Source organism: Tinamus guttatus, unplaced genomic scaffold (assembly GCF_059628265.1).
Source record: "Tinamus guttatus ecotype Peru unplaced genomic scaffold, ASM5962826v1 Tinamus_guttatus_pri_ptg000530l, whole genome shotgun sequence".
Classification (NCBI taxonomy): domain Eukaryota; kingdom Metazoa; phylum Chordata; class Aves; order Tinamiformes; family Tinamidae; genus Tinamus; species Tinamus guttatus.
In genome coordinates this window covers 5,639,485-5,783,663 of record NW_028289064.1, presented here as the reverse complement: position 1 = coordinate 5,783,663, position 144,179 = coordinate 5,639,485, and the positions used below count along the sequence as shown (strand labels likewise).

The following is a 144,179-nucleotide window of genomic DNA, read 5'->3' as shown; positions in this document are numbered from 1 at the left end:
GACTGGAGTCTTTCATCGTCTGGAAATCTGGGGGGCAGGATTTGTCCTCGCTGAAATACACTCTAAAGCAAGGATTTCCAACCACGATCCTCTCTTCCTCCGAGTTGTAGTTTCAGGATCTTTCTTCCACAGATGCACTTAACAGTGATGTCTTGATGTCTTTTGCACGTAGCAGGGAAACGTCATGCAAACGCCATTAATAAATCATTCTACTGGCACAAAATATTTGAATGGCATTGCCAGCTCTGCTTGCAACACAGGATAGTTGCATGATTACATGTTTGCGTGCACTTATGAGCATAGCTATAGTGCTATACATATATACCTATATACATATATTCCTCTTTTACTTTTGGAGTCCCAATTAAAGTGAACTGTGTGTTTTTTTTTTCTTATTTTTTTAACTGAAAAGAGCAGCTTATTTCCCTAAATGACTAGCATACAGAACGCTGCGAGTCGCACGAAGCCAGTGGAGGCTGGTATCCTGGCTTTGGCTGTAAATGATGGGATGCTCACTGCTCACAGCTTTGCTTCTCTCCACACTACCTTGTTTTAGTTCATGAAAAAAACATAGTATTTCTACATGCTTGCAAAATATTTTTTTAAATTGTAAAGGATAAACATCAATAAATAAATATGGTTTTCTTATTTTCCTGGCGTATAGACTCAGGGATGGGGCTTTAACCGCTTGAGGTCCGTCCTGCAGGGAACGGAGGGCAGGGAAATGTGCGGAGGGGGGACGGGGCACAAACAAACGGCGCCGCCGCCTCCCGCCACGCCGCGTTCCGCGGTGGCCGCTCCGGGACGGCGCGGCGGCCACTTCCCTGCGGCAACGCGGTGCGGGGCGCTGCGGGTGCGGGGCGAGCGTCGAGCGGCGCTCGGAGCCGCCGCCGCGCAGCCCCCGCGCAGCGCCCGCGCAACGGCCGCCGCCGTTGCCATGGGAGCCGCGCGCCCCGCGGAGCGCCCGTTGGCGGCGCCACGGCGGGGCCGCGCGGGAGCCCTCCCGGGGAGCCGCCCGCCCGGGGAGCCGCCCCCGCCGAGCGCGGGCCGAGGGCTCGGCGGGTTCCGCAAGGTGGCCCGGGCGGTGCTGCGGAGCCGCCCTCGTTCGCCCCGTTCGGCTCGGCTCGGCTCGCCTCAAACCGGGCCTCTCCGCAGGTGACGGCGACCGGGCGGCCGCGGCCCGTTGTGGCGGTTTTAAGCCCTTTTCTTTTCCCGTTTAATCCACTTCCCACCCCGGCGTGACTGCTTCCCCAGCATATTGTGTGCCCAGGGAGCCGGACACACAAGGTAGTCAAGGGCGCGTTTGTGTAATTAATAAACTAAATTAAAGGGTTTTAAAAATTAATTCTACTCATTTAGGCACCAATCTGTTAATGAGGCATGGAAACCCCCGGGGACCGATAGTCGGGAGTAAGAACGAAGTAGGTGAACGAGGTGTCTGGCGAATGGTAAAAGGTTTAGAGAGGAAGTATCTTTATCCTGGGCGACACAAATATAGAAAAGGAAACGCGTATAAGCCCTTCATATATAAAAGTCTGGAGCCCGTCGGCGATCCCGGGCAGCCCCGTCAGCCCGCGGTGCGGAGCTGCAAACTTCCCTGCGCCCGCCGCAACGGGAACGGGGCTGCGGCCGCTCCCGGCGAGGGGAACCGCCGCCTCCTACCATACATATTAATACTTGGCTAGTGCGAGGCATAATTATCTCCTCTTAATTGCAAATTTAACCAAAAAATGAGCCTGCTGTCATGCCCGCACCTCTAAATTATTGTAATTAGTTTATATATATATATATATATATATAATGTCAAGCGAGTCGCTGGGCTGAACGTGCTCCCGCGTTCAGTCGAGCACCACGCAAACCCTTCGCTGCGCGGTGCTGCTCGGGAAACGCCGGCAGAAACGCTCCCGCTCGAGAAACAGCGGCGTGGGGCTCTGCGCGGAGCGAGAGCGGGTCCCCGCTCCCCCGCGCGATGCGGCAATGAACAGCGAGAGCCCCGCGCCGGGGGGCCGCGGCGGCGATGTCGCCAGCCGTGAGGACGAGGCGGCGTCCCGGGCACCGCCGCCCGCTCGGCGCTGCGCTTTGTCTGCCGCCTTGGGCCGCCCCCGCCGCGCGGCCGGGCTCGGCTCCCGGCAGCGCCCCGCTCCCCGCCGCGCGGCGGCCGCCCCACCGGGGCGCCCCCTGCCGCCCTAACGGCCAGAAGGGGCGTTGGGAGCTGCGCAGCCGCCCGCCCCTCCCCCCGCCCCGCCCGCGCCGGGACCGTTAGCGCCGCGCGCGAGGTAACGGCCGTAACGGCCGGGCGCGGTGGGCAGCGGGAGCCGCCTGGGTGCCCCAGAGAGGAGCGCCCCAGGGGCAGCGGCGGAACTGTTGTTGGTGCTTAAATTTAGCTGGCCCTGGGGCCTCTGAGCCGAGCGGGACAGGGTGCAGTACCCTGCCACCAGAATAACTGTACAGGTCCTGAGCCGTGGCCAGGTCTTAGCACCAGTGGTGCAGGTGCTGCTACCTTGTCTGGGCTCTCTGTGCTTTGTGGCCTTCCAGAGTGAGAAAATTAATCTGTCTCCTGCCTAAATCCTCTGAATGATGCAGAGTAGTTGAGTCAACCTTGGGGCTAACATAGAGCAGTACAAAGCGAAAGTCACCGTAGTCAGGCTTTTCTCCTCAACAGCACTGTGTGAGGAGAGGGCAGTGGGCAGTTGCCCACGGATCAGGGCTTTGGCCAACAGCATGGGGCACCTGGGCACCATCCAGATCCTTCTTCAGGCCAGGGGAGTTAAACAGGATTGTTGATGCTATGTTGGGGCTAGGTGAGGGTGGGCTGTTCCTTTTGAAGGATGTGCGTCCTTCTGTTGAAGCCAGGACATTGTCTGGAAAAGAAACAGGGGGTTTGAGGCTAGCAAGGCAGTAGGTGAGAAGGAGCTCAGAGTCTGTGTTGAGGGTCTCCTGCCAGAAGCAGGGAGAGTCTGGGGTTCCAGGCCCCATCCCCAAGGAGGTCTCTGCATTTGTCTGGTGATTTTTAAATACAAAATGCATTGTGTCAGGCGCTAGAACAGACTAGTAACAGAGCTGCAGTCTGCCAGTGCTGCGGTTAATATACAGTTCTCAATATATTCTGCTCCAGTCTGCAGTGCTCCAAACCGAAAGTGAGAGAACGAATATTTTGTATTGGGGTGCTATTTCTGCACAGGAAATACAGTGGCCAGGTTTCAGCAAACTGCTTAGAAAGCTCTTTTGTTTGTTTGTTTTTTAATAAGTGCCAAGGAAGTGATCTGCCACATTACCAAGCACAAAAGCCACATAAGCACATGGCCTCATTAGCCAGAAAGAAGGGAGATGCAGCTCACTCTCGTGATCTCGTGGCAAGACTGTAAAGAACTCTTATCTCCAGTTTCTCATTCCTGCCCTTGTGCTGCCACCTGTGTTGTGCTCACAGAGCTGTTTGTGTGGCCATGAGTAATGTAGATTGGAGAATTGTTATGACTTTTTTTTTCTTCCCTCTGAGTCAAGCAACTATGAATCCTACTAGGAAATTGTGCCTCTCCCTAGGTACTTGTTAACACAAGTCATATAAGACTTGTGTGCAGCTTCTAATGTCCTGAGTCAGGGTGTGGGATGGATTGAATTCCAATCAATTAAACATTTCATGATTTTCACTGTTGTGTGGGAAGATCTTTGAAGAAAATTTACAGTAAAATGCCATTCAAAGAGTAAGTATGTAAAGTCAAGCACTCAAAAACTAGGAAATAGCAGAATGAAGGTTTTCAGTACAAATTAATGCGGCCTTACTGTGGAAGACTTTTGGTCTACTTTGGTTTTGGGTTTGCATGCCATCTTTGCCACAAGGCTCCTCTTTTATTTCCTGCAGAAGACAGCCTGTGCCTGCAAGGGAATCAGAGTTGTGTTTAAACCACTGTCCGTCCCCTGTGGGCCTGGGCCTCGTGCAGGCTGAAATGTGTGGTTTATAGGATCCAGCAGCCTAGCAAGAGGAACAGCACAGGCAGCAGACCTCAGCCTGGCCTCTGCTGCGGATTTCATCTGTCACCTGCATAGGCTCCTCAAACAGTTTTTCTTGAGATGCCCATTTTGTGTCTGTGTATTTCTGGTGCTCAAGCTGAGACTTGAACCAGAGGGGGCTGATTTGGCAGAAGTCCTGGGCTTTTATAGCTTGTGTGTAAGTCCATGAGAGCTATGCCTTGGCTATGTGAATGTGTAAATGCTAAGGTTTCAGAAGAGCTTTATTCGATTTTCCACTTGGGGGATCCAAAACTGTCGGGTACATGGGGCCTGCACTGCCCCTCCTCGACCTTCAGCCCTTTGCTGAGCTTCAGGGTAGGAGAACTGCGCTGTGTGCAAGCCTGACCGTGGACCTTGTTGGTCTGGGCTCTGACCTGTGGAGTGGCTTCCTGGCCTGACTTCGGATTTGCCTTCTCCTTGTGGTCCTGCCTGGTGATCCCTGGACTGAGTCCACCCCCTCTGGTACTGTCTCTGGCCCTGATCCTCATCTGCTCACTTGTGCTCTCCGCTGACCTTCCCATCTCATCTCCATGGGCTCTCCTGAGGGTCTTGGTTGAACCTGGCTGCCACCCCAAGGCTGCCTGGCTTGCTGTGGTTGGAGAGCCCTGTCCATCGTGCTCCCTGGCCGCCAAGGAGCAGCCTGCCCTTGGTGCTCCCTGACAGAGCTATCCCAGAGTTTTAACGACTCGGCCTTGCATTTGGTATTTTAAAGTCCTATATGTACAACTAAGAGAATAATGCCACCTTGCCTCACAGTGATGTAGTGCAAATGAATTTGTGTTTCTAATGAAGCAAGATACCAAGGTGGGAAGACCAGAGAAAGACCCACAGGGAAATTGAGAGGTTGGAGAGCCCCCATGTTGCAGATAGTCCCCCACTTGAACATGAAAACAACAGATCTGATCTTAAAGTAACCATGTGGGAATGATGATCTATCTGTTCCCTGTTTGCTGCCAAATTGTTTAAAAACTAAGAGGAACTTTAAAAGTCACCAAGAATGTTAGCTATTCTGTAGAACTGAAAATAGTACTGCAGACTGTAATATTTTTCAGTACATAGCCTTTACATCCCTTAGTTCCCTCTCTCAAACTTTTGAAAATGATATTTTGTTTTAATTTTTTGAACTAAATTGGCAGAGATGACATTCTGGCCCTGCTCAACTCAGTGGGAATTTTCCCCTGACTCCATGAGAATCAGCACTTCACTTCCATGAGAAACAACACTTGAACCACTTGTGGTGCTTCACTTTTTTTTTCCGCTTAAATTAAGTGAAAGTTTGTGCAGATTTGGTGAACCATAAGTGCTACAGGAAGCTGTTTCCTTGAGCTGATGATTGTTTTAGGTGAACAACATTTTGTTTTAAATTCCAATTTCCATAGCAATCACACATGTGATAATTATCACCTCTGATTGATAGGAAATTGTTTATGTGCATGGGTTATCATGCTGTAAGAGCCTCATCCGTAAGTGTGGTTTATGTTATGGAAACAATAGTGGAAAAGTTGGTATTAATTTTGCATCAAATCTTAGTGTTTTAGGAATAGTTACAGTCACTAAAGCTTGCCTTATCACTAGTTCATAATCATTCTGTGGGGCTATCATTTGCTCTATTATGTGTATTAATAGCATTATTTGTATTACTAATAATTTAGAATTGCTGTAACATTGTGCTTAACTATGGGGTAAAAATGATTTGGTCTGGTACTTATGCTGCTGGTAGCATCCATTATGAATTTGTAGATATTATTTGTTAACAAATAGAGCTTGGTTAGAAAGCACCCCTGTGCTAGTGTGATCGCCTTCCGTCTTGAGTTGGACTTTGCCTAGGTAGCAACATTGAAACCTGCTGCAAGGCCTGAGGAGCAGTGCTGCTCTGGGGCCTTGGCCCTGCTGTGACAACATGTGGGCAGCAGAGAAGCCTCCCTGGCCTTCTCAGTAGCAGGGAGGGAGTAGGGGTGAGCGCCCAAATGAAGGGGGACACTTTCCCCCAAAATAGTGACTCTCCCTGGAACACCCTCCAAAGCAACAGAAACCAGTCAATGAGATGCAGAGGTCTATTCTGCCCAGGTGTTCGCACAGTCTTCACTGCCCGCCAGCTACCACCCGCTGTGCTGCTGCGCAGCCAGGAGCCTCAATCCTCGTGTTCTATGGGCTGAAAAAAGCTGATGTGATAGCAATGCCCTGTGTTTTCTCCACCCAGACCAGGAAGCCAGGAGAAATTCTGTATCCCGCTGAAACTGCAGGGGGCACAATGTCATTGCTAGAGTTGCACTTGGGCCAGGATAACTAGTTGCTGTTATCTTGCCTTCCCTAACATGGGGTGTTTCATGACAGAAATTTATCAAGACCTGGGCTGATGACTCATCCTCACAAAGATGTGGTGGTCTTTCATGCTGGATTGGTGCGTTAGTTTGTTGCCAATGAGAGTGATACACATCTTCACCTGTGGTGGCAGAAGGTCTTTGGCAGCACTGTGTCATCAAGGCAGTCCTTTGGCTTCACCTGGTGTAGCACAAGGTGGTGCCACTGCAGGTGTGCCAGCAGCCATCACATCGGGGTGACAGTGACGCACGGGTCAGCCAGTGCAGGCAGACAACGTGCTTTGTCAGCACAGCACAGCTCCTGCAGCAAGGGAAGGCGCTGATAAGCAGAGCTGCGGCTGCACGGCCACCAATGTGAACTGCCAGCGGGGCCTGTCAAGGAGCCCCATGTCACATTAGAAGCCGGACCACTGACATCCTGTAATGCAGCATTTGTTCCTCTGCTTGTCAGGAGGAAAACACGTTGCTCTGGGATTTGGTAAACACCCTGCACTAAGAATCTGAGGGAATTGGCTCAGTTCACCTTTTAAACAATGCTAGAAACCACTGCATAGGAAATAGTTATTGCATAGGAATAGTTATTGCTGCTTATAATCCCTCCTGCTCATAAGCAATATGAAGCACGTTAGTTTGGAGGCCAATTGTGTTCCATGTTACTTCTGGTCTATTTTTCTTACGTGAAGCTGTGGAGAACACATCCCTCTCACCTATCCTGACATGGGAGTAGGAAGGAATTGGTCATTCTAATGGCATCTTGCTTTTTTTCTGCAGAAATACCTTGTACAGCTGACATCACCCATTCAACAATTTACAGTGCTGAATAATCGTAAACATGTTTGTCCTACTTACTCCCCTAGAGCTTTTTTCCACTTAAAATATTTAAAGAGATATTTGCTTGCTGTGACAATTGTATATTTTAGAAATACTATAAGATTATACTACTGCCGTAGTTCATAGATTTTGCAGTGTTTTCTTCCTCTGCCTCCCATAGTTAAAAACTAAAAAACTTTGCTTGCAGATAAAGAGCTCTTTAAAATGTTCTATTTTTTTCCAAGCAAAGACATTATTTTTTTAAAAAATGGAAAGTTATCATGTGATATTAAACACACTTGTCTTAAGAGACTGTTTTATGATCTTAGAGCTGATAAATTAACTTTAGAAACATTTGGTTCTCAAGAGTATTGTCACGAATGCCTAAGGAGTAGCTAGGTAAATGAGCTTGCTGTTCCTTGAGAGCTTGCTTTTTCTGTAGAGTGTGGTGGCTTGTAGAAGCCTTTAATCTCTAACTAATATTTCGCTAAAGGGATCAGAAGTGAAAATAGAGATTTTTAATGGTTTTTAGGAAAAGAAAAATTGACAAAATTGACAAGGGAATATCACTGAAAATTCTGGATCATAATAAAACATGAGGGTTGCTTGCTCTTGTCTGATGGTGAGGGTAATATTTATCCCTGAGAATAAAGAAGAAAAGAAAGAATGACTGGGGGGATGGTGTTTCCAGATCTGCTGGCAAATGCTGGTAATAGAATTTAGTGTAATTTTTGGTAGAGTTTAACAAAATTATTAAGACATATTAAGGCAGACTGTTGTTTTTGTTTGGTGCTAGTGCTGTTTGCAGATTAGCAGTCAGATTTAGAAGTGGCATAACTCATTCATATAGGTTTCCAGAAAGCCAGTTCATTAAAGAAGTTCATTAAATATTACTTAAAAATAATGCTTGTGCCAGGTCAGTAATTTGAGTCATTTATTCCCCTAGACCAATAGTGGGAAACTTCCACCTATCTTTCATTTCTGTAATATTTTACAACAGAAGGATAAATTTCAGTTGGTAGAGATTTCACCTATGTTTAGGTGGCTACATTTTAAGTAGTAAACTAGTGAAATAGAGAAGAAACTGCCAAGTACTTGTGGAGTTGTGATGGAGTTGCCTAAAATGTATTTTCAAAAGAGAAATGTTCCTGTGATGACAGGGAACTGATTAGGGAAGGTATGTGCTGGAGATTCCTGCAGGTGAGTTGTAGCTTTGAATGTAGAGGAGGATTAACCCTCCCCAAGGTCTCTACCCTCTGACTTGAAAGAAATATCTTCCCCCAGGTCTGGCAAGCCGTGTAACTGTGAGCGTTTGAGCAGCTGCACTAGGCAGAGACCTGAGGGGATTCTTTGTTCTACCTCAGTCCTGTTCTGTCAGCACCTTTCTACAGCTGTGGCCAATCTCTGGCATTGCTGAGGAAAACCAAAACAAATAATTCCCTTAATCTGACTTTACCAGTTCCAGCACTTTCTGCAGATTTGTGTTTTAAGACTGAGCCCTCAGTGAAGGTTTTCTGTGAATGAGATGCTCATATTGTGCCTTGTTTAGTGCGTAATACTTTCAAGGGTCATGGTACAACTTTCCAGGGTGCTTATGGAATCTCCCTTCTATATGTGAACACCTGTTTCTATGAAAATATGTAGACTTCTGTATTTCCAAGAAATCTGCACTCCTTCAAACTCGGTTGAAGTTGGCTGGAGGATTTAGAAGTTTTCCAGGTCATACATGTACACAGACACATGGTGCCTCTGCCTCTTTTTTTTCTTAGGAAACGAAGCTAAAAATGACATCCGTATATTTCCCTAAGATCAGAAGCCAAATTATTACATCTGCGTGCATGGGGAAATCCTTCCTTTATGACTCCTGTACTTAGTGGTTGAAAGTTTAAACACAAACTTGAAAAAATAATAGCTGTTTTAATGGAAATCTGCAAAACTTGTGAGCCTGGCCAGTGTCCATTGTGGAGCTGTGTGGAAAACCAGCTCTAAAGTCAGAAAGGACAACAGTTATCCAGCCCAGCCTATCTGTGCATTTGTTCTCTGGGTCAAACTTTTATGAATTGTTTTCCAAATTTTTATCAGTTTTGCGGAACTCTCTGTAAGGAAAATGAGAGAGTTTTGACAAGCGGACATTAGGATTGAGCATGGTAATCGTTTTAGGAATTGCTGTACTGAGGTAAAATAAATTCACTCAGTTTTCCCATTAGGACCTTGTGCCACAAGCCTGTTCTCGGGTGCTTATTCACCTCAACGCTTCTGCCGCCTACTGAGAAACTGATTTTCAAAGTAGCCTTCCATCCTTCTGACATTACCTGCATTTCGGATTATCATCTGACTGTTCTGAAACACCCTGTAGAGCAGTGGCCATGTCAGACAGCTCATAAAAACAGCATGTTATCAGCATTATTTTCTACAGTCCTGCTCTTAGTGCCTTCTGCAGACTGTACTGACCAGGATCTTATGATGTAAATCATTGATAAATACATTAAAAAGCCATAGATTGAGTACTAGTCCCAGAATGTTCACTCAGGAAAGAGCCTGAAACAGATATGTGCTTCTTAAATGACATCTTTTGCTTTGGTATTTGTCAATAAGGTGTTTTTTAATCTGCTTTATGAAGGTACAATAAGCAAGTTTCTGTTGTTACATAGTACTGAGTCAGGTGCCTGGGAAAGGTCCATGCGGACTGTACCAGTGCAGCTGACTTCTCGTTTCTACTCAGCCATCTGCTCTCAGGCCAAATGGTTCATACTTTCCTGCGTGCTTTCTATGTCTTAAAATACAGAAGCACAATTTGGAATTTTCCAGTGTTGCCCAGGCAGGTGGGGCAGGCCAGGCAAAGGGCCTGCGTTGAAAAGCTTGAGCTGAGCCCAAGGGCTGTGGGTGGGAAATAGGGGCCTGGGCCTGGAATACTCTGCGAAGGAAGGGGCGGAAAGGGGACAAGCTGTAACAGATAGGGAGAAGTTTGTGTCCATGAGACAACACTTATGCTCAAAGCAGGGCATGGGAGGCAGCGCTCCTGCGTCTCATTCTGGTTTTGCCGCCAGCAGATGGCCAAGTCCGTTGGTGCCTCTTGGTCCTTTCCAGCGTTGGTCCGCACGGATGTAGCAGCCTGTTGCTCTCAGTCACATTTTTGCCTCAAGTGGCAGATGTGTTTGTCGTGGCTTTAAGGATGTCACCTGCAGTGGTGAACCTTGTGGCTCACCACTCTGATACAATTGCTGATTTTGTTGTTGTTATTGTTTGTTTTGTCTTTCTTTGTTGTTAATGTAAAAGATCTCATGTATAAACAATGTATAACCATGCATAAGTGGCATTTAAAGAGTCTTACTAAAACTGTGAAGTGAAGCAGTGGAAAAACTAAGTAACCTCAGAAATGAGGCTATCTGTGCAGGATATTAGTTGGTCTTTTTTGGTTTATTCACTATACATGGCCTTTGATCACATGTTGATATATGACATTTTACATGAGTCTCATTGAGTGAGGAACCTCTTCTAGGGATTAAACAACAACATATAGTCAAAGAGGCAGTGGTCTGGAGCCCAGATTCTTAATTTACTTTAGAGGTGATAAAACCATTATTTAATGATTAGGACATTTGAACAATGTTCTGGAGAGCTGAACTTGCCTCTGCTACTGTAGAACAATATGTGTTCCTGGGCGGCTTGTGTAAATCCACGTAATCACTGTTTTCGTGCCTGTAAAGCAAGGGTTGGGGGGACACAAGGCACTCAGTGAAGCCGTTATAATGAGAGCTGTGTCTTGAATCTGTGAAGTCCTATATTGTATCAAACATTTTGAAAAAATGTCTCAAAATAGTATTTATTTTTGCCTTATTCTATCTCTTGTTCAGTTCATGGTCTGTAAAATGGCAGTGAAACTGCTATCTACAATCTCCTCGTCTAAGGAGGGAAAAATAACACATCAGTGAAGCATTCGGATACAGCAGTGAATACCCATAAGGAAATGCAGGATTCTTGATGTGGTATGAGAGTTTTAGTAGCATGTTAAAAAATGAAATCTTGGGTTATACTTTGAGCAACCCAGGAAAAACAAAATGCTAAGTTACTGCTAACTGAATTTAGTGCAGCCTGCACTGAAAAGGGTAGAGGTCCTGTGGAAGAGCAATAAGCGATCATGTTATCCAAGAATGTATATTAAAGTCTGATAAATATATATGCATCTGGAGGCAAATTGATGTTGCACAGATACTTAATCCTATCATTTTCCTAAAATCAGTGTAAATAATCCACTATTATGTTAAATAATTTCTCCCCAAAAGTTGCGTGAATGCTTATTTATCGGAATAACAATGTGGGATATCATGAGCTATTGTGTATGTCCATTTCTACTTACTCTCTTCATGCCTGTGATTCTGATATACATGTCCAAAACCTTTTACAGTGTTGCTCTTCAAGGGCCAGTGCCACTAGTTCATTACTCATCTGTCAGTCTGTATATGCGGATGACACAAGACTGCACATCTGAGCAGCAGACAAATCTGTTCTACAACCAGGAAAAGTAGCAATTAATGAGATAGGAGCAGGAGGATATATAAACATCAGGCTTTTGTATAGTTTCCCTAGGGCTTTCCTGCGCATACTGACCTATAGCTATGGCAGCCCCTAGTTGTTGTCCTTCTGGCAAATTTTGCCTTCCGAGTCTTCAACAGTACGTCAGCATGCAATCAAAAGCTCATTGACTTTGAAAATGAATTTAAAGGTGGGGAGACTTGATTTGAAAAAAGTATGTAACCGAATAGCAAGGTTTTAAAAATCTCGTTTCCTCAGCATATGTGTTGCTCTCCAGGCTGTCTTGCAGCTGAAAGAGGGAAAATAGGAAACAGCAACAATGGAGACAAACTTTCACCAGGGGTAAGCACATGCAGGTGCTGGGGGATGCTGCCGAGAGAACATGAACAGGAGATGCTACCTTCTGGAAGTTTGCTCTGCTGGCCTATGGCATATATGTTTCTGCATAAGCCCTCAATTCCACCACTTTTATCTAATAGCAGTCTAGTCCGGTATAGACCAACACATTTTACAATGCTTCTGGATTGTACCATGCTGTTTAAAAGGAAACACAGATGTTAAAGAACAATTCAGAGAGGAAATGAAAAGAGGAAGAGCATCTGGAGACTGGAGTCTGTGTTGGAGCTCTTGCTTGTTGGTTGATTTAGGACTTCTGGGCCTTCACAGGCAGATCTGGCTTTTGTGCTTTCAAGCTGGTGCCGCTGAGTTTTCCCGAGAATATCTGCCTTTTTTTTTTTCTGTGCAATTTTGAGGATTTGGAGAGAGAGAGTTTAATTTCTTTGAGAGCAACTCCAGTTGTAGCATTCACCGCCTTGAGTTTTAGATCCCTTTCACCCTCCTGGTAATATGGGTGTCCAGAAACGGCCATCTGCTTTTAGAAAGGTTTTACAAAGGACAATCATCCAAAGGAAAGAGAGTCTGGGACCCTGTCTACTAAAAGGTTTTGTGTCTCCATCATTTCTCTGAGTTCATGTAGAATTAATATCAAAACCTGCTCCTTTTATAGATTTAATAGAAATGTATGAGAGCATCTGTAAAACAAACTGTTTTACCACCTGTGGTGATGTTAAATATTTTATTTTCTGCCGAAATGAGTTTGTGGCTTAACAAGACTCTAGTTGTAGTTGTCCACGTGTTTCTGTTTCACTTGTGTGCTTAGGGAGTTCACATACTCTGTATCTGTACAACTCAACTGGCTTGGCAGAAAATTCATGCCTTTATTCTGCTTCTCTCAGAGGCAGAAATATAGAGTCCAGATATACTGTCCAGTAGTTTGGGCTTGGAAATGAGGTAGTGCAATGTTGTAAAAATTTCTTGACATTTGACCTGAACGTTGTACAGTCCAGTATCCCTGCACTTGCCCTCCCACAATTTCTTTTTGTCTTCAGTGAAAATTGATCTTGTTAACAGGTAATACTGGAAATACTATGTAAGTTATCATTTACTATTAGGAGTGTAGTTTTATGTCTCCTGTTAAGCAACATAGATCTTGTCTATATTTAATGACTTTTTTTTTTCCTTTCTTTGAGCTTTCATGCTGTACAATGTATCTGTCTAGATCTAGTCAAACTTTAAACCAGTATAAAGAGAGATGATGGAGATCAGCCTTAAGGTCAGTTCCTTGTTGTCTTTGGAGTTTGACATGAATAGATTGAAGAAAAAGATACAATCAGTTAGACGGGAAGGTGCACAGATTTTTTTTTTTTTCAGAATTTCCAATTTATATTGAAACTGATCAAAAAGTCTTATTAACACGAAATTTAAAGACAGAGGTTCCTTTTCTTTTTGGTGTGGTGATTTCTTCCATTTTACTCTATTACAAGGATATTTTATTCTGCTCTGAGATACTGTTACAATCTTCAAAACAAACTATTCAAACCTCTTGGAAGCTTATGTCAATGCAACTTAATTCAGGTTTCTAGGACTGTGGTGAGAGAAAAGTGTCAGAATACTTGCTACCCTTCTGGAGGGCAGAGGTGTGAACAGATTCAGGGAGTGGGAGGTCCTCTGGGGACTATTAACATCATGGTCCAGGTGTGATTGTGTTGTCAGTAGGAAAGGGGATGCAGAACTGATTGGTCAGATCAGGAGATTTTGAAGTATTTTTTGTTTGGGCTTGGAGATGCTTTTATTTATCATCTTCAGTGTGTATCATTGTCTAGATAGCAAAATTATATCTGAGCATTGCAAATGCATAATTTTTGTCCTTTCTCAAAAGATGGAAATGAGAATGCACCCAGATGTTTATGTTCTTTGTGGTGCTTTCTTTAAAAAAAATCTCATATGGGGGAGAGTAGTAACTGCAGGTTTATGCAATCTAGACAATGCCCTTTTTTTGAGTGACCTGATACATTCCTTTGGAAAACCAGAAGAGTTTGACTGACCTGAATAGGGATTGAGCCTTAAATGATTAAAACTTAGCAGTAATAAATACATGACATTTAGACATAGATTATGTGTATTAAAGAAACTGAACTGAATATCACTAGCAGAACAAGTAAAGGAGTGTACATATGGGCTACGGGGAACTCCAGCACCTAGGGAAAAATGATGAAAAGAAAGAAGAAAAGCAAGCTACTTATGGAAACCATTTTCCAGCTATCTGAGGTCATAAATAATTTGTACTAAAACATGAAACACTAAAAATATATTTCTTCAGTGTAGGTTTGACTTATTCTACTAACGGACCAAGCAGATATGTTTGAACAACCATTGTGTGCATAGATTGCAGGTTGCATAAATTTTTTAAAATTGTTCTCCCTTACGCTATACTGGTATATCTGTCAGTTAGGCCACAAATACAAGTTAGTAGTTTTTAACATTTTATATTTTACAACAACAAAAATGCATGCACACACACAGAAAAAGTGTAAAACCAAATGACACTGTGGTCGCCTCCATGTGAACAAGAACATGTGTGGGTTTTTTTAGCTCGTATCATTGTCTTTTAAAGATAATGCAAGTTTTCATGGTGCCTTTATTTCCCGTCATCCTCTTCATAATGTGAAAAATGCTTTCATGTTTCTGATAGGGAAATGATAATTTGCAGTCTTGAAGAGATTGTCACATAAAGGAGATTGCACGTACTGAACTGCATATGCTACACAGATGAGGTAATGTCTGTGGTGCACACTTTAGGTTAACCTGGTGGAAGCAAAGGATACCATTTTAATGATGAATTAAAAAACAAAGGGGTGTGTGTGTGTGAACATATTACTTTGGGCAAAAAAAGGTGAAATCCTCACAGAAGGTTAAGCATGAGAGGAAAAAAGCTACTCTGCAGAAATGAGCTGGAGGATTAATGCATTGTCAGAAAGAGTTTGGAGCAAAAGCCTATCTCCCCAAGCTGACATATGGCTTAATGAGGGGCTGAAGAAATTTAGTGGAGGTGTAGAGGGGAAACAGATAAAAATAATTCTAGTTTCCTCTTACCATCAGAATTCCAGGTGTTACGTATTTTCTTTGCCTCTTGAGTCTAATAAAAGACTTGTGGGAGTCAATGAAAATATTTTCGTCTCTGTGTTCTATTTTTCCCCAATAAGAGAAATTCTGAGGGAAAAAAAAAAAAAAAAAAAAACACCGTCGTAGTCCTAAAGGCATTTCTTTAGAAGATGTAGATTGAAAATTATTTCCTTACCGGACAAGCAGTATAATCCTGTCTCACAGCTCATCTTTAAAACCAGTTTTGATCTGTTTTCACAAAATAAGACTTTAAGAAATTTAATTACCAGATGGTTTCAAAATCTACTTACTATCACATGTGATAACCTGTGTTAAAACATACTCATTCCAAAACAGTTTAGGTGGGATCAGTGAATAGACCTGTATATACTATCTGAAAAAGCAGTTTTATATACAAAATGGGGGGAGAGCAAGTTTCATAGATGACTGTGAAATATGGCACAATACTGAGAGTTTGTAGCATAATGATTGAGAGTATTTACACTTCCCAGGTGTCAGGAATTTTAGTCTCTATATGCAGAAACCCTTTTTGCCTTAATTATGTATATTTCTTTTAAAAGTTGCTTCATTTCCGCTCCATTTTGAATTACGCAACAGTCGTAAGAGTGCATCTTCAAGCATAGGTTTCTATAACTGCAGAAGAGAAAAGCTGTGAGGTAGTCTGTAATAAAGTCTCTAATAAAGAAGGTTAATCTTGTGCAGATAAGCACAAACCTGACCAAAACTTTGTTGTTGTACCATTACCATGAGTTATGATGAAATTCATTTTTATTAACAATATCTGAATGGTTGTGTTAATATTCTTAAAGTCTTAAAATTAAAGGTCTAAACCAGTATAATATCATTCTTGACAGCCAAATGGAAGAAAGGTACCTAATTAAACATCTGTTTTAATTTCAGTATGTTTCTGACAGTCGATGAGATTTCTTTCTTCTAGGAAGACACCTAAAAATGCAAACAAGACCACGAATGTTGGTAGATGCTGCATCCTGGATTTCTGCTGCAAGTCAAACTGAAACTGTGAGTGAAATCGAAGCGATTTCAATCAATGCTCTTCCTGCTGAATAGCTGAAGCAGTCCATGAAAGGAGCTATTGCTCCTTGCTTTGTTTCATGTTAAGTGTTAAATACGGATTATTTTCCCTCTGTCTGCCAGGCCTGACACCACGAGCAAAGCAGCTGCCATTACGTGTTTCACTGGGGCTGCTGAGTGAGGGTGACCGCTCCAGTTTCTGCGTGCACGGGATTTCCCAGATAGAAATCTCTACACTTTTACTGTGCGCAGCATGTACAATGAGCCTGAGGCTGGTGGGAAGTGTTGGATTTACTGTAAATGTGCAATAAATTTGGCACTCGGGGGGGTGTTTCGGACTGACTGTGAATGTGTGAATCAGCCATGCAGCAAATGAATGGCAAATTTGGAGCTTCCAGACAGAGGCTGACTTGCTCTGCATGAGACGTACGGTTGCTTTGGGGAAGCGCTTTAGAAACACACCATGCTTTGGGCTGCCAGGTAGCGGGAGGCAGAAGCCACGTCTGGGGACACGTGGGATAGGGCGGCTCTGCGCAGACATCTCCAGGCAAGTCGGCATCTTCAGGCAGCTGGGGAGGATTCAGGTCTGTGTGTTTGCCTCAAAGTGAAACTGGGGGTGCTGAACTGAAACCTGGGCGCCCCACAGCGAAAATGCAGCCTCCTGGAGGGAGGTTAGCAGGCTGCCCAAAGCCAGAAATAAACAAGCCGAGGTGCCTTTTTTCAGCATGGCCCTGTGCGGCCTTCCTGTGTGGCGGCGGGACAGCGCCGGGACGCAGAGCCTGCGGCTCTTGGCGCCGGATGGGGCCGGCGGCTCCGTGTCCCGTTCGGAGCGGGTGCTCCTGAGGAAGGCCACGTTCTGGGCTTGGGTGTTCTGTCTCTTCCAGTAAATCAGCTGAGCGATGGATTCGTTCTATCTGATTTTGAATCATTTTGCTGCCCAGTCCTGGACCTTGAGGCTATTTTTAATTTTAAGAGGATTTCTCTCTTGTTGAGATGATAACCTAGAATGGCACAGGAGGATCTGATGTGCTGTGGTCCCAGTCAGGGTCCCTGTCTTGCAGCCAAGCATTGTGGTGGCGAAAGGACACTAGAAATGTTGTCGTTAACATTACAGAGACAAATATGTGTTCGCTTTTCTGCAAGCGTGCATGATGGTTTTGAACATAGTACTGCAAATTACATGCCCAGAAATGCTTGGATTTCAGAGTTCAGTGAGCTGTGCACTTCCAGATTCAGATTTTAGGTGTATAAATACATTGTATAAAGAGCAGATCAGGGCAAAAGCCGGCAAAGGACAGCAGGGAGCTGGAGGGTGTACTCGTAACGAAGCACTAACAGGTACCACCTACCAGGCCAAAGCACAGACAACAGCAAGAAGGCACAGGGAATGTCATCACGTTTGGAAACAGGCAGTGATGGCCATGCCTGTAAGCATCACAGCCCCTTGCTGTCCCAAGACCAGCATGATCCACGTTTCTGCTGTGCAAACGCTTGACTGTGGTGGGGAAATCCCTTCCTCATGGACAAGTCAGTGCTCTACCCAAATCCTGCCTAGAATGCTGGACTTCCAGGGATACGTTTGCTAATACTTCCTTGGGTCCTGCACCAAATGCATTTCATTTTCTCGCTGTTTCAGAACAGCTTCCTACTTCTTTCTTTCTGTTTGCGGCCTCCCCTGAGGACACGATAGTCATCTGGGGGCTTCTGGAATCATGAATTGGGCCCTTAACTACCATAAAAAGCATAAAAAGAACCTCAGTGAACTTGGGCGTATTTTTCTAATTGATGTGAATGAGATGAAAGGGATAGCTGACTTTTGTGACCTTTGCAGGATAATTGTGGATCATGTGTTGCAGGAATAAAGCGGAGTGCTGTAGCTGCAAAAATGCGAATTGACACCATTCTGCTCTTTAGCAACATCTGCTGGGGTATGTGGGCAAAGTGAATTAGCAGCTGTCACCCCTCGTTTCTCTCCTGTTCACCTCCCACGTACTTAGTGCATTTGTATGGTGCAATTTGGGGGGTTAGAAAGTTCAGTGTTTAGCACTGGGGAGCCGCTCGCTCCGGTTCCGTTTCATTGCTGCAGATGCACATTGTGATTCGGATACTGGACACGGCAGGACCCCAGCGCAGGTCCTTGAACGTTTTGCTGCTTTGCAAGCAGGGAGACGAGCCCACAGACACAGGGCTCCCCACGGAGAGCCTCTTCTGTGGCAGGGACCTCCCTGCACGTCGTCGGTGCTGGGGTCCAACCGCCCGCGTTTTCCAAGAACAATTCCTTTGGTCTGGTTCTGTGGCATTTTGATTTTCTCAATCAAAAACGAGTCATATTGAAATGGTCTTGAGCAAAATTGGCTTCATGCTGTGCGTCTGTGAGAAGTATGCTCCCCGTGTTTGGATTTCATTGAAGTTCTTATGCCTGGCTTTAAATCAAGCTGCTGCCAGTGCCTTACTCCTCGCTGAAGCATTCAGAGAAGTCCAAGCTACATGTAGCACCTTAATGCAATGCCTCATGCATTCAAAGCTGAACCGCTCACGTTTGTGTTCTGAATTATGTTTTTAAAACTCTTTCTTCTTGAATTGTGAAGAAGATCTAATGCAGACAATGTCAGCCCTCTCTCTCCCTTCCTAAGTCAGGCTAACGGGTTGTCACCTAGAGAAGCTGCATGGAGTGATTAGGCTGCAGAAGAGCTGGACACACTGCATGTGCTGAAGCACTCGTGTGTGCAGCACTCGTCTGGCCCCTGGGGACGTGTTTGTCAGCTGAAGGGGTGTCCGAGCTGCCTGTTAAGCACTGTGGGAGCATTGGGCAAATGGGACTGACGATGCTGTTCCAGAGGCCTCTCGCTAAGTGCTTACACTTAATATCGTTGTACCCAGCAAACCTTTTGGTGTGTGATTTAACTCTCCTTCCACAGGTGTAGTTATGCTGCAAAACCTTTAATACAGAGACAGGCAGATTTGTTTTTTTAGTGCAAAGCAGTGTGTGCTTCATTAAGGATCCCTAGTAAAAACTGGAGGATGTGTTAGCAATGCAAGAACTTTCAATCTACCAATATATACCACAATATATCCACATCAGTGATAAGAAAGATAGGAACTATGAGGTCATATGTTGGCACCCTGAAAACAGCAACGCCTTTTAATGTCACGGGGACTAATTGGTGTGAGTAACGGATGGTGAAAACGTTATGCTTGAAGGGTCTGGTTCAATACCTATTGTATTTAGATGGAGCCTTTCCTGGGCTTTGAATCAAATTTTAATTTCTACCTTACCATATTTGTTGTAAGTTGTTTTGTAACTTAGAAGATATTTCAAATGCCTCTGGGTTTCTTTTGATGTCTTGAATGTGTTCTGAAGTGTATAACAGCTCAGAGGGACGGCTGGGGCTTGACGGAGTGCAATTCTTGCTTTAGAAATAATGCAGCTTACTTTTTAACACTGTAAATCATGGCTTTAGCAAAGTCATGGTTAAAGCAAACATGACCGTGAATTTCAGGAGGGCAGTGCAGGGGAAGGAGGTGAATACGTTTTCTACCAAAGCGAGCGAAGAGCCGCAGTGCACTCCCGCTGCAAATGGCTTTGGAAAGGTAACATTTCAACTTGTGGAATCAACGAGAATGAATTAAAGCACTTACTGTGAGTGGTTTGCTTAAAATTAAGCCAAATGGCAGGTTTGTTTAAAACCACCTTGTTTAACAGAAAAGAAACCATTAGGATTAAAGAGCAGTTTGGCTGTTAACATCTAAAACTAATTTCCCAGCTGTGACTTCATGGTAATATCTGTGTCATGTGAAAGATTTAAAGCTGAACATTAGTCAAAAGTCTAGAAAATATTCAGAGGGGTGTTTGTGTGTGCTCCTTGACTTTGAACTGACTGAACTTTTTCACCTTTCATTTCCAGGATCAACTGTGAAATGTAGCCCTTCAGCTACAGCTTGGCTGTGAAATTGTGTTTCCTGCTAGCTGCAAAGTCCTGCCCTAAGCTGCAGGCCGCTCTGTGCTCCAACTCTTCTTTCCTTGCCCCATGTAGGGACAGGATACGTGTTTTGGAAGCAGCACATGAGGCGAACACGGGCCATTTTGACCACTGCCCTCCGCAGTGTGTCCCAGGTGCAGCCTGCAGGATTTGTGGTGCTGCAGAGCCCTGTGCAGGCTGCAGCTGGGTGTCCTGCGAGAGCCGCGGTGAGCGCCGCGGCCACGACGCTCCCAGCCGGGCGAGCGGCTCTCGGCAGCGCCTGGGCCGCGCTCCTCAGCGCCCGGCTCATGCGGGATGCAGCAGACTGGGACTTCTTCCTAACCTTAAACATTATAGTCTCTTTCACATCATTTCATGTGAAAAAAGCTCTGTTGTTTTATGAAATGGTGCTACGCTGTTGTCAACATAATATTCTATTCTCTTCCTTATGCATCATAACTTTTATGGCCCAACATTTTTCCCTGCTGCTTGAGCAGAAATATTTCTGGGGCTTTCCACCCAGCGGATTTGGAGCAGCTGTGGCTAATGCCAAACTAGGCATTATCAGCAGGCATGCCCCTGCTCAGAGGCCTTGCAGAGGGCTCTCAGTAGCATCTTTTCATTTGGTCTTTCTCACTTGCTTGCAGCCTGGCGTGAAGCTGCAGGTCAGTGCAGAGATGGGGCCACAGCGGCACAGGAACCTCCGCTCGGGAGCTTCTGCTCTAGACACGGTGCAGCCCGACCCAGCCAACAGGCAGCCTGCCTGTGCTCTACCCGACGCACTGGAGCAGCATTAAGTGAGTGCTGACATGTTCATCACAGTGTTTAACTAAAAGCAGACTCCATTGTACCCTCTAAAAGGTTGATCATAACTGCAAGAGGGCGTAACATAAAAACAAAGTCTCCGATGCAGCAGGTGACTAAGGTGACAAGTTTGACAACCAAAATTAGTGGAAACACTTAGCACGTAAAGCCTTTACAGGCAGAAAACATGATTTTTTTTTTTTGTTATGTGATTATACACAGTGCAGAGGATAAAGGGCCTCGGTGCTGTCTGTAAGCCCAGCCTAGCGTGACACGCCTGGTTAAAGACAGCATGAACTAATTGGACCTACTTGGGCAGAAAGGGCCCTTCTGCGCCATTGAGCCCAAGCTGCTGTGCTGAGCAGGCTCCTCTGGCAAGAGGGACCTTCCTCTCAGCCAGGATCAAACACGACCCTTTCCAGCCTCAGCTGGTGGGATGGCAAGTCTGTTTTTACCAGGCCCGTAACCGCGGCCAGCCCTTGCGTTCGACTCCATGTGCCAGATACGCTGGGAACAGACAAATGATCGGCAAAGTCTTTGTAATGGATCCGCTTAGAAATATATAGGCAGGAAAAGTGCTCTGGCCTTGTGCTTCTTATACACAGGCAAGGTAAAATAGCAGAAATGAAGAAATGCAATGAGTTAAGTCACTTTCGAGGCTTGCATGAAAGCAACAAACCTCATCAAAACACAAGGTTCTCACAAATTCCATTTATTCCAATAGGATACACATTGCTAAATGAAAGAGTGTCCCTAAGAATTAATCAGATTGAGTGGGAATAAAGTAGGAGTTCTTTATAAACTCCGAGCACATGGGGAGATAACTAATATGTGTATAAATACTTAGAGAACTAGGCAGGCCTGAATTCATGCCACGTCACTACTTCTGTATTTCTTTTATCTTAATTACCTGCTACCAAACAATTATTTTATGCCCTATCACTGTCTTGGAGATGAGCCTAGGACCTGTGAACTGGGAATATAATTAGGGAAGTTAAAATCCTGAGGTCATTTTCTCAGGGGAAAGAGAAAAACAGATGGTATTTTTCTTGCTATTAAAGCAACGCAACAAGAGGTAAGCAATGGCCATGTGCCTGTTTGAAATCCCTTGCTCTTCACATGGCAGGTATTACAAAACTTTTGGATTAGATGATTGTAAAGTGTATCCATTTTCATTAGGAAACTCTCTGTCTAGAAACATGTAAATAAAATGTGGCAGAGAATTAAGAAGCACTGTTTAATATGTGAACATTCTTTTTAAAAAATGGAAAAAAACCCAAAATGAATAGGTTATTCTTTCTGGCTTAACTGTTTTGATTATTTTGTCAAATAAGGAGTATTCCATTTCATATGTGCAAGTCTAATACTTACACTGTTTAGTTCATGAAAGCAGGATCATTCTAAGAAAACTTGAAAACAAATATAACTGTTCTCAGGGAAGAGAACAAATATTAATGAGCTTAACTTGCAGTAATATAGTCAAAGAGGGCATTAGAAATTTCTCATGATAAAGCTTGTGAGGCACAGGAAGAGAGCAGAGCGAAGCTGTGGAAAAGATTAATCCAATCTTGGCAAAGTTTATCTGCAGTAGAATTGCCCCTCTCTTCATGTCCTTTCCAGCCCTATTTTCTGCTGCTTTTAGAAGGCTACAGTTACACAGTGATTTTAATCTCACACGAGTCTTCCTTGCCCCTGGAAGCAGCTTTTCTAAAGCTTTTCCTCAGTCATTTATTCAAGCCCATTCCCTTATCGCAGCACAAACTGGCCCTGTGCTTTGGCGCTGCTGTCCGCGCTGGGGAGAGCCTCACGGCCTCGGCTCCGCGCCGCCCTGTCGCGCCGGAAAGGAGCTCCAGAAACAGCAGCAGCCGCAGGGAGAGCTGGACAGAAAGGAAGAGACAGAACCAGTTTATCTTCTAAGTTAATTGCTCTCTGCTTTTATTTTTTTTTCATTACATTTATGAAAGTTTGAAAGAAAACAAGAAGAAACAGGGGACAGCACATACAGAACAGACACGCTGGATACAGGTGTGGAGATGAGAACAGCAGAATGTAACAATCCCACCTGGTGCAGGGACTTGCCAACTAGTGCTACTTCAGAAAAGAAGAGGCAAGGTCAGAAGGGAAATGAGACTTCAGATTACACAGTTAGGTCATGTAGTTTACATGTAATACTATTGGTTCCAACTTTTTAATTGAAATCTTTCTTTTTTGCTGCAGCATTTGCATTAATAAGCCAATTAAATCCTATACCTTGAATAGAATAAATTTCCAATTGTTTGTTTGTTTTGCAGGTGAGAAGGGAGAAAACATGTCAAAAGACACAGTTTTGTTCTGTGCTTCCGCATGTGTGTTTGCAGCAAAGACAAGGCCCTTCCGCTCGCAGCACTTGGCACCGGTGTCACACGCAGGACACCCTGTGACAAACCCCAGGGAGCAGAACGGCGACTTGCCCATGGGTGCAGAACTGGCAGGAGGAACCGTCACCAGCTGCAGGCTGGGATGTCCCTGCACTGGCAGAGATGGGATGAGGGGGATGCAGTTTGCCCACAGGCAGTGCAGGAAATCTGGGCTACGCACCCGTAGGAAGGTGGCTGAGTGAGAATGGGACAACAGGGCTGTAAGTGACTGCAGGAGTCGCTCCACGAAACTACCAAGTCAAAAGACAGGGTTGGCTTAAACATCTTGAATGCAGGATACTTTTCAGAAAGTTACATTAAGGAATGTTCAGAAGAAAGAGAGGAAAGGCTCACTTATGTATTACCAACTGCTGAGCAGTGTGTTGGAGCAGGAGAGCGGGAGGTTTCTGACCTGTCGCACTCCGCTGGTTTTGTCCATGAGAAGCTTTTGGTTTACGCTGCAAGGGAGCTGGCCCTGAGAAGTGACCTCCTTGTAGCCCACGCACATCCCGAGTAGAAAAGCAGCCCTAGAGCTTGGTGCCCGTTCGGAGGTGCCGGAGGCTGAGGCCGAGCTCGCTGCCCGTCGTGGCCAGCGCGGCCTGGGCACTATGGGGCACCGTGGCCCTGCTTTGCTGTGGGTCTCTCCCCTCCCCATCGCTTCACCTGCTGGCAACAGAATGGCTACTCAGCAATCTTCCCTATGGGAAACACATTTTCATTAATTCTACCAAGTGGCTTTTATAGAGCTAAATATTGCTGGAAATATTCTCTTGATATATCAATGCAATAGTACCAAAAAAATCAAAAGGGGAAAGTGCATTATGAGAATTGGAAGGTAGAATGAAGGGAAAAGGCCACTTCTGTGCCATGTGCCTGGGCTGTGCAGCACAAGCAGCATCGTGTTGAAGTCCTGACAGTCCAAGCCCTTCAATTCCAGAGCAGAAAATCCCTCTGACTTATTCCTGAATGTTTTTATAATAACTGGTTTGGCCTAAGGTCTTCACACTCAGGCAAACTTCTGCCAATCGTTCTTTAAATTAACCCCTGTGGAGGATCTTCCTTTTTTTGCAGTAACATGAAGATTTAGTCCATCAAACTGCCAATTTCAGTTCTCTGTGTTTGCTCTCAGAGCACAGCCTATGCATCAAAATTAAAGGCAAAGTGTTTTAAGCCACTTAAAATAAGCATGGAAGAAGAAGCAGGATAGTATCTAATGAAAAATTCTAAAGTTTCTTCTTTCTTTTTTTTTTTTCTTCTTTGAAATACAGGTTATACGTTCATTTTAGCATCCAAAATTCATCTGTAAGTGATCAAAAACATAGTCGAAACACAGGAACAAAGGATTTACCTAGTGAGTCATCAAAGTGCTTTATTTTATAAAGCCTTGCTCATGTTTGGAGTGTAATCTAAGCACTAAGATATACAATAATAAGTCCTCCTTGCCCTGTCCAAATAAACAGTTTATCAACAATAATGAATGGCAGAACTGTTACACAGACCAAAAGAATGCTTTGCTGCAGAATTTCTAAAATTGTCTAAAAATGCACACTAGTCGGCCACAATTAAATATTGACTCAACCTCATTTTTACTGCGGGGTCTCGCTGTGGTCTCGCAGCTGAGGAACCACAGCCTCTTCATACTTCAGAAAGCAAAACTTGGGCGATATTGTAGGCTGGGGGGTATATAGGCAGAGGACAAAAAATACCAAGCCACAGTACCAAGTGATTTAAATACAGACAGTATAGAAGTGTACACATACATTACAGTGCTGCGGACATCACCAAGTCAGACATAACAAAAACAAAACAAGAAAACTCTGTAGGGAAGGTAGGGGAAGGGGAAAGAATTAATGCACAGCAAGAGGGAGCGCGTCGCCCTTGGCCACTACCAGGCTCCGGGGGAAGCGCCGCGGGTTCCACCCGCGTCTGGGGGGCTTAAATGGCCTACAAAACCCTAACGATTCCCAAAAGGAGGTTGTAAAGGCACAGCTTGAGCACAGTGTAGAAGTAGATAAACTTTAAGCGTATGTAAATTCGTCTATTTTTTTTTTTTTTTCAAGCATGGAATCGCTGGGGGAGAAGTACAGGAAGAGAAGAAATGCAGCGTTGTTTAAAAACTTCAAACAAGTTAAACAAGATCAGCACAGTTTTAGGCAATGTTCTATACAATCAAATTTGGGTAAGCGAGAGGACAGGTCATTTGGATGATAAAAGATGACCTTGGGAAAAATCCCTCTGGAATGGCCTTTCCCATTTTATTGTAACAACTTCTAGCATGGAGGTGAGTGAGACATTCACTTTGCTTCACTGCTGCATGTTGCATCTTGGAAGGGGACGAACATTACTTCATTTGTACTGCAAAATAACTTTACATGTAAACTCAGAAATCATATATTGTACACAGCTCTGAAATTCAGAAGTATCCCTGCTTTCCTAGTAATGTAAACAGTAAAATTCAGAGTTAAATTTAAAGGGATAATCCATAATAAAATACCATTGCTTAAACAGTACAACACAAGCATTTAAACTTCAAATTCCCATTGAATTACAGGAGAAATGGAATTTCTATCAGTGTGCACATCTTTCAGGAGGGAAAGATGAAGCTACTATTGCCCAAAACTATGCGCTTATTCAAATAAGCTTTTTTTTCCACTTGCAACATTATTAGTTCCTATACTGCAAGAATATAAAACAAATGCAAACTTCAGTTAACAAAGTGAAACAAGCAAGGTTTTCCCTTAACGTAACTTCACCGTAGCAAAAATGTACACGTAGCATGAAGTACATGTTAGCTCTTTGTAAGGTAAGAGACATTAGCTCTCAGATGTCTGAGAGTCTCAACTTCCTGATGCTGAAAAAGAGAAAAAAAAAAAAAAACAGGAGAGAGAGAAAAAAAAGGGGCAGAAACCCAACTGCTATGAAGCTATGAACGGGAAACCCTGCTGGCGCCAAGGCCTTTCTGTTGCAGGATTTTTTAAGGAGTGCCAGTGTGCAAGTTTTAAGTAACATTCGCCGTAAGGTTTTTATTATTATCATTATCATCATGAATACTGTCATGTATCTTTTAGTTCAAAAAATAAACTGATCCACAGTTTACAGTTTGATACCCCTATGGTAGGTTAGACATGCATGTACCTTTCCCCACCCCACCCCACAGCACTTTGCTCATTTATTCCGTTTCAGACGGGAGCATCAGAGTATTCCTGTCACAGTGCACTCTGAGAAAGCTGATCTATTTAATTTAATTTTTTTGCACACATGAAAGAGTCAGAAATAGCTAGAACTATGCTGGGAATATCAGGCAGCTGTTAAAGCGCGTATTCCACCCCACGTCAGGCATCTTGGCCAGCAGATGTAAACAAGGGGGTTGCTTTCTGCGAGATGAGCACTTCTCTGAGTTCCTTTTTTCCCTACACTTGTAGCCACTGCTGCTGTCCCCAAGTCCTGTGTCTGTCCCGTGTAACATGATGGGTTACGTCAAGATGTTGGCAATAAAGTCCAAGAAGCGCTTTGAATACTGTTCAGGATTAACCGTGGAGATTTCGGCACCAGCCTAGACAGAGAATTGAGCGGGAAGAAAAGCAAGAACCAACATTTTATTCGACGTTTGGCACTGACAGTGTTACTCAAATGTCATTTGCAGGCTCAGAAGCAGATAATATAAACCCAAATTGCGGTGGCCTCGAGCAGCACCGCAGCCTTCCCAGACCCTGCAGGGTGCAGCGATACCCTGCACCCAGGGCAGTGTCGGGAAGCTCCCCTCTCCCCTTCCTTTACTTCTCACTGTACTTCACTCCCCTGCACAACTTCTACCACACACGTAACTGTTCTGCCCGCAGACTGTGCTCTGCTTAGCAGCAGTGTCTTTGTATAGGGAAGGCTGGCCTAGCACAGCCAGATCCGGTGAGCTGCTGCTCCATTAATAGATATTGCTATTGAAATATTGCTATCTGAATGCCAATTGACCTGCTTTGGAATATGCAGTAATAACAAGTCCTAATTATCCCTAATATTATTTGAGGTTCAGAGTCTTAGCCACATCTGTACCTATGTTCTCCTGATTTTACAAAAGCAAAAAAAAAAAAAAAAAGGGCAAAAAAAGCCCCGGATGTAATTAAAGAACAAAGTTCAGTTTCAGGTGGCTCAGGATGTAGACAGTGAAATAAATAAAAATGGTTGTACAAAAGTTCAGTAAAAATATTTAATCACAGCCAGCTTTAATAGTCCTAGTTGTTATTTACAACATATTTTACTCCTTATTTAATCCAGAACTGTGATTTTAAGTATGCTACACTCAAAGTTCCTTAATAACTGCCAGATAATGGCTGCATATGGTCTGCATCAACTTTCAGCTGTTTTGAGAGCAGAGAGAGTAATGAGAGCATTGTTTTGGAGAGACAAAAAATATCTCTGCACGCCTGGACAGGGCTTGTTGTGAGAATGCTAAATCACTTCATGTTATAAATGAAAAAGCTCCAACTTCTTTTGTTAAAAAAGCACCCAACACATAAAGGCCTGGTCCTTCAGATACTTAAGACAGAGAACAGATTTTATGGTAATGAATGACTAAGGTCTTGTTTTAAAGAGTTTATGACATTTGATCCCTAAAATCACTGTATAGTGATGACAGGAGATATAATCCTTAACTCCGTACGACTGGGATACTTCACTGTGATTGTCCTGTAGCTGCTGTTAAGCAGCAATTTCAGTGAAAATAGAGAAATCACTGAATGGTCTTGAAGTATTTAGTAAGTACCTTTTATGCTTAATTTTGCAAATTGTGTTTTTTACAAGTCTTAAAAAGCGAGCTGTGTCATATGCCAAGGACACAATTTTCAGATTGGCTGTACCAAATAATGAAACCATCACTAGGATCCCACATGTTAAATCACATTCACAAGAGCTTTTATAGAGCTATATAAGAACACATGTCTCTGTGAACAGCTCCCTTGGTTTCCAAGAATAAGGAACATCTCACAAACTTAGGACGAAGTCCTAAAAAGGCAGCATCTCACCAGCATTCTTTATGGGCAAGAACACTGCACACATCTGGAAAGGGAGCTGTACTCTCACTATGTAATCTGTAGCTGTTGTTCTATATTTTTGAATTACGTGTTAAACTAGAAAAAAAAAGAAACAAAAATCTGATCTGTTTCCCCCCCTTTCCAAAGACATCCTGAACTGTGCTACACCAACATACTAAACAACAAATATGCATAAGTGCCACCAGAATAAGAGTGAAAAAAGCAACACAGATCCTTACCCCATGCTTAACTGTTTTTGCAGCATGGGCAGCTTTCTTTTTTGCGTCATAATGAGTAAGAATGTCAATAATGGCCATAAAGTAGATTTCCTTCCGAGGTGCATCTGCAAAAGGCAAACACATGGTGGTAAGAATGGCTTTCCATCAGACGAGGCTATATGAGGATCAGCAGCAAAGACAGGCCAGTCAGAGTCACAGACTTTGTAATGGAGACCCTTTGTAACTGAGAGATTAACTGCGTTCATATAGAATGCAAATAAAAGTGAGTGAGTGTAAAATAAAAAACAGCATACAGAAAAAGTAACTATTATTCACTAAAAGTAATATGGGTTACATGTTCTTTCATGGTTAATATATATATAGAGAGAAAAACTATGACGTTTTATATGAAAGGTGGTGTTTCTGTGTCAAAAACAAGATGAAATTTTATATATATATATATATATAGACACAGCATTCCTCATCTTGAACAGTCAAATCATACTTAGTTTTATGCATTAACATCAAACACATTTTCAGGCTTCTTATGCGAAAGAGCGCTTCTCACAAGGCTTTCTCTGCTACAGAGACTTGGGTGTGAGAGCACACAAATTTCCAAAAAACGACGCCAAAACCAACTAAGTGAAATACAAACTGGAATGCTGTTTGCTCACTTTCTTCTGGAGTGCTTTTAACAGTATTAACTACCTATCAGGAAAATGATATTCACTAAATTTCACTAAATAAATGAGAAAAAAAAAACTGAGAACCACTGCATGTAAATAGTTAAATGAGTATATGAGTTGCTTATGTAGTTGGTGAAGTACTTCACTGTAACCTCACCTCCCAATATACTTGAGAAATATATTCAGTATCAAATCTGGGCATTATAGGCATCTTCTGCTTTCTGCTGCACCAAAGAACAACTCATTTTCTCTTCTGTAGAGTGAATTACATTGTGCAACTTAACTTTGCTTTTCTGTGGTTAAGAAGTCTCTAGGATTCTGGGGTAAGAATCAAAAAATTTCAATGTAAGAACATTTCTTATTGCTTACTTTCATGGGATTTTATTCCATAAACATCAATAGCTGGATCAAATTCCCCTGGAGCCAAAGGCTGTGAGCTGTTGAGTGTGTTTCCCGGGCTGTCTGGAGGGGTTCCGATAGGGTGCGTGCCATCACTCTCGCCTTCATCTTCTCCATCGTTCTCTTCACACTCTACTTCTTCCTGTTCAGCTCTTTCCACATCATGAATGCCAACGAGCAAGCTGTAGTCCATGAGTTTTAGCTGAGCAAGAAACTAGAAAGTGATAAACAATTTGTCAATATCCCTGGAAAATGTAAGCTCCAGTTACAAACACAAGAAGTTAGGTAAAGATGTCATCAGTCTAAAAAAGCAGATTCTTCTAAGAGAGAACAAAATGGAGGATTAAAGGCTAAACCTAGCAGCAATATACTTTATTAAGAGGTAGCAACAGTACATAGTTCACTTACAGTTTAGAATTATAAAAGCTGTAGCACACTTCCAAAATCCTCAGGTAAACAGATTTTTTCCTACAGTGAAGATCAGCCCTGGGTGAGGCAATCACTGTCACGGTTGCCTAGGGTTTCAATTAGGGCTATTTTGGTCACCGTGCAACATCCAGACCAGACTTTGTGCTATCAGATGGGTTGTGTGTTGTCATCTGGCACTAAATTCCACCCCTCCTTGGAAATCCTTATTAAAAAGTCATGAAAACAATGTTTAAATATTCTAGCAGTAGAAGCGTAGTGAAGTTTTATATTGTGAGGAACTGAAATGACGGCTGCATTCTCTTCACGGTGAAAGGCTCACGATTTAAATCAGATAAGCAAAATGTGAATGTGAACAAGCATTTTGATTGAAGACGGGAGTTTGAAGAAAATTGGAAAGTGAATATGCTTGGTGTATGTACAAAGCGCTGGGTTGAGGGGAACAGGATAAGTCAGAAAGGTGAGAGAGATGGAAATACAGGAAGCAGAAAAGAGAGCAGGAATAAGCAAGTTGTTCAGGGGGTGGGGAAGGGGATGGCAGAGCAGTGCTGTGCTGCAGCCTGAAAGCAATCCCGGGGTTTGGAGCTCGCTGTACAAAGACTTGTGGAACTGGAGCTTACGGTGGGCGGGTGGGCATAGAAAGAAAGTGCAAGAATGAATCATTTCCATTGCTGGAGACTCCAATGGGCTACAAACAAAAAGTTAGAGTAGACCAAAGAAGAAGAAATTTAAGCTAGACTTTATAACAGATAAGAGAAATATAAAAACATTAGAAAAAGAGAAACAGTATAGAGTTTGTCAAAATAACAACTTGACTATGAATTCAAGTGCTAGAAAAGATAACATGAAGAAGGAGAGTGAGAGGAGACTTTAGAAATAAAGAAGAAATTGGTTTCTACCAGTTTTAATATATTAAAGCGAAAGACTCGAATAGATTTAAGTTTGAAGAGACACTGAGGATACCCAGAGCAGCTGCCTCGTAATCAACACGGAGGTAATGAATGACATACAATAAGAGCAGATGAGAGAGGCCAGAGGCGATGGCGTGGAAAGACTCGAGGCACATCATTATGTTCCTGAGAAACACTGACAGAGGGAGGCAGCGAGAGGCGGGGAGAGAGAGAGAGAGAAAGAGAGGGAGAAAGAGAAAGAGAAGGAAAATCTACCAATAAACGTAAAGGAAGAAGAGTGTGAAGGGGAACAGACCCCTGGGAAAGGAGTAGGCTGCAAATCAAAAGAAAATGGGTCTTGGGCAAGAGTGTGCTGCTGAGGACAGCAGAGAGATTTAAGAAAATCGGCACAAAGAAAAGATTGTCACATTTAAAGGGGAAAAAAATATATCCTTCTGTGCTTTTTCCCAGGACAGTTTCAGTGGAATGGGCAGGCAGGAAAATGAGGCAAGAGAGAACTGAAGATAGCACTGGGTAAGAAGATTGCAAAACAGCAATAATAAATATTTGTCTATTTGAGCATATGAAAGGAACATAAGACTTGATTATGAGAGCAATACTATACAACAAAAATTATGTAATGACAAACAAAAGCAGATATAAAGCCATATATTTGAGTATATTACTCCATAATATGTTTGACTGTAAATAGTCTTTGATAAGATAATGATAACACTAAGTGCAGTGCATTTTTTTTAGACTAGTGAAATCTGAGTGCTTATGCACTGGGTATAAACTGCATATTCTTAGTTATCTGACAAAAGCAGAATGACCAATAAAAGGAAAACACCATTAAAAATAGCTTCCTGCCATTAAATGAGCTGTCACATCACTTCACAGTAGTGATCTATGTGTATATTCAGTGATGATCTATATAAATTTCAAAACCATAAAAAAATAGCCCCCTAAACATGGTATCCCCTTGCATTTACAATTACATTGTACTTAAAATTTACTATGATGTAGATGATAGCACAGAATCCACATCCTGAGGCAAGAGTGTACTCCTACATTCAGCGCACATATTTGAAATCTTGTCTGAAACTGACCTACTGTAATAGTTTTAGTTAGCAACAGCACTACATATTAAAGGAGCTTGTGCTCCTTTTTAAGCCCAAATTAACTTGTATCTTGAATTGTGAGACTGACCGAGCAATTTGATAGCCTAATATATTTTAAATACAAAGTATTTTCATTTTATCATTATGAATTGATGAGAAGCCAGCTTTTTTTCAAAAGCAAATTACTGGGTAAATTCTAAAGTTACAATATTTTATGTGACTATGCAGCAGCTTTTGAACAATATTCAGATACAGATCTGAAGAACAAGTAAATTCAATTTTGACTTCATTCCTTTTGATATAAATAGTTCAAAGTTTATTAAGCCACAGGGCCATTTTGATGTCAGGCTTTGGTCAACAATGAAAATGGATTTTAGGCTTTGAGTTTAGCGACTGCACAATATTGTCTTGAGCGTTAACACAGGAGAGTTGCAGAACTTGAAGCCAAGCTTCATGCACTAGTTAGCTCAATATTTAGTTTCCCTTATTTCCTGAGTAGCTTTACCAATTATAACAAAATATCTTTTTAAAATCACATAGTAAAACACCACTTCTGTACTGAGTATAGGCTGCATTTAACCAATACAAATTTACAAGCGAAAGCTGCATTAAGATAATGAGTACAACTGCTGTATACAAATTTCCAAAGCAGTCCATTAGTGTGATCCTAAAGATGATTTAAAACTGGATTACTAATATGAAACAGAGCAGGCACAGCTGTGAGGAGGGGAACCTACACTGTCTGTTATGGTTTACAGTCCACATGTGGCCTTAGCTAAGGTCAATGGCTTTGGTGCACCTCAACGTTCTCCATCTGTAAAACACCACTAGCAAAGCCTGGCTCCCCCTCGGGGATGTTTGGGCAGACTGTGCTGGCAAAGCACTTGGGTGCCAAGTCATGCTGTTACCACCATTTTAGCACTGCACCACCAAGGTTGGGACAAAATATGATGAGCTACGGCATCGAGGTTCTCTCTCCTGTGCCAACGAAGCAGTGATCAACTCCTGAAATACAAGTGCTTTTATTTTATGAATTACAGCTATGAGTTCAAACATATCTGTAATTTGCTGCATATTTTAGTGACATATAACTGAACGGGTGCATTCTTACCTCAACATCCTTCTTGAGTTTTTCAAGGAACATCTTTTTGTTGTTCTCATCAATATGAATTTTTTGGCCATCATTAATAAAATCATTGTCTTTGAACGTCGGCAGCTCTTTGGCCTAAAACAAACCAAAACCTACGTTCAGAGTCCAAACACGAGCAGCAGCACAATGAAATTGCCCCGTCCACCTGGGCCCACAGCCGAAGTTCACGCAGCCCCACCGGGAGCGACACCCTCCAAGCCCCAGAGAAACCGCACAGCGTTCGGAGCGCTCCAAAGAGGGCAGCAGGGAGCGGAAAGCCCCGCGGCCTCCTCAGCGCTGGAAGCACACGCACCTCCATCGCATGCAGGTCTGCACAACGACAAACAGCTATTTGCTTTCTTACTTCATCTGTGGTGCACGTGGCCTTGTAGGTGTAATTTTACTGGGAAAGCAAGAAGTTTAACTAAGACAAAATACCAAACCAAATACTTCATTGCCATCTACTGTTCAAGTCTGCGCTTCTTCCAAGATGTCATTTTTCAAAAGTAAGTGAAAGTTAGTCCAAGTGAAATACCTCTATATCTCTTAACAAAGGGCCACCACATCAAACCAATGGGCTTTGCATTACATGTTGCATAGCTACTGTGAAAGTTTCTATGTGCCTAATACCAAATAATTTTATATACACATATACATAAAATCAGGTTGAACAGGAACTGTGTAATACTGCCCAGAGAAGACTTCTACCTTTCAAATGTTCAATGAAATGCTCTTGATATTGGTGCATTACTGGATTATCTCCATCTTTAATTCTCCGAACAGCAACAGCATTAAGCAGAGAGAAACGTATCTGACTGGTGTAGATAAAGTAACCACTGGTTTTAGTAAGTAACCTAAGACCCCTGAAACTCGTTCTGTTCTCAGAGGGCAAGGACTGAAAATTTACTTAAAAAAGTCTAACAAAGTCCAACAACAAACAAACAAATAAACCTGGTCCATCCTGGACTTATTTGCTCGAGGAACCCAAAAGTAAAGTAGTTTCTACAATTAGGGCCTTTAATGGCCATTGCCTTCTTCCTCTCCCACCAATTTAGTAGGAAGATGGGGCAGAACAGGTTTTCTTTACAAAGAAAATGTCACAGGACATCTGAGCCCTGCAGTGCTTGATCCCCATGAACTAATTTCCTGTGACTCTGAAAGTCCTTCTGCTAGGAAAAACAGGCAGCGATCATGAGTCTTCTGCGTGTTTAAGTGGTCTGACACTGCTGGTAACCTTCCTGAGAACAATATTTTTAATGGTTTATTTTCTTCTTGTAAACATGGTGAAGAAGAGAATCTCAGAGGTTCTTCTGTCTTGACCAGAATTTACTTCTTGAAAAGTGCAGAATTAAAATGTGAGACCATGGCAGACCCTCCAGTGCTTTACATATCTTTGCAATGGTGTAATTTTTTTGCTTCTGGGCTGCATAGAAAGGACAATGAAATCCACAGTTCTACAACTATCCACACTTATTTTCTTGAACTTGGAGTTTGTGGCTTGCTCAAGAGTCCTCAATGCTGCATTTATTTAGAAAAGTGATTCTTCCAGTAGCTGCTCAAAAACATTTAAACAATATAATTAGATATTAATAGTTATGAATCCATGCTAAAACAACCCAATTCCAACACATAATGAACTTTGGAAAAGGCTAGGTCTGAGTTTGGTAGCTCTGAATTAATTACTGTGTTGTTTCTAGAATAATCTAATGTGTTAAGATACCCTCTAACTTTGCTCCAGAGTCCTATGTTGGTTTAAAATGAAAAACACCCTGAGCAGCTGAGATGGAAGGATAATTGTTATGCCTAGAGGACTCCCTTCCTTGGACAGTCATCCTGAAGTGCTCTGCTGGGTAATTTAAATTAAAACACAGAGGCAACGTGTCAGACACTGCTTAAAGCCAGCAACGAGTTGTTTACTACACCACAACAGCCGACTGTGCAGCGATTTTCTTTCTGGCCTGCTCCGTAAGTGGTTTAGGATTCCAAAGGAAATATCAGATAAACATTCCAGACCAGCAGCTGTGGACAGTATCATGCACAATGGAGGAAAGCATCCCCTAGATGTGGGCTCATTCTGCAGAGGCGGCACTGGGGATAAAAAGGATGTCACCAATCCCAGCGGCTGGAATCCAGTGAGTGGGATGTTTAAGAATGGAGAGGAGACTTGGATGAATTAATTTAAGATGAAACAGTAATGAAAAGTATGCAAGAAACCAAGCTCCCTTCTTTCCCAGCAACAAAGTCACTGAATATCCTCTTATTGGGATTTATTTTGCATCTAGTATATCCAAATTATTTATTAAACCAGGCAGAGATTAAGCGAAACAAACCCATTAACACCAAAAGGGTTTATTAGTCCTGTTGAAAATAAAGCAAGGAGGTGGTGGGGAGGCACAGAGGAAGGATGTGCTTGTGGTTGAGACAGAGATGTGGGGTTATTTCTAGACTGCGCCACAGACTTCCTGTGTAACACCAGCACAGCCGATTACCGCTTTGTTTGGGTGGTTACGGCGGGGGGGAAGTATTTTTTTGCACTGAAGACAGTGGTCTTCGCAGTAAAAATAAACTTAAACTGCAGGTGGTGATGTTTGAGGAAGGCATCAGAGTCAGTGTCCCCACGGCCCAGGTGCCACGTTCCACTCCACCAGTGCCTGCACACCTATTTTTAACGAAGCTGAGCTAGCAACGCTGACGCAGGCCCCTCGCGCGTGTGCCGTCACGAGGCCCAAGGGGGGCTCCCAAGGGCATCGGAGGCAGCAAGAAACTCGGCTCTTCCCGAAAGTCAGACTGCTCCCTGCCTCGTGCGGGTCTCCCCAGAGCCCCCGTGCACCCACCGCCGCGGAGCTTTGCGCCTGTGAGTGAAAAGGCCGCGCTCAGGCATGGGAGCAAATGGGGAGACCTGGAAATAAAAGCAGAGGGTCCAATATAAGAACTCAGATCTAAAAGGCCACGTGCTAATCGCTGCCCTCGCTACATTTGTGCCATGCTTCCTGGCCCACACTCTTCCCTCTTACCCTCTTCTTGAGTGTTACTGCACAAAGCTTTTTTGTGTGAGGCAACGGCATTCTCCATATTGATATAAAGCTGAATCGCACTAGGGTGCTGGTTCCATCCCAAATGTTACTAACAAAAGCCAGTGCTAATGCTAATAGCATTTCACACGGGAATTAATGGCTTGAAAAGTGGTTTGGGAGTTTAGGAATTAAAATTAGGAGAGGCTTTAGAAGGTACTTAAAATCCACAATGTATGTGTTCATGCTGAAAAATTCTAATGAATACATTTTAATCTTGTGCACCTCAGTAAGAGAATATAGAAAAAAAAACATGTTGTGGCAGTTTAAACCACTGTATCTGAATGAAAAAAATGGAGGCTTAGCTTTAATGAAATAATTGATACAATTAATTTTTAATTCAGTCTCAAATATTTCCAATGAAGCAAAATCTGTGTTAGAAAAAGAATCTCCTATAATGTAATTCATTATAATGAACATATTACTATCATTAAAGAACTAAATATTTTAAGAGCTGCACAGGAGATGAACATCTAACTACTTCCACTAAATTAATAATAGATTTTCTTTCTGAACCATCTCCATCATTTTTAATCCCCTACTTAAAGATGCATGAAAGGCACAGAAGATTTTACAAATAAGTATTTACTTATTAAAAAAAAAGCATGTTATTTACACACTTCTGCTTTAGGTTCTATATGTTGTCATGGTCACAGAATATTTTAATGATGGAAAGATACCACTTTCTTTGAAAATGCGGAAGAGTAATAAATGTTTCCTTGACTTATAAGACAGAATCTGTAAGGCCATTTTCAAGCCTAAAATCACAAGGAATTCATCCATGGCCTCAATGAAATAGTTTATGAAAAAGATTTCTTGAAAGGTAAGAGCCAGATGTGAGGATTTGATTTCTATGTGAACATGGAATAGTTTTGTACATTTCTTAAACATCTCAATTCACGATCCTAGCCTAATGTGATAAAATAAAGATTAGTATCTTTTTTCTAAAAAAACTACTTTTCTGCAGTATGACCTAAAGTAACGATAATGGCTATCAATCCTTCTGCATCTTGGAGTAAGCCTCCTGCAATAGCTGTAGGTGGAGTCTCAGGATGAGTGTTAGACCAAGACAAGGGAAGAAGAATAAGAGTCTTCATAACCTGGCAGCGTCTTCTCATCCAACAGAGGCAAAAAGAGGTTGCAGGAACAACAGTGAATAGCAGTGCTACTGATAGTTTGGGAACTAACTTGACTAATGAGTCGACTTATTCATATAGCTAAGCATTTGCAAAATTGGACTTACAGTATATAACTTCTGAGAGTGGTATAAAACATCTGCCAACAGTTATGATGCTCATCATAGCGTTCTCTTCACAGTGTATGCTTAGCGTGTATGTTTTTTTTCAAATTAGAAACATCAGATTGACTTTAGACTTTTTGTGCTTGCTGCATGCATGGAAGGTAGTATTTTCAAAAGGGTTATTATGGTACATACAGTTTGCAGTAACCTTGTGCAAGAGGAGGCCTAACTAAACCCTGCTTGGGAAACCTGGAGACTGCAGCCCCTTTCCTGTCGTGGTCGAGCTCAAGCTTTTGTGCTCCTGCTGCCTTGCCCTCCGCAGGGATTTCTAACCCCCCAGGGCCTGCAGCCCCACGAGGCACCACGAGGTTGTAAAGGGCAATGGAAACGGAGCATTAACCCAGGAGAGGGGTCTGGGAGGAAACCAGCACTGGAATGGCTTTAGTAGGTCCAGCAGGGATTGTGCAGGAATTTTAGATGGATTAGGAATTCCAGCATGGATGAAGCAGCACTAAAATAGTAAGCATGTATCTTCTCAGTGCTCAGGGAATGCATGTACAATCACCCTGAGGGTTAAGGTTTTCCTGCTGCAAAATAAACACTCTGCATATAAAATATAAGACAAAGATTCCCTTTTTATTTTTAAACTTAGGGAAAAGAGACTTTTAAACAAAATACAACAAAGAAGGGGGGAAACCAGAAATTTGTTTTGCAGAACAATAACAGGGTAGATGCCATATAAAGGCTAGATACTGAAAGAGGGCTCCCAACTCCAAAAGCCTATTCCTGATTTTGCTATGTGTTGCAGGGTGATGTTTTGAAAGTCATAAAGTCTCTATATGTCAGCCTGAGATTCATTTCACAGACAGGCTTCACGTGTCTTGTGTGAGGGAGGCACATGAAGCAGACTGCAATCAATACCAAAAATAAGTTAAAAAGAAAAAGAATAAGAAAAATACTGTTCTGGAATTAGAAATTTTAATTTAGCAGGAAGAAATATGCGAGATTTTGAAATAATTAATATTGAATCAAGTTTTACCTACTAACATCAAAAGAAAAAAAAATCAAGCCTCAGTGAGCTTGTCAGTGTGCTCCTGTGTTAAAGTCCTTCTTCCATTAGCTGTAATTCAGCTCTCAGATTGCTTGCTGTATGTTGTAATATATAGGATAAAAAGTGTTTTGCTACATCTAGCAGCATCTTCCAATTTAATTATCAAAGCTAAGTAATTTTCATGCAAGTTAACTAATATATAATAGCTGTCAATTACTTTTTTTAAAAAAAGAACCTTCAATACAAAATATTTCGTTCAAATGAACTTACTGCAGTTTTAATGTATTTACGTTTATTTTTAAATAAACTGATGTAGCATTTCAACTAATTTAAAAACATACGATTTCAAGCTATGGGATTGTTCAAGGCAGATGAAATATGGTAGGCCTATGTTCAATTCACTTAGGTTTTATTTTTCCTCTCCAAATTGCCTTCGGAGCTGCTCAATCACTAGCACCATGCTCAAGTTCTTTAGAAGTACAAGCACACTCAGCTGTAAGGGCTCATTTCATAGCATAACTGTGAGCAGAGAGACCACCAGGGAGTTCTGCATTATTCCTGTTTCACTTAAGAGGGCAAAACTGTCCCAGGCATGAACAGAATATGCCCACTATTAATTAAAAAAATAAATAAAAGGGAGCTAAAGACTGAAAAAGAAAAAATAGGAGCAGCTGTCAGAACTTGACAACTGTTGAAACATACTGTTCTTTTAAATTCAAGACATCTGTAAGGGCATGTTATGATACTTGTTGCCAAGAAAGCGATGCCTTTATTATTAAAATAACACTTGTAATGCAAATGAAAGGAGTTGTGTGCTAAGGTGAAATCTAAGGGATGGAGCTTGTCTCCACGCTGATTATCACAAAATATTGAAATGACAGTTTCAGAGCTTATCATCAATATGTTAGGATATTAAACAGTAGAAAACAGTCAAAGAGAAGACAAACTGAGAATGGGACAGAACGTAACATTCTCAAAGTCATTCCAGCATCTTTTCTTTCTTAAAAATGGTTAAAAAATGTTTGAACCATAGTACCTATTTTATACTACAAAACTGAAGCAGAAAAAGACTCTCTTCTTTCTGATTTGATATTTCAAGGTCCATTGAATTATTTTGCATAACTGATTGCCTCTTATTTATTAACAGAGTAAATACCAAATAGTAATAAAAATAAAAAAATCAGAAACATCATCATTTTACCCAAGTTTGCCATTTCAAAGTTATCTAAAATTCTCAATCTGCATTAGCAAGTGCTAATGGCACTGTTTTTTTTTTTTGTTTGTTTTTTGTGGTTTCAGAGTTCCACAGCTGTGAATGTAGCTAATGTAGAATTCAGAAAATAATTTGATTAGTTGAATATTGACATTAGAAATCAAAAATTAATTGCAAAAAGGCCCAATAAAACATCACCAGGTATTTTAGCCTTATATTTTATCACTCAAAGCTTCCTGCTTTGTGTTTTTTTTTTTTGTTTTTCACATGCGAATAGCGGTGTATGCCTTTAGAATATGTAATTACATAATGCTGTCATTAATTTGGTTCTGTTATTGTTAATGTCATTAGGAGGAAATGCATAAATTGATGATTTAATTTGCCTCTGGCTAAGAATTAGCTTGTAAGTTATCACACAAGGGAAGTATTTGAGATTTTCTGTTTTGTTAAATCATTCAAAGCAATTTCTCGAGGCATGATAAATAGGAGATGTCAAAAGCTCTTGAAAGTTTGCTAAAAATGCCTTTTTTCCCTCCTTTTTGAGCTAAAAATTTCCAGACAATATCTTCAAAATTGGCGCAATACTCCTACAGGAGACGACAAACTAGAATAGAACAAAAATTTTAAAATAGCAACATCTACATAAGAACAAAATGAAAGTGAAAAACGTGCTGCAGAGCTCCCACTTGCCAGGTCTGAATGACGGATCCATCTACATACTTATGTCAAGACAGTCCTCAAGGCCCTGAACTTGGGAGCACCCATGCACAGACATATCTCATTGCAGGTTTGAAACCCCAGCTTTATCATTGCTCATATAGTTTCAAGATCAAGCTTTCCTCGCTTATTCACAGAAATACACAAACACTCGTTCATAAAAGATTAAAAATTGTGCTTTAGAACTGCTTGAAATAGTTTACATAAGTAAACTCCTACAACTCTAATGCTTGTTGTAGGAGAGATTGAGATCACAGTGACTATGACTATTCAAAACATCTGTAATAAAGACAAATGACAGTGTATCCTGACCTTTTCCAAATCAAGAAAGAAATTCCAAAGTTTATTCCAAGAACAGGTAATAAGCAAAATATGACACATATTCCTAAAAATCAGAAAGCATAAATGCCAAATATCTATACGGCATCCATTATTTTATAGCTGAATATATATAATATTAAATTTTACATTCCTTTTCCAAGTGTTAATATTGAAATCTGAGCTCTCTTCCCACTCAGATATCTTGCCTTCCTCACTTATATCAGATTATTTTAGTACCATCAGCAGAACTTATAAGACACCGAAGGGTTAATCCCCCTGCTTTAAAAAACACTAGTGGCTACACTACCAAACAAGGACAAAAATAGACTGTAAGGAAAGGACAAAGACCATTCAAGGCAAGATCATGAGGGGCCTCGTCTAGGTCAGCAACATAGAACTAATGCAGATAACTGTAGCTTCAAGTGGCATTTGGGACAGTTTAGTTGGATAATGCTGGAACATGAATTCATACCATAAGTCATTCCTTAGGAAAAAGTGGGAAAACCTTACATAAAGTTTTTCACATAACTAAAGTGGTAGCATGGACTGCTCTTACTCCTGGTGTAGCTGTGGGCTCGTCAAAGACCTGAAGAGGCAGGTGTGGTGCATCTAATACTTAAGAAAACAAGGATCACGTCCTTAGAGATTTCATCCGAAATCCTGAAATCTAAGAAGTCTCCCATAACAGCGATGATACCTCACCTTCAGTTACCTGTACAATGTCTACACAAACTTCTCTCAAAGTACTGGTGTATTTTATTGAAATCTGAGAGAAATGTGTATTTTGAGAATACTAAATTTTCCAAATGAACCAAAGTAAGAGACATAAAAAAAAAGGGACCAACTTCCTTTTAAAGTAAAACTGCAGCTACAGAATTGGAAGGAGAACCTCTCTCATTATAGCTGCATATACATCCAAGTTTGTCATGGGGACAGTGGTTTGCTTGTCTGTACACGTTGTTACACACCCAGCAAAGGTTCTCACAAATCAAAGTTTGATTCAACTCTACCTTCACATTACAAGTGGTGCCATGGCACATCATTCCATTAATTGACCTGGATTATCCATAAATGTTTATTACTAAAAAGCAAGAAAAAAGCAAGATGAAGAAGCAGGAGGAAACAGAAATTCCTATTTTCTTTTTTTTTCTACAATAGGCAGATTCTAAAGATGGTAAGAAGGGGAGAGAAAAGGGGAAAAGCCGGGGGTGGAGGATTGGCTCACTTACCTCTGAACCCTCACCACCATTACAAAACAACACTCAAAGGTCTGCAGCAAACAGAGGAAAGACAAAGGAGGGAAAGAGGCAGAACTCAGGAGGGCAGCATAGGATGGAAAACAAAGACAAGGGGCAGACAAGCAGTGATTTTGCAAGACCTGAGTCTAGCTAACGTTTATGTAACTGAAAAATAAACCAAAACGCACCGTACCTTTTCTTTGTCACTGGCTTCTCGAGCCACAGTAGAGCCCTGAAACAGAAAAAACAAGGGCATCTAAAAATGTGCATATCTCCGAAACTGATGTGAAAACTTCCACAATAACAGGTCAAGTAGGAGCCAAGCTCTATCTTTCTAAACTTGAGAGCTGTCTTAAAGAAAGGTGATGCAGTAGGTGGAATGGCCCACTCCCTTGAACTACTGCAATCAACTGAAGAAGTTAGATCATGGAAGAGGACACATTAAATCCTCAATGCTCCACATCTGTGGTCTCCTCCAACTGCTGGCATTTCTTCCTCACATCTCATCCCAACTTTGAGAGAATCACACTGGAGGTTCAGTTTGTTTAGCAGTCTTCTGATCTTTTGGTGCCAGTTAGCTGCCATGTTATGGAATAATCTATTTTATACAGTTATTTGGACATATTTAACAGACATTGGAAAGTGATGTTGCAGTATATAAATTAAAACATAAAAGATCAAAGTATAACCAGACAAAAGCATCTTACGGTAACATTAAGTCAAAAAAGAGAGACGGGACCAACAGTAGATCTACCAAGATTTTGTCCGGTGTTTGCCAAAGACATTTTGAATGCTGTAAAAGACTTATTTCCCCTTAAAACTAGCAAGCTATATGATACTTTCTATGTAAGCTGAAGGTGGGAAAAAACACTCTACATGTTTCTCTCTGAGTTTCTGGAGCAGGAAAATGCCCTTTCACATAACCAGAGCTTACCCATCACCTAGTGGCACTGCAAGAAATAATAACTGTAGTTATACCTTTAAAACATAAAAATGCTACCCTGTTGATGTTGAATGATAAATATATAAATGAGCTCTGCATTTTTTGGGAAGATGTGCATTGAGTAAAAATGTGCAGGAGTGGAGTTGAACTACTTTAAAGTACTTGAGGAGTTTCAACAATACCTCTGTATTTCTATATTTTTTCTTTTGTTTGCAGAGACAGACCTAGAAAACTAGATAGGGAAAGTGGATGAATATTACAGTAGCTTTAGTTATTCTGTATGGCACAGCAAGCAGAGATTTCATTTCACTGTATGAAAATAAAGCAGAAAATGAAACCAGGTAAAAGTCTTTGATATTTGAGTTCTTTGAGCATACGCATACTATTTTGTATTGTTTTCTCCATCTGCTAAGGAAAAAGAGGATTTACAGTAGTCAAATTAGGGAGATTGCCAAATTTGATATTTAAGTCATTTTAATAATGCTTAGGACAACACCTTTGAAATCCTTTGCTGATCTGTAGTCTCTTAGTATCCATGCTCTACTGGCTCTCCTGCCAATAGTACTGAACACCAACAGGTCAATTCATAATAATCTGGAAATCAGTTCTCAGAAATCAGCTTGTGTTGAGTATCTACCAACTTCCACGCAGACAGTCCACAGTAGGAAAAGCTGGTGCGACATGGAGCACCGCACACCTCTGGAGAGGGAGAGCTAAGTGACCTTCTTCCAATGAGCTTCCAGGTACCAGAATCACAGAGTCACTGAGGTTGGAAGGGACCTTTGGAGATCATCTAGTCCCACCTACCCCCTTGCACAAGCAGGGTCACCTAGAGCACGTGTCACAGGGTTGTGTTCCAGGTAGGTTTTGAAGGTCTCCAGAGGAGGAGACTTGTGCAGAAGGAGATACACTTGCGCAGTTAAACATATCAGAAAGAAGTAGCTTTCTCAATGGAGACTCTGTGGGCTGATAAATACAATTCCTTACGTAGGGAGACTGAGAATATATTTTGAGCATTCATTCTAAAATACTGTATGTTGATTATTGGTAAACTTGCAAAGAGGAGATAAAGAATTTGGAACAAAAATAAACCACATTTTATGATAAAAGCAATAGCAATTCCGTAATCTAGCCTGTTTTCTTTTTTACTTAAATTTGATGAAGCTTTTGTAATAATAAGTAACATTCTATTGGTTTAAATGATGACATTATCTAATCATTATCTAAAAGCTCTCTGTTGAATCAGCTGTGGCTCTCCAAAATGTTGAAAAATACGTTTAACAGGATTGTTATCGTATTTGTCTGAATGTTTCTTTACCTTTAACCATTAGTTACATTTAACAAGCATATCTGGTTAAATTGCATTTTTAAAAATACTCACAATGTACAATTTTTCTAAAATCATTCCTCAGTTTTGCTAACCAAATTTTTAAAAGTCAATAAAACCATCTAATTTTGGTGATTATACACACCTCAAATTCATTAAAACATTGAGCAATAGGCTATTATCAAGACTAACATTTATGTTTGATATTTTAAACTGCTTTATTGCTTATTTCATTAAGTTATTTCTCACCTTTAAATCATATTTTCTATAAACAGATAAACGATGGCTGAACACATTTCTCGTAACAACCATATATACTTCGACTCCATCAACAGTAAGCCGATACATGCCCAAAAACTGGGGAAGAAGTGTATTCCCATGACACTCCACAATAAACTGTAGAAACAAGAGAAAAAAACAGAAATAAGTGTGTATATATGTATGTACGTATGTTTCTATTCTTTTTTAAAGATAAAACTCACAGAAACAGCACATCTGTTTGCTGAATATGTTTCTGTGGGGACAAATCTTCCAAAAATCATGCCAAGGCAAAACCCTTCTTCAGGAGATTATCCTACTTCCAAGCCAGTGTTAAAAATGAATAAACAAATAAATCTTGAATTGATTAATTGAAAATCTTGACTTCTGCAGATGATCTCATAGAAGGAAGAGGCTCCTTTTGGCAGACCTGTGCACTCTTCTGGTCCAAAAGAAAACCAAATGCAGATAGCACTTTTGGTACTGATCTCAAAAATGATAATTATTACTTTTTCAAACATGACACTGCTGTGTTTTGCATACTGTTGTCCTAAATTTTCTTTAATTTGAAAATTCTCAGCTCTCAATACTTCTTTATCATAATGAACATTTACGGTTTTCTGTCACCAACAAGGGATATTATTTATTATCATGGATTTTCTGCTAGTTCCCTTATGATGCCTACCTTTCAGGGTCAACACAGTTGAGCAGCAAAACATATGGTACTTGTTTTTTTTTTCTTTTCTTTTTCTTCTTTTCCTTTTTTTTTTTCTAATTTACACATCACTATTTCATTAAGATCTCCTTATTCCATTGCAAATGGACTAGTACCCTTGAAAAGACTTGCCACCTGGTTGATTTTTTTTCTTAAATCACCTGCCCTACCACTAACAGTTCAAGGTGGTGTTGAAAGACTACTGGTGGAAGCAGAAAAAGTACCAACTACTTTGATGACAAGAACTACTGAAGAATGAATATTAAGTCTCAGAATAAAAAGCTCCATATTATATTAACCTAAAACCAACTCTAATATCTCCACTCATATCAAATCAAGGAAAAGTTAAGTGACAATGCTGTAAAGCAGAGAAGGAATCAAGAACTTTCCCCTTTCTATTACTACCAAATCCCAAAGAGAAGAACTTGGAAAAAAGTAAAAATTAGGGTCCTAAAGAGAAAATGAAAACACTGAACACTTTTAAAAGCAGGTCAGCTTTCATTTTTTGCTGAATACTGAAGACTCTTTTTTTTTTGCCAAATGCTTTATTAAAGGCATTTTCCCCATCTAATACAGCACACCTTAGAGCCAGTTAACAGAATAAGCAATCTGAATCCTTTAATAATGTTGCTTAGTGTTTGATATAGACAGTATAACAAAGCTCTTGGAAATATGAAGATTTTCCAACTTTGGTTCCTCCGGTAATTTTCAGGAATTCCTTAGTCTCACTTACTTTATACTGGAATCTGCATGTATCAAAAGCAGACTTGTCATTTTTAAACTGCAAAATCATAAATAGCTTTTGCGAAAGGTTCAAGAGTCCTGAAAGCAATCCTGTCCAGCAAGAACCAAAGTGAACGAACAACAAAGCTTGAAACTGCTGACTGGGAATTGAACAAAATTAACAGGCCTGACAGACGAGCTCTGCTGCCTTCGTTGCACCAGTTGAGGATATTGCAACACCTTCTGCCTCGCCTGCTGCTTTCCTGGAGGTTATAGCCCCCCTCACACTCATGCCACAAATGCTCCAGGTCACAGACTATCCCTCCACACTCCGAGCGCCTGGGAAGGGGCAGAACAGCCTTCGTTGGGAAGGAAGAAGTTGATCCGCCCCAACGTGCAAAGCAGCTTCACAGTAAAAGGTCACAAAGGGAAACTCGGGACCGAGCAGTGCACACAGAGGAGCATGTTGCATTTGAGAAGCACTTTGGCTTTGTTTCTAACCATCCAAAAGGCTTTAAAATCAGAGTTCTTGGATTACAGATTTTTGATCATAGGATAGTTAACAACCTCACAAAGCAGTTCCGATGTGTTACAAGATACATAGCTCATTCTGCCCATCAGTAATTTCTCTTAAAGATGTGATCAGAAATTGAAAGTAGAACTATGAATACTGGGGTTCCAGAAAACTTTTTTTTTTAAGTAATTCCTATTATTCAAACTGCATTGTTAATTTGGTTATAAATATCAAGTACTTGACATATATTCTAAGGATACACATGTTTCTAATATTTTGGAAGGTTGGGAATGTTGTGCTCATAAAAACACTTACTGAACGATTCGATTCCCTCTCTAGGGAATCTGCAGTTTCTGCAATGATGTTAAAAATGAAACCAATTTCTCAGTTTAGTGTCATAAAATTTCATGCCATTCAACTGCTTAAAAGATCCATCTGTTTCTAAACTTACAGCTCTTAACTACAGAATCTGAATTCCTGGGCAGTAAGAGAAATACTCTTATTCTCTTCTTCTGTATGGGGAACTGAAAACACAGACACTGAAATACTTATTCAAAATTACACAGAGTTTGTGCCACTTGCAGGAATGGAGCCTAGACATCCTGCCTAGCAGACTATCCCTTATTGCCATCTCCTCTCAGTTGCTAGAGCATCGTCTTGACACACAAAACATTCCTTCAACTCTAGCTCTTGCTACAACTTTAATTTTAACCTTTCTGGTCCTGAGTGTCCCCATCTGTAAAAGAGCAATGGCATTAACACAGAACATATTTAACAAAATCATTGTAATTACATTAAAAAAAAATCTTTGTGCAGCAGAATGTGACCCCCTCCCAAACTATATTGCATTATGCAACAACAAAAAAAAGGGAATTCCTGAAAGTGGCTTACATCCTATTTATTAATTAGGATTAGCCATTGGCTAGCGTTGTTGTTGCATTGTGATGTTTTACAAATAAATCAGTGTTTCTAGCATGGAACAGAGTGCATGAGAAGCACTATTAGCCAGCTCTTCATTTGAAAAAAGGACTTGCCCGAGTCATTGCAGACTCCTGTAAGTCTCCAAGTAGATGAAATACTGCAACAATTCTTTCCTACTTGGTGCTGACTGCCATTGCCATTTAAAGAACCCCTAAAATGATTTCGTTGTTTCCCATGACAGCATTTTTATCCTGTTGGTGAGACAAAAAGGGATGAGGAAGGAATGGCACTTGTTTTCAAAATCTACAAGGTTGGTCTAGAGCTTCCTACCTTTGAAACTATCAATCCCCCAAATCTGCATCACAGAGGAGGCAAAACGTGTCATCTGTTTGGGTGGGAGTCCAGCAGGACTTGCACTGGTGACTGTGGTTGGCAGATTTCCAATTTGTCCATCTTGATATAAATGAAGTAGCAATTTAGTCACCTCAAGGTGCTTTTTAGGAATGTTTTCCTGAAGTTTCCCACTCACAGCTGGAATAAAAGTGAGCCTAGAAAATAAGCCAGTACATGCTTAACAGGACTGCTAAATTTTAGTGAAAGACCTTCACTCCTTTATGTTAATTCTTTCTAAAAAAGAACATTACAACAATTCTATCAAGCAGCCTTGCTAAATATATCTATAGCACTTAGCTAACACATTTACAAGTCCTTATATGCAGAAACAAAATCTATGTTTTTTAAGAGAGTGTTATAAACACCCTATAATTTTTCCTTAATTCATACAAACAATTTTGATTTTTCTGCACTGCACAAGGACACTATTACCATTAACAAAATAAAGTATCATAAGTATGTTGACATATTTGATCAGCTGTGCAGCATGTAAGCTTTCAAATACGTGATTGTCTGAGCTGTCTTGAACCCCATGCTTGCAGTGAAAATTAATAGGAAATTCTTTATGACCTTAAATTTTCAGTAGCTTTTCTATAAATACAAGTTCAAAAATCCTTAATAAAAACAGGACTTCTTCTATCTCATTTCACATTAAAAAAAATCCTCCTACTTCGCCATGACAACCATAGTAAGCTACAAGACTAAAAGAAAGAACAGTGCATATAAGAATATGGGCAAACAAGCTATTTAGGGCTCTTTTTCAAAAAAAAAAAAAAGTATGTAAAATTCTCCTACTTCTCCCCTTGAAAATAATGTGAGAAATGTATTTGACATTAATGAAGACTAAATCCTGAGTTAAACCCATCTCAATTCTGTAAAAACTCAGCATTGCTAACAGGAGCTGCTTTATGCAAGAATGCTCACTCTGTTCCCCCTCTAAAGCACTATCTCTGAGGTTTTCTATAATATGACTAAGGCAACACAGAGCTCGAGCTATTTAATACGTAAACGACAAGTCTATGAACTACTCAGGATTAATTTCTTTAAAGACACTGAACTGTATGATACAATTATTTAAAAACATTTTTGATATTGTAAAAGACAAGAGGTTGTTACTACCTTTTTTGCACTCAACTTTCACATCCTCTTGCCTGTAATCAAAAAAGCATCCTCCAACGTGCTGCATGCGCATATCTTTGCATGCGGAATCGCCCCCTCCAAAGGGAGATTGTGTAGCTGTCCAAAGAGTTTTGTCAAATTTCGGAATAATATGTTCATCTACATTCACCGAAGATTACTGCCATTTTCTCAAGCCCTAGTAATTTCACAGCAAATTATCTACTGGGCACATGTGAACCACTGAAAGAATCCCATAGCTGAATTAAAAAAAATCCACAAAATCAGAATGTTGTAACAGCAGTAGGTGTAGAATTTCAAGGCATAGAAAGTTGATTTATTCTAATAAGTCAAAGTAATCTAATTTAATGAAGAGTTCAACAAATTCACAGGTTTTAGGATACAAGCCCTATGGTTCACAGCCTGACATTTTGTGTTGTTTCAGATTGGGGCCAGTGTTAATTTTACTTCAAATTAATCCTAATCCAAATTTGACCACCAGGCACAATTATCTAGGCTATGGATTCTAACACTTGATGCCGTTATCATCAAATGAGTCTACTGGAACAGCAGTGTTGTGGACAGCATTCACGATTTGCTTGTATGTATAAAATATAATTTTATATATTTCTATAAATATATATATATAAAACTCTTGTTCAAGTCTAGGTCTCAACAGAGCCAGTACAGGCAAACTCTATAATTTTGTGTTGTTAAATATTAAAACATGAAATCTCACATCTTTCTATGATATCTTTTTTCAATAATAACTACAGACCATGGTGGTAAGACAGGGACGTGCAGGCTGAATTCCATCTAAATCCCATGCTGACAAGTTTCCTGTTTTCAGGAGCACCTCACTACAGGAAACGGTGGCCCTATAGACTTGAGGGGAACATATACTGTTCAGATGAGATCACATATTCTTATATTTACTTTTTCTCTGTTTCCATATAAAATTGTTTCATAGGACAGTTATAACAGAGCAAAGGCCATATTTTATGCAGCTTCTTGATCCACGAGAAGAGCTGGCTGAAGGGCTTTTCTCAAGTATTTTAGCAAATTTTCCTAAAATCTTCACCTCTTGCATACCTACCTCTAGGACATGCCAGGACAGTGGAGGCATGCTTCCTCACTCACATGTGCATTTATATAGCAGCACATTATATCGCCTTGCTTTACCCACCTCTGCCTGCCAAGGTACATACAGATGTAAGTCACGAGGAAAGAACGAAAAGGAAAGAAAAAACATCATGCAGTAATGGAGCCTGTGCACAAACTTAAATGCTGCCCTCCTTCAGCAAGATCCTGGCCAGACGCCAGCCTAGCACGGTGCCAACCCCTCGATTTCCTTACTTTCATTTTCCAACCTCCTCCAGTTTGTGTAATGGTTTTCCACCTACTTATGGTGTTAACCTTTTATACTACATCCCAGTAAATAACCTTGTGTCATTCCTTGATTTCTGAGCAGCCCTGAACCATGCTCTTAGTGCCCTTTTCCCCCTTTCCCCCTTATCATCTGTGCTTTTTCCCTCTCAAAGCCTTCCTGTTCCTTTTCCCTTTTTCTGCTCCACAAGCTAATGTCCTTTTCTTCCCCGCTTTGTTTTCTCCTTTCTGCTGCCGGGCACCTCTTTAGCTCATTCCATTCTTCTCCATTTCCTTTTCTTTCCTCCCCTTCCAGCTGGCCGGCAGTTTCGGGGCTGCCCGTTGCTATAGAGACCAGCGGCAGCGATGGGGACGGGTGCAGTTACCTGCCTGGGCAGGGAGCGGGCGGACAGGAGGGACCGCGGCCTGCGGGGAGCACCGAGGTACCCGCCTGCTACCCCAAGGCCTCCCCTCCACTCGCTTTGACGGAGCTTTGCAATTTCCTTATTTCCTCTCCTTAAAAACACAAAAGTCCCCTGTGTGGCAGCACCAAGGAATAATAAATCCCCTTTGAAGCCTATTTCAGTGAAAAGAAAAAAGGTGTGCAAAAGCTCTTTTTTTTTTTTTTTTAGAGAAAAAAAATTGATCCAGCCTTTGACCTACTCTCAAAGAGCAGGAGATTACACTTTTGCATCAATTTGCAATAATTTAATCTTTAAAGCAACTTTTAGGCACTGGAAAGGACAGGGTACATTGCTTCAGAAGGTAGAACATTTATCTCCAGAATTTTATTCAACTGACACTGATTTTCCCCTCAAAAATCCAACTTTTAGTTTATAAAATATGTATACTAATATCTGCATAGTATATTCTCTGTTCTACATAAACTACTAGGTTAACTTTTGTTCACAGGACCAAACACCCACAGGAGACACATAAATGTAGCTTGAAATTACAAGCAGGGTATTACCTCCTCCTTACACCGAAGGTGAAACCCTGACAATGTACATGTAAAACATGACCTTGCAAATTGACACTTTAACCTAAACACCCCATCTCCAAGTCAGGCATTCAGGCTGAAGACACATTACCATTTGTGTGCTAAAAAGACTGTACTCACTCTTTCAGAAAGTTCAGAACATCCTGTTATTGTGCTCCTTAAAAAAATTGTTTTTCCCAAAATAAAGACCATGTAGTATAACTTCCTGAATTAGGATTTTTTTTAAAACCCTAACAATAGTATTTTAGAATTTTTGAAATGGCCTAAAGCTACTGCAATTTTTGCTGCAGTTACTAACATGCTAAACCCAAATCTGCATGTTAATAACTTATTAATCAAAACAGCTTTTCACATTTTTCTCCCCTATATCTGTGTCAGAGACAAAAATGTGACATTAATCTAACGTGGAGCTGTTTGAAGGATGTGTAAGTCTAGGGTTGAGTCCTAAAAGAGGAGTAGGATCTTTTTTGATGTATTATTAGTGGAATGAGGGAATGATCCAAAGCACTCGCTCTGGCACTTACAACAGAGCTCGGCCTTCAGGCCCAGCCCAGGACAGCAGTCCATATGTTCTGCAGGCTGCAGCAACTGCACAACGTTGAAGATGCCTCTAACCCTATGCCTCAGAGGGCAGCGCTGCTCAGATGCCTCACCACAGAGATGCCTGGCTCTGAGGAGCCACGATCTGCCTTCAGACTTACAACCCAAAGCAGGGATGATACGTAAATTATCACAATGATCCAATTTAGAGAGCAACTTGGACCAAAAGCATGGTAGAAAAGCCCCCATAAATTCTTTACCCTTGAGTTAGGAAATGTAGAGACAGGTCTGACTCTGCTAAAGCTGCTGGGCATGGTAGAGGCACTGCCCAGGAGCTCTGTCCTGCACCACAGCGGGGACAGGCGTTACCTCTACCGAGAATGTTCTTGACAGGGAAGTTCTGCACAGTTACCTCTGCAGAAGAGAAACTTTGGCCCACAGGACCTCAAGGAGGTGCAGATGTTTGATGCTACTCCTTTTCTACACCAGTTCCAGGGGGAGGCAGGAGATGAGCTTCCCTAAATCCACTGCCAAATCTACGAGTCCCTGTGTGCAGGGGCTGCCTCTGCCCAGCACAGGGGCTTTTGGGACAGACCTTCGAGGAGCTCAACTCACACTTAACACCACCAAAAGGAGCCAGCGATCAACTCCAGTTTACTGATCCTTCCTCTTGTTGTCAGCAGCAGAACTTTTAAGCAATACTGCACCAGATCTGGAGGCATTTGAAACGAATATTTGATTTTGCCTTTGATTACTATTTAAATATACAATAGTAAAGGGTCTATGATTAATACTATTAACATGATTGATTAATTACAATTTTTTAAATGTCAAACTGCTTCTGAAATTAGGTAAGCAGAAGTGCAATGATTTTTTCCAATATTTCAAAGTCCGATTTGAGCATATTGCAATAGGTCTAATGTATTTGACAAGTAAACGATACGCAGTTGAAAAAATGTCTGGAGAATTGCTAGAAGAGTTCTACTCTCTTTACTCTGAAATGACAGTATATCAATAATATAAGCAGTTATAACAGCTGCAAGTTATCAACAAAATGTGACTAAAAGCAGCATTTCATACTATGTATCAGAAAATACTAGAGCAGTTAAAAACTGGCTAGTATGGAAATTCACAGCATAAAAAAGTGTTATGTCATATATATTTATATTTACCACATATAAACCTAGCTGATTCATGATCTAGGTCATTTTGTTTTCAGAAGTATATAAAAAGCTGGTCTATGCAATACGGATTCCATAGTCAAGGCATAAATGACAACATGTTTTGCAGCTTCAAGTGTGGAGACATCTATTTCCTCTATTTGTCTAGGCCACAAGAGGTAGGCTTCTTTTGGGGGCATTTTATTTTATTTTATTTTATTTTATTTTATTTTATTTTATTTTATTTTATTTTATTTTATTTTAAACTTTGCAAGAGAAATGATGAGCTCTCATGTTTTTACTCAGTATTAAAGGCATCAGACTCATCTGACGAGCTGACAGAAAGCGTCAGTGTTTAGACTGAAGTGCTAACCATCTGTTCGAGGTTGTAGGCTTGACTGTCACTAAAAAAAAGAAAAAAGCTACATCATCTTACAGGGTGAAAGGATAAATGCAACTCACAGTTATGGATAGCAACTACAATTTGCAAGTGTCAGGAGTACTATTTACAAGTCTACATTTTTATATAAAATTACAATACGTATTTACATTCTGTTTCTTTAGTAGCTTCTCCCGATACTGTTTCAAGTCTGGTTCAGTTTTAGTTATTTACAGATGTTTAATATGTAGCATTTGATGCTTTGATGTTCTCTTTGTTTTCTTCTACTTCATATGAAGTTCTTTATTTTAAATAGTAGTTACATTACAACGAACTGGGACATCTAACCCAATTACTTTTGGAAAATGTCACACAATACTACGAGAGAATGCTATCCAGAAAGACCAAAGCTGTTAACTCAGGCAAACTAATCTCCTAGCAAGTTACTAGCCATTTCAGTTCCTGCAAGTATCCTGATTTCTCTAATCTCTACAGTGCTCTGTGTACAGATTGTGTAACCATAACCTCACCGCCTCACAGCTGCAAAGAACAGACCTTTTCAGATGAATGAAGGAGGATGGCAAGAACTGGATACGTTTGTGAACTATCCAACTCTATAACCACCAGTTACTGATAAAATAACATTTACTTCCACTACTGGGCAGTATTTTTCCTAAGTAATCCCATCTTGGTTGTACTTTTGTGTGTTCCTTAGTAGTTTAGCTTCTTTAGCTGTGGCAACAATTATAAAAATGGAAGACATTGCATAGTAAGAGTATGCAAGTCAACACAGGGAACTTGTTTTTCACTCTATTGGCAGAGTGCATCAAAACAGAACTGAACTCAAGAACTTGATTTATTGACAAAAACTCCCAGTGCAGTATCTGGAAAGTCTTACACTACTTCAACTAAGCATCCAGCAGAACCATAAAGTTACATGTACGTTGGTAAACAGGTCTTGGACTGTCTTCTGGCATAAATCCTGGTTGGAACAGAATAGCCCACACCCAAATTATTAATTTTTTCTCTTCTAAAACAGGATGGTAACAGCCTGAATTAGCTTCTTGACCCTTGCCTAGAATTATTTGGGCCAAAGCCGGGCTACAGCGGGGACTATTCTAATAATCTATTAAAAAGAGTAGGGGTTGAGTGTCAGGGGATTTTATCTGGCCTGGTATTGCTTCTTAGTACAAATGCAGTCCAAGGCCAATCTGTGGGGGGAAGACTTAGTCAGGAGAATCATTTAAAGACCATCACACCAGGACAATGGTTTCCCTAGACTCTGTCATACAGGCAAACTCAAGCTTCACTCCTGAATAATGTCTAGAAAAAATGAGACAAGCTCTGCACCTAATAATAACAGCAATGACATTCAATTTCCAGCAACAAATTACAGGACCTCATATCAACCATGTCACTAGGGTTATTGGGATTTAATTTAGATTTTCTTTAATTATTAGAACTATTTTGTTCCTTTAAGAGTACATTATTAAAGACACCAAAATAAATTCATTTCATTAATAGTTCAATTATTAAACTATCTCTGTACTTGGGTTACTCAGCCTTTGGAAAGCTTTGTAAAGTGCTCTCAAGTTCTCTGACAAAAAAAAAATACAGGCTGTGTCTTTATGAATGTTTCGGAGGCATCACTGAAAGCTATCTGACCCAAGCAATTTAAGATACTAACGCAGTATTGATAAGATATTTAGCATTAAATAAGTGCCTACTTTATTTCTTATAGTGATAATTTGCTGGTATAAAGTGAAATTGGATGCCTGGTACAGAAAATTTGTAAAACATTATTACTTGGATCCTAAATTATTATGAATCCCGGTGCTTTCAAAGCATTAGCAAAAGGAAAAATTCCAACAGTGATTTAGAAGTTCATTCATGTCAGAGCTATCTCCTGGGACAGTCTTGAATGGAGACAACTGTTTTGAAAAGCCATATGGCTTTTCCACTAGCTTAAATATCTCAAAATTTATTAATCATTAATAGTAGCTTCCAATGTCAAATAAGAAATGGAATAAACCTCTAATTTTGTTGTAGGGTTTCCCAGATCGAAACTTTGGAGATCAAAGCTAAAATACTAAGTTGGAAACTGATAACAACAATCCCCAAATTAAAATTAGATAATGATTTAAAATTTCTTTTCAGTAAAACAGTAGTTAAAAGGTGGTACTGTGGACATCTGTGACAATGAAACTACTTATCTACTTTAAGATATAATCATGCTAGTCTTACATTTTAATTAAGCAGAAAAGTAACGTGCAGAGACAGACAAGGATTCATATCTAACTCCCTGAGGGCTTCACAAACTACTCTGGACTTGATGGAAATCACAGATCTCGAACGCAAGAAGAGAGAGAGAAGCAGTCGAAAGCTTCACAAAGATGCCTGGCAATGGGTCACTCCCAAACACCTCAGAATCATGACTTAGCCTCTGTTTTTCCTTAAATGAAGGTTTTAAAATGAGCTTACAAAAGTTACAGAAAAGAAAAAAGGTCAAGTCTGAGAGCTTTTGAGAGTTTTGCCTACACTCAGTGTTGAGAAACAGTTGCTTCTAAAATGGACTTTGAGTTTCCTATTTGATTGATTGAAACTGTCAGAAAATTACTAAACATTGCAAGACAAAAATAAAAATCTGCAAGAAATGAAAACACTGAATCTCCTGAAGGTTTAACTGGAAACCACAGCCCACAAAAGTGAGGAGAAGGTGGAAGGGAGGAAAAAAACCTTGTTTTAAGAATCATAGTTTAGAGAGTTTTTATAAGCTTTCCAGTTTTATTATGTATTTGATGGCTTATTCAAACTGCTTTGAAGCTAAGAAAACTCGCACTGATTTTTTTAAGGCTTTCCATTTTTCTGAGGTGCCTGCCTTTCTCTCCCCACCCCTGCAACTGTGCCTTGCAAAATATACACTGCCACATTGTGACAATTATCGATATAAATTTGAGAGATTTCTATTTGCTCTTGACTTTACAGTAGTTTAACATAAATTCACACTGGCAAAACCTGTCCATTTATGTAAATTATACCAAATTTTTCATTTCTCATACAGGACAACATTTACGATTTGCAGTCTGTTGTTACTGGAATGCACAGACCAGACAGTGATCGGACCAGCAAGGTCTGGTCTGGACCACAGACACATCCCTAAGCTAGGCCAGAATAAAATAGTGTCAAGATTGGGCACGTGCTAACTGAAAGTCAGAGCTTCTTAATAAGCTTAGAAACTCGTGGATTCCAAATCAGCAAATCCGTATCAGGTAGACGTATCATTTTGCTTGGAGCTAGTTTAGACATTTAGAAGAATGCAGCCTTGTGAATTGCAGATGCACAATAAATTGCTGGTCAAAAAAAAAAAAAAAAAAAAAAAGAAGAAGAAGCGATCCTTTTGCCATAATTATTAAATTTTAGCATTCTAAAAACAGACAGACACCACTCCAAAAATCCAATATCTCTACAGCCAATAGAGTACTGATTTCTCTCTGATATACACATTTTCCCCTCCTGCTCTTGCATTATAACATTTAAGAGGAGATCCCATATTTTGATATAATTACCTGATGGTATTTCTTCAGTATGTTGTGCATTTCTGCTACATCTTCACTTGTTATAGTTTTGATGATATATCTTTTGTCGTAAGATGTATGAAAGCGGGCACCACTGCGCGCTTGGGAATCATTGGCAAGTGGTGCACTTCTTGTCAAGGAATTCTGTCAATTAGTCAAAAAAAAATCAAGTCAGACAAAAATATGCAAGTTTTAATTAAAACAGGTAGAGAACACATACAGTTATTTTAAAATCTTTTTTCAAATCATTTGCACTAGTTGAACTCTACTATAGCATGTATCTCAAATCGACAAATCACTTCAAGATATGTGCAAAAGAAAAGAGTGGTTGAAGGAAGGTATCGGCCATCAGTAATTTAAAAATCACTCATAAAGTTGAATTAGATTTCACTGTGCTTTGCTACATATATGTTATCGGCTCTCAGGACAAACTACATAGTCTTATAAAAAAGAATCATCATATTACACCACAATAATTATACATACAGGATTCATTAGCAGTATCATTTTACAACTGAGCAGTGTTTTTCTTGAGTGAATGTGATCTGGTACACAACCCAGGACTGAGAGTTAGATTCTGAGCTCTGGCCCCAGAGCTATTCCTGTGATTTGGTATCTAGCCCATCACCATCCTGTTCCTCCTTTTGTCAGATAGACCTAACTACCTTTAGACAAGCTCAAGTGCAGCTGATCAGTTAATTAGCTAAAGTTCAAGTTAATAGCTTGAATTTAAGAAGCCACTGGAACACATGCAAGTAAGTGTCCATATTTAGGGTTGCTTATACTTTTAAATTGTGTATAGGAATCCCACTGGCCTCAACGGACCTTGAGCATATTTAAATCCTATCACATATGTGGGATGATTTCTGAATTTAACATTAAGTGAAAGAAAACCAAAATATTTTCCCACAAGGCTTCTTAGTTCAAATGAAATATTCAGGATCAGTAGGAAAAACAGGAATGCATTGCCTAAATGTACCAAACTTTAATAAGTTTTCCTGGAATGAAAACCTAATTATGACACTCATGTAAGAAAAACACATCTTTGTACACTACTCCCTTTTTATAGATAGGTGATGATTTTTGATTTTTTTCTTATAGAAAAGTGATGTTTTCTTCTCCTATTCTCTCAATTCACTACAGAAATAAAGGATACAGATGTTCCCCTAGTGCTTGCAAATAACCAGTTCTTTCAGACTCATGAAAACAGAACTTTTGGGACAAATACTGTGGACTCGGTTCCTTCCTTAAACTGAGTTTTCATAGTCAATTAACAGATGAGAGTCCTAATAAGACAATCACTCCTTCCAGTCTCAGCTACCTCCATCACAGTTTTCAGAACCTGATGCTGCATGACTTCACATGGTATGAAAACACTAGTTATGGGAACTCAGAAAATAGAAACCTGCAGTAATACTTATTTTCTATCTGTTTTCAGATGTTCCATCTTCAAATTCCTTCCCCACTTCTCCACCACTGAAATGTTTTTATATGCTGCGGAAGTCACCTCAACAGGAAAGGTATCATAAATGGATCAAATCCTCTTAATGTTACATTTGTTGTCAGGGCTCTGATGGTTTGAAAACTGAATTACAGATTTGTCTTAGAAACTATCCTTTGTAGGAGGCCTCTGGCTTCTAGAGCCAGGGCAAGACCTCTTCAGAAACAATGAAAAAGCGAAGACGATACAGAGGACTCAAGTTAGCATTAAGATAACACACATGAACATTCTTCCCCAAAAGACTTCTCAGGAGTCGGAATGAAGGAGAAACACTTCAGAATAGTTTCACTACAAGTAGAAACATGCTGCTTCCAGCCAAGCGTCTCTGGAGATCAATAGTGCAAGCAGTGTGTTAACAGAGGTACACCACGAGATGCTTCTTCTCTGGAGCAGTCTATGTCTTAAATTCAGTAATTTTGAGGCCATAAAGGGACCAACCCATTTTTACTTCAAACCTCCCAAATGTCTATGCTCATGCAAGCATAAACTGCTTCATCCGATGATTAAAAATAATATCTAGTATATAGGTATGATTATGTAGCAGCCCATGAAAACTAATATACATTTATCCAAGTTCTTAATATGTTAGATTCTCATGTTGGAATATGATACTTGATGCATTTCAGTACAGACAGCACAAGCAATACAAAATTTTGACTTATAAAGTGTTACAGTTGTTCAAGTAAGAATCAACTAATACTCCCTTTACCATGCTTCCTTTCATTACAGCTCAGACAACATTTAAAAAAGAAACTAGCCAGATTTGGTAAATCATGTTTTTTTCCCCTGACTCTTGTCTTTTCCAGCAGTAGCTGTTTTTCTAGTGGAGATGAATTCTGCCTGATTGTTAGCTGCAATAACAGCTGATTTGCAAATACAACTATCATTCTAAATATGCTGCTAACAAGGGAATATAGTATTCCCTTGTATAATACATCTGTATTATATTCTGTACATGCAATAAGTACTTAGCACGCAATTTACTCTTTCTTAATGCTTTAAAAGGTTAGAAATGGTAATGCATTTATGAGCAGATGGCTATTTTATTATTAATTATCTATATCAAGCTTAATAAGAATTCACACAACTAACATTTTATCATATATATATATATATATCTTTTTTTTAGGAAAAAAACATTCTTATGCTAAGCAGTGCTGTTATGTTCATGCTCAGGTAATCCAGATGCCCTCTCTGCAATATTCTGGCTTTAGTAATTATTAGAGGTTGAAAGGATGTTAAATACCAAATGTGTTTATATTACAATACTTCTGGTGTAGGGAAAGCTAACTTACATGTTTAACCTAACTCTGTAAGCATAAACCAAAACATTTTGTGCCCTATAAATTCAGCTATGCCAAATACTAGAAAATAAATAGTATATGCACTGGAAATGGAAGAGATCCTTTGCTGGAAAATGTGTCTTTTGAAAGATAACGCAAAAAAATGGCTAAGAATATCTGGCACAATCCTGTCTAAAATGCAGCCACTAGTAAACCTAGAACTGGTAAAAAAAAAAAAAATCCCAGTCTAAAATATCAGTAATAGTACATGTAACATTCGATTTGCATTGTACGCCATGCAGATCATGAAAACCGTAGTTTGGACTATTAACTGGCCTAATGTATAGAATTGTGGTTTTTTTACTATCATACGCTGTGAGACAGCATATGGTAAAATATTCCTATAATCAATATGAGTTTTGCCACAACATACACAAAAATTTCAGGGATAATTTCTACAAAAAGTGAGTAAAACAGGGCAATAAGATGTTCTTTGGACATCTGGGCACAAATGCAGTGGGAGGGAGGCTGACTCAACCTGCTTGCAGCCAGCAGCATAGGGATCACTCTGCACTCGTGTTCGACAGGAAACTCAGATAACGGGGCCAAGCACGGCGGCAGTGGTTCCTCCTTCGGCAGGACTTTCTCAAGGGATTGGGAAAGAAATAGAGCCTGAAACTCAACTATATTCATTTTCTAAAGGATTTTCAAATGCCAAGCAGGTTAAAAAATGAACAAGTAGAAGTCCATAAGCCCCTGCCTATGAGCTGAAGGAGGGGGAAAGGCAACAGAGATCTATCGTGGCAAATACCAGACTGAAATCCCTCTGGCTCCACTTCTAAGACTAAGCCCAATATGAACAGATGGAGAGAAGCCACTTCTCGCCTAGAACAGATCTGCGAGCCACAGAAGGAGAACAGGAAGGATATCTTCCCAATACGGAAGAAAGCTTATCCTCTTGAGGAGATATGGGTTTGATGTTCTAACAAGTCTTTTATCAGCACTTACTGCTAATACCAAACACTTTCACGCTGTATAAGGAAACAGTGGAGAATTTCTCTCTAAGATGTCAGAGCCTTAGTCATTGTAAGCTAACAAACATCATGTAAGCAAACCCAAAATTCAGAGGAAAACTGGAAAATGGGGTCTCAGACTTCCATCCGCTCCGGATTACCACAGCCATCCCCTGTTCTGCCACGAACCGCCTCACCGCCGCACAACTCAAACATCTGTCAGCCACACATATCCCGTTCCGCTTAACAGCTTTACTTAGCAACTCGCTTCAAGTCTCCCGTGCGGAGCGTTAGTGCTCTGTCAATTCCCCATTCTCTTCTAACTTGCGAATTTTTAATCTCGCGCCTGCTGGGTTTTTTTTTAATTATTATTTTTTTTTTTGTCTTGGGAGAATGAAAAGGTTTTGTATTTTTTAAGTGTGAATACTTTTATGAGGTCGTTTAAAGACTATGCTAAATTACTTGTATAATTACTGACACAAATGAAGACACATTTAACATGACAAGCTCAGGGGTACCTCTAACAGATAAATTTCTCTTTTATATAACTCTCCTTCTCTCCCACATGGTTTCCCTCAGAGAAATCACTGCCTGAAAGCCCTGTTGCCCTCACATGGAGCAATAGAAGAAGGATCACCTGCAGTTGCGCTGAGCGGCAGCAATCAGAAACCCTCATCTTCAGTGCTGACAGGCTCCAGATCACTAAGAATTTACCCCATACCACAGAATTAACTATGGATAAAATAATCTACGTGGGGGCTTAAATATAAATGGCTGAAACCCTCACTATGCAGTATTTCATTTCCCAAAGTGTTCTTGATGCAGAAAGTTAATCAGCACACTTAAATTGAAAGTATTCATTTTACCTATGGTAGGAACTCGATCTGCAACAAATTAAGTGAAAGATCATCTAGTTTTACTGTAGATCTGGCTATTCCCTCCAAAATGATTTCCCAGATTCTGAATAATCTGTAGAGATTTTTTTCTTATTTTCTATGGTAGAATTCTATCAGGTAAGGAAAAAAAACGTTTCCCCAGTGTCCTCATCTGAAAATCTTTGAAGTTTGCAGGATCTTATTTAGAGTTTTCAAAAGAATTTAATAAATTATAATTAACTCAACTGTCTCACATGATAGACCACTTATATTTTCCCCATTTAATTCCTCAGTGAAATTCCAAATCTTTCCTTTGGTTAAGGCATAATTTCCTGAAAGATGGTGCTGATTTTCCAACTTCAAATATAGATATTCACAGCTGTATTTATTCTATTTTTTAAGTATTGCATAGCTGAAAAGGTAGGTCTAATTTTGAATTAGAATGAGTTCCTTTTCCAGTCTTTCTTATTTATTCTTTCCTAAAGTATCTAGTATTGTTTTTCTCCAAGGATATTTATATAGTTCTTTTCAGTTGTAATCACAGTTTGTAGCTTGGACAGGTTTTGTATCTTCTGCAATTTTTTACTACTACACAAAATGTCAGTTGCTCACTAGCAATTAAATTTTGATCACTAACATATAACAACCTCTTTATTATTTACACATATTCATTTAAAACAACAATTAGCATTTTAAAAATCAGAAAGTCACCCACTATTAAGTCAAATACTGTATAACAGGCATCCCCAAGAGTCCTACAACTTAGCTAAAAATATCAACTAATTTTTTTATCTTTTGAAAATTTACCTTTTACACTGGTTAGTAAAAATTGCTAGAATTATTGTAATTAAGTAGTAATAACATTATTAATAGCGCTAGTTACACAAATACTAGTCATCAGAGAAAACAAACTGATTTTGAAAGAGACTTTGCTTGTTTCTAACAGCAAGGTAAACTCTTTGGAGCTATTTGTTTTGAAAGAAACAATATTTGTGAGTGAACACGTGGAGTAGAGTCATAGGTCCTGCCACTAAAGTTCAGAAGAGCTTTGCCCCACTCCATAATTGAAAGCTATATTGCTGACTGGGGCAATATTGTCTTTGCTTTTAAAGACAAAATGCTGGTGGGGCTCTTCCTCTTCTGCCCACTTTGCTTAAAATGTTCACAGCAAGAATATTTATCTCCACAATGGGAGGCCAGGGATTAGCCACAGACTCCAAGAGGGTGGAGAGATTTAAAGGTCAATTTAATTAACTCATTCTAATCTTTTACACATCTCATGTAAATGTCACTGTTTCTTGAGCAGAACAGATTATATTTTAAAAACTTGATGCATTTGTACTGTGTTGGATATAATAGAAACACTTAATTTAATTAATCTAAAAAGGAAGCCTAATGGCAGTCGTTTTTGAAACAGAGCTTATCTAAAAAAGGAAAAAGGGCAAGAGAAAATTCTCTCGACAAAGTAAGGAGAGGTTCAGAAGAACAGTAATCTTTCCAACTGACTGGCTAAACAGCTTCTCACTGATCTAAACCTTTCACATTTTGTAAAGTCAAGTCAAAGGGGGAATTGCAGTTCCTGGTACTGTGATCTCATTGAAAAGTTGCAGGATGTTAAAATGAACATCGCAAAACATTCTGCTTCTGTTTCAGTGACATAGCCCAAGGAAAAATCAGATCAAATCCCAAGACACCTACAGGGTGCCACTGGGGAAACTCTGCATGAATGAATAGGCCAAAACAAGCACGCAGAGGTGCTCCCTTACAAGGAGAATTATAGTTCAGTGGAAAAGATTGGCAGTGGTTCACGGTTGTTAGCAGAATCCTGCACACATGATCGGGCTGTTCTCTTGTGAGAGTGGTTACGGTGGCAACGCCTGCCCTACGAACAGGTTCTCATGAAGATAAGCGTACAGCTTTCCCCAACTTTATTTATTTATTTATTTTTAAGAGACCAGGAATCATGGATATAAGCAAACAGGTATATAAAGTTATGAAGCATATTGGAAAGAAACAGTATGATACAGCTGCACAGAAAATCTCCAAGAATCTTTGTTGTAATTTGAAAAAAAAAAGTATTTTGGGGAAGATGTTCATGACAGTGTTTGGCCAGAGGTTTCCAGAACTACTGTTACAATGTAAAAGCAGAAGGAACAATCCCAGAGATGTTTGGCTTTGTCATAGGTTTATTTTCTATGTCAGCATAGAATGCTATACCATTCTCCTTGAGCATTTTCATGTCTGCAGTATGATAGCACAACAGAAGGTGCTTCATATCAAATAGCTTTTTATATATATGTATATTAGAAGAATGGCTTTGTAGTAAGACATTTGTATCAAGTCTTATATTGTCATGTTATGGAGTAGAAAACTTAGTTGTTATTGCCAGAACTTTGCCTGATAAAAATTTTGGAAAGTATACTCCATTATATCTGCAGGTTGAATCTATCTGACAATCTAACAAGAAAATCTTTAAAGAATTATAAAGTTCATAGTCTGGACTATAAAATACCTCAAGAAATTCTTCTGTATAAAAAGTTACGAGAGATACCACAAGCTAAAGAGAGAAACACATCAGAAGTGAAAAATACCAAGTTCATGTGGTTCTCTATTAATGAAATTGCTTAAAAGCAAGGATCATCAACTTTCATTTTAGATTCCAAACTTTTACATATAGAAATAATAAGCATCTCTAAACATTAAAATGCACTTGAAAGAACATCTCCCACAAGTTCTTTATGAACTTTACATCCTATACAAACAAGCTGTACAAATTTCTGCCACAAACAGCCAAAGTCATATGAAATGTAAACATTTCTCCTGCTACACTAAATGCTAAAACTTTAAGGAAAATCAGTTTTGGTCTCTCTCACTCCCAGTAAAAGAATCAGCTACACCGGGACTGATGCTCTCTTGTATAAGCAATTCTGTTTTATTGGGCAAGAACCTACTTTCCCTCTGTTGAGCCTAGTAGAATCCAGATTTATGTAAACTTTAAGCAAGAACAGATGTGCTAGAGGGTAGTAAATCAAGATACCCTTTCCAGAGCAACAGGAGCAGAAGGATTTGCAACAGTAGGAGTGTTTTAAACTTTGTTTGGGGGGACAAATTTTCTTCATTCAGCTGCTAACTTTTAATTTCTCATAATTGTGCAGTGTACAGAAATTAGTTCTGTAATTCTTCCAGCATAATTGTATTCTTGGGCTTTGTAAGATGAGAAATTATGGCAATCAAGTTGAAAGGAAACTCAAAGTTTCCTTGTTTCCCATATATTTTGACATGAAAAGAGGCCTTTCTGTACAGTAGATTTTGCAAAATACATGTCTATGGAAGCAGATGTAGAAAATAAAAGTTAAGTTAGGACCATAGTGTGCAATTTACATTACTACATCTGTTTTTGACTCCACTTCTTTCTATTGGAAACAATTAATGTTCTCTGAAATTTTCTTGTCAATGCTAGGACAATCTTAAGAGTTTGAGATTCCTTTTTGATGAATTAGAAGACATTGACACAAGGTCATTTTGTAACATAAAGTAAATTTTTTCATTTATTAATTTTCTGTGTTGTGGAATTGCTTTGACTCTTAATTTTTTTCTTGGGTAAGAGATCTATATACATACTACTACTACACAACAGCACAAAGAACAATAATAAATACAGCCAGAATATTTTTCTCATTTGATGTAATAAATATCTTAGTAATATGTGACAAATAAGAAGGATGATAGGGGTCTAAGGAAACATTTTTTGACATAGGAAATGTTTCTTATCCTTACCTGAAGATCTGTCATAACAGGTATATATTAGCAAATGCTGACTAAAACTCAAGGTTTACCTACTTCATACTCTATTTTCCACATGAATAAAGAAACGTAATAAAGAAAAAATAGCATCCCCCTCCCCCCAAAAAACCCAACATCAACAAAAAAAAGCAAGCAAACAAACAAAACAACAACAACAACAACAACAACAACAAAACACCACTCATTTTCTAACAACTAAGCATGTATCTCCGGGAAACTTCAATCCCATCTTAATACTAATCAAACCATTTTTCAGAAAAGCACAACTAGTTATTAAATAAGCTTATTGGATAGATTACTGAAGATGCCTCAAGAAAAGAAGGTGGTTTGCCTCATGCGAAGGGAGGCAACTCATTTCAAAGATCCCAAACCCTCATTTTTTAATCATCTCATCACTAGTAATGGTTTTCTGGAAGATATGAGCTGCAACTCAAGGGGAATTCTCCTGACTTTGAAATTAGATTGCATGCAAAAGAAAATGGACTTTGGTAGTTAAGTCTCCTCAAAAATAAGAGGGGAGTCTCTGTATTAATAATTCATATATGAACTAGACCTGTGTATGTATTGACAAATCTACCATAAAGGTGAATAACACAATATCAAGCATTAACATGAACATAGCTCAGTAGTTAGAGTGTGCACTACCAAATTTTTTTCATGAGGTACAGTTTCTGTCTTTCCTTATGAGTAACGCTATCTGTCCTCTGGAACAACTCATATAGGATATCTGCAGAATACTATGAAAACTAAAACATTTGGAAAGAACGTTCTTTTCAAATGCACTGATGTATCTGACTAATGAACAAGGTTATTAGGCTTATTTATCTACTAGTTTCTCTAGTTTCTCCATTAACAGATAAACAGATTTATCTAGTTATCCATCCACTAGTCCTATCTTGATCAATAACTGGAATGACAATGTTCACAACTGATTAGGACTCCTTTTCTGAAAACCATTTTATAAATAATAAACTATCTGAAGTTATTTGTTTTCTGATCCACAGGTTTCTCAGTTTAGTACTGCTTTTTCCAATTCATTTTTGGTTCTGAGCATAGACTATCATTTTAACCAATGTTCATTGGAATGATTTCCTGAGCACACGTTCATCTAAAGTGAATGTATAGAGAGTCCGCTTGCCTTTGGCAAATTAGATTCCATTTTTAAACCACAGGGAAAGCAAACAGTAAAATGAAAGCAGCTTTTACTTTTATTGGGATATATCCCTATCTCACATTTGATTCCAATTTTACTTGAATTTTCATTTATGTGTATTTATTTAAAATGATTTAGAATTTCAAAAGTGTACTCAAAATGTATTACTATTTTCAGGATTTTTAAATTTTATTTTATTTTATCAGAACAGTCCAGCAGAATAGGAATTCAGAGTCATAAACTGCTTGGAATGCAGAAAAGACTAGTAAAGACAGATCTCATTTTCCTGTGGGTCAAAATTAATACCATCTAACTTCTGTGGTTCAATACACAAATTTGAAATACTTAATAGCATTGATTTTTTTTCTTTAACAAAAACTGTTACATTTACACCTATATATGGTTACATTCTCTTCTTTTGGGTTGTTTGGATATATTGTCTAAAAATCCCAAACCACATAACTACAAGAAAAAATTTTTGGTTTTGATGTGAAAATATGCACATTTTTAGTGACACTCATATAACACTGTTTACCATTGTCATCATTAATAAATTCTAAGAGCAGTATAGTATAGTTACAACACAGCAATTGCTGTACTAACAGTGGCACAGATGAAAACATTCTGCAATGCAATTTTAATTGTGCGCCAATTTTAACTAATGACAGCATCTTAAGTCTTCTAAAACACACACACTGAAATGTAATCTGATTGCCTACTAATGTCATCATCCCATCTTCTAAAAGATTTTGAGTGTTAGCTGACACCGTAATTTTAAGTTTTGGAGCAATCACATCTCTCTTCTTTGACTCACTGATCCTTTTCCTTTGTCAAGGAAAAGGAAACCTTTATATAAGGAGTCAAATAACTTCCCAAACAAAAAGTTCCTCTTTAATCCATTAGAAAAATTGAACCCAGGAATGCAATTTGATATTGTGGGGCCAACTGTCAGAACTGTTAGTGGCTTGACTGTAAAAACTGCTGAGCCTTAACATTTCTTCAGTAAAACGGGAAGTAAAGAATTATGCAATATGATCACACCAGCTCCACCAAAGGAAAAAAGTAAGAGCAAATGAAAAAACTTCCCCACCTGCTGGCAGAAAGTCTTACCAAAGTTACAGTGGCCAAGTATTGAGACTGCACAAGCTAATCTTCACCTGTACTCCTGCAAGCACCGTTTTAAGCAAGCTATGCATTTGTAACACACTGCTTGAAACTGAAAAAGGAAAAGCTGATGAAGAGGATCGTTGAAGGAAATAGATTTAGGTTTAGGCTGCAGCATTCAGACCGTTCTAAGTAATACAGATGTGAATATTATGACAAATCCATTTTCCATTATCTGTTTAGCTACACAAAACCTAATATTAAATATCTTCTGATATTTCTTAATCACAGGGTACAGCTTCTGCCCACATCAAAATAGCTTGGAGGAGCAAAAGAACACGACTGATGTGGGTACTGGGTACAGTGAGTGTTACATAGGATAGAATGAGATGTCTAGCAGTGTAACTGGTGTAGGAATTATTGCTATATCTGAAACAATGTATATTAAGAATAAATAATGACAAAGAAATGACAGTGACCGTGAGCAGACTGAAGCAGAGTTCAAGAATTTTCTGACTGCAAAAGACAATATTGCCAACACAAGAGCAATTTCCTATTTTGCAGTATGTATGTCCCCTATGCAAGTTATTTGTTCCCACATTCCCGTAACAGTGGGAGAAGGAGATGCAATGCAGGAGTAGGAAATTGGCTGGCCATACATCCTACTTCTAAACCAAAAAAACAGGAAGAAAACAGAAGGCCGTGGTCTTTTCTGAAACTACATCTCACATAGGCATGTCACTAGAGCAAGTGTTAAATAAGTGATTCAGGTGAATACAGCATCTCATGTCAGTACTGTCCAGACATTTTTTCTTCTGTTTCAAGAGGCATCAACTCAGAGCTTTAATAGCACGGCTTGCGGGTGCTCTAATGGGAAATGAGGAGACTTTACCAAGGATAGTAAAAAGGTAAGAAGTAAAAGCCAGCTTGGACAGATTGTTCTGGCTGCTCATGGGGGAAAGACTTAGAAAGTACCTCTTCTTTCTTGATCAGTTTTCTTCAACTAATACATAAATACAAGCACTTTGTTCCAGCATGCGGACTTGCTATTCACAAGTACAGCATTGCTAACCTTTAAAAACCGATCACATCACGAGTTTAGGTATTTTGAAAGCAAACTTACCTGAAAGTCTTGATCATCAATTCCAAACCTCTCTCTTAGATTACGGAAAACCATTGGACAATATTCCTTAAATTTGAAATGACTTGGCATGTTTTCTCTGAAAGAATATAACACCAAATCAACTTCCTTCACTTGCATATGCAATTAAGTAATTCTGGAGTATTCTGTCCCAAGTCTGTTCATACAAAGCAGAGAATAAGGAGATTTACAATTTCTCTTCTAACGTCTTCAAAAAAAGAATCAGATTTGGGCTCAGCATATTCTTTTTTTTTTCTCTTTACCAAATTTTATATTTTTTATGCAAATATATTTATTTGTCTCTAACAAGACATATCAGAACTGGATGAAATAAATACAGATTGCATTTTGATTGCTTTTGCATCTGGACTCAAAGTCAGAAAAGAATATCTTCCCTTTGCCCTGAATATCTCCAAAAGGTGAAAAAAATGATTGAATTATAGAAGAACTACATCATGTGTGACATCAGAAAGTAATGACAACATCAAAGCTTCAAGAAAATTGTGTTCATTTTGTATTGAACTGGTTCTCATGCCCTATTAATTTCAGGCATCAAACTAGAGAAAAGTAATTTTGAACTTTGCCACAGACTCATATGACACAAAATAATTCTTTCCTTTTTACAAGTATTTTCTTAACGTGAATTTCATTTACACACAAAACAGTATTAACAGTTTTGTATGCTGCATGTTCCACTTGTGGTGCACCTTTATTTTTAAGAGATGGGGATATTACATTAAATCATCCTAATACTTTTTGAGCTCATCTATGAATAATATGGCTTCCTACTATGAATAATAAAAGCTTGCAAAATATTCAGCTTTGATATGTGATTTAAATTCTCATTCTTACTCAAATATTTCATTTAAAATATTAAAAATATTTGTATGTGATTTTATACTTAAAAAAAATCAAAATGAGTATGTATATCAGCTACCAGTAATCACAGAGTGAAATATTTTAACATAAAATATATACATAAGGCAATAATATACCATATGGAAAAGAATACTACCCAGCAGCCCCTCCTGTTGCTTTTTAGAATAGCACAGATGGTTATGCTAAACACAGGATTAAATTAATCATCAAAATTTCAGTCCCATCAATTGAAAAATAACATCCACTACCCATTTCTACAAAGAATTGTTACTTGTACTTACTTGTTGAAAAGGTGATTGTCCACCTTTATCTTTGAGTATGCTTTGAAATCATCTGGCATCAACATAACAGGGATTTGAACATGGCTCAGTTCATTGATCTAGAGAAAACAGAGTATGTTTTAGTTGCTGATGTCTTTTCAAAGATGCTGCATGTGATTTAATTGTGAAGAAGTCACTCGGTCTACTGTTTCCTTTTAGTGTGCTCTGGAATTAAGCTTAAGAACAGAAAAACAGATTGCTCTTTCCAAATGCAGTCAGAGGATCAACAGTATGGGAGAGAAGAAATAGCGTTCCATACTTATACCGATTTCAGGGAAGAGGTGTTTCAGAGCACTCCTGGAAAATATGATTTATGAAAGGTCAGTGATGATGATGTCAGCAAAACAGTCTTTAATTTTAAAAAACTCTTCCTGTTTAATAGAGCTGCATTTTCTCTAGATAATCCAAATTCTGCATTTGCAGAGACTGTTAACCTTCACAGTTTACAAACTAGTCTTAAACTGAAACCTACACTGAATGCACATATTGTGAACTTAATAAGCAGAGACTCGTTTCTTATATAAGCTCAGAGCTCAGTTGAGTTTTCATAAAAAGGCATTAAGGTCTTTTTTTTTTTGAATATTCAATTTAATTGGTTTCTCGTATTTATGCATGCCATTTATTCTTTCTAGATTTGAAATAAATATTGTCAGTCTTCTCAAGACTAGGATTTTACAAACACAAGCACCCACTTATTTTCAGAAGCATCCACTTATTGCCGTGTGTTTATGAGAAAATGTAAATGAGTTCACAGTTACTTAGTTTGTAGACATGTTTTTATTATTATAAGTATTAATCTACAATTATTTTTATAAATTTTAACTACTACATGATGAACATAATATCCATTTGGGTGTTAAAAAGAAAAGACGAAATATCCACTACAAGAAGTAAATACTCATTGAATACATTTTACCTATGCTCCTGTAGTGTTCCAGCCCTTGGTAATGTGTTTTGATCTACACGATCAAATCTTTCTGCTCATGCAGAGCACATTTTGCTTTAGCCAAATACAAACTCTTGGTATGTGGATGCAAATGCACAGTAGAGGTGGTTATAACTAAGCAGGGGTGACTCCAGGCGGGCTGCTCCTAGCAGTTGTACTTATCCAGCATCGCTTTCCAGCTAACAAGTTGTTAGTTCCCTGCAAATACTACATTGCTTAAGAAAAGCTTTTTGAGAAGCCTTCACTGAAAGAGCTACAGGTCATAAATATAGGAGGAAATATGCTCTTGCTAATAGAAAGTAGGAGCTTTTACTGAATGATCTTGGGCAGAACTGAAGATTAAAAAAATGCAAAAACAATGAGTTTTTTTCACTTTTAAACAGAGAAAAGAAATCAATGCAAGCAGGTACGTCAGAGAGCCTCAATACTTTCCAGTATTTTTAAGTCTCAATAAAGCTCCTCTAGCCATGTCTCATTTCTGTTACTCATATCCCTTGCAGCCCACAGTAAAAGAGATAAAAATCTGTTGAATGTGCTTTACGAAATACTTCTTTGTAAAGCCCTTAAAAGCTCTGCAGTTATTCAACAGAGGCTAGAAATGAAATATGAAGATAGCTGAGACTGGCTGAACAACGTGCTCTTCTCCTTGACGTTCTAGGGAGAGGGCTCCTTCCTCCTCCTGAGGGGAGAGAAAGAAGGAGCTTCGGGAAATTTGTGCAAACACAGCTGCACAAGCCTAATAAATCACCCTGACACCTCATTAACTACGACATAAAATAACAAAACATTGATCGAACATCACTAGATCTAACATACAAACTCGTAACTACAGCCGGTATCACTGTACATCAATCTCAGCCTGCGACCACAGGCCACTTCATGGATCTACCGAATTAGCCTAACTGTTGTACGAAAACACTAGACTCAAGCAGATATATTATACAAGGAAACACAGATATGAAGCTTTAGATGTGCTTACACAGAATTATCTACTCTTTTAAATTGCCGGATAGTACACGAAATCCATGCTTGAAGAAGTACGAAAAGTACAAACCCCACTACCACCATGCATGCCCCATCACCAGGCAAAAAAATACAGTCTAACAGAATTTTTTGTTGAATATCATGCCTTTTTTTTTTTTGAGAATATTCACCCAACTCTGAAGTAAATTCTTCAGTGTTTTAAGGCAATTTCTCTCTACCAGGAGAGAGAAACAAAAACAATCCCCCTGCTCCACCGCTGCCAATGATAGACATATAGTACAAGTGACCTTTGGTAGTGCGTCCCAGGTGAGTAATGGCATCTCCCGGCACTGCAGGCCATCGATTCATTTAAATCTCTCAAGTAGAAGATCTGCGTCTTTGTGCAATAAACCCTTTAAAAGAGATTTGAGCAGGGCGGGCCTGCTGGCCTACGTGACATCGGAAGGAACAAGCGTGTTGCTACATCTTGGCGGAAACTGGAACCACACAAAGGGATCAGTTCTTCACCCTGGCATCACTATGTAAATAAACTGTCATGTTAAAATGCACAGAAAACAGCCTTAGCCTTTTAAGATCAAGTTTTTGCTTCTCTATGTCCTAAGGTCATGTGTCACAAAAGTTTAAATAAACTGCATATGATACCAGTACCATGTATTTTGTGCATCTCTTCAGTTACCAAACATAATTAGCTCCCTTAACAAGAGCAAATGAAATGTGATGTGAGGGTAAAAATTCTATATTCCCAATTATAACAAAATTGTGTTACAATAGCTGTAATAATGCCAGGAGAAATCAGAAATATCAATTTTCCTCTATTTCCTCTCCTGAATGTAAGAAAATTAAAAGCAAGAAACAATTTTCCATGAAGCTAATCAAGATACATAAATGAAGCCGAAAAGGCTCACTAGCCAGAAGACTAACCTGTTGATGAGAATTCAGGACCAAACATTCACTTAATTATAATTACTTCTAAGAGAAACCATTCCTATAGCATCTCTACAATAAATGCATATGGTTCACACTGAAACAGAAATAGTTCTTTCAGTCCTGCAATGTAAATTCCTTTGAAGATGTGTGTCTATGTTTGTGACAGAGACATCCCCCTTGGCTTGCAAACTTTTAAGGAAGATGATTTTTAAACCCTTAGATGGACATTGCCCCTTTAAATATATAGTGCAAAGAATCGTGAGAGCCCAGAGCTGCTCAGAGCTGCGCTGGCGCGGGGGCGCTCTGGGAAAGGACGTGGCGCTTTCAGGCAAGAACCTACTGATTGCAACTCATTTTGCTCCTGCAGGTTTAGGATTGAATTCACACTGTCAGGAAAACAGAGGTTGTAATTAAACTGCAAATAAGGGAATAATAAAAGCCTACTGGACATTGAATAAATAGTAAGACTCAGCTGGTAATGATTCTGAAATTAGCACACAGAGAGGTGTTCCCACAAAGCCATCTTATATTGGTGACATTTCAAATAAGCTTCTCTAATTTATATCATTTGAAATCAAGCAATGAATATATCATAAATTGTTAGGCATTATTAATGGCCCTTATTTAATTCAAATACATTCACCCTAAACACTACATTACTAGGGCAATGCATAATTAAACATTAGTTTTCATTCTGCCAGAACATAAGCAGCAATAAATTGTTTGTATGCAAAGCAGACAATGAGATTTTTAAGCAGCACATAATAAAGGCAATTTACAGCATATACTGCACGTTTCGCTGGAGGAGACAGAAGAACCATCCTGTTCTCCACAGATGAAGCCTGACCCTATCAGTACGAGGCTGCAGCAAAAAAACGGCATAAAACACTGGGATTGTTGATAAAAATATTGATAAAACAAAAACACAGAAGATGCCACGTGCCTAAACTTTCCTCCCAAGCATCCCACAAATCCTATAGATTACTTAGCAATACCTAACGGATGCTTCCAAAAATCTCTTTCTATTCAAAGTTTTCATTTCTGTGGTATCTCTATTTAATATCTCAGCTTTAATATACAGCATCGATACCTTTAGCCTTTAATTTAAAATATCAGTCAAGCAGACTTACATTGAAGTAATGGAGGGATTAGGTGTTTTCACGCTCAACAGCTTGATAAAACATCTTAAATCACAGTTATGGCTCTCAGCAGTTTCAAATATATGTATTTCAAACATATATTCCTTCTGATAATGTGTGTGGCTAAGCTTGAGAAAGTGCTACTTTCTTCTCAGATCTATTTTTCTCTTAGCTCTGATGCTGAATGAAAAGCTGTTTCTCAGCAGCCTGACATACCAAGATCAACAAACAATTGTTTTGTTAGCCTGAAAGTCAGATGCATTTTTCAATAAATTACTTATTTTTAAAACAGAGTTTGGAAGAAGTGGGGGTGGGAAAGAGTTCAAAAGAAAGGAGCTATTGAGGCCAAAAAAAGAAACGCACTTTTAACACCAACAGCAAATCTCTCTGAGATTTCCATGTTCATCATTTTCTTTCTTCTTGAGCATAGGAGCTTCTTATTTTCTTCTTCAGCATAGGAATTTGTGCAGATCTCTGAAGATTGGGATTTTAGACAGTATTTTTCATTAAGACACAGAGCCACCATTTTGCTGCATCGATCCAGACATATGCTGCTTCAAAGGCATAGCTGATTCACTTGCTTGTAAGTTAATGCTTATAAAAGATTATAGAATCATGGAATCATTATGGTTGGAAAAGACCTTCAAGATCATAGAGTCCAACCATAAGCCCTTCTACACCTTCCTGCTAAACCATGTCCCCAAGTGCCTCATCCACGCATTCATGGGCACACTGCCAGCGACAGTGACTCCACCACTGCCCTGGGCAGCCGATCCCAATGCTTCACCACTCCTTCCGTGCAGAAATTTGTGCTAATGCCTAACCTGAACCTCCCCTGGCAAGCTGGTTGGCTTCTAGTGGATTACTCTTACAAAGGAAGGCTACAGGGCTGAAGAATGTGAATAGAAAAGAGGAACCGGGGGTATATATAACATTTCAAATTTAGGAGACTATTATGCTTCATTTTTCCGGCACCTACTTCATAACTGAAAACCATGCAGGCTTTATGAAACAGAGGTTTTTCCTGTTCACTAGAGCACACAGAAAATAAACTTTATCGATGTTATTTATTTTATTATCCTGTAAAAAGTCATTTTTAATGCTGTCCCCCCTCTGCGGGGAGCACCAGAGAGGGTTAAGGCACAACGGGCGCAGCAGTGACAGGCACCGCTAGGCATCCTTCCAATAGCCAGATGTGGAGCAGGCTGCACTGTCGCTACTGGGACAGTAAATGCTTTGTATTAAAGTATATGCGGAAAAGCAAAGTGGTTATTTTACAACTCTGAAATCTACCTTGAAGGATCTCAAAAGGGTGGAAGAGGTCAGCAGCTAATCAACTTTAGTGGAAGACATTTGTCTGTTAGAGGGCAAAACTATCATTTGATAAATGTCATTTGACAGTCTAAATTACACTCAACACTATTCTTGCAAGAGAAATAAAAGGTTAAGCTAAGTTATGCTGTAGAGAAATAAATCAATTCAGCAACATACTTTTTAATTTGCTTTAAACGAGCTTTTTGTAGTTTCAGTCGTACAAAATTCATTCCCCTCCCTTTTTTTTTTTCCCTAAAAGGACAAGGTAAAAAATATCTACCTAGACATTTGTTATTAACTTTAAAATGTGCTAGGACTTTAAATACCACAGAAGACTTCTGCTATATATGTGGTTCCTTAGTTAGTTATTCAGAAACAAGTCTTGAACTCAAAGCAATTATTTGACTATGAAGAAAATATAGCGTAAGTTATAGGATATTTAATATTCTCTGAATCTTTAGGATCACTTTCACTTAAGATATATAAAGATGCAGAAAAAACAAGACAGTATAAAAGGCCACGTAGCTGTAAGAAAAATATGCTTTAAGGTTTCCCAGGTCTGAAGAACACCCCCCAGAAAATCACTACTGATTATTGGTTCAGCTGTATCTATCTCTAGACTGTCAGCTTTCAATGAAAGCAAATAATCTACTGCTCGAAATGTAAGCCCAACTGAGCCCAATATTTTTCAGATCCCATTAATGCATAAAGGCACACTTTCCCAATGTGCTAACCACACAATATCTCAAATCCTTTGCAAAACTATCAAATATATTTTATGGCTTTAGAAATTCTGAGAAATAAACACATCAGTTAAAGATCATTAAAACTTTTGCAGAAAAAATAGCAAGGCTTTTCTGAAGTTTCTTTTAATTAAAAAAACCCAAACAAACAAAAAACGAACCATAAAGACTTATTATCTTCACAGTTAAAAAAAAATCTTCATGAGAATTTAGTTACAGCTTTCAGCAGTAAAATGAAATATATTTGGTGAGGGAGAGCCTGTAGTGTGCCCATCCATTTGCAAACAGGATACCATGACATACTCAAGCAAGTCCCAAACCGGATATTGTGACATACCAAAGAAAGTCCCAAAATAGAGAAAAAAAAAAAGTTTTGCAGAGCATTAATTTCTTGTTGTTTAAATTTGGAATATCAAGGCCCCAAATCCAAGCAATGGATTTTATAACTTGATTATCACTCATTCTCAGATTGTTTGAAGTGACAGTGTTTAAAGAGCACCTACAATGAAAACTTCAAAGTCACATTCCCTTTATAAATGTTTTGATGCAAGATTTTAAACTCTTTTAAGCCTCTTGTACAATTTCACAGTCTAGAAAATCCAGAACATCTGCTGTACAATGTCAGACAAGTGTAAAGTCACATTTCTACAGATTTGGTTAAACTTTGTGTGAATCTGCTTGCACCTTTCAATGAGTGCAAAAATTAACACCTTAAGATGTGCCAAATAACCAGAGTCCAAATATAAATTAATCAGCTCAGATACAATGACTGTCACGATAATCCCTCACAATCCTAAAAAAACAGGAGAAAAGTGAAAGTGTGAATAAATATACTAGTTTATACTAATGAAATTGAAAATAGAATATAAGAAAGATGATTTATTTACAGAGGAGACTTTTGACAAGTAAAACAGTTTGAGTAGCAAATGGCATACTGAAATAAAAATGCTATCTCGAGCCAAAAGGAAACCGTAAAGCAGTCAAAGTCTTTCAGACTCGGATGAGCAGCGATGCGCACAATACAGATGAGCTCATCATTGTTTTCTAATGTAGCGGTTAAAAAGGAAACAAGACAAAGCATCCAGCGACGGCTACTTAGCAATTTGCAACCTATTAGCTAGTGAATATGCCACAAAATTGATAAAAGAATGTTTTACTGCTTGAGCAGAAATAATGGAACCCGTTTTTTCTTAAACTTATGTGCTGAAGTTAATGCACTGCACTGCATTTTTTCATAGCAGTAGGCATCTTCAGATACTGTTTGAATTACTTGTTCAAAATATATATCCTTGTCAGAAGGACTGATAGCCACACAGCCAATAGCTTTCTGATTAAAGAACAAAATTCTTATCTGTCAAGGAATATAATTTACTTTACTCGGCTTTGTCCTAAAATCTTCATGAGAGCATATCTAAAGGAGGGGAGCAAGCACTTCTAACAAAAGTTGGATTTTATATATAAAACTCTCAAAATAGACAAATGCTCTGCTGATTTCCTAAATGACCTATTGTGAATTCTGGTAGAAGAGTTCAACAAAAAGGAATAAAATGAAGTAAAATTATACCAAAGGACATGAAATATTTTATTCCATGAATCATATTACTCATATTTGGAAAGTAAAAAAAAAAAAAGACCACCACCACCAAAAAACAGGCCTACAAGAGCCTATTAAATAATGCTATCTTTCCAAACGGCTTTTAAGAACATCTTTGTCAAGTATAACTTTTCTCAATGAAAGTAAGAGAAAATGAATTCACAGGAAAATGAATTCATGCAATCAAACACAAAATTCCAGCAAACAGCTGAACAAATACGCAGATGCTTTAGTCTTACCTGAAAGCTGTAATTGTAAAATGAAGTTCAATTAAAAAAAAAGTCTATTCAATACAGAAAGCCACGGTATAATGAAAAAAAAAAAACTGAAAAAAAGAAACCTATGAAACCATTTCACAGATAATGCATGCAACTCAGATCGTTAGGAAAGAGGAAGACTTTAAGAGCATCCTACTTACAAATAACAAATCAGGATGGCTGCAGAATGCACACCATAAAGCAATCATCTAAAGCATTAGCTGGCTTATATCTATGGAGAAACAATAACAGATGTAAAACCCTAACATTTGGTTTATTTTTACAGTGTAATAGTCCAACAGTAGTGGAGCTAGCATGTTTTAGGAGGAAGAAAGACTTACTTGGGAATAATCTTTGTTAACACAGATCTCCAGGCAGTATAACATGCTGTCACAGATTCCACCCTCACAAATATGTTACTACTCAGAATTATGACTCGTGAAAAAATGGCATTAAAACACAACTCCTTTTGGTCATTTCTGATTGTTGGTACAAGGCAAATTTTCCAAAACCAGAAGCAATCCTACTTTTCCAGCTTTTTGTTAGCTCTCAATCTATATTGCCCAGTGTAAGCAACAATTTTATGTTCAGCACTATTAAAAAAAAAATCTACTGGGAGCACAAATGGATGAGTTCTACATTTTCTCTCTTCGGAGAAATCCCTTAGTTTAGCTTCCCAATGCATCTTCATATCATTTGTCACACTGCATTCCTCTGTATTTACCAACTACCTATTATATTTTCTTTTGAAATTTACTGTAATGCTTTGTCTACGGTTGAGGTAAGGCAGACAGATCTGCAGTCACCTGGAGAGGATCACCCTTCCTCCCAAAGGATGCTGCCAGTGAGAACAATTTTTTCTAAATGAAGCCACTGTATGGGCTGTGTTTCTAAAATTTGTGTCCAGACGAGATCTGCCGTTCCTAGCTCAGCAGCAGGCAGCCACACCAGCCACTGGGAATACGAAGGTCCAAAGAAACCAAAAGGTCCTTGAGTCAGGTAGCAAATTCAGAGTAGGCTCAGAGGTTGTTTAAGAGCTGTTTTAGCACTTTCTAGTCCATCTCTCCTCTGACTGCCAGGGTAGAAGAGCTTATTTACACTCTCAAATACAGATTTTAAACATGCACTCCACTCTCCTCCCAAAAGACATATCAAGGAACTTTGCTACAGAAGCCATGATTTTATGTGCCAGCTGTCAGAATGTGGGAAGAAGCGATATCCTGTTGTGCTTGCTTGAACACAATGAACTGGCTTTTGCTTCTGCCCTGGATACCCTTTTTCCACTCAGAATTCCAATTTCCATTAACTTGAAGAAAAATAAGCCAAGCATTTGTTTTGGCAGTAATGTTATGTACAATACTTCATGCATTTATTATCACTGCTTATTGGATATTAAGTGCCTCGATATAATAGCTGCAATATTCATTTTGCTGCAGGCCAAGTATTTAAACCACTGTATGGCATTTCATAACTTGAGAAAGTCTCTCTGACCTGGTAGAACAAAAGACTGTTTTCAGAGTACTTAAGTAGTAGTCAAATGATTTGGGGGGAAGTTTGGTGTGGGGATAGAGGGAGCAGAGGAGCATCTTGGGGGGTCTCACTGATGCTGAGGCCTCATCACACTCAAAGTCTGCTTAAATGGAAAGCTAAAATGATCATACAACTCAAAGTAAACATCTTTTTATCCCTTGGTATAAAATTTTATATCTATTTACATATTTTTTAAAAGTCGCATAATATAATTGCACAACCTTTTCCCTAAGTTCTTCTGTGAGACTCCTGTTCAGGAAGACTTAGTGAGTTTAGTGAATCTACACAGACATTTTCAATAGGCAAGGAACCATAAATCTTCCTTCTATCCATATTTGTCATAGTCCATAAATAAGAAGCAACTCTAGTGATTATAATGCTGTTAATCTGAATATGCAGTGGTGTAATGGTGCCTCTCTGAAGGGAGATCAAATAGAGATCACCAAAAATATAACTCAAAATAAGACAGCAGCAAAACATTGCTTTTACTGTAAAGATAAGAAAATTTCATTATGAAATTTCATAGCATACTTCCATATGCACACCTTTTATTCCAAAGTTTCTAATCTTACTGAATTTTGCCTTCACTTGTGGCTGGGAGCTGACCAAGGCAAACCTTCTGCTTTTCCTGAAGTATCCCACAAGAAAATTTTGTAAATTTTCTAGTGCTCCTGTAATCATGGTAATCATCCTGGAGCTTCACCTGTACTAGGATGTTGCAGAACATGGCACTAGAGGAGCCCTGAAAGCAAGAAGATCCAAGTACGCCAAAGCAGGAGTTCTGTCCCAAAGGCAAGAGACAGGCACTTTGCAGAATCCAGGTTCTCTTTTGCAAATTAGTCATGACCTGGGCACATTAATTAGTGTCTTTTACATTATATCAACATATACTTATTAGACACAAAGTAAGTGACACACTATTAACAAGTAAATAGAGAAGTGGGATGAAAAAGTATGCTTTCAGTAAAAGAATTTGTATTACAAGTTGGAGAAACTATGGCTTAGTTAACACTACAGTAATAGTAGACAGCCACAGCTTGTTTACAGTCACATTTCTTTTTTATGACATTATCCATTGTAATATTGTTTCCAAACTAGTCAAAACCACGATTCCCCATGATAACGTGGGTGATGCCACTGTCTGATCAGCTGTCACTCATTTCCTCTCCTCGACATCAAAATCACAGTCTAAAAACCTGGAGAGCAGAATTAATCTACAAAAGCTCTCATCACTATCGTTTTATGTATTATTGATGAATGGTTTGAGAAAGGAAATTTGTCTGCCTTTCAGATTATTTCCATACTTGAAAATCCACATTAAAAACATCCAGCAGATTTAGTTTATCTGTTAAGCAAAAACTTCACATATGGAGACATATATATATATATATGCACTAACCTTAACTAACCTTAACAGGAAATTCTTCAACGCAAATTAAAAAAACAAAGACCATTTAAGACTTCAGACTAAGGGAGCCGCAGTAAGCACAACAGTGCATTTTGAGAGATTTGAAGCTCTGTAGTATCAAACCGAGTGTTATTTTTGGGAGCCGGGGCCAGTGCGCGCCGCCTGTGCAGCACATTGGCCAGCTAACTTGCTCACAGCTGCTTCGCATCACCACCGCGGCCGGAATGTGCTCCCCTCTGCCCTCCGCATTCCTCCCGGCACACACACTCTTTTTTCCATCGGCAGGCTTTTTTAAGAAGTAAATTGTGAAAACTGTATTAAGAAGGAAATATTAACTTTAGCTTTAATTTTAGTACAAATCAAAAGAATTAAAAAAAAATCTGAAGAGAAGCTCATCATAAAAGCTATCACCATCATTTTTTTTTCTGGAGGAGATGAGATGGAGACCACGAGGTGCTGTTGTTGAAGGCACCCTTAATTCCTACTGTTCCCAGGGGAAGAGAAGACTCAGGGGTGAGGCCTGCAGGGTCAGGGGGAAGTCTCTACAGCAAGTTAAGGAACGCGCTTGTCTCGTCGCTCTTCTGCCATCAGGGAAGATGCAAAGATGGATAGGAAACACGTACTTCAAATCTGTAAGCTCAGGGCTTTTTCTCTCAAAGATTTGTGTTTCTTTTTTTAATGGGAGCATATATGATCTTTACAACTCGTGACTGAAAATGCAATTAATACTAGAGTATTTTCCAGGAAATCCAGTTTTTCCTGGACCCCTCTGGTTGGTTAGAAGAAGGGGCTCCAGAGGCTAAGCGGCTCAGTGAGGTAGAACGTAGAGGCCTGTGCTTCAAGCAGGTCGGTTTGCAGCGTCCCTTCGAGCAGCAGCAGTGCTCTCCAGCCATCACTCCTCCTTCTCTGCTGTGTGTGGGGGTGGTCCTGTGAGGACCAAAGCCAGAATGCAACCTGGCTGTAATTGAGCCGAATAAAAAGCGTTTTTGTTCATTTGGGTCAGTTTGCCAATCCTGTTCACTGCGAGGTCACATGAGAGGGAAGGCAGCAGGAAAAAAAAATGCTTCTCTCTGCAGTTTGTTAGCTTAAAACATTCAGGCTGGGAGCTAAAAACCTCAGGTTGAAAAGAGTTGCGTGCAGTGCCAGATTTGATTATTAGAAAGAAAAATGTGTTGAATTTTAAATGAAAAATTATTTCGACTTCCACGCACTGTAAAATAAAGTCAGAAGTAATGGAACCTAATGACCTAATCTACTGCACACAAAGAAAATTTGCCATTTGGTTTTACTGCCAGCACTTAAGTACTTGAAATCAGAGTTTGCTGAAGTGCAAAATGGGCTTTGGAAAACTAACTTCTTTCAAGGTGCAGGAAGAACATTTTTGTGCTTTCTGTTGATGCAGGGTTGAGTTGAGCTCAGATAAGGCTCAGAAACCAAGTGGGAGTCAGAAAGCAGAAAGACTTGTTTATATTTTCCAGGACACTAATAAAAAAAGTAATGGAAGATGAGATCTTCTTTTGAAATTTTAAGGCAAGTTCATGAGTTGAACTGATCATAGTCTTCAGATAATAGCCTTCCATCTTCTTTGTTTAAAAATACTACTGCATTAAATATGAAACTTGCTTTGATTAACTTATTGTTTTGCTTTGTGTATTCAGGATATTTAAGGTTGTTTTATTTAACCTAGGGAAAAGAATACTGAGTTAGTGCATTGCTTCTCGGTTTACAAGAGCTTGACAAAAATGAATTAAAAAAATGATCCTTCCAATTAAAAACCATACCCTTGCCTGCCAGTCTATTCTTGATGTCCTTCAGCGAGGTGTATACAGTGTACCTTTCTACTTAGAAAGGCAACGCCTACATTATAAATGCAAAAAGGGATTAGTTTAATTAGTTAATTCTTTGAAAAAGGAATTACTTGCTTGCCGGAGTAAACTATAATTAACCTATTTAGCTTAAATCATTCCATCCAAACGCATAGCATAGCATGCAGAAGTAGAATGGAAAAAAGCATACAAACAGACTCATTTTCTAATGACAAAATTTTTGGTCATTTTCAGACATATTTTCAAATAATTCTACATATTCCCAGGTAAATTTACTCGTCTCATCACAAAGACACATCTACCAAGTTCACATCACTTATCCAATGCAAATCCTTTCTCAAACACTCTCATATAAGAAAATAAAATACATTTATTCCAGTGAATCTAAATACAAAAAAGACTCAACCCTCAGTTCGAAATTTCCAAGCTAAAAACAATGAATAAGTTCTGAAGTACATCTTGGGCTAAGCTTACACTTACAGTTAAGAATTTGATGATGATCTGAAGTTCAAGTCTATCAGCCAATACACTGCAAACCCTGAAACTTGAATTAAAATAGCAGTGAAAATAAAAGCGCTGCTGAACTTTGAGGAATGAAATTATCCTCCCAATGCTCATCTGTACTTTTCTTGTTTAGACTGAAGACTGCTTTGCAGGCTTCAAACACAGGAAGTCTGCCAGCAGCGTACGTAAGTTCTTGCTTTTGGACCTTCTGTTTGTCTCCCTCCCACTTCTGCTATCTGGTAGCAGATAAGCCCAGAAAGCAAGACAGCTCAACTAAAAGCAGTTTTCTGGAGAGCAGCACATAGCACAACATGAGGAATATGTTGTTTCTCTAAGTCATGCCGAAGACAAAGAATGGGGTAAAAAGCAATGCTATTACACCACAACATGTAAACTCAACAGGATGCAAATGATTTGTACAGCCCTGGTTCGTTCAAGTGACCTAAATAACAACACATACTGCCAAAAGGAAAACTAAATTAATAATAACTAATAAATCACATACCATCTATCTGTCAGTACTAAAAATAGCCTAGTACTAAGAGGTTAAAATATTGAAAATGGATAAAAATGGATTGAAAACAGGTACCATCGTAGTGCGATTATTGACTGTCACCTGAGTAGTATATATGCCTAGCTGCATTTGTCTGACTGAAAGATCTGGAAGCAAGGACTAATATTTTGTAACAAAGGAAGAAGAAGAGAAGAAAGAGATGGAGAGAAGTGCCCCACTTTTTTCAAGACGAGGCCTCCTGAACACCACCTGCAATGCAAACAGTTAGTCATGGTCTAAGCTCTGGTCGGCCCAATTCAAAAGCACATGAGAACAACTGAGATGACTTATCCCTCTCCGGAGATCCAGTCCTTGCTTCTCAGCAGCTCAGTAACAAACTAAAACATCCATCATGCTCACAGCAGCTGAAACAATTCATAGGAAGGAACGATTGCAAGATGCACTTCACTTGGAAATCAGAACTAAGGGAGTTGTGTTTGCTGCTCCGTCTTTCTATAACCTACAGAGACATGATACTCCATGGATGTTTTAAAATCTGTGTGTTATCCCATCCAAAAACAACCCTGACCACGTGGCTTGCATGGCCACCTCTGCTTCAGTGCCTTCAGAATACTAGAGTATGGCTCATCCTTGAAGAGATTTGCTAATGGATTATTTACAAGTAGCTTGTTAGGTAAAGCTGAATCATGAATTTCTTCAAATACCAGTGGGATTTTACATTCTTTAATTCTAAACAGCAGTTAAACCACATAATGGACGTATTTCCTATACCTCCTTGCGATAACCCAAAGGACATCTATAAGGTGGCAGGGTGAAACACCAGCATTAAGCACTGCACTGGAACTGAGTTTTTGATATATCTACGCCAAAAAAAGTCTCTTGCTTATATTCTCTGATAATTTAATTCAACAATTTCCACTCAGAAAACAGATAAAAATATACAGGTGCTATTAAAAGACCGTAAATTCCCTATGATGTGTAACATTTTTGTAGGGTTTATATATTCTTACTCTGAAACTCCATAATTCAATCACTTTTCTAGTGCTTATTTTATATTATATTTAAACTTACGCTATAAAGTGCCGAAGGCCAAAATTTGCTATTATTTAAACTATACTGTGCTACATGGCTTTATGCTGTTTACAATTATTTGAGGTAGGAATATATTTTAAGCTTTTGTTTCAAATATGATAATTTGGTTTATATGGATTTTTTTACATGCATCTCCTTTCACATATTTTTATGTTTGTCTGCAGAACAATGAGATTGAATAGAACATGACAGAAACTTAAGTCTGATGTATTTCCACTGAAATAATGAGAATGGACTCAAAAAGTAGGTATTTGACTCTAAAGAACAATGTAATAACCTGTTTAACCACAGTGCTGCCTTCAGAATGCTACTGCAATAAATCCTGTACAAACAGAATCAGCAGGCTAGTGTTGCAAAAATATTGCAGGCCAAATGATTTCCATGATTTCCAAGTCTTGCACTGATTCTTAATTTTATTATTTTCCTTTAACTTCTTCCTTAGATACAAGGTGTATGTCGCAATCTACAAATGCAAGCTTGGGGTTCCTGTGTCTAACTTTAGCATCTAAAATTAGTTCAAAGCCTGCCTCAGGAAAAGAAATCCAAACATGAAGAAGCAAATCAACTGCCTATATGTACTGGTCTGCTCTTGATTATAGATGAGAATCGAATATGACTAGGTTAGATGAATCCCACATGGAGAGTGGCTAAATTTCCTCAATGGCGAGATGGAATTAAAGACAACATTAGAGATACTTTAATTTTTTTAGTGCACATGATTATTATACAAGTATGATTTTCAGATGTGCTCAACAAAAGCATCTTCCATTGGCTTTTGTTCTGCTTGGGAAAGTTAATACTCCCAGTGATGAGGTAGAAGATTTTTCTGACCGGATCTTTGAATATGAACGAAAATCACCCAATTGCCATCACCAGAAATTTATTTACTCCAAACTTTTCAAAGTAGTGTTAACTGATGCTGAGATCTTTTTCTTAAAAAATCTCTGTCAGAAAGTCAAAATAAAAACCCACAATGTGTATTAGACAAATACTTGTATAAATAAGTTGGCATTAAATGATGAATTTATAGGCGACTAGATTTACCCTGTAAGCCAATAATGTTGTTTTCCTATATAATATAAAATATAGTCAAACTGCAGCCTAAGGAAAGCATTGTACCTATTAAAAAGCCAGTGACTGAAAACAGCAACAACTTTAGCTTTACAAAGTGGGAATATTAATATTTAAAGAATCTTCAGATACAACAAATGTTAGAGAGCCTGACAACTATAGTAGAAACACTGTTGCCCTATTTCTGTTTCAGAACCTCTGGCCCACTAACTGTGACCAGCTGCAAGTTTTGTTGTAAAAAAGAACAATTTGCTAAAGCTAGTGTCACTACACTGATCCCCTTTTCACTTCATGAGAGCCATCTCAGCAAATCAGACATTTGTACTCTTATTTAATGAGTTCCTTGGAGGAAGAGAGAAGTCCAGACCACAAGAAGAACTTAATGCTCCACTCAGAACAAAAAAAGCAGTACACTTCCAGTGAAATTATTTAAGTGCTCATGTGGCTCTTTAACAGCAACTATTTCATCTTTATAAAATGGATCATTCAAAAAAGGAGAGTATTTAAAAGAAAAATGTTTTAGAGTTCACAAATTAATGTATGTGCTGTTTTATAAAAGCTATAGACAATTACAAGTATAACTTACCATTAAAACATACACTTCATTGTTAACACTTTAAAAGTCTAATGAAAGCATCTGGTACAATAAGGAGCAAAAAATACCTGAAACATTAAGTAAATTGTTCCAACAAACACATTTGTATGAACTTGTAACACTTCTACCTTACCACTAACTATAGACGTCCTTCTTTCCTATGGCACTGATGTATCTAATAGTCAATTGAGTTTGGAAGCCAGGGGCATTCTAACTAACAGCATGTGCAAGTCTCCTCCTTACATCAATGTCTGGAAGCAAGAATTAATACCCAGGCAAAGCTGGCACCAAGTAGCTGAGAGGGGTGGGGACCCCCAATGTTGCTAAATATAATCCAAAATCCAACTGTTGTCTGTTATCAGATGATATTTGTAACTTAATAAAGAAGCATCTGAAGTTTTTACACTGGGTTGTCATTAGCTTTTTAATCTTTTCTTAATCCACTTCAGCCCTTAGAAACTTCTCCTGTACAGAAAATGAGGCAGATGCTTAAGTATATTCTCACTCCCTTCACGCTCCTCCCTCCTTAAGCAAACTTTGGTCTTCCCCAGACTGAAATTGCATTGATTAGCTTTAGGCTGCCTTAATATTTAGAGCAATCCTTGATGTTGTAAATAGTTTTTATAACTCTTAATAAAGCATCAGAGCCATGGTACTTGCATTGCATGGGATTCATCGGCTTAGAGAGATGTTTACTTCTCAGCCTAAAGTCTCAGTTCATCTTACCATCATGGAGATCTAGTTAAAAAACTAGTCTAGAACAATCTCATTCAAGTAGAGTGTTTAGAAAAGGTCATAAAATAATGCCCTTAAAGCACCTTTTTCTCTCCAGTAACTCTAAAAGTCTAGAGGAACTACTTCATAACTAGGCACTTATAATTACAGAGGCAGGGCTGATTTCACTTATAGTGCTTTTGCTATTCCACTAACCAAATATTTGCAGAGCACTGACTTACCGAGAACTATCCAAAATGTAGTATGAATAATTTTTAGAGATTGCATAAGAGTCAGCAATCTTTATCTTTAAAATATATTTCTCCTATCACAGAATATAAACACAGATAGCCATATGAATAAAACCCAAAAAAGCATGTGTAAAGGTACCAGGGAAAAAAAGCAGTCTTGGAAATACCCACAATAAGTAGAAGGCCTGTGAACAACTGCTGTTTTTGCAAGAACTAAACTTGTGCAATGGCTTTAAATTGGAGTAACATTCACTGTGGGCTGATGAGGAGGAAGAGATGGAAGGAGGAAGACGAATAAAAACGCAGTGCGTCAGTTTTGGTTCGTTATACTTGATCAGACATTTACACACAAGAAGATATCTGTCAACACACTTCACTATGAAATATGCAGTGCTATTGACAGCCATCTTTGTGGCACTAAATCTTCATCTGAATTATCAGACATTTATACTGTAATTAGCTTGAGATATATTCTCATTTTAAAGCAGTGTATTCTGCTTCCTGAACATCTTAGTGATATTTTAAAACTATATTTTATAATCAGCCACAGATTGTTGTCTCATTTCTTAATAGAAGGGCAGGTAGTGAAAAGAAAAAAAAAAAAGCAATTTCTTTACTTCAGAAATCTTAACCATCCCAGATGACTTTTCGTCTCACATGAAAAGAGACAGTTTGATTACTATATACTCATTGCCATACATCATTCCTATGCAAAATCTTTTCCGTTTCATATACTGATTCAAACCCACTCCCACTATAATTTTAAGAAGGTGTCATTTTGCATATGAAATTCCAACCATGCTACTGGACTTAAAATCACATCCACAGATTGAATTTAGTGATATTTTTATGTTCACTAGTTTTAATTGTAAAACTAGTATGTTTTACGTTCACTAATTTTAATTATAAAAATAGTTTACAAAACCCAGTGTTGCCCTTCTAGGAGAAGCCATGTTTTTCCTAGCTGCCCTTGTCTGGTTGAAAATGTTTATTTGCAGCAGGAGTATTGCCCAGGAAAAAATGGTTAAGGAACTAATGGAACTGAACCGTCTTCTTAGGAAAAACTCGACAGGACTTGGATCACCTCTTACAAGCACATTCTAAGAGTAAAAAGGCAAAAAGCTGCTGTCGGAGGAAACATTTACTGAAATAGTGATGAACAGCAACATGGAGAGCAGGCTTGTGCAAAAAAACAGAAACAAACAAAACAAAACCAATAGTTTCTTTTCCTGGAAAACAAAAACACTATACTCAGCCTCCAGAAGCAGAGATACATATATTAACAGAAAAGTAAGCGTGAAACAGTGATAAAGCTTTACAAACAGTTTTTATGTGCTACATGAATAATTACCTGATTATGTGTTGGATTTCATCCTTGTGGAGGCAAGAGCAATCTCAAAAGAAAGAGGAAATTCTGTTCCTAATGCAGGCCTGCTTATGTTCCAAAAAAGACCGATGCCTTCGGAGCAAGTGGGATTCAAATTCTAATACTTAGATTTCCTTTTGCCACTGGCTGTCAGACTCCACACGAAGCCTCAGCCTGGCTGTGACACATAAATATGTGGTTGTGGAGCACATCAAGATCAGTGAGCAAAATCACTAGAAGTGCAAAGGCTACCGATGGAAAAAGATTCCTCACTGTTGCTTTTTGGCATTCAGGAATTGTGACTAATTGAGACTGCGCCTTTTTTAAACACACATCAGGGTCTCTTTCAAAAGAATCTTTTGCCTTTCTGCTGACAAGACATTAATAAGAAAAAGCAGAAGAGATTAAACTAGCATCACAAGTTTTTTTGGTGGAAAGCCTTCCCTCATAAATGCTGCAGCCAGACATTGGAATCAAGACAAAATCAGACAGAGCTTTTAGGAGAAAGAGGAGGAGAAAAAAAAAGATATTTCTATCTATTGGGAAAAAGAGTTACTGCTTTTTGCACAATAGAATTGGTGTCTATTTCAATATTCAGTTTAAGGCTAACCTGAAAACCAAACAAAACACACATTGCAGTTATTTTAAGGACAGGACACTCAGCAAAGGATATAAAAGGATACCAAAATATAGCCAATGACTGTGTCCTTTGGGCAGATGAGGAAGGAAAGCATTTCAACATCAGCTCTGCTACCATAACAAAACATCTTAGCAAGTAATTCTCAAAACAAGCAATCTGCAAAACCTTTATAGTCTCTTTTATTTAGCATTTTGTCATGGAAATGTGAAAAATGTACTGTATTCAGAAAAGAATTTTAGCATCTTTGGAAAAAGCTCTTCCAACGAAAGGAAACTTGATTTAAAAAAAAAAAAAAAAGATCAAGAAGACAAAGAATCTTTTCCTTTATTTGGTTTACAGCCAGCTTCTATACTCACAGAGGAAAGGGCTGCATTAGCTACATAAAATAAGTGGAGGGACTACAGGAGCTGAAGGACACGCAAAGGTTTGCCAAGGCTGCTGAGAACACACGGCCCCGTCTTTCTGCTGCCCAGAGCTACAGGCCCCAGTGCCCTCCCGTCTGAAACACTGAATCACAGACGTCTCCACTGGTGTCTGTGGAGCTGCCTCATAAAACCGCCAAAAATGAGAGTCAAATACAGTGTTTATTCTCTAAGAAAATAAGACCTAAACTGTAATATTTAAACTACCTCAACTTAATGGAAATTCCTATTGACTTTGACAAGTGAGCAAAAAGAAAAGTCAGCTAGAAATAAATTAAATGTTGGAGAAAAAAACTTAGAGATAGCAGGGAGGCCAACGAAAATCCAGGGAAAAAAAAATACATCAGTGTGACACTCAACCCAAAACATCCATTTCGGCACTTACAAGTTGTTCTGGGTAAAACCTCTGCCGAAAGTATCTTTGTAGTCTTGCATTTGCTTCTAACATTAACGAGGGAAAAAATAGCTTATGAAGTCTTTCATACAGTGATTTGGAAATGAAACAAAAGGAGACTGGCCAAAAATATGGGTACAATAATCCTGGATTGTAAATAAAGTACTGTCAAATTCAAAAGAAAAGAGCATTATTCTTACCCCAGTCTTTTCTGAACTAAATTTTATTATTGCAAGGAATAGCTAAGTCAGCTGCTTTCTGAAAATTAAATTAACTGCCTCTGAGTAAGTTAAAGAACTAAAATCCTAAAGTCTAAATGAGAAGAAATGGTAGAGGGCCCTCACAAAGGCTTGTGATACTCTCTCTAAAAACCATGTACCCTATAACTCACTTGCTCTGTGGGTATCCCAGGTTTTTTCTAAGCTACCAGCAGTCCCAACACATCCTGAGCAACAATTCCCCCCATGAAGCATAGCTCAGGGGTGCAGAAGTCTCTGAGAGCCATCAAGCAAGAAGAGGTTACAGGCCATTTAGAATTGAGCAAACTTTTTTTTAGGGAGAAAGCACAGTTTTCCAGGTCTCTAAGAGTACTATAGATGAGACTGTTGTTCTTACTACAGTATTCGTGACAAGGAAAATACAGTGGCTTGTACAGCTAATGTGAGTCTGGTGGATGATGGCAGTTCTGTGAGATTAACTACATAATTTAAAAGAAAAGTGATCACAGGGGGGATGACTTGACATTTCTTAGGAAGGTGGTTGGCCTCGTGTGGGATTTTTAAACTTCATTAATCCTACAGAGCTCAGCCTTTTTATTACATCCTTAGCCTGCGAGCCATAAAAATAAAGGCGTACTTTGTGTGCTCCAGTGCCTGAACAAACCATCACGTTTTCCAAGCAGCTATATGGAAAAGTTCAGGACGTTTAGATTTTAAGGACTACTGCCCAGTTTTCCCTAAAACCTGTGCACTTACTAGCACGTAACAGCAACATTTTTACGCCCTCCTGTTCCACTTTTTGTCCTTGGAGGCTCTGCTCACCTTCTAGAGCCAGACGACTTAAAAAGAAAACCTCTTTAGTGGTTATTTGTGCCACAGAAAGTAACTAACTTTTATGGGCTGTGATACAAATCCACAGAAGACCAACAATATGTGACAAGCAGCTGGGAGACTTGAAACTTCTGAGCAATATCTGCTTTGAATTATAACTGCACATTATCTCCAATCTCATGGCATATAAAAAAGGGAAAACCTTAAGGAGGATTAAATAGGTGAAGGTGTAAAGATTAAACTGTCAAGCAATGAAACACCACCTACTAAAATATAAACTATCACTACTGGGTGAAATTTGTTTTCAGGAAAGCAAGTTCGCTCTTAAAATATCTACTGCCAAAAAATGGGAGAGGTATCAATTTCATTTACATCCTGTCTCGGCACCCACTATTCCCTGGCAGAAGAGTTGACTAGAGGGATCTTCGGGACACAGCAGTTTTAGCACTAAAGCTCTGAATTGCCTTTACAATGAAACACAGTTCATGCATTGTTAATACATTCTAACTTATTTGGGCTTGCAGAACACTAATGTTATTAGATATTATACACTATTATACTCCTAAAGAAGCAAAACAACTAAGTTGTGCACTGTGTTAAGAAAATGAAAAATGAGATTGAAGTTATACAGGTATATAATGTGGCATATTTTATATATATATATATATAAATATATATATCTGTGTGTGTGCATATATATATATAATGTGGCATATATATATAAATGCATACATATATAATATATGTAAAAGCAGCATAGATTACATTGTTACTGTGATAAACCATTTGGTTAATTAGCATTTCTAGCCCCTAAGGAAAGGACAAAAGTGGGATATGCATGGTATTTCAAGTAAAAGGGGAGAACTATGCAGTAAGTTTATATTAGGTATTCTTTGCTCAAATATTCCTGTCTCCAAGACTGAGATACTTAACAGCATGAGAAATCCTTTTTGTGCAGGTAATTCAGAAGTTAGAAGGTAGTCAAGACCACGTGTCACAACAAATAATAACATCCCTTTTTTGATTGCAATAGATATTGAGAATAGAGTTCATAAACTCAGTCCATTTACAGCATGAATAAGGACTGCAGCTTGACCTAGTCCCTGGCACTTTCCACAGCAAGATGCTCCTCTGGCAACCATTTGTTCTTTTCTTTTTGAGGGTGGTGGAGGGAGCAGATGAGGGAGGGAAAAGTATAGTTTGATGTAATATCCTGGTGTGCAAATCAGAAGCACTTCCATGCGGGCCCTCATGGCAGTATCAATTTCTGCTGCAAGAAACCACACTACTGTTCTACAGAAAACAGCTTTTATTTAATATGGACAAAATCCATCAACTGATATAATCAATTGACTGAACATTCAATAATCAATGCTCTGCTTCAGTTCTATTAGACTTCAAATCTCAACAAGCTATTTAACTTGGAGTTTAGTATTCCCTATGGTTTCAGGTTAAAGCTTCCACAGAACAAATTACGATATTCTAAATAACCACTGACTTACTAAGTAAACCTTATGCCACAGCTGAGTCCACAGCTGACTCCTTGTCTGTGACTCTCAATATTTAGGGTTTTAAATGAGATTTGAATAAAAATTATTGGTCCAAATTCTTTCATGGAAAGTTTCAAATGCCTCCTTACACAGGGATGTTTTATCATTGTAACTGGATCTGAGCTAGTCATTCCTGTCTCAGGAGGAATGTAGTGTCATTAGCAATCACACATAGCACCTTGAGGCTGCATAAACAGCCACGCTTGTCCAGTTTCTGTTCTTGTTCCATCACTGGCATATAAGACAATTTACGTGTTAAAAGTATCTAAATTTGCTTTGCAAATGAGCTGTCTTCAAATTCTCCTATAACAGAGGGATATTTTTCACAATATTCATCACTTGTACAAAAACACTTAAAAAGGAGGCACAAGAAAGTTGTTATAGCTTTTATTTATGCTCTGTTTGTAAGTCTGCCACAATATCATCTTAATTCAAGTTGTTCACCATAAAACAATAGATTCTCTTCTTAATGGCTCATAAAGTAAGTACTATAAACAATCAGCAACAAAATTAGACTGTAAAGCTTTAAGGGTAAATGTACAGGAGTCTAATGCTCCCACTCAAGATCAAAAATTTCAATGTAAAGTGGACAACAATTGAAAATATAACCATGGTATGATCTGACCCTTTTCCACTTAAAGGAAAAAAACAAGCAAACAAAGAAAAAAAAAACTTGAACATTGAGCCTGTTGCTGTTATAAGAACTATCTTGTAGACAATAATTTCCAGTAAAAGTCAGTTGAGAAAATACAACGGAATGTGATATTTGTGATGTAAAATAGCTATTGCAAACAAGCAAACAAACAAACTACAGGTCAATGAGCACTGCTAAACAAGTTAAACCTTCTGTACATCCTCAGGGAGTCCTCTTCCCTAGAGGCAGATGCCTCCCTTGTGCATCTATACATTGACATGAACTATAGTGGTTTCCAGAAATCCAGCTTCATCTCTAGACTGGAAAAACTATTTAATAGCTGTGGTAGGAGCATGAAAGCTCCTCCAGCACAGCCTGCTGCAGCTGATTTGACAAACTAGCTCTTCAAGAAGCCATGGGTCTTTCACACTCTTGAAGTATTTTATTAGTAAGAAGACTTGGAAACTAAAAAACTTTCCTAATGAGCTCTTGGGTTCTACAGAGTAACGTCTGACGGCTTTGTTAGACTTCTCAGGCTTTCGCTTCCTTCTCCTTCTCAGTCATGAAGAGAAACTGAAGTAAGAACTGGTTATTCTTATGGCTGTGCTCTGCCCATTGACACCAACATCTTGGGGTCACTTCATAAGTGAAACACTTGGAGAAGACATAGGAGCCCTCAAATGTTTTCCTGCAAATTTCTCCCTGGAACTGTGATAAAGGGGCCTGCCCACCTGCTTGCAAAGAATACCAGCTCTAACACTTCTTTCTCCTAAAGCTAGCAGATGGACGCAGAGTCCACTGATTCATTTCACATGTTACTAAATGATTATCAGAGACATAAGGCTAGTTTCAATTTCAAATGGTAAGTGTAAGACACTGTGCTCATGATTTAGTCCTGCTTTTTTGATTAATGTTTTTCTTAGCAGAAGATCAGATGAAGTAATCACATACTGACCATCTCAACACACTTACTATTCTGTTTGAGTGCCATGAGCAATTTTCAGCTAAAATATTAACATTTTGGTCAGTGCTTTGTGTTTTTGCAAGTCACTTGTGACTCATGAGTGTCAAGTGTCATCTTTAGCAAGGGAAGAAAAGATTATTTTCTAGGAAGAGATACAGCTTTCCTTTCTCTCTATCTTTAGGACCACATATGTCCCAAAAACACAGATCCACAGTTCGTGTTTATTCACAGACGATCAAGAACTGCCCCTGCCTCCCATCCTCTGAATTAGAGCAGGTATTTTAGGAGCTGAAGGTTCCTACACATGGTTCAGCTATTCTGCAGCGTAGTGTGGCAGCTTCACGCACCAATACGTCGGCTATGTCTTTATGACGCCCTTTGATGTTCTGCTACACTGCTCTACACTGCTTTTAGTGTAGGCTGGTGTAATACTACAACCACAAGAACAAAAGCACTTAGCGGAGATGCAAGAGCCCTCAAACAATTTATTGCAAATTGTTCTCCAGAGATCTTTCAGAACTAACATAGTTCAGGCAATAATTTAGCTGTTCTTAACCTTAGTCTTACTCCTAGCTGGTCATCTTAAGTGTTGCCAAGACAAATTTTGAAAATTCAAGACTCACTGGGAACATTAGCACAGCCCAACCCCTACACAAGAAAGATAGAAAAGATGCAGCAAGAGGGATGGGTATTTACAATGCGTTATCAACAGGAATATTTTTAAAGTCCCAGAGGAAATCTTAGTTTCTCCCACAGGACATGTACTATCCCGCAAGAGCTATTACCAGCATGACTAAGAGTCCCAAATGTAAGACAATTTCCTTTTATGTATAACAAAGCCCACAGAGTTCTTATTCTTCTGTATACCTCCCTACTTGCACAAAGCTGATTCTCATAAGTAAGGATATTTGGGCTAGAAAATCCTTCCTTTCACAAGGACGGAGGTCTTTATTTTTTAAAACTTCAATTTCACTGACAACTTCACCTGTCTGCAAGAAAGGAGAGGCAAGTCACATATTCACCATCTTCCAGATAGCTTCTGTGGGGAAATTTGCAATATATGTTTCAACCCAAGTTCTAATGGAAGGAGTGAGAGCTAAAAGAGGGAAAAAAAAAAGTTGATTTTATGATGCCTTCACACTCTCAGATTTAATTCACTCACCCTCACATACTCCCAAACAACATGCCATTGTGACCCCTAAGTCATTTGACCACCAATGCACACTTCGTTTTGTCCTCTACACATTCCCAGGGTTCTCGATGGGTGAAAAAAAATGGATTTCAGACAGATTTTCCTTATCCTTTAGGAATCATCAAATATGACAGGGAGTCCCTTTGCCTCAGAATCATTCTGGTCAGAGGTTCTGTAAGTGCTGGCTTGGGTTGCTTGCCTGTTGTCTTGCTTCCCTCGTTCAGGGTACAAGTTTGCTTTCATGCTTGCCTAAGAGGCGCTTAAAGCCTATTTAGTCTCCAAGACATCATCCAGCTTCTCTGTGATCCAGTTTTGACACAGCAAGGAGGCAGTATTCTCCTTGCTGTATCAAAATACTCCTGTACTCCGGGAGTATTTTCTTCTCCTCTTGTCTCTGCCTCCAAAATCTCCATAATACATATATACACATTACTTCAATCCAAAAGCTAGAACTGGGATTTCACAACAACCACCCAGCTTCCTGACACTCATTAGTTGTAATAAGCCAGTAACAGATGACAGAAAGAAACTGCCTCAGGACAGGAAGCCCTGAAGTCCTGAGCAGCACCCAAGCCAGCATGATTTCAGGAGCTGAAATTGCATAACACCTTTCACACTACAGTTTCATCCTGCACCTAGCTGGCTTGTTGCTCAGAATTAAAAAAAAAAAAAGACCACAAGTGTAAAGTGAATGGATGGAGTCAAGGGGCTCCAGAATCATCTTTAGTTATTCATATAGTCAAAACAAAAACTTTTTTTTTATTTGGAATTTGTGTAATGCATTTTTGATTTTGATGGCAACTAAAAATAGTTTAAAAGTGGATAAACGCACCAGCTAAAGATAACTCCTTATGCAATCCTGGTTGTATAAAAAAGAGCTTTGCTCTTAAAGTCACATATGTCTATATGCCTTGCTGTCCAAACTGTTTACTTTTCATCATGATCTCTCCTGATTCTCAAGGTAGCAATTTTCACTCTCATATCTCAGATTTATTCACATATGAAGCAACAAAGAAAAATTCTTCTCAGCTCTGAGTTACCTAGTTAAATAAGTTAAAAACAAATAAACAAACAAAAACCACACATACAGAAGAGGCCTCTTAACACCTACTTTGAATTTTAATTACCGTAGCTACCATATCCTAGAGGAGATGCCTGTTTCCTCAGATGAAGGCAGTAGGTGTTTGCATTGACAATTCTCTCGGAAGATGTGTCTGCCTTCTTCAAAGATGACTTTTGAAGCTTTGGGCAAATCCTGTTTTTTCTTTTCTCTACCATACATTTCACCTCTCCGCTTCCAGTGGGGAGGCCTAGCGAGCAGCAGGTCTTACTGGGGCCGGATGAGCAAATCCCGAGGGCAAAAGCGGGCAGCAGGCAAGACCTGGGAAGCGCCTGCGCCCCAGCCCTTCCAACGAAGCGAACCCAGCGCGTCCCAGCCCTGCTTTGCCCCACGCGCGCGCGCCGCGTCACATCCAAACCCCCGGGCAACAAAAAGCAGCTAATTGTCTGCTTGGCAGCACAGGCAGAGCAGGCAGTGCTGGAAATCACTTTTAAACAGAGCGAGGAGGGAGGAAAAAAAAAAAAATCCCTTGTGTTCCCATGCCTATCAGCAAATGTGCTGAACGAGAATCAAAACTCCATTAGGATCTGTTATCCCTATTGATCTAACTGGAAACTAGATGAAGCCTTCAATAACAGGTTCTATAACTAATGCTTTCTATCGCTTCAATCCCAGCCCGAGCTGTTTTATACCAAAGCCATGGTGTGTACTCTCACAGTAAGCTTAGCTTTGCAATTTAAGTTCTTACTACATTTACATCCAATAATGGTGAATGCATAACAAATGCAAGTACAAATCTATCAAAAAAAAAAAAAACAACATACTTGCACACTCACCACACACTTTATTCTCCTACTTCAAATGAAATTAGCTGATCATTTACATGAAGTGAAGAAATCTGCATTTCACTGTAAAAAGACAATACTGCTGTAACTTCATCCACAGCAAGAAATACAGGTAAAAACTAAAGTTCTAGAATATGAAATGAGAAACTCTTAAAAAAATTTGAATATTTTGCTTTTAATATGAACAGTTTGGATTCTACTTCTACACTTCCAAGCTGATAGGGAACATTGCTAGAAAGACACGGGCACCTCTGGCTGTCAGGCTGGTGTGCACATTCTGCCAAAAAATCTTATTCAGACCCATGACAAAGCAACAACTATGATAACCACCCCTTGCTGAGTGTCATTTCCCTGTTGTTGCACTATGAGCATTTACCTCACTGTCTGTTTTATTCAATCTTCTCTTGTTAGATAAGTATCTAAGATACTTAGTTTAAAAGTTTGTATTATTTTCAAAACATAAAGAGTATGTCGTATTTTCACCCATCTGGGACCTGGTAGCATTGCTCTTTCTGTTTAGTTTTACATTTTTTCAAATGAAGCGGGTGGGTCAGTGCTATGCAGGTAGAAAGAATCTGGAGAGAATTTAGCAGGTTGATGACTTCCTTCCATATTTCCAAGAAACTCTTGTTTTAAAATTGCTCCCATTTTACTTTTCAAAGAGTATCCTTTATTGTTTCCAATGCAGTCTTTTCAAATAACAAATAAATCAAATTTTAAAAACTATAAATAGGTTTCAATTTTTAATACTTTTGGCTTTAGGGAAAAGGGTGCCTGCCACGGGAGTATCCTCTCCTCTCTCCCGCACCCACTTCATGTAAAATCAATAAGATTTCTTCAAATTGGGCCTTAGAAATATGGTTGGTAGAAGTGGGGGGAATGTTGTTTGCAAGGGATAGGGTAGGAGGAGAAACTTGGTTTGTTGCCTGTTTATTTTTAAATTGAAAGTCAAACAGTGCAGCCACAAGTAACATTCAATAGATGAGACCTTTTAAGATCTTTTCCATTCCATATGCTTAAAATATCTATGAACAGTATTTTTACCTAAATATTTCCTAGATATATTTTATATGACCTCCAGAAAAGGAAACAAACTATCTGAATATCTATAACCTAGTAAACTGAACAGATGAGTAGATGATGATATTAATGAACTCTGTCTTCAAGGCACTTGAGGCATCAGTCACTGCCCCGAGCTCCTCCACGTGCCTCTCAGCTGTGAAAGTGGCATCAACTTCCTATTGAGGCAATTAAGAAACCTCACAACGCAAAATAGCAAACAAAACCCACAACAATAAGGAAGAAAGGAGCTGAACCACTGCTTTAATCGTGACAGATATTATGCCAGTCAATCCAAATCTGTAAATACAATCTAAATTGTGAAGCTGAATACAGTTATCCGCTCTAGATAGAGCAAATCAAATGCAAAGGCACATTACAGCATTTACAAATTTTCTTCTCGATAGAAAAATGGCACCTATATTCAAACAAGTGACAGGAGCAGTATGAGGATAATGCAAGTTATTCTTGCTTGCTAGGATTAAATTTTTTAATCAATATTTTTTTTCTATTAAGAGCAAAACAGTCCATTTCAGACAGGTACAGGTTATACAATCTTCATTGCACAACATTAACAGGTTTTTTGTTGCTGTTGTTGCCTTTTTTTTAAGGGATATTTCCTTCTCACAGATTGCTTGCTGCATTAGAATGAGTAAAATAAAGATATTTTCAAAAAAAAAAAAACAACAACAAAAATGAAAGATGCCATCAGTTTATTTAGTAATTACTACTTGCTATAGTACAGTGAAAAGTTAGAGACAACTGCCCTGGATAGAGTTGCTACTCTACCTTGAAACTCCCTTACTTGTAATTTCATCCAATCTCTTGCACTTACACATGGAAAAAAGAACAAGCAAGGTAACACTTCGTGGTTATAAAGACGGGTGCCCAGTTTTTAATTTTAACAGTAGCTTAAGTGCAGACTTCAGAAGATGTGAAAAATCCTTTAAAAGGATACAGGTTTTAAGAGTATGGCTCATCACGTCTTATGGAGCTCTTATTACAGCTCAACGGTGCCAAGAGGAGATGTTCCTACTGCCAGCCCCGTGGGCAGCTCCCTCTCTCCTGCCTGCGGCCAGCTCAGACACTTGGCAGAGCTCCCTGAGAGCTGCTTTAGGTTGCAAATGGAGGAGCAACATGATCGTTTTCTGCCACGCTAAGAGGTTAGAGCACCAAACAGGAGCCTGTCCCTTTTTAAGGACCACCAGCTCCAGTAATCCAGCTTGAAATCATTGGATTCAGCTACAACTCTGCAAATTTTATTCAAATCCTGAAGTTTTATGAATAACAAATCTTGCTCTAGCCACAGCTAAAATGCTCTCTGTAACTGAATCTCACCTCATCTAGTACAGGCATCAGCAATCATGCACATAATATATAAAACAAAAAGAAATCTGCCTGTAGTAACTAAACTGTAATGCAGCAAACATTACAGCATACAAGTATTCTAGCCCTAGTTTGCAGATTATGTTCATGAGGCAAAGATATATTTAATGTCAAAAATATACTTCTGCATCTGAAAAGCCTTGTGGATTCCTCTTAGCACTACGAAAGATGCACCTCAAAAGAAGCTAGAGAAAAAGCTGAAAATCTTTTACTAAAATCACCTTATGCTTTAGTTTTTTACCAAATTAAAAAAAAAAAGAAAAATTACTAAATTCAGAAGAGAAAAATAAAGCCATATACATTTTCTGGGAATGCTAGAGGAATGCACATGGAATGAACTCAAAAGAATAAGGAATGAATATGAACAACAGCTAAAGGACAAGGCATGAGGTAGTAGATATTAGACCAAAAGACATAAATAAGGATGGAAGGAAGGGTTGAGATTTTTGGGCTCATCAGTTTCAGTCTCCCCTCCTACATGTAGGAAGTGAAGAGCATCTGCCTCCCTCTCTGGCGGTTACTGCACAGCTAACTCAGGACAGGCACTGGTGTCACAGCAAGCAGGTAAAAGTGCCCCTTGATGATGTTGGTGATATTGGTTACTTGGTAATACAGGGATATCAACCTTTTTTTTTTTTTTTTTTTTTTAAATTGACATTTTCTCAGGAGTAACTGAGTCAAGCTGTGCATCAAGAGCCATCAAAAGGTCTCTCTTTAATAATAAAAATGGGCCTATTATGACCCTTAAGCATCTTAAAAGCTCCAAATAAAACTATGGTTTTGAAATCTCCTGATGCAGGCAGGAACCTATTCAGGGCCAGTAAACAGAATTGTTTTTACCCACTGTATTGCTGAAATGAGAAATCATCTCTTAAAAGTCTAAAACAAACCAACTACTTTGCATTAGTGAAACCTCGTGTTTACTAATTCACAAAAAAAGAAAAAAGAGGAAAACAGCACTTTGATAGTCTTGATATGACAGGAACTGCTCCATTCACTGTTACATATAACCAAGGAAGATGTAAAGCCTATCAAATGCTGCTTTTATACATTTAGTTGATTTGACTAAACAAAAGTAAATCAATGTGTCTTAATTTCAATTTGCAATACAGCAAACTTCGTAAAGTATGAATGGGAACTTGTTGTTTAGCTCATTCCTTCTTTATAATTTTTTTCTTGGACTTCTTTTACTTGGCAAAAATATCCCATGCACAAGAACCAGAAACAGATTAAAAGACTCAGGGAGAGAGAGAAAAGATTAATTCCTACCAGCCTTTTCTTCCCCCCAAAGAGGTATACAAATCATTTGAACACATGGATTGTGTGACAGGAGGCAGACCACAGACATAGAAACACAAGTCAAACAGCAATATTTCACAAACTAAGGGTCACAAGTTTGGAATGAAGCTGGAAATAGAGTTAAGGAAGAATTTAGGAATTGCTTCCTCATACCAGGAAGAATCAAACAATTATCAAGTATCACATGCTACCAAACAAAAACACTTCCACAAAGCACAGAATCTATACTCTATATTTTAAATAAGTTATAGAAACAAATAAACAAACAAAATATTTAAATAAACTGCTATAAGCCCTCACAGCAGCTTTCCATTTAATCTTATATTTCCATAATTCATTTCTATACCAGAATAGACTGTTCAGTACAACTTTTATTTAACAATTCTATTTTTCTTTACAACAGAATGCTTGATCATAGAAACTGACGTAAAAAGCAAAATCATAGAGGCAAAAAAGCCCAGAATACGATAGGGTCATAGGGTCCTCGATGTACAGGGAACATGCCAGCATTTCAAATAATATTGGAGTAACACAGAAAAGGGGGGAGGTTATTGCAAAAGCAAAACAAAGTACACTTTCATCCTCTCTCAGAAATAGCAACTGAAGTGACAGACTGTTGAGAATACACGGAAGGTTATTTATAACTGATACCACATATGGAAAGATTAGTGAGGTTTAAGAGGTTTTTACACTGGGAAGTATGTTTAGATTCCAGCAATTATCAATTATTAGCTTTTCCAGTCAGCTTTTCCATAAACAAAATGAATAGTAAGCAAGCAAAATTTCTTTATTCCAAGCCAATTGGTTCCTAAAATACAGGGTTCTCCATTCTTAAGATTTTAAAGTCCATTCTAACTGCATTTTTGATAATACAGACTTATATAACACATAAGATGCTCTTTATGATAAGCAGGCAACAGAATCTTGTCACCACCATGAAACCATCATATGAAAGCTTGTTTTGTTTATTAAAAAATTGATATCAGTAACAAAGAAAAAGATTGCCACATATGTAACAAGAAAAGAGTACAATAACCAGGAAGCCTAACCATACACATTACACAGAAGTAGGTAAGTAAACATGAGTTATTTTGCTTTAATACTTTGATGTTTTATGTCACAAAAAAAATCAGATTAGTAGCTGTGCTCAAATCCTGTTGTAGCTGAAGAACAACCATCAAAGCTGTGTGTTTTTGTTAGACAGTGTAACAAGATTACACAGTGTCCAGCTCTGACCACTCATTGTAATTCCTTTATTTCACTTAAGCCTTACATTCTTTCCATTAAGTCTCAAATAGAACAAGTGGCAGCTTTCGACTTCAATACTAAAGAGCATAGACTAATCTGAATAAAAGGTCACTTCTCATAATTTTGCAATTAATTCATCTCCTCAGATAAAAGCAGTAGAAAAAAAATAAAACTGAAGCTCATTTTTTTATGCGTCTCTTAACACAAAAAGTGAGTAATGGTGATATCAGTCTCTGCAAGATTAGACTTGAGCTAACATTTCAGAAAGAATGAGACGCAGCTAACATAGTGCCAGAAACACATATACAGCAAAGCAAGCTAGTGGTCCATGTGTTCAAGCATCCAGTCACTTCTAAATGATGCAGCACTTGAGGCAAAAAGCAAGAAACTTTTTGGCTTTAAAAATTCTGTGGTTGGGGAGTGGGGAGGAGTATCAACCTGGCAGTTACTTGAATCAAAGAGACATAACCTTTCATTTTAGTCATGATGGCCTGACAAGTACAAGGACAAGATTTATTCTTGCAATAAACTCTTCAACAGAGCTTTCCATTTGTCTGTTCTAGGTTGATTTACAAAGCAAGCATTTCCATTATCCAGATGAATACATGAAAGCACCAAGATTAGATGGTAAAGCAGGGACTAAGCACTGGTCTTGATTATCAGTCGCCTCTCCGCTCGCTCTCAGCGATGAACCATTTGTAGAGTCTCTCTCACAAAATTGATTATATAGATGAAGAAAGTGTTAAATTGCATCAGAGTAGTGCCCCAGAGTGAAGTCATGAGTAACTTCTTGCAATATTTCTTCATCAGTAGTATTTCTATTTAGACTATTTTAATAATGAATATAAAACTCATAACCAAATTGCAAAGAATGAGTCAGGAATGTCTTTAAGGCATACAGCAGCACTACCATTCATTTCCTTGCAAGTGCTTAATAGCCTGGAAATCTATCTACTCTAGTAAGGGAGTTTAGGAAGGAAGAGAAGACGGAACCTCTTTATACTGGAAGTGAAAATATGTATTTGAATATAGATAAGCCAATAGTTCCTAAACACTCATGTAACTACGCTACAGTAAGCAACATAGAACTAGAACTAGAGGTAATGGCCACAAACTGAAGCACCATAAGTTCCACATGAACTTAAGGAAAAATTTTTTAACAGTGAGGGTGACAGAGCCCTGGAACAGGCTGCACAGAGAAGTTGTGGAGTCTCCTTCTCTGGAGATCTTCCAAACCCGCTTGGACGCCACCCTGTGCCATGTGCTCTAGGTGACCCTGCGTGTGCAGGGGGGTTGGACTAGATGATCTCTAGAGGTCCCTTCCAACCTTAAGCATTCTATGATTCTATGATAGCTATAAATCTGGCCTCTTTTCCCTTTGAATCACATTCCCTTTTAATCAAATGCTACACATCAGCACACATGACAAGTATTTCTCCATCGAGCCTCCTTCCTGTTTCTTCAGGTTCTTGACCTTCTTTTTCACTTATTTACAGTGGTAGTGAGTGGAAGAGTCAGATCAGGGTCTGGGCATGGTGCTATTCTCTTTGGAACTTTCTGCGAAATGAAAGAGTAGAACAAGCCAAATACCAACTCTGCTTCACGAACACCAATAATTTTCTGAAAGGTACTTGACTATCCGTGCATTGGCAGATATCACTTTACAGGTATTTTATGAACAGGACACATAGGAACAGAACCACTTCCCCAAATTGGAATTATCTTTATCTATAATCTTGGTGAAGCAAAAATTCTATTTCTTGGGTTTGTGCTACAAAGAGCAGAGGGGCCCTACAGTCTTTAATATTGACCACTTTCCACAGGCTTCAAACTGCGTATCATTTCTTATGCAAGGGAGAGATATGTATATAGCTCACTCCATAACATTACATTTGCATGAGTTGGAAAAACTAGTATTCTCACCAGTTTCTAGATTAACGTTGCCTGAAATACAGTTAATGCATTTTAAAATAGTTTACGGTTTTATCCACATTGGTTTTATTGATTTATCCACAATGCAATTTCACGATAATTCAGGAAAATAAGAACAAATTCAGTTTTTATTTCTTTAGTCTTCCCCCCAGAAAAACAATGCTTAAAATAAGATGATTTTTACTAACTGGTGTAAGGACCAAAAGTAAGACTGGGGAGATAAATGCCATCATGAATCACAGACAGAGATCACTTCTTCATGAAGGGGAAAAAATAGGAGGAAAAAAAAAAGGATTATTTAAAGTTCACAGACCTCTATGATAACATAAAATATATAACTGTGCATTAAAAACACTGCAGAATTTAACAAGACTATTGGCATAACAAGGACAGATCACTGAAACGTAAATGCTTCTATATAAAATAGGGAACATCTGTAACATAACTGCAGTGATGGTGCATTTACATGCCTGTAATCGGGAAAGAGACACAACTGGGCAAGCACACCAAGAACCAGGAGAGTTGCTTTAATCATTCAGATAGAAATAAAAGTAACCCCTTAAAGATGCAGCCTTCTTTGAAAGTTTACCAATACTTCATTTTTGCAGACCATCAGAAATTGATGTTTTCCCATCAATTATTGTTTTAAGCTGTTTTCCAGAAAAAAAGCATTACCTCATCCTTTACTGCTCCTGAGCAAAATTAGACTGGCTCCTTAACCTGACAATCCATTAACACAAAATCCTCTAATGTATTTTTACGCTGAGAGCTGAACTATCCAACATGTAGCCACCTACTCCTTATCACACCAGCACTCACACAAATGGTCTCATAACTAGTCTGGGAGAAGGAGCAAGCAGATTGCTGTAGCAAGGTAAAAGCACTTGGAGAAGTACTTTATCAGGAACTCATCTGCAGAACTACACTTGTTTTTCACATTTGTCTAGCAACTCCTAATTATTTATTCTTTGGTGTCTGAAATTTTTCATTTCTTGTAAACCAAATTAAAAGAATAACCTCATCATACTACCTTGCCTTAATGCATTATTCTTCTCTGCACTGACAGATCTTGCAGCATGAAGGATTACATTATCATCCATTTCTTTGCAGCGTTTTCAGCAGCAGTCAAACAGATGAGCAGGTAATTGATGCAACGGCTTGTGGCCAAACTGCAAGCCTTAACTCTTCTCCAGCAGATCATGATTTTGCTATGTTAGATTCTTCTATTCCTGAACAGTTCATTAATTCAACAAAAGAACAGACTTCATACAACTAAAGCAGTAGTTTTTCTTGGGAGGATTTGAAGTTGCCTAAACAAAGAAATATTTCAAGGTTTTTCGAACGTCTAGTTTTGTTCTCATAGTATAGTCCTATAAAATTTAATGCAGGAGGCTGCATCCTCTCACTCATTTAACACAGATGTTTCAGCCCCTGCTCAGCTTGGTATATAGGAAATCCATCTCATGAAGATTCTCTATGCCCTTGAGCATTAAAATAGTATTTTAAGTAAAAGATTAATACTTAGAGGAAAAAACAAGCATTTTAACACATACAAAAAGATGAAGACCAAGACTCACTGGCTCTAGTTAAATTCAATCTAAATACACATGCTCCATTAGCACCTGGAAGTTTTCCAGAAGCCTCCTGTGTCTTTGGCTGCAGGCCAAGATAACTGAGTGTATTCAAGCCCAGGGAAAATACAGTGTCATATTTGAATATCCTACTCCCTACTTTTGGATTTACAATATTCTTTAGTTGCATATATAAAATGTAGCTACCTAACCACTAATATATTTGTATTTTACAGCTATATGCATATAGATACACCTAATATGACCTAAATTAAAAATGTTCAGCCCTTTTTGCAAAACTGCTACTAACCATTACATTTCCAAGCTTCTTGCGTCATAAAAAATTAAGGCACTAGTCACACCTAACATGAATATATTCTACCTAGCATCCAAGATTTTAACTCGGGTGTGAAATATCACCTATGGAGAATGAATGAAGACTCTCAGGAAATTCATAAACTGCTGTTTCCTGGATTAGCTAGTGCTTTCTACAAGAACGCCAGGACTCAGCACCAGAATTGTCCAAGAGCTTTGTTCAGGCTTCTTGCTTGTCAAAGTGAGGGTCTGCACCGATGGAGAGCTGCTCCCCTACCATTATGTGGGAAATACCAGGGGGAGGAAGAGGTGTTGAAGCTAATTAACATAGCTGAAAGTCCTTACGAAACAGCACCGGAATGAGATAAGGTGGTTCAGCCACATCCTGGGAAAGTTGAGAAGTGTTATGTCTCCATGTACAAGTGGTTAACATTCCCTCTGGAGATGTTCAGATGATAGTATTTTGTTAATCTAAGATAGCAGAGAACATCCAGGATATGAAAGAAAAAAAAAAGTTAGACAGCTATGACTCAAACAACTTGCAAAAGCAATGGTAGACAGTACAGTTAATTCTGGCAGTCTTTGGCTTTAAATGGAAACTTTGAAGTCTCAGGTTTTGATGTTTTCAAGTAGTTGTGTGCACATTTACACACTTTCACATTTTTCATTTCTTTTAAGCAGCCTGCTGAAAGCATCGTAGTAATAACAACTGCTTCTCTGAACTGAGTCAGATTCAGTGAATTTGTTCTCTCAAAGACACTTGAAATAATTTAGTACCTTCATCAGCACTAAAGATTTTTAGTTTCAAAGCACTAGAATTCACAGTGACATTTTCCTGTCGTTTACATAAAAGTTGTGTACATTCACACATTTAACACTTGTGATATTTCTAAAAAGAAAAACAGGACAACTATTTTGCAACCATAGCCTGGATAGTAAAAGATGATCAATGATGCTCTAGAATATTTGTTGGTCATTAGCTTAATATCTAGGCAACCTCAAAAAGTGCTTTTTGTTTCTTGAACATTTTGCATAGGAATTAACTTTCCAAAATTTCAGACATCCACCCAGCAAGCATCTCTATCCAATTCTGCCTAAAAACTGAGCCGGTGTGATGAGGAACAGAGATCCATTGGGGTTTGTTTTACCAGGGGGTGTGCGGATCTACCATTGCCTCACCTTATAGGCCTTCACAAGGCAGTTGCAGAGCTGTCTACTCGGAGGGAGCTGCGAAAAAAGTAGCTCATTCAACAGCAAATCCTGCCACCTCCATCAGAAGCCCAAACCAAGTTGTTCTCCAGAACCTTTCCTGCTTACATTACTTAAGCAGGAATAGGCAAGAGGGCAGGACCATAAGGCTTTAGAAGGCACTTTCCAAAGCAATAAGCTAATCAGGCAAACTCCCTGCTCTTCTATCCCAGAGGATACAGTAAAATTCCACAATACCACCTTTCTGACTAGTCTATTTCTAGAAAATTTTGCAAGCTACCCTAAGTTATGCAGTGGAAGTGCTGTGACTCACATCATATTTTTTACCTTCTGTTCCTACAGTCTAAAAATTTTTATTCCTGTTTTGTAAGATTTGCTCAGAAAAAGTCTCTTAAATTTTAAAGAGCAGTCATGACAAACAAACCCAAAAAACCTTAAATACGGAGGGTGACACTGTTGGCCTTCATCCACCCTTCCACAACTTTTAAGATACTAGGGATATCTGAAATCTCATCTACTACTGGAAGTTAACTCTGAGACATGCATGTTTTATTTTTAAAAATATGATAGGGTTTAGCTTTCCAGAATTAAACACATTTCAACAACCAAGAGATGATTTTCATAAACTATCCCATATGATTACAGCTTGAAAAATTATGCTTAAAATATTTGGCACATCATACGCACGAAAAGAAAAGCATGACTACCCAGATGAGTATTATCAGTCAAATTTTCAATCTAATATCAAAAAAATGGGGTGCATATGGCTTACAGGGCAAAATTTGAGCTATACTTTGTAATATCTGGAAATCTCTGTATTTGCATTCCTTGTACAAAACCATACACACTAAGCAATTCCTGCTCTTCACAAACTTTGAAGTTGTGAAGCTTTTATGTGAATAAAAACTTCCTAAAGTTTCATCTGACAGCACCATTTTATGTTCTTCATTTACAGACTTGTGGCCTGGAGGAGCGGGTTTATGGTACTTAAAGTCCTAATTCTCTTCCAGAATCTCTGTTTTCTATTTTCAGCTATGTTGTAGTTCAATTTATTGGTTATACCAATATAAAATACACATTCCTAATGCAAATCAATATAATTCATATATACAGCACTACTCGATATTCCACAAAAGTGTTTAAAACAATATTATCCAGAGAAGCATTAAAACAGATGCAATATCAAATTTTATTTTGAGGCAAACTACAGTTACTTTTCTGTCCAGTGAAACTTTATCAAAAACGAGAAGGCTCTCATCAACAATTCTTCGTGATATTTATTAGGTGGAAAAATAGTGAAGATTTGTGCTTGCAGACTTGCTTTGGGTATGGTTACTACTTAGTGTTCAGCTTCTAACCAACATGTTAATACCACCGCAAATAAAATGCAAAACAAATTGTTGGGAGAAGACAGTTAAAGCAGAGAATCGTAATTATCGAGTCCAACTTCTGTAGAGTCCCCGCCTCAAATGTCATCTATGGTATTTCTGGAATTCTTGAGCAGATCTTCTACAAGACAAAAATAGATCTATAACTACACAAATAGATAGTTAAACTACAGTAAGATTATACTCTCCCCGCTAATTCTTGTTTAGAGGCCCAGCTCACTTACATGGTCCATCTCAAACGACTCTTCGTAACAATCAGATGACAACTTCGATTTCTGAAAGCCTGTTTTCTCTCTCTTCCCTTTGCCTATAAGAAACATGGGTCTAAAAACTACCTCTCTTCATACATTTTGCCTGATAAACACTGTTTTTTTTCCCCTTGAGATGACAACATTCTTTAGGGACCTTTAATGCAGAACATGCAAAATACTAAAAGATTTCTTCAAATATTTGTACTATGAAGTTATTAAGTTGCCAAATTTAAACATACCTGGGGAGAAATGGAGGGGAAAGAGGGAGGTAACAGGAACTTCTGAGGAAAACTTATTTGATAGACTGAGGAACTGAACCCTCAAATGGGTAGCAGGGGGTAGGAAGGCACAAAACTAAGCTAGGAGGATTATGACAAACCAACCCAGAGCTCAGGCTCACTTGTCAGCTAGGACAGTCATTGGAAGTAATGGAGCACATATAGCTCAATAATTGCACTTTACTATCTCATTCTTCTGTTAATTCTTCTGCCTACTTAAAGATGTGGTATTAAACTTCTTTCACACAAACTGTGTCAGCTAACATTAAGTATTTCAGCCAGTTTTCAGTAGAAGGTGAAGAAAAGCAGGGAAGCCTTTGTAGTGAAAAAAGAAAGAGAAAATAGCTATAGAATTATCAAGATTGAACTTCTATGCAATTAAATCTACATTTATCCTTTAACTAAGGACCTAGGCAATTTTAAACAGTGCCTGCCATTCCAGTAAAAAAAAAGAAAAAAAAAGGCTTTAAACAGGAAGCCTAAACTCCATGTAACAAATCAAAAACCATTTGTTTTAAGGATTAGGCTACATGTTAAGAGCATATAAACTAGACATAGAAGATCCAGTTTCTGCTTGGTTTTGATTAGTGAGAATCTTAGATTTGTCAGAATAGGATTGACTGGAAAGCAAACAGCATTTCAAACAGTACCGAAATATTGTTCATATGCAAGTGATAATTTTCTATATGACCTCTTCAGTTCAGAAAAGGGGCCTATGTCCTCCTAAAGAGAAACAAGCAAGTTACTTCAGCCTAACAAATGCACTGTAAGAAGCAGCACACATTAGCCTCAGATGGCACATTTCAACCCTGCTTTGCAAGCTGAGTAATGTACGTTGTGCTAAACCACAAAGGCAGTTTTTAAATGACTCTTTTAGTCTTGCTATTGAGGCAAACACATGCACATCACTACAGCTGCTTAAGTGGCTGCATTATTGTTTGCCAGATAACCATATTTCTGTATCCATAGAATCCTTCTTTTCTTAATTAAAGAGCATCTCTCCCACATACCTTTGGTCAGCACTGTGCTGCCACAAGAGCAGCAAGGTAACTCAGGACAAAGCCAAAGAATCATCATCATTTCCCTAACTCTCATATGATGACATACAGATAAAAGTCAGCATTTTTAAGTATCAAGAAACATAACACAAGGATGACTTTTGTGGTTCTGCAGTGTCAGAAAACCCTCAAATTACCTTTCATTACATGTATTATATTCCAGAACTATTAGAAATATGGTTTTTCAAGAAAGAAACGCCTTTGCATTTTGAAGGGCTTTTATCATCAAACAAAACATGAGACAGAACATCATTCTCCATTAGTAAGCAAGAAAAGGCCTATTTTAAGAGTCACAGAATACATTGCCATGGACATTATCCCTCAAAGGGCATAACTCATTCAAATGAATTACACTGATGGCCAAGAGCCCTGTAATCTGCATTTTAACATCCTTTTGCCCTTTTCTCTATGGTCGCAGCGAGTTCCTGATAGCGCAATTCCTCCAGCTGTTGTTTTGGTCTTAGTTGAGTCAAAAATCAAATACATGTACTCCTGCATGTTAACTCGTATTACGATTTGTTTCTATAAATTATCTTTTTCCACAGAAAAGCAGATGATGAGCAGTAACATCTAGGAGTTTTTTTGTTTGCTTGGTCCTGTTCACTGTGCAAGAACAGAAAGAGCCTGGCTGGTTTATTAATCTCAGATCAACAAACTGCAAGTAAAAAATCAGCCAGACTGGGAAGACATCACTCTGATTCTGATCAAGGTAAAAAATGATTATGCCAGAAAAAAACTCTTCCATCCTCCTGTGCTAACTTACCATCACAGGAGGGAAGAGCAGCTGAGTAAAGTAGAACTAGCAAGACCCCAGCTCACATCAGCTGCAAACTACACTCTGAAAAGGGTAGCACTAAACTACAGCGCTTCAGTGAGTCCCCCTGAGGCCACATTTCACTTCGAATGAGTCATTTCTTAGTTCTCCAAATAGAAGTTTGCAGTGCTTGTGGTGAAGGAGGTTGCCCATGGGCTTTTCCGGTGAAGTCAGCTGATTTGAGACTGCTATCTTTCCCAGAAACAAAACAAACTTTTGAATCTCCAACCAAGACTAGATAGGTTGAATAACTACTTCTTCAAGATCTTAGCGTAAAATATATATATATATTTAACTATGAGTTTTTAAATATAACTACTTGGACCAGGCAGTCTCAAATAAACATGCGATGCTTATATTTTGTGTTTTCATGTCAAATGAATCTACGCACTTTTGCTCAGCTACAGCCAAACAAAACATATCAAATTTGCAGGCAGTAGGATAAAGTGCCCTGAAAATTACATACTTAAACATTTATTTTCTCCTAATTCCTGTCCAGAAGTTATTTTGCTGTAATCTTCTAGAGCCCAGCTCATGATAGGGCTGCACAACAGCAGCATACCAACAAAAAGTCCCTAGCTATAGGTAACTTTAAGGACAAGTGGAAGAGAGAAAACAGGTACAGATGGAAGCAGAACCAGAAATATTGAAATGTTGGCACCGATTGTACTAAGCAATGTTTCTGGTCCCCAAGGTACATGGAAAGCCAGAGTCGACAAAACATTGAGTATCAAAAAAGAGCTAAATGCTGCAAAATAGCCTCAAAGCCACCTTGCTCCCACACACAAAGAACATTGTAGTAGAATTATTAGCTTAGTAGCAGAATTACTGAGACTTGGCATCACAAGCTAACCAGGTCTGGCTCAGTTTCCATCAGGATGGTAAGTTCGTACTAAGCTGCTTTGTTTTGACAGGTCCTAGACTACGCAGGCTGGGTGTTTTCCTTCCCTCACCCAAAGCTGGGGAAAACGAATATGTGGGTGTGGGTGATGGCTACATCTGTGACTTGATATCTCACAAGAAAACATTTGATGTAGGGTTCTCAAGAATTAGTATCATTTGAAAGGTCTTCCAAACATTGGCATTTGCATCTAAAAAACAACTTCAAAAATTGCATCCCCTAGGAAGCCACAGCAGCTTGTCTGAAAACAGCTACTCTCCACCTGGCTGGGGAAATTGAAAGGTCACCTTTCAGAATATTGCATAAAACTAAGACTGAAATGATAAAATAAAACAATACTGGGAACTGATAGTTAAACAGTTAAGTTTCTTTAAAAGATATATGACTATTTTAAAAGCTTAAAACAAACAAACAAAAAAACAGAAAGTTTTCCATGCTGAGAAATACTGAACCTGCTACACAAATACAGTAAAAATATTTGTTTAGAAAAATCTCACTATGGTCAACATTATAACCCCAAGCAAAAAATTAAACTGTAGCTATGAAATCACTAGTCAGTTAAAGAATACAAATTCCAGCTAACTTGGAGCCACCCCAATTGTCTTAAACAGTTAGAAAAAGGGCATGTTAAAAACAGTAAGGCCAGTTTCTCCCCTCCACTAACCCCACAGAGTGCTTGCAGCTCCTTTTTTAAGCTAGAAGAGTTACTTTTGGATATGACCTATTGTAGTTTAAGAAAACTACACTATTTACTCTTTTGTGGTATTACTTTTTCCTCTAGTACATTTCCCCAAATGAACTCACCATAGGTTCAGATGAGCACCAGAAAGAGAGCAGAAACAAACACAGCAGCCCTAGCTTTGGCTGGCTTAAATATTATGAGCTTGTAGTTTGACTAACTTTATGCTAGCAAAAATTGGTACCTCCTCTCAAAGAAACTATTTTGCTGAGCCTTTTCTGCTTACTCTTGCACCAATTCCCGTTCCTTGAGCTGGCAAAGCTGTTTGCATTGTTGGACAGTGAACTTCAGTGAATTATGGTCCATCTAAAATTTTTCAAGATATATGATTTTGTTGCGTTATTGGTTTGGAATGGGGTACAGACACAGAAAACAGATACAGCTGAACTTTTTGACCAGAAAACTGGAATGGCAAAGACTCGATTGATAAGATGAAAACACAGATTTGTATGGAAGAAGAGAGAGAACCTGATAACAGACACACACACAGAGGATATTTTATAATATTAAAGAATCATGCGTGCACACACAGCTGTGTTAAGAATATTAGAGTTGCCTTGGGAACTTAAAATATGCAAAGGAACTAGATTAGACTAATTACTTTGTCTTGTGCATGAAGTTGCTGTTCATAAAGGCTCACAAAAAAAAAAAATACTCCAAAAGGTGTATAGCCATGTTTTTACTGCAAACTATTCAAACTTACTCTTTGAAGTGAAAGCTAATGTTTCCATTTCAGTTTTGTGACATTCATTGCTACAGCATTCAGCTACTTCAAACAATTTTCGTAATACCCTGGTTAAGCAATCTTTCAGCACAAAACTAATTAACTTACTATAGAAAAAGCTAGGCAGTAGGAGGATAAGACAGATGTTCACATAGCAAACCAGATGCAAGAAGTTACTGTCTCAAGTATTCAAAGCTAATCCATTTCACTACATACCTAGATGCATACCATCAAAACTAATGAGGTTTGTCATTACCATCCCACAGCTGAGGCAGCAATTTGTTAGCCTGCTTCAGCTATTTTGCAAAGTAACATCTACTTTACCCACAATGGAAAGGGAAGAAGGATCAGGATTTTTGATTGTTTCTATTCCGATATCTATCAAATATAAAAAGCTGAAAACCGCAGAAATAGGACTTAGGAGTAAACACAGAATAATTAATTCATCCTGGAGTCATTTACCCACAATAGCACTCAAACACTTAAAAGGCAGAAGAAAATGAAGAGTGATGGTTACCTCTTTCAAGACTTTAAAACCTCATAGATCAACAACAACAATATGCTAATCTTTCTACAAGTCAAGATATATTTAAACAACCTACTACAAGTGATTGAACTTTCAGCTCTGACAGGATTCAGCTGAAGACCAGTAAGTAAGAGGCAGTTTCACCTTACACTAAAGTATCGTGAACTTGCATAATTTAGAGTTCCCCTGCGGAACCCTGCGGCGGGAGATGGAGTCAAGGAAGAGCAGAACGCAGGACTAGACAGCAGGAACTGGGTGCTGGGGTGAGCCAGTTTCATTGAAGTTCGTCAACATAAAGGTTTAGCAGGAAAGTGCACATCTGCGAGCCTCTAGACAGCAGGCACAACGGTGGAGGATACTCATATGATGAAGAACTTAGGTCGGTAAAACAAATTTGCTTTGTCTGTGTTACTGAACACCGCCCAGGGCTCCCTGTTGTAGTTAATGACATTCAATTTCCAAAATACATGGGCAACCCCCGCCCCCAGCCTTTTTACCACCCCATTTTGTAGATAGAAAGAAACTACAGAAAATAGCTTTTAAACCACTGTTACATCTCTTTTCACAACTCTTCCTGTCTCATCCCTATCAGCTTTGTATGTTCCCTCTTCAGTAGTTCAGAGAGAACGACACTCACATTAAACCAATCCCATTTTATTCCCTATAGAAACATGCACTACCTTTAACACCATCATTATAAACATTTACAATTGGCATTTTTACTAGAGTCTGCCCCCTTGGACACAAGAGCAGTATGAAATTAATTTCTACAGCACAGAGCTTAACACCCACCCTCCCTCACCAAAGAACCTTGCCAAAGAGCTTTTAATATGTGGCTTTTTCTCTTCTACTTCCTCCTATAAACATCATCAGAGTGGACACACAGATGAAATATAAGTGGTTTATTATCTGCTTTTCTATAATCAGCTTTTTATTGTTGCTTCTTTCAGGTTCTGGAACACAGCCTTCCCTCTACTACCATCTACATTAGGCAATAAGAAGCTTTCTCAAGCCCATAGGTAACACATCTTGATCTCACTCAGAAATATCAATAATTTTAGTTTGCCTCAATCGTTTGAAAAGCCAGTATTAGAACACAATTGCTATGGTGGGGTTCTGTGTTAATGTAAATACTGGCACCACAGCTGCAGATCCAGTCCATGGCCGGTCCTGCACTTCTCACATACTTTCCAACCAGCCTGTTGTGCTGAGAACAGCTAACGCCCCAAGGCAGCGCTATAGACTTGTGATTAAGTTTATATCAAATATGGGCCCAGAAGGAACTGACTCCTGTAACTTATATTTGTCTAAGTGCTGCTTCTTGGTGGTGGTGACTTTTAAGGAAGCTGATTATAAACATAAGTCAGGAGTTTTTATCTCAGACAGCACAACAGTTTAGTCAGCATCTTTCCTGTGATTTGCCTAACAAGCCCTGTCAGTCATCTTCCAAATGTACAGTTTTTTCAGATAGGAAACTCTAAACTGAGAAGATAACCAGTACTAGGAAGTATTATTTATGCCTCAAATTAAGAGAGTACACATTTACTTAACAAGCTCTCTGCTGTCCTATTAAAACATAAGGACAAGCATGAATAAGGGAGCTATTTTTTGTGCATTTGTCTGTATAAAGTGTTTGAAATGGGAAAGACAAGCATTGAATCTGAACTATCTGGGGGAGAAAGTGGAGGGGAAACCCAGTCTATACTAATGGGGGAAAAAAGTTGTATTTACTAGTCATACTGTTGGTAACCGAATGGTAACTGAACCCAGGAGTTACCCTGGCAGACAGAAGAACTCCACAGCTTTCACTGCTTTTATTATTATCCTTGTGTTGTTCCACTTTTGTTAAAAAGATCAAGCCAGATTACAGCTGAGAGCGCAACAGCGGCATTAGGCTCACAGTGCCTCATAGAAGCAGCTGAAGGAGGTCTTTGGGTTTATAATCTCTGGAATTCTTCACCCACGGAAAATGCATGCTTTTTGAAGTATTCTGCAAATATGTTGGGGGGGCGGGGGGGGAAGTCACTCAATTCATGTGATATTATTGTTCCACTCACTTATTAGGCAGCAAGTGCCACTGAAGTCAAGTACTGATAAATTTTTAGATCAGCCTGTAATCATCCAAGAAACAGATGGCGATTACAGATTTTAGAGACCAAGTTGCATGGATTTTTTTTTATATACTTCTACAGTATGCTCAAGAACTGCACTGGGGAGTCATTCTCTTCTAAATTTAGTGATTGATGCATTAGGTGAGGTCCATTCTTTACCTCAAAGTACTTAGTACTTACCGAAACCAACCAAACAAAAAACCCAATAAAAACAAGCAAAAAAACAAAGCAAACACACACACAAAACAACCAAACAAAAAAACATACTTCTGCATTTGGAAGGACAAAGCCTACTCCTCTATACACTCTGTAAGCTTTCCTTACAGACTTTAACAGAAACAGGTTCTTAACCATGACTGAACAGATTTATTGCCGATGTAAACTATAAACCTACCTGGGGAAATCAGTAATAGTAATAATCAATTCAATTTACCAGGGCAGCAACTACAAGACTGGAAGAATGATTTCCAAAAGCACTAGACAATAAATAAATAAATAATAATAATAAAATTGCCATCCTCTTTCTCCCGTTTGCTTCCCACAAAAAAAAAAAAAAAAAAATCCACCAACAGTGACAATATAGAGGCAAGAATAAGGACGTTATTTACCATGCCAGGGGTAATGCATTGCTCTGAAAACACAGCAAATGCGTCAGGTAGCTAGAAATATAGCTTTAAGTCACATAATCTGCTGAGCTGAAACATTTGCCTCAGTAGCACAGACATATTACCTCTGACATACAGTATTAAAAAAAAATACTAAGATAAGATCAATTCTCAATGATGCAGATGCCTGCAAGTTTCAAATACACCAGCAGTTAGTCTTTCCTACTTCTGTTATCAAACCACTGGAAATTCATCTAAAAAACAGGACACAATTTATTTCTCTTTCACTTAGTAGAAAGTTTTATTAGAAGAACATTCGAGCATCCTAAGGAACTAGTTTATTGCTCTGAAAATGAGCACTCATCATCTTAAGAAATTTGAATATTGCTTACATGCTGTTTCCTCCTTACCCACAGTCATATTCAATAACACTTTTGAAGGGTATTGCCAAGTAGGAATTTGCATTAGATGCCTCTACTCCAAACTAAAGAAAACTGAGACCACCAAAAAAAATTAAAACAGCTTGTTACCGGGAAGCTGCGAGGCTATAAAAAAAAAAAAAAAAAAAAAAAAAGGCTTTATGTAACAGACAGCTCCCTGCTGTAGATATTTTTTCTCCTCAAGAAACATATATTTCCTATAAGGCCTTTTGCAGCTTTGACTCACTAGATTCTCCTTTCTGAGGTCATTCTTCCTTCTAGGAGATGACAAAAAAAGTTACGAGAACTGTTCTCCTACATGGAGTTTCTTCACATATTCTGTTCAGAATTTGAAAATCCTACAGAACTATGAAGGGTGGTGGTATTCTGCCGAGGCTTAAAAGGGTCAAAAAGCCTGGAGAAAAGTCTACTTATACCTTCACCGAGTCTTTTCCTCCTTTATATGACACATTGTGCTAAAAATATGGGAACTGCATCTCTGATTTGGCTTTTCAATATACGCTTCTTTCTCGGATCATTTTGTAGGACTCAAACTGCTACTTCTTGTTAGCGCAGGAAAGCAATCTTCAATAGCTTTTTTCCCCTCCCTTCCCTCCAGATGACTACTATGCTCTAAGCTTATTGAATTACTATCATCATGAACTATGTTTATGCTCATTCCTACTCCTACATTTTATGGATTTCTGTTTATTCAGCTAAGAAAATGCAAGCATGCTTAACCTCCATTGTTAATCAATCCATGCACGTCCTTTGCATTTCTCCCATGAGAAATTCTTACTTGTGATAAGAGAGCCTGCTGCAATTAGACTAACTGCTCATTTTCATTTGCGGGACAAATCTTGAAGACACATCAGACATTACATGCCTGAAATGCCTGCACATTGCAAACCAATAGTGCAAGCATCTTTTTTTTTTTTTTCCCTCCAACAGAGAAGCCTACAGTACTTAAATGTTGCATTCTTGGCTAGAAAGAGATATTTAGATTTTTTGCCGTATCAGACTGACCCAGAGTGCATGAATAAGTCAGAGGGATTTTGCTTCAATGATGCCCAAAGTATTATTCAAGATTAGACCCTGCAGCAGGGTAAAGAAATCAAAGAACATCTATAAAATATACAGTACACATTCAAGCTTACAACCATTCCTTTTTTTATAATACAAATTACAATGCAAACGTGCATTTAACTGAACCTACTTTATTACTACACTTTCTCTTTGCCCCTCAGCAGGATTTTAGTTTACTGTTTTTAATTTTAAGTGCTAGAACCAGCCCGTTTCTTTCTTGGGCATTGTAATTGGAATGACTCTATACTCCCTAGTTACAAATGAGCTTAGGAGTTACTCCCGCATTGTGTTTGTTACTGTTTACTTTGTTATCAGGCACAGTCCCAGGTGAAGGGCCCAGGCCTTTCCCCTGAAAGTAGCCACATTTCCAGAATGAACATTACAGTAGCAACTGCTGTTGCAACAGGAGATCTCCCTCTCGCCCGTCAGAGAGACTCTCCCCGCCGCCTGCCCCGAGGCACCACTGATGTCTTGCTGCTTGCTCACTGCTCAAGACCTCGCTCAAACGGTACCCATCGGAAGCATCTTACTCTGTAATTATCAGGTTGCTTACTTTCATTGAAGAAACCTATTTTGCAGGTTTTCTATGAAGAACACTAGTCATTAAGCTCCATCTTCCTGTCCCGCTAAAGCAGTGGCAGAAAATACTCATGCGTTTAAACCCAGCTCTTGCAAATCATAGACTTCCAGTTACAGAATTTTTTTCTTGAGTAGATAAATATCTAGTCTCTTATCAGCTCATGACACAGGATGTCACTAGTTACAGCTGAAACAAGTTCTGTGTCACAATCTTTGACTGACTTACAGGGCTATCTTAAGCAATATATCTGCCCTAGGACTTCATTTCTATCATTGATACTACCTTGATACCTATAGCTAAAGTATTTCCCCCGGATCATACCCCAAGTACTGTACAGCCTCATGCAGATCTAACAGTGATTAGACTATGTAGGACTTCAGGTTTTGGGCCAAAGCTACTAAAATGTAAACAAAGAGATACCAACAGAGCTCAGAGGTGTAGGAAAAAAAAAAACTGATATCAGGTTTGATGCTAAGGAAACTGTCAAAAAAATGGAGCCTAAAACTGCAAATAGTTATTCTTAGCTGCTCTTAAGTACCAACCGCAGGCAACACTATTAACATAGAAAACAACATTCGGGAGTGCAGACTTTGCACTATCAGGTAACCAGAAGCAGCTTTGGACACAACTGCCCTGGCACTCGATTTTAGGTGATCTTTGGGCTCCACCCTTTTGACCTACAATGGTAGCTATTTCACGATGCAAAGCCTCATAACCCTCCAGCCATGCGACCGCCTCGGTACCGGGCTCCCGGTTTAACACTTACCAGCACCAGCCCGATGCTGCCGCAGCGGGTTAAGCCGGAGCCTTTGAAGACACAGCAGCACATCAGCCGCAGAGCCAGAGAGCACTCGCCAAAGGTCGCAATCCTGCTGTAATTCTGCTGCTTTACCACATCAAAAAGCAGCCCTCTTCCCCTCCCCCAAATGCACAAAACCATCCAGAGACACTCGAACTGCACCGAAGACAGCGAAAACTTCCGCAGTTAACGCTAACGCCGTTTTTACCGTTTTCCCTCCCTCTGTCTTTCCCCCTCCCCGGCCGCAGTCGGTGGATGCAGCGCCCGCGCTGCCGGCTCCTTGGCGGGGCGAGCGGCGCCTTCGCGGGCACCGCGGCCGAGCCCCGAGGGGACGGCGGCCCCGCGCCCGCGGGGGGAGCCCCGGCCAGGCCCCCTCCCGCGCCGCCGCCGCGGGGGACGCGCCAACTTCCCGGGCTGCGGCCGCCGCGAGCCGGCAGCGGCCGCGCTGCCCGCCGCGCGCCCCGCGGTGACACTCGCCGCTGCCGCGGCGCTTACCGAGTGGTTGACCCCCCACATGAGGACGCTGAGCAGCGGGTCGCTCGCCCGGAACAACTTCACTTTCTGCGCCACGAAGTGCTTTTTCTTGGTCTTCGTCTTACTCGCCATGACGGGCACGACGGTGCTGGGGGCCGCCATGGCGCGGCCGGCGGGGCGGGGGGAGCCCGGCGGAGCGCGGCGAGGGAGGGAGAGGAAGAAAGGGGCGAGTCAGCGCCCAGCGGCGCGGGGAGGAGCGCGCGGGCGGGCGGGGAGGAGCGCGCGGGCCGGGAGGCGGCGGGGGCGGGCGGGGGCGCGCGCGCTGCCGCGGGGCGCCGCGCACATCCCGGCCTGGCCGCCTGCGCCGCGCGCGGAAACGGCGCCGCGCGCGCGCGCCTGGCCCCGCCCCCTGCCCGCCAGGCGGGGGCCAAGCCCCGCCCCCCAGCCGGCGCGGGAAGGCGGTGGAGTCGCTGCCCCTGCGGCGTCACTGCGCATGCCCCGCGGGTGGGGGCGGGAGCTCGCGCTTGCGCGCTGGCTGCGCCGCCCTGGCCCGGGGCAGACTCTGCTCTCGCAGCCCCGGGTCTGTCCCTTAGTGCGCGCAGCGCAAGCCGTGAGGCGGCCTCCTGGCTGAAGCCTCGTTGTTCTTTAAAGATATTACCGCCCTACGAGCTATGCTTTCCTCGTCGTACCCGAGGCGGGAGAAACGGGACAGTTGGTGGGTGCCTCTGTGGGCGCAGAGGATGTGGTCAGCGACACGCTGACATCCTGCCAAGGCACGTCTGCCCGGCCTGGGAAGAAACACGATACACAAAGCACAGTTTTCTCCCTTGTATAATGGAGAGCCTGCCTTAGCGATAAGCCCAGTCATGGTTTGAGCTCAGTGCAGTTAAAATGTAGAGTCCATACGGAAAGGAGAGCTTCCCGGGCCCTCACATGTCAGTGCAACTCCCAGATAAGGCTCATCAGGGCCACTAAGATTCACTCACAACTATGACACAGATTACACAGGTGCTCAGCATTAACTTAGAGACTTGTTGCACCCTCTTTAGTGTCCCAGCCTGTTTCTTGGCTCTGGTCTCAACAACAAAGTGACCTATCATGCTGGAATCCAAATGTTTTGTGCTCATTCTTCCCCTTCTGCATAGAAGTAGTTATTAGAATTTATTACATAGTCTGTTTTCGGCATATTGCAAAGAGTAGGGGGGAGGCAAAGAACGTTTCATTCCCTTCCAGCACCCCCTCCTCTTTTTAAGGAGTTATCTAGGAGTCGCAGAGAGTTTCTCAACTGTGATTTTTGTTCTTGGAAAAAGAGATACCGCAACAAGAAAAATTCTGATATTTCTACTGCAGTAAATGGAAGCAGCTGAATACACAGCACCTCTGAATAAAAGCAGGTCACTTAGATGCCTAAATATAGACTTGAAGTCAGATTTTCAGAATAGATCAGTACCCATTTTATTCCTATGTTATGCTCAGAACATAACATCTGAGCATCTTAAAATGGTGCACATAATACAGCTAACATCTGCCACATGTTTGTCTCTCATCTTTTTTTCTAGAAGAAATCTATATAGTGAAGCATTTGGGTTTGTAGATACATGATATACAGTAAGCATAGAAGGTTTTTTTTTTTTTTTTTTTTTTTTTCCTCCAGAGGGCTTTCTTCTGGGCCTAGATTGTAAAGAGCTCCTTCCTGCAATTAGGAAGCCCTAGCAGGGAGGGTTCTGATTTATCAGAGGAACAGATGTTGACCGTAACTTGTACTGCAGAGTTACAATAAATCAGTGGCCTGGGCTGTCTTCAGCACAAGGTCTGAGGCACACATCATCTTCTACAATTTTAGGTACCTGATACTCAAGTTAGAAGCCTGATCAATCTGCCTTTTTTTTTTTTGGAGTCAGTGGGGAAATCAGGATGTGGCCACCGATTTGAGGCATGCAGTACAGAGCCCAGGTTTCCCAGGCTGAGTCCAACGGGAGCTTCACTTTTTTTCTCAGCTCTAATCCAAACCAAAGGAGAACCTTCAGGCTGAGCCTTGCCCCAGCGCATACTCTCAGTACCCAAACCAGAATGATCTCGTCATCAATACTCTTTGCAGTCTACCTGCCATGGCAGCCGGTTTCTATCCTAAAGTTCCAAGATGAACTTTAGGCTCTCTCTATCCTCCCTAACTGTTAATCTAAATAATCTAGCATGAACTTTAGATCAGGCCTCCCGGGCAGTGGCAAAGCCAGAAAGATCTTCCAGATAGGGAAATATAGCCTGTAAAAACAATCTTTGTCAACTCTTTTCAGCTCTAGGCTTTCTCAGCTGTAACCATAACCACAGGCTGAGCCTTGCACAAGGCCCTGCAACCATGGGAAAAAGTTCTTGCAGCCAAGTTCTCTCTACATCCCACCATTTCCCTTTGGGATCCCCCTTTCCAGACACACCCCAACTGGAACTCTTGGCACTCTATTTTTGTCAGCCCCAACACTAACCCTAAAAATAAATCAGATTGTAGGCTGAGTCTCAGGAAAGGTCATCTATAAAAGGTTTTCATAGCCCTGCTCTCTTTTCAGCCTTGCCTTTGGCAGCGCCCTTCCAATCTCACTCCAGCAGAGGGTCTAGGCTCTATCTTTCTCCCAACCCTAATCCCAGTAGAACCATAAGCGTATGCTGAGCCTTCCAGTGCCGACACCAAGAGGTTCTTTTCATAGCCACGTCATCTTGGCAGTCTGCCCTTGCCTTTGGCAGCATCTTTGTCAATCCACTTTAACTGCAACTTCTCCTTTTAGCCACTTCTTCTCAGCAGTAGTTTTGTCTCTGCCCCTTTCCACTGCCACTGCAGTTCTAGACTAGGCTCTATTTTGGCCCTGACAGAAAACCCTAACCACATGCTGAGCCTTAGCCAGGGCCCCAGATCAGTGACCAGACCCAAAACGTCTCCCATTCTCGTTTGCTGGCATCCTGCCTTCTCCTTTGACAGCTCCTTCCCTGCTGCCTTCCGAGTGAAGTTTGGGTGTTCGCTCAGTCCTCACGATATGGGGAACCCTATATAGACCAGGCTGTCCTCAGCCAGCGTCCAGCCTGAAGGACTCTCCCAACAGGCTGACTGCTCTTGGAGACCGTAGTTACTCCCCTTTGTTCCTCTATGGCTTATGGGCATTTGCCTGTGCATACAGGAGGTTTTTATTCATATAGCCTGCCATAACTCAGAGGTTCCAGTCTAGCTGGCAGGTTTTTGTTTCGTTTGTTTGTTTTTTTAGCATGACACAATATATGTTGCAGACCTGTGTTCATGCTACAGGTGCATTTATGGTTTTGGAACACCAAAAACTTTCTTGGAGCTGAAACCAAACCTGAAACGCTGCTGCTTCTTGTAACACCTTCAGGGAGAGCTCTCTCAGGCACCATCTCTCTGCACTGCATTCACATTTCATCACAGGGGAAACTGCTTGATTCGCTTAGCTTGTGAACAAACTAACTTAAAAGCTATGAGGACAGTTCTGGAAAAAAAAAAAGGCAGAATTATGGCAGTGCAGCATCTTCTGAGGCTACAGTTGGTCCTTAGCTTTACCTCTTGGAAGCCTGCATGCAACCAGCATGTAGGTTACAATGTTGGTAAGAATAATATTTGAAAAGGGAGGGAAGATTCCTTCTCTGAATTACTGTACATATCAAGTCCTGAATGGCACTCCTTGCCTGACTTCAAAGAAACTCCATGGGGACATGGATTTACAAGTCTTTGAGACTCCATTAGCATGCCCAGAATTTTTTAGTGACCAAATACAAAGCTCTTGACGTGCACATGGACTGGATAGGTGAGCACTATCAGGATCAAATCGTATTGCTTGAAAATGTGTTTTTACATATATGCAATATCACCAGTGAACTAAGCTGCTCTTTCTGCAAGCACAGAGTGTGCTCAGCCTCCAGTGTAGTAGTCTACTATTCTTAGTAGCCTTGAGTAGTATTTAGTGGCTTCTGTGGAGAGAAAGGAAGATCCTCTTGGCTTGTAACAAGTCTCAGAATAGGTTTGGGAGAAATTTTTTTCTTGTTGTCTGTTTCTGGTATTAGAATTTCTGCTGCTTTCCACATCTAGCAGGAGATGCTCTCAGCTAGGAGCTGATGGGCTGGGGAGAGGGAAGGATGATCTAACAAGGCAGCGCTAATGAATGACTGATTCTGGCTATTGACTCCTCTCACCAATAGTTAGAATAAATTAGAACAAGGCTGGAAGCTCTCATCTTATCTTTCAAGAAAATGCAGCATTTAAACATGACCAGAAAACTTGCTTTAAAAAGCTGTTTGCTCCTATTGACACTTGTTATACAGTTTTATTAAGCATTATTCAGTGTAACACTTATTTGATATGCTTTTCCCAGTATGTCTATGAATTACTTGATTTTTTTTTTCCCCACTGGTCATCAAGAACAACTGAATTGGAGTGTTAGGGTCCCTACGTCTGAAGAAAGGGACATCACAGTTTGCGGGCAGGGCTTAGCCTCCCTTCTGGAAGGTAACATTTCCCTTTACAATTATTTTCTGCAGCTGTAAAGAACAGAAGGCCTACAGAGTTTCCCTGGGCCAACTGCCATAGAAACTAATTTCAGCTAAGGCAGACTCATAAATTGTTCCATTACTCTATAAATTGGTCTGGGCACATGTCACTTCAAGCCAAGCTGGGCTACTTCAAATCTAGCCTGTAGTTTTTTTCTTAAGAACACGTCTTAGAGACGTGATAAAAACAAGTCATATCCAAAGTTATTTTTCTGTTTCTACATGACCATGAAACCTAAAAGGGTAACAAATTATTGACTTTTAAAAAGATATATAAGACCGTATTTTGACAACAAAGCATTCCCTTCATTTATAAAGCAGAAAAGGAAGAATCAAAAAACAGAATCTCCAAATACTTAAAAATACAGATGTCATTGTTCTGTATTCAGGAGGACAAATACAGCCTGAATGTGGAAAGGATTGCTAACTACATATGTTTACAGGCAAAAAGCATTGCCTGCCGCCTTTCAGACATGCCATTAAGAGTTACAGGATTCACAATATCATTGCAGAGGATTTCAGACAACCTCTAAAGCATAATTCAAATAACAAAATTTAATTTGGTAAAGTTTACAAAACCAATCTGCAAAAAGTCAATGTGATAACTTTCTAAGCAGAAACAATTCTGACATTTCATTTGAAACATTACTAATCTCCTCTTGTTCTTCAAGAAGAGGCATAACTCATCAGCCTCACTTGGAGATTAGCTTTACAACTTAGATTCTTTTTTTTTTTGAATGCAAAAAAAAAGTTAAAAAAAACAAAACACAATCCAATCTAGGTTTAGGGGCAGTTTCTTTGATCAGTATTCTAAATGCAATGGAAGCCAGGAAAGCTTCTTCTCACCTTGTCCAACTCTCCATAAACCAGCCCCCGATAGACTCTCTGTGATCAGCGTCTAGCAGTAGCAAGGTCCATTTTAGTTCAAATGGAGCAAATTTCCCCCAGCCAGGAGAACACTAAAGCACCACTATCCCACTCCCTCTGGGGCCCTCTGCTTCCCTTTTATGACTTCCCCACTTAGGCAGCCCAGCTGTCAGTTCCACCTCCCAGCAGTTTAACAAGCCACAACTGCCAGCTTTTGCAGCTTATATAGTCTTTAAAGGCTAACCTCTTCCTTTTGCTCTAGTGAAGATTTTTAACCCTTCCTAGGTTTGTAACTCATAGCTCAAACTTGTGAGTTGCTTCTATGCAGCTTCCTAGAGTAGCTAAGACTTTGTAAAGTCTTTCTATGGATCTAAATTGCTGTTTTATCAGATGAACTCAGCTCTGAATGTGCAAACCTGGTCCTGTGTATCTGTTCTCCAGCCCAAAGTTAAGAGGAGAGCAGGGAAGAGCATTCCCCACTCTTGACAGGATATTTTGGAAAGGCTGTTTGTCTAGTCTTTGCTCATAGAAGAAAAAACTAGACCTTAAGCAATGCTGAAGAGATCTAAATTAATAGAGTTCACTATTAAAAGTTTGATACGTTATCAAGGCTATCAAATGCATGTCAGCTCAAAGAGGACATTCTGCATATCCATCTTGCTTAGTCTTCAGTGTCAAAGGTATAAAGGTATTTTGACCAACATTGCATAATAAATGCCACTTTGAATAAACTGTTAAGTACTTTTGTGCCTGTCTAAAAGTTCATCTTTTTCAAAATAAGTTTTTTCGTATTGAAAGGAGATTTTGTTTTCTGAATCTGGATTTGTTAATCTTTATAGCATAAAAAGACACATATTTAATAATAGATAATATAATTTGAAATAACAGAGGTAGTAGAAATAAAACATAGCATTTGCTTTCTTTAATTGTGCATCTTTTAATCTGGTGGAGAGCTTGTCTTATCTGGTAAAAAAAAAGTATTTAAAGTTCATTTGGTTATTTGTAAAATATCAGAGCAGTTTTCCTTCCTGCTTCATCTCTTGGGCAGCCTTTTCAAGTTCTAGCTCAGCACTACAGCTTCCTGAGCTCTTGCCGTGTTAGTCTTTCTTGCTCGCTGTGGTTAAGCACAGGAACTACAGTGGCTGAAGGACTGTGAAAGAACTAGAGTAGTTCCCACATGGTCTAATTTAGGCTGTTGCCACTGTTACCAGGGGCTCTGTTTTAGGGGAAGGTCACACTTTTGTCCTCATTTGGTTTTGCTAAATGCCTTTCTTTCATTTTTCTTCTGGAGACATTGATGAATTTCTCTAATGTCAGGTAAGTTAGTCCTAGAAAAGGTTCTTGAAAGTCATGAAAGAACGAAATAGTGAATTTTCAATGCTCAATTTACAAAAGCATCCTTTAATATTGAGTGATTCTTCTTTGAACAGAAAAGAGTGGATATCTAGACTTTAAGCACCAACAGCTAACAGAAATTTGAAGTTTGGTGGCACAGTACTTCTGAAAATAAGGTCTCCCATGCTTCTATATGGCATCTAAAAGAAGTATTTTGGTTTTCTTTTTAATATGGTCCTATGTATGTTAAAAGCCTCATATAGTCAACATTTCACCATACAGTAAAATCCCTTCTGATAGGACTGGAGAAATAGGAATGATATGGCAGTTGCCCACCACCCTTAGAAGGAAAAACTGATTTCCATTTTTCCAAGTTCCTGCAACCTTTATGTATTCTCAAATAAGCAAGGTGAAAAGACTGATTTTCTTTGTATTCTTTCAGTTTCTCTTTTCCTTAATCATTCATCACCATGAATTGAAAACAGACTTATATGTTTTATTTATAATCAGTGTTTCATAAAATCATTTAAAAATTATTTGGAAGGGACTTTTGAGGTAACTTGGTCCAACCACTCGCTCAAAGATCCAACTAGGTCAGTATTCTTCAGACCTTGTTCGGTCAAGTTCTGAAATCTTGAAGGATTCTTCAACTATTCCAGTGTTTGACAACTCCCATGAGGAAAACACTTTTCCATATACCTAATAGCAATTACATAAATAACAGTTATTTCTCCTATCTAAGCTTCCCAGAAATTAGCCTTTAGGAGAATTTTCTTGACTCATTTAAAAGAAGCAAAGAAGTATTTTAACACCTACTTTCAACTTGCAATAGTTTTTTTTGTCGTTGTTGCTGTTTCTTGGTTGGTTGTTCCAACTTGTGGCTGTTGCTGCTTGCCCTAACACCGGGCACCTCTGAGAAGAAGCTGGTCTGTCTTCTCTAGGTCTTCCTATTAGGCAGATGGTGCCATCAGTAAGATCTCTCCTTAGCCTGTTGAAAATGCACGTGTCTTCAGGTCCTTCACAGTTAATCTGGCCCCATAACCATCCTGGTGGCCATCCGTTGGACTCACTCCAGTATGTCGATGCTTTTCTCATACTGGGGAGCTCAAATCCGTACACAGCACGGCCCCTTCCAATGCAGACACAGCATCACAAATGCTGAACTGGAGGGAATAAACACTTTCCTCAGCCAGCTGGCTGCACTATTACTAACACAGCCCACTTACTCTATCCTAGATATAAGATCCTCCATCCCATTTGCTTTTGGTGAACTTCATGAGGTTCCTGTCAGACCAATTCCGTAGGCCGTCCAGGTCCCTCCAAGCAGCAGCCTTGTCCTGCAGCTGCTCCCTCCAGTGTCGTTCTGTCCGTAACTTGCTGGGAGAGCGCTCCGTGCCATCGCCCAGCTCACTAACAACAACACAAACTGGATGAGCCCCGCTTGCCGGCCCAGAGGGCTGCCGCTGGGACCACCGCTTGCCAGTTCTGCTGCGTCCTGCTGATCACAGCCCTGTGGTCCAGCCAATTTGTTATCCGTGTCATCATCTACATACGCAGCCCAAACTTCACTGAATTGGCGCTAAGGCTAGAATGGAGGACACTATCAAAAGGCTTCCTAGAGTCAACGTGTATCACATTCCCTGTCCTCCTTTAACCACTGAGCAAGGTGTCTTTTTTTCTTTTTTTTCACATAAAGCAATTACATTGGTCAGGCACAATTTGCCCTTGATAAATCTGTACTGGCTGTTCCCAATCAGCTTCGTGTCTCTCCTGCTCATGGAAGAATTTGGTTCGTATCCTTCCCAGGGGCTACAGTTTCCCTGACTGGCCTCCAGATTCTCTTTCTTGTCCTTCTCGAAGAAAGCTGTGAAAGTTGCTTTCTTTCTTCTTTATGGCTCATTTGTAATGGGTATGAATCAATATAGTCAATCAGTATAAAACTGGCAATGTGACCTTAACATATCACAAGAGGGTAAGAATCCAGCAGGCCTCTTATTTTAAAGAAATTCTATATTTTAATGTAAAAACTTGCAGTATTGGGGTTTCAGTAAATCATGATATAATTCTGCTAGATGAAATTTACCCTGTTTGAACCCCATCTTGGCTCAGATTCTTTTAATTTGCACAACAGTTACACATTTTTAAGAAGTACTCTTCCAATGAGAAAATGTATATTTGGCGAAGTCATTTACTATTTTAGTTATTAAAAATCTTTCCTGATGTCAGTAGGTATTTAAAATATTATTGTGCATACAATAAATGCAAATAAACAATTTGCTAAACCCCAGAATAAGAAAGCAGGAAATGAGTCAGTATGAAGAAAAATGTGTTCACCTTAATTACTTTCGTAGTACTATGTAAAACTTAAAGGACTTTAGAGAAAATGAAACTCACTTCTCATGAGAGCAGTAAAAGCAGAAATACTGTAATAGCTAATTAGACTCAAGGCTGAAAGAGATTCCAGTGACATAAAAGCCTTTTGGTATACGTTAATGGGATGTAAAGCTGGGACTGGGCTTATTGCTGATAAGACGAGGCTGTGGAAAGCAGCCAGACCAGTGTGTTTTGTGCGAGGCAGTGGTAATGAGTGGGTTCAGTTTACTAAAACTGTTCCCTCATGCAAACGTTTGTTTGAAAGTACATGGGTATCAGGCCTGGTCTACACAATTCTTGTTTGTTAATGGTAGCGATAATGATATTAGAAAGGTAGTTTCTAACCTAAGTAGATACACAATTGCAAGGGAGACTGCAGTTGTTTATACTAAACAATTTTACCATTTACAGTTTTTCTTAAACCACTGAAGCATCTTTGCACAACTATGGCATCTTTTTCCCTAAGAGTATTGTAGTGTTTTGCCTGTTGGAGTGCTAAAAAGATTAAACAAAATCACCATGGCCATGCCTGAGCTGTCTTCTCCGGTAAAGGGTTAGGAATGAGGTGGCATTTCCTGGTGATGGTTGGGACAGCAAGATCCTGCAAAGTCTGCACGTGTACTTTGGTGTCAGTAACCCAGTATGAAATGAATTAGTAGGGATTATTAGTGTTGTTAAAGGAATGCGGCCAGTGTGCATGCGAAGCTTTGATCATGATACGGTGTCACGGAAAACTGCCTAGCAGCCTTCAGCAATACGTCCCCAGCACTCCTCACAACGAACAAGCTGTAGGTTCCCTTAGTTTCACCAAAGAACAAAAAGTTTTAGGAATTCAGCTCTGGAGAATTCCAGGAGTTGCATAGTGAAAAAAAAGTGCTAGTTGAGGCAGGAGCCTGATCAGTTTGCTCCAAAGTGATCATGTTATGTCACTACAGAAAAATATTGCTAATGTGGTGGAGAACTTGTGAGGAGAACTACGGCAAGGACTGGGGCCAGCACCGTTTATACTGCAGATAGTGTATTTCCAAGATCTTTATTTTACTAGGACACAGTACACACACCATTAAAAATGGCCATAGAACAAATACGGTTTACTACAAATTGCTGAACTATTGCACTCATGGATGGTCACCCACATTGTTGTAATATTATCCTCTTCAGTTTTTTCAAGAAAAAACAACCTTCAGTCTTGCCAAAGACATTGTTCTTGTCAGTCATTTTCAAGTGCTAAGTCACTTGAAAAATGCTGTAAATGAAGGGGGTTTCACGTATTTTTTTTCTGGACAGTAAAAATCTGGACAGACAGTACAAACCATTTTAAGTTTAGATGAGACACGTCTAAGTAGTCATTTAGATAATAGGTGTATTCCACATTTATTACCTTATTTTTTATTTTTAGCTTATTTATTTGGTTAGTTTTTATTTCAAACTTATTGTTTGAAAACACTAAAAAAAAATCAGGATTTGTAGCTAATATTCTGTGCCAGATAAATCATGTGGCTTATTTTGCATGAGAGCCAAATGCAGCCAAGAATGCAGCAGAATGTACAGGTAACATCACACCAATTATTTGTGCAAAATACTATAGGCAAAAGGGAATAAAATACATAAAATCAGCATAAAATACATCTCATCCCCAGCTAGTTCGTTTCTCACAGAAAAAGCATAATTCTTTTAGGTAAGTTATAGTAATTAATGCCAGGAGAATACTTGTCTGTGTAGGCTCAGAAATTAATTAATTGGTGGAGAAAAAGGATGAGAGTCATAGATAAGCAACTGGCAGAGGCCCAAAACTCCTCATCGAGGGTGCAGTTTTACATGGGCAGCGTGGGTAGGGTTAGAGTGACAGAAAATTGAAGCAAAGGGGAACACACCACAAACCACAGCTAATTTGGCCAGCAGCGTTCCTGTGCTGTTTCTGTATCGGCAGATGAAGTTGCAGCCACATTTCCTGTGCAACGCAACGCACAGGGTAGCTTAGAGGCTTGCAAAATGCAGAGGACTTGCAGCACTACAGGAGTTTCGGTGTCAGTGTCAATGGCAATTCTTTGGTGCTCTTTACTGCACAGTGCTGCAGACAGTAAGACAGAGCTCCCATCATATACAGAAGAATAAGAGGAGGAAGCCAAGAGATTTTGCTTTGCTTTGGAAGCAAGGATGAATAAAGACTGTGGATGAAATATAGACACGTTCCAGTGCATTTTTGAGCTCCTTGAACAACTATATTTTGAGCTGAGCTCCAGTTTAAGAAATGTTTTACACAACTGCCCCACAGTATGGAAGGGCTTCAAAGCCTGCAAGCTGTGTTGAGTAGAGAATGGAAGTAGAGGCAGCACTGAAGCAGCACAAACTTGCCATCATAGACTGAGCTATTCAGTTCAGAATAAATATTTACCACAGAAAGTTGCCAACATAAAAATAAAACACAGACATGCTTAAAAATTTATTATGCAGAAGGAAACCATTTCCATGCTGCTCACAATCTGCAGACCATTGCACACGGTTTGTGTTCAGGTTCCTGCAGCAAAGTAGGGAAGGAAAACACCTGTGGCAGATTGTGTGGTCTCTTCTATTTTAAAGCAGAGAAATTTCCACTAAACATAACCATGTAACTTTATATTTGTGTGTCCTTTTCTCTATTACTCTTGGATGCTAAATACTGCAAAGAAAATGTTTTAACTGTTCCTATACATGGCAAAGAGGGCACTTTTCTCTGACTGGAGGAGGCAGGCAGGATCTGACTGCCAAAGAATAGCATGAAGACACTGCTTTATTTTCCAAAACACAAAAATAAAAAAATCTCATCCCTTGTCATTTCTTGCTTATACAAATATACAGACACACATACATGGGCTAGAAAGAAGAAGAATTATTGCAGGAAAGAGCTGACAAAAAGGGAAATGAAGGAGAGAGGCTAAGAAGCAAGCAAATCGTGCAATGAGACGGGGGGAGGGAGGAAGGAGTGGGTGTTTTCTTTCCTCTTCTACACAGTCTGTGACAGTAAAATTACTTTGAAGGTTTAGGCATTAGATAAATGCTAAAAAGGAATAACAAGCAAACATGAGAGAAGTCATTTGAAACAAACATTACCTTATAAATGGAATCTAATAGCTTCTGCTAGAACAGTAGGTCTCATGAAGTATGTCAGCAAAGTGACCTACTCTGTCAGATATCAAGTCATGTTTTATTTCCCCCTTCACTCAGGCAAAGAAACAATTTGTATGACTTAACACCTCATTATTTTATTCATTTACTTCTTCATCCATTTCGGGGATATTTCCTACCAGATACTAGGTTGCTCTTGTCTCTGTCCTCCGTCATGGTCACTGACAGAAGGTCATATTCTCTTGAAAAAAATCTCTCAAAGAGGAAAATGCATTTTGCCATGCATCTCAATAAGTCTGTAACTTTCTTATTTGTAAGAATTTCTAAGGAAAATGAGGAATATTGTAAAATCTGAGTAACTTCTGCATGAGAAACCATTTAAAAATGCGTGCCATCTTTTGTACGTCCATCTGATTTCTCTGAGGAAAATAATATTGGCAAGTCAGAAAGCCCAGTATCTTATAGAGCTTTGGCCCATGCTGTGGCCAGCTCTAACAAGCTGGATACAGCCCGCTGCCTTCCACATATGGAAATCTATACTGTCCATCTCTTCCATGTTTTTCAGGCACATCACACCCAAGGCACATTTCCCTGACAGTATATGCCATCTAGCTTCAGGCCATCCCACCTTGTACACAAGGAAATACATTCTATTATATTCTTAATGTTCTTTCAACTACCATATTCCTTGTTAATTAATCTCAGTAGTAATGTTTAAATATTAAATAGTACTTAGAAATATTTACAATTTTATATTTACAAATATTTTAAACTGCAAATATAAGAAAACTCATTACTAAAACAGTTAGCAATTTATAGGAGAAAGTAGGATAATTTCTCTGTACTGCAACCCTGAGATTATGCTCACATTTTGATGTCTTAAGAATTATGCCTTAAAAATTGTAGACAACAGTCTAACAGAATGAATAAAATAAGTTTACAATAAGATGAATATAGGATGCAGAAGAAAATTTACATCTATGTATTAGGTCTTAACACATGAATCTAAGTGGATTAAGGTTGACGGCTGAATCATCTAAAAGCTCTAGTATCTATTTTCATCACAGTGATGAAGAGTTTCATAATTGATTTCTAGAAGAGCAGAATTGGACTAAATTTTGGATTTTAAAATCTTCTCCTGAAAATTGTCCATAAATATATAGTCATATTTTCCATGATTTCCAGGTGATGTTTGTTAAGCTTGCAATTGATGTTTAATCCCAGATCTCAGCCATGAATTTGAGGGGCAGGTTGGAGTTCTTATTTTACATCTATTATTCTGGTACTAAAAGTTCAGCAGGACAAATTATGCCCTCAATTGATTTCACTGGGTCAACAGGCTTGGTTGGACCATAGAATTTTCCTTGTCACACACCAAGTCTTTACAGAAGGGTTAGGTCTGCAGTGCAGACAGTAGTGAAGCGCTGTAACAGTATTTTAACCACTTCAGAAAAGAGTCGTTAAAATAAATGTATGCAAAAGAGGGAGCTGAAGAATAGGAAAGTGTCATTTATTATATATTTATCACCAGACTAGAAGTGCACTTGAAAAAAAACATTCAGATAAAAAGAACTACCCGAAAAATAGCTATCATAGGGTAAAACCTCTTCAGGCTGGCATCTAGAGTAAAGAAAATGTGAATAACGGCATCTGACTGAGTATTGGTTCTTCTGATTTTCACTCAGGAGGACAAATCTAACTGAAGAGAATTTTGCCTAAAGAAACATGAGTCCTCTTGGGTGACTTGGGATCTACTGGTACGAGCCTTGGTGAAGATGTTTTCTGCTTTGGGCATTGCTAACCCTTTGGCAGGGAGAAGCTTCCAACACTTGTCACTTTCTACAATGCACATTTGGCCTCCAAAGCCATCTTCTCTTGGGAGAATATCAAAATTTTAGCTAACGGGACATTGTTGTCCTTTACTAGGCAAAACCTATTATTATCTTAGGAGAAGTTTTATAAAGTCTACTAAAGGAGGTTACTAGTATTATTTGATGGGCACATACCATATTAGCTTTAAAGCACAGAACGAGTTAGAGCTGACTTGTTAATTGACTGCTTTTCAGCAGATGGAGAAAACAGACACTGAGAGGCTAGAATAAATTGGCCGTGCAAGTTAATGGCAGTCGGGAACATGAGTCAGAATCTTCTGGCAAACAGGGCGCGAATGGCTGCCAGCCGTGCCGGTGACAGCGCGGGCTCAGCACGGGCTCCCTCGCCACGTTCGGTGGCGTTGGTCAGCGTGCTCCTCCCGCCGCGCGAGGCCACCGCCCTGCCCCAGCCCTCGGCTCACAGACCGATCGTGATCTTCTCGCATAGGAAAGCAAGCTGCTGACTTTTGAAGGTTTATTTCAGGCTTCTTCCTTCACATCATTGTCAGAAGCCTTGCAGACGTGATCCACAGCTACTAGGTTTACTAATGTATTTTAATCGTCAACCTTTTTAGACACTTTCTGAAAAGTTTTCCAGTTTATGAGATGATCTACATGATTCAAACCATTAATTTTTTGAGGTCTCTGAACTTTAGACAAGGCATTGCAGGTATGACAGACAACTGTTCAACACAGGCATCTTAAATAGTTTATAATCTATGGCATGGTCTGCCATCATTTTGTTAAGATCTGTCAAGGCTTCACTTTACTGTCTGGAATCAGACAATCCATTTTGTATGTCTCAGTGAATGATAAATAACCTTCGAGGATGTGCCAGAAACTCTCTGATGCCCTCTCCCTCTCTGTAGAAAAGGCACATTTCGTTGAAATCTATGGATGCCGACTGCAAGACCTACCCTGCAAGGAGGGCTGTTGCTTTTCAAGGTCAGCCCCATGAACTTGGTTTCTGCTCCATCAGCAGCAGAGTAATGGCTCCTGTTGGAACAATTGCTGGGGCTAGAGAAGGTCTGGAGAAGGTCCCTGCCCACTGATGTCTGGATTAAAATCTAGAACCTTGGAAAAAAGTTTCCCCATATACTTCTCTTAAGTAGCTTTTGGAGTGTACTTTCCACCTGGCTTGCCAATGTTGCCAGTAACTGCTCTGTTCTGACCTTACAATTCAAATGCCCAAGATTTCTTCATCTCTCTGCTCCCTGTTGCCTTATATTTCTGACCAGTGGCAAACAACATGAGAACAAAAAGACTGAAAAAAAAGCCTCTCAAAAATTGCTTTGACCATCTTGCTTGGCTGGGAATAAAGTATGACTTGGGCTAATTGGCAATATGGCACAAATGGTTGCTTTGTTGCTGTACTATGAGCTTCTCTTCACTCTTCATCCCTACCTAACTGTTCTCATCTCTCTCTCTTGTGCTAGCACTGGTGCTGGTGTTGTATACTGTGGATCAGAGGAGTTGCAATATCAGCATAAAGGAAGGTAGAGGAGCTGGGCTGAACATACACATAGAGCTTCTGAGAATGTTTTAAGAACCTCCCCTGATTCCTCTGAACCTCTGTATTTCTCTACTTCCTTCTTTCCCTCATTAAGCTGAATCTATGTGTGAGAATGAAATGCAATATCCTGGATTTTATTTGGTATCATCTCTCCTGTGAAGCACAGAGTTCTGGTTCTTCCCTTCATCTTAAGAAGAGAAATGCCAGACATATTTCACCATAACATTTTAAAAATCATGTATCACATAAATGATTTTACTACATGGAATTTTCAGTCACCTTTTGGTTTACTGGCATTTTCTGTGTACCACACACGTCATGTTAACAACACAGACGTTTTGTTTCAGAGGTTATTGTGTTGTGTTGCCTGTATGACCTGTGTCTGTCTGAATAGTACTGCTTTTTTATCATTTTCCAAAGCTTGAAAGCACCCTCCCTTGCAGAGGACCAGACTGAAACTCCTCATTCTCCAAATACAGCTAATAAAGCAAAAAGGTACTAATGGCTCATGAAGATGCTGCTCAGTATTATTACGTGAACGAGAATCTAGCCCCCCATTCTTTCCACACAGCAACCTGCTAGAGTGTTCAGGGGCAAAGAGGTAGAAAGAAAAGACACTCACAAACCCAGAAAACTGTATCACCTTACTTAGCATCCTACTTGGTCGTTTCTGAAGAGGTTTTCTCATAAGACCCTCTGCCCTGCCACGCAGACAGAGTAGTGCTGTGCTGTACCTGGGGTACTGGCTGCAGTGCTGGCAGTGTGCATGTTGCCTCTGAAATGCCTGCGTTCAGTGCAGATGCTCGGGCAGGGACACAGCAACGGCCCCGCAGAGCTCTGCTCTGCCAGCTGTGCCCTTCGCTTCACACTATCCTGTGGGCTGCTCTGTAGCACTTCAATCAGACTCCATCCTTTTGCTCTGCTCAAACCTGACCTCACTTTTTAAATGGAAAAATATATTAAGAGAATTGTAATCATAATGTTCCCTCTGGTTCCATTAGCTTCAGAAGAACTGTATTTCATACATTCTATGTGACCAAATTAAAAGGCTCAAGATTTCTGTGTGCAATTCATGGCTTATAGAGGCTAGGTATAATTATTTCTCCCGGAGTGCATTACACTAGAATTTGAACAACGGTCCAAAAGCTTTCCCATGTGCCGGCAGGGTCAAAAATCCCAGCTTGTTTCAGCAAGGGGGAGAATTAGGGGAGAATTAACCCCCTCATCACCAAATTAGGGGTTGTTTTAACATATAAAAAGAAACACTGAGTTTGGAACATAAACATACTGATCTCATATCGTTGAAAATTACAAACAATATTAAGTTATTTATGAAATAATTATTCTAAAATATGTTACTTGAAACACTGAAGAGGTTCTATGTGAGATCTTCATTTTGAGTTTCATGTAATGTATTCCTTTGCACACTGTGAAAACAGAAATCATCTTGTTCTTCTGTACATGTTAAAAATATGTGCCATTAACCCACAACCATCTCAGTGGAGACAAAAAAAATATTATGACCAAAGTACCTTCATATAAAAAGCCTTACTAAAAGCATTTTAGTAATGTCACAATTTCAGACAAGAGTGGGCATTCAACTTGCCTGGACAGTTTCTTATAAGTTGACTTCAGTGACATTTCTGTAATTCAACTGATGAACCTTAATAGTCAGTCAATTGATGATAGTTGAGATCAAACCCAAGCATCTGAAGCACATCTTGACCTGACACTTATGTTATGTTACAAGAAGGTTTCAAGATTCTGAATAATTTTGCAGTCTTGAGTGGATAATGGATATCACAAAAGCAAAAATTACAAAGTAAGAAGTCTTATCAAATCACTCTAGAATTTGTGCAGCTGGGCTCACCATTCAGTTCTTACAAATTGGGGTATCTTCTTCTTCATTTTTAATAGCATCACTATAAAGTTCTTTGGAGTGTCTGCTCCCAGATTAAATTGTGCTGTCCTTAGATTGGATTAATTCAGAGAACTGCCATTTTCATGAGATTGATCAAAATGGAAGAGATTTGGACAAATAACTACTACGAAATAGCACCAAAGAAAAACATCAAAATGAGGAAGTTTAACTTCTTTTCTTGAATTGACAAACCATTTTTTAAAGTCATTTCAGGAACTTTTGATGTAATTCAGGCTTTCCAAAGATCTTCACAAACTGATACCAATTATTCTGCACTATTGCTTCCTGTTGAATGTGGAAAATAAGTGCTTGCTGAAGTATATAATACTTCACATTTCATATGCTGAAACACATAATTCCATTATTTTCTATTCAATTTATGATTTCGTATGGTAGTTACAATGTGAGCACCATTTAAAGGATGTCCTCAGATGCAAAATTGAAGCATGTCGTTGCAATGTTTTTCCTGTCACTCACTCTTGTTATAGTGTAACCAACACTCCAAGTCATTGTATGTTTACTCTTGAGCGTATTTATTCAGATCTTCCTATTTTCTTTCCTTCGGAAGTGTTTAAAGCTAAGCATATCACTTACCATTCTAGTCTTCTAAATAAATTTAGTCACTTTGAGTGGTGCAAATAAACTCATTTCTCCAGTACTTGTCTCAATGTCTTTTTCATTTTTTTTCTCTTTATCTTTCCTTTTCCTTTTTTTCTTTTTCTTTTTTTTCTTTTTGAATTTTAATTCTATAACAAATGATTCAGTCAACCCATCCTAAAGCAGGACAGATGAACCCTGCCATGAAACTGAGTAGACAAGAAGGTTGGGATGACTTGGTCTGAGCGAGGCCTCTTGCTGTAGCCCTGTAGCCATCAAAGCGAAGGGAGTTGAATCGCACCCAAAGTCTCTATCTATGCACAAGTTGTAATCGAGCCACTTACTTAAAACTGTCAGCTCAGGATACAAAAAAAAAAAAAGATCATCCTGCTTGAACAAATACATAGGGAAGATTTGTTTCTGATGAGATGGCATAGGACCAGTAACACTATCAGGCAACTGGCATTTGGATGCTATTACAGAGAACAGTAAGGACAGCTCAGTGTTATAACCAAGAGAAATGAATTTCCTTATAGGAAGTGTACTAGCTGTCTCTTTTAGTTCCTTCTGTTTCAAATGCTTTAATTTCATGACTCTAAAAATATGCACTTCATTTTTATACTTCCATGGGTGATTCTGTGCCTATCAAGAGTGGTGAGACTCAAGAGGGAAAAATCCCAAATCTCACAGGGTTTTGGTAAACTGAAAGCTGAGGATTTATTATTATTATTATTATTTTATTCATATCATTATCCTTTGTCATTCTGTCTTATTGTGAACAGAATTTACGATATCACCCTCACCTCAGTTTGGATGATCATACCGGAAGGCTGCTGCTTTCATGAAACCACTTTCCTTATACTCAAGTACTCTGGTAAGGAAAAGACTACAGAAAACGTCACAGAAAAAAATACAAATAATAGGAAACTTATGAGAGGTGACGAAGCAAGAAAACAAAAATGTATCAAGGACTGGATACACTCAAAGTTAGTCACAAAGGTTCAGTAGCTGCCTCACCCTCCCAGGGCTACACAGAGAGAGGTCCTTGTACAACAGGAAGGAAAGGCTCAAAAGTCCTCATGCCTATAGATCACTGGAGTTTTCACATTTTACTTTCTCCTTTCTTTTCCACTGGGAATATTATTTATAGGGCTGATTGGGGATTTTCTGAATATTCTGTTTTGCCATGAAATAATTATTAGCCTTTCTTTTTTCTTTTTTTTTACCAGGAATGTCTGTGCCATTTTGGACAAGAATGAAATTTCTGATCCAAACCACATGGCCACCTCTCCCAGCCTCATCGTGACCATTTTCAGGTGGTAGGTAGGAACTACAGTTCAAATCTCTGACCAGTACCCCTGTTGCCACCCCAGCTCCCCAGTGACTGCCCTGTCACAAGGCCTGGTGGCCATTCAAGGAAGGGTCTCTCATCCTCACCTGTTGCATTTTATATAAATGCATCCATTTTATAAAAATAGTTAACTGTTTATTATTGCAGGTACTTGAGCCTTGGTGCCCACAACTCAGGTGAACCCTGTAACAGGCTACAGAGCTGATTTCTGACCCAATTAATATTTCATTTATTCATGGTAAAACAGCTCCAGCAGGAAAGAGATCAAGGCTGAAATTTTGCCCATTAGTTGAATACCATCCGTCCTAGACTCATAAATAAAGCTTCTTAATGAAAAACATATAATAATGAAATTAAAGATTGACCACAGTGTATATGAACAGAAGAGGAAGGGGGCAGGCTAAATTAAGTTTAAGTTTAGCTTTGAAAGATTGGCAATTTAAATTAAAAAAAAAAGTTTTATTTTAAAATTGTAGCAGCACGAGTTTAGCAAATCCTTGGGAAAAGCTTAAAGTTTCACCAGTTTCTTACTGAGAGTCCATGGTGGATCAATGGAAAGTTACAAAATTTACAGCTAGCCCACGGACACCTGCCATTTAAGCTAGTGGAATAATTTGCAGCCATAAGTTGTTTTTCTCTGCATAGACTGATACCAGAATGTAATAGGATGAGACACACACATTTATATGGATGTCATTGATTTTTGTTGGCAGTGACAAATAAGGAGAATTAAAAAACCTGTATTCTTTTCCAGGCACCGAGAAGGCAATGCCGTTTAATGGGAACTTCTATTGCTTCCAGCTCTGACCTTTTTTCTGCTGTCCCCTCAGTCTCTCCCTAGCCCAGTCCTGTCTCTTTGCTACTTCTTGTTCCCCATGCTCCTCCACAAGTCATCGCTCCACAAGCTTCTGAGACTCTTAGCACTGCAAACCATTGCTTTGCACTGCCAGCCTCCTGCTTGGCAGCTTTCTTTGTCCATTCTTTCCTATTCCACCACACTTTTCTGGCTTGTTATCTCGGCCACTATGTCCATTCCTTTTCATATCTCCTATGACACTTTGGGCCTTTGTCACATCTGTCTGTTGTTCAGTTTCCCTGCTCTTCTCACTGGTCTCCAAACAAAGCCAAACCCAGCCACTCGTGTCAGGAAATTCCCTCTCTGAGTTCCCTCATTCCGCGTTTCCTGCAGTGCCCACGTGTGTCCCTCCTGCATGGGTGCAGATTGGTTTTCTCTTTCTTGCTTTCCAGGTGCCAGTACAGGAAGGAGCAGAAGAGGCCCAAGAACATACAAATGACTCTACTGGCTCAACAGGTCAGTAGGAAGCAGCAGAAGCACAAGGCAAGCGTGTAGGGCTGCCTCTCGACAACGCTCTCAGTTCTCAATACTTTGCAGCTCAGAATTCCAGGTGTCCTTGTTAGATACCAATGGATTTCACATAGGACAGCAGCAGCTTCAAGGCAGTCTTAGGAGCTGTCAGACACTTGAATAGGGTAGAGAAAGCATAAATCTGGTGTATTTTAGCAGAAATGGTTAAAGAGGCATCTCTACCACAAAGACCAAGTCTCTGCTGACTTAAATCCTACCTCTAACATGCAGAGCCTAGAACTTTTCAAAGATAGGACCCCAGCGTTATTATGAAGGTGGATAGGGCAAACTTCTTTCTTTTTGTTGGTTCTAAAACTGTCTTTTTGTCCATGCAGGATGGACAATTTCAGCCCAATTGATGAAGCATTGTTGGGAGTAGAAGGAAGGGGCGGAGGGGGAGTTTCAGAAATGGCTTTCCCCATTTGCAAATCTATTCTCCCAGTTTCCTGGAGAGATTTCTCTGACTTGCTCTCATCCCTCACATCCCTGCAATAGCTCAGCTATTTGTGAGCTGAGCAATGAGCAATGGGTCCAGCAAACTTCTTTTTGTAAAACCCTGTATTTTCAATAAAAAATTGTTTCTACTGGTATACCAAGTCTCACTGTTTATTGCAACCTATATATGAAAACCGCCCCGCTAAATAAAATACAGCACTTGCTTTTAGCCCTCCTGTCCAGCACCTGATTCACCACATTGCATGTGGAAAAGCAATAATGTGAGGATTCAGTGCATTTGTGTTTACTTTTACAGAAGCATTCACAGCTAGCACTGTAAGCTGAAAGCTTTAATCTGTGTACGATTTGTTTGCAGCATCACTCTGGCAATCTTTAGAATGTATTTTTATCACAATGCAAAAGCAAAATAAAATAAATTGCTAACAGTTTGAAAACCCGTTTGCAATCCAGAGGCTGATAATATTTAATTGATTCAAAATAAAAAAATAAAACATCTCTAAATAGTAAGAGAAATTCACCCAATTGCTCAGCGGGTCTCAGCTTCAGACTTACAATCAATGACATTCAGCTAAGGGAGACTATGGTGCGCTGCTATAATTTTCTTGGATATTAGCAGTTAGCTGATATAATACTCCATATGAAAGGATACCGTTTATATAAATACAATAAATATGTTGGAGAAAGAGAAAAAGAAATGATGCTGAAAATAAGTCAGGCTCTATCTGTCAGAGATGAGCGACCTTCTTGTTTAAAAGTTAGGAAAAATACACCCCAGAGCATTTGGTCATCAGGTTTGGACAGTGATGGCTCGCCACGTTTATGAATAATTCCTTGTAGTTCTCTATCTCCTTCTACCCCAGAAGCTAAATTAGTTTTACAACTATTAATTGAATTGTGTAACTTCACTATGCTCTCTGAGATAGAAAGGATTATTAACTCCACTTTACAGATAAGGAAACTGAGACAGGGAGAGGAAACGATTAGCTGGAGGTCACACAAGGAATCAGAGGCAGATAAATCCCAGACCTCTCAGTCCAATGCATTAAGTGCTGATGACTGTTCCTCCTCCATGCAAACAGCCCTCAGAAATGAGATGCACTTCAAATGGAAACGATCAAAGTACCATTTCATCAAGGTAAAAGCTTCTGAAATTCATGCTCTGTTGGTTATCCCTACCATTGTTCCCTTTTTTTCTCCAGCCCATTGTTTTAAGCACAGTTTAGGCTCCCTTTCTGTGCCCCTAGACCAGCGCACCCAGCACAGGCTCTTGAGTCACTTCATAGGGTCTTGCCGCCCGCCTGGAGCCCTCTGCCCTGTGCACAGCCTGCCCAGTGCTGTGTACGCAGCACTGCGCCCATTGCAGCAAGCGCCAAAACCCATCACCTCTGCGCACTAAGGGTATGTGAAGTAAGAGCTCTCTCTCCAAACTGACCAGTCTTTACATTACACAGATGCAGGATGTTTTTGCTTTTGAGAAGGTAATGGGCACTTCATGGGTAAATTGGGCAGGCCTCATCTCTGAGAGCGTGGAGTGGATTAACAATACACCAAATATCTCACACTTCGGAGAACTGTTGCCTGGTCAAGCCTCTGGTTCGCACTACTTATTTTATTTTGTATTTCAAAATACTCTATGCTCACATTCTGGATATTTAGGAAGCCTTTAGCATATTAACCTCGATTAAGACATTTACAATTTCAGCTATCACTGTTCTGCGCTAGCTATTTGATTAAATTAATTAATGTGGTGTTTATTAGTTGGCAGCCATTAATAAGTGAGCTAGTTAAAGATTTCCCACAGTGTATCAATCAACAGAGTAGAGTTTTCTTTGCTTTAGTTTAAACCTATGTGTTTAGGCTGTAATTATCTCCTTTCTGAGATTTAATCCTGCTTTTCTTTAAATCAGCAGAAAATTTGTCATTAACTTCAATGAAAGAAAGATCAGGATATCTGTGAAAATGCTTTTTAAAGCACTGTACAGAACAAATGAGGTCCCTATAATATTTTGTTTTTTTTTAAAAAAAAAAGTTCCTGGCTTTGGCATTTCTCTGAATACTTCTGTCTCCACTGATTGCTTGTACACAAATCATTTGCCCCATTTCTAACAGAGTGAATGAGGTCTCATGACTTCACTTTGATGGAACAGATCTACGCTGTTAAAAAAGAAAACAGAATTAACTTTATAGCAAAAAAATAAGGCAGAAGTGAAGATTCATATAAAACAAATTAAAAAGCTTCAAATGGCTGCATTAATCACTGAAAAAAACCTTCAAGCTATAACTTTTTCAGTGTTAAAATCTTTCTCAGGTTTTCTCAAACAAGATTGTAAAATCAAGTATTTCTATACGGCACATCAAAATCAATGTGTTTTTAAGATAGTTTTTATAGACTGTTATATGGAATTAATTTTCATAATTTTTTGAAGTTAAGTAAACAATAAGTTTGTCTGAATTGGTTTGAGAGAAACCACTGAAAGAACTCTCTGGGGAAGGGTTTTATAAGGGGTTCCTGAA

General features: G+C 39.3%; 1 protein-coding gene across 1 annotated transcript; it reads right to left on the bottom strand.

Moving 5' to 3' along the window:
* Positions 1–25,681: 25,681 nt before the first annotated feature.
* Positions 25,682–120,605, bottom strand: PIP4K2A (phosphatidylinositol-5-phosphate 4-kinase type 2 alpha). Its single transcript, XM_088533979.1, has 10 exons — positions 120,390–120,605; positions 70,033–70,130; positions 68,855–68,951; positions 56,990–57,142; positions 44,589–44,735; positions 42,263–42,301; positions 33,201–33,314; positions 29,623–29,866; positions 28,589–28,692; positions 25,682–26,878 (listed from the first exon to the last, which is right to left on the bottom strand). The coding sequence occupies exons 1-10, from the start codon at positions 120,528–120,530 to the stop codon at positions 26,798–26,800; spliced, it is 1,218 nt and encodes a 405-aa protein (XP_088390105.1). The 5' UTR covers positions 120,531–120,605; the 3' UTR covers positions 25,682–26,797.
* Between the last annotated feature and the right edge of the window lie 23,574 nt (positions 120,606–144,179).

Excerpts from the sequence above, each read along its gene's own strand:
- PIP4K2A (XM_088533979.1), bottom strand. The coding sequence starts at position 120,530 with ATGGCGGCCCCCAGCACCGTCGTGCCCGTCATGGCGAGTAAGACGAAG. Across the intron at positions 70,131-120,389 it reads TGTGGGGGGTCAACCACTCG|ATCAATGAACTGAGCCATGT; the intron begins GTAAGCGCCGCG and ends TGTTTTCTCTAG. Across the intron at positions 68,952-70,032 it reads GACAATCACCTTTTCAACAA|AGAAAACATGCCAAGTCATT; the intron begins GTAAGTACAAGT and ends ATATTCTTTCAG.